This window comes from Pelodiscus sinensis, unplaced genomic scaffold (assembly GCF_049634645.1).
Source record: "Pelodiscus sinensis isolate JC-2024 unplaced genomic scaffold, ASM4963464v1 ctg41, whole genome shotgun sequence".
Taxonomy (NCBI): Eukaryota; Metazoa; Chordata; order Testudines; family Trionychidae; genus Pelodiscus; species Pelodiscus sinensis.
In genome coordinates this window covers 1,541,663-1,675,941 of record NW_027465993.1, presented here as the reverse complement: position 1 = coordinate 1,675,941, position 134,279 = coordinate 1,541,663, and the positions used below count along the sequence as shown (strand labels likewise).

Below are 134,279 nucleotides of genomic sequence, written 5' to 3'. Positions count from 1 at the left end.
TACCACATTCACGGGCCATTTTGATCAATATCATGGTCATAAACAGGGTTTTTAAAGTGATACATTTAGTTATTACCGCTATTTAAAAGTGAAATTTCACATTTGGCCCTGTAAAATCATAAGGGTCCTGACCCAAAAAGGAGTTGGCGGAGGAGGGGTTGCAAGGTTATTGTTACAGCACTGCAACCCCTACTTCTGCGCTGCTGCTGGCATCAGTGCTGCCTGCGGAGCTGGGCAGCTGGAGAGCGGGGCTGCTGGACAGGAGCCCAGCTCTGAAGGCAGAGCCACTGCCAACAGCAGCGCAGAAAGGGGGCATGGTAGGGTATGGCCACCCTTACTTCTGCACTGCTGTAGGCAGGGTACAGCCTCCCAGGCCAACAGCTCTGACAGCAGTGCAGAAGTAAGGGTGGCAGTTCCATCAACCCCGCCCCAACATAACCTTGCAGCCCCCTGCAACTCCCTTTGGGGTCAGGATCCTCAGTCTGAGAAACGCCGGCCTCCCCCCGGAAGTCTGTATAGTGCAGGGTAAAAGCAACCGAAAGACCAGACTTCATGGTCCATAACGTGGTATTCCTGACCATGAAGCTGGTAGGGCCCTGCCAATGGTGCAGCAATGCAGGCTGGCCTACGCCCACAGGGATTCAGCATCACACTCTCAACCACAATCCACAACTGATTTTGCAAAAGAAAATTGATGGTGCTCTGCAGCACACCATCCCCAAATCACAACCGCGCACAGCCCCCGATTTAGGAGAGAAACACGACAATGCCTGACAACCTCGTCTGAAGTTAACTCCATACTCCAGTGCATGGAACACAGCGCCTTAGGTAGGGAAACAGCCACTGGGCACAGCCAGAGGGGAGTCCCTGTGGGTCAAATCCTGCACCCGACAAAGCCCACGGAGTTGCATTGTATAGTGGGAAGGTCTGGGAGGTAGGAATCCTGCCCCACATCACAGCGATCATAGAATCACAGAATCCCAGGGCTGGAAGAAACTTCAGGAGTCATCGAGTCCAGCCCCTGTCAGAAGCAGGACCAACCCCAGCTCAACCAGCCCAGCCAGGGCTTTGTCAAGCTGGGACTTAAACACCTCTAGGGATGGAGATTCCACCATCTCCCTAGGGAACCCAGCCCAGCGCTTCACCCCCTCCTAGGGAAATTCTGTCCCCTAATCTCCAACCTGGACCTCCCCCACTGCCGCTTGAGCCCATTGCTCCTCGTTCTGCCACCTGCCACCCTGAGAACAGCCGCTCCCCAGCCTCTCTGGAACCTCCTTTAGGGAACTGAAGGCTGCTACCAACCCCCCCTCGCTCTTCTCTTCTGCAGACTAAACAGACCCAAGTCCCTCAGCTTCTCCTCATAGGTCACGTGCTCCAGCCCTGAATCATTTTGGTTGCCCTGGTGGACCCTCTCCAATGCGTCCACATCCTTTTATAGTGGGGGCCCCAGAACTGGACACAACACTCCAGATGTGGCCTCACCAGAGCCGAGTAAAGAGGAATAATCACTTCTCTGGATCTGCTGGCAATGCTCCTCCTAATGCAACCTAATACGCCATTCGCCTGCTTGGCTACAAGGGCGACTGTTGACTCACGTCCAGCTTCTCATCCACTGGAAACCCCAGGGCCCTTTCTGCTCAACTACTGCCTAGCCAGCTGGTCCCCAGATGCTCATGGTAGTTATCTCTGGGCTCCCTCCTTGACAAGGGAGAGCTGCCAGCTCTGCACCTCTTTTTCCTTGTGTCATGTTCTTGGATTCTAAAGGTCACTGCTGCCCCCATGGTGGTGGGGGTGTTTGCCCCATAAGTCGGCACAAGATGTCACATGAACGCTTCTGTTCTGCTGGTTCTGTGTGTGCTACTCATGTACTTGTATGAGGCCTGTGTGTGGAGTTAGAAACATGGACTCCGTGTTGATGCTGGAAAATTCTCTGTCAGAGACAGAACAAAAGGCAAAGAATGCTCAGCCAATGGCTATGCTAATTAGCAAGGAGACAATGAATCTCTAGGTGCCAATACACACCTGAGGAATGGGACTGACACCTGCAAGCCAACGCAGAGCGGCTGCCAGCATGTGAAACAGACAGGTGACTCGACCATGTGACCTGCTCTGGCCAGGAGGGTGCCAGGAGAGGTAGAAGTGCCATGTGGCCCCTCCATCTGGTCTTCAGTTCAGCTCCTGCTCCCAGATCAGCCTTGCAGGGAACCACGAGCTGAAAAGAACCGTGGACCCGTCCTGACGTAGGCTGTAACCAGAGATGTAAAAGCTGGCAGTTTGTAAAATCCCTGCTGCGAGCCTGTGTCGAGAACTGAGAGATTCGATGCATGTAACGTTTCTCCTTCACACCCTCACTCTCAGGCTTTTCTTTCTGGGTATGTCTACACTACCCCACTAGTTCGAACTAGGAGGGTAATGTAGGCATACCGCACTTGCAAATGAAGCCTGGGATTTGAATTTCCCGGGCTTCATTTGCATAAGCGGGGAGCCGCCATTTTTAAATCCCCGCTGGTTCGAACCCCGTGTAGCATGGCTACACGGGGCTCGAACTAGGTAGTTCGGACTAGGTTCCTATTCCGAACTACCGGTACACCTCATGGAACGAGGTGTACCGGTAGTTCGGAATAGGAAGCCTAGTCCGAACTACCTAGTTCGAGCCCCGTGTAGCCGCGCTGCACGGGGTTCGAACCAGCGGGGATTTAAAAATGGCGGCTCCCAGCTTATTCAAATGAAGCCCGGGAAATTCAAATCCCAGGCTTCATTTGCAAGTGCGGTATGCATACATTACCCCGCTAGTTCGAACTAGGAGGGTAGTGTAGACATACCCTCTTTTATTAATAAACCTTTCGATTGTAGATTCTAAAGGACTGGCCCAGCGTGGTCCTGTGGGTACGATCCAGAGTGTAAATTGACTGGGACCTGTGGCTGGTTTCTTGGGACCGGAAGAACCCGTTCGGGGACGGTGAGATCGGGTTCCATAACCCTTCACCTGTGTTAGGCCCGGGGCTGATTGGGGCACAGGGAGAGCTGGGGAGTCTGAGGGTTTTGCTCATGAGGCTTCAGGCTGGCCAGGCTGGCAGCTGAGGTGCTCGGTGTGACTGGTTCGTGGCCTGTTCAGAAGGTCTCCAGTCTGGGGCTATAAGGTGCCCCGAGTTTGAGCAATTTGCCCTGAGCGGACGCCCTCAGCTGTGCCCAGACCCAGCCCGGCCCGTCACATCTTGGCCTCCCGCCTCCACCCCACATCCAGAGAGCTTCTGTGCCCCCATGTCGGCCCCACCCTACACAGTCACCTGATCCATAAGATGGGAGGGGGAGGCGAGAACAAGGGGTGACTCCCTCCAGCCCCTAGCAAAACCTTCATCCACGGCCTGTAGCACTTGCCTCTGCCAGAACCAACCTGACCGTCCCCTGACTAGTGACCCCTTCCCCTAAGCAGCCGAGCCGATGGCCCCCTCCGTGCGCTAGGCCAGCGCTCAGGGACCCCGGAGCTGGGAATGCTGAGTCCAGGTCTGCTCCAGCTTCACCACCAGACTTCCAGCCTTCCGGAGCCAGGCCCAGGCAGGGGTTGTATTGCCACGGCGAGAGAACCCGTGAAACCTTCAAAAACAAGCATCCTGAATGGGCATGTGTGTGAGCGTGAGTGTGTGTGTGCGTATGAGCGTGTGTAAACGTGTGCGTGTGAGCGTGTGTGCGTGTAAACATGTGAGTGTGAGAGCGTGTGCGTGTGCATATGAGTGTGTGTGTAAACGTGTGTGTGAGAGCGTGTGAGTGCGTGTGCGTAAACGTGTGTGTGTGAGCGTGTGAGTGTAAATGTGTGTGTGTAAACGTGTGTGTGCGTGTGAGCGCGTGTGTGTGTTTAGTCAACAATCGTGGAGGGATGAAAAGTCAACCTGAAAGCGCTTGTATTAAAATTAGATGACGTCTCTAGCACATGGTTTGGATTTTGCTTCCCCCATCACCGGTGTTAATCAGGCCAATCCCAGAGCGCCCCTGCTGGTTCCTAACACATCTGCGGTCTGGACTCAGCTGACCGGAGGCAGGCGGGAGACTCCGGTAGCTGGGGGCGCACACCCGGGCGGGGAGGCGATTCTACTCGAATGAAGAGGTCTGAAGTTGTTATCCAGCCTGCGTTCAAAGCGTGCAAGAGCCACACTCACGGACCCAAATGCAAGGGGCAGGACGGGTCTGGATGGGGCCCAGAAAGCCAAGGTCACGGGAGCAGGCCTCCAGCGCACTCCCACTCACAGGACCGGGCCTGGCTCTGCGGGGATGCGTCTGTCCTGCTGGGCGGAGGCGCTGTCGATTCCGGACAGTTCTCTAGTGCGTGGTGGGCGTGAGCACACGCTTAACGTGAGGCAGCGCGCTGCAGGACAGACGCTTTCCGGGGGCGGGGTCTGTACGCACGGACAGCCATTGCCAGAGGCAAACGTGCGTGTCACACACCGAGATCCCAGCACGGCGTGGGTACGCACAAGCGCGTGGGTTGGACATGACACGGCCGTGCTCCGCTCTCTGTGCAGTGGTGAACGTGCACGTCTGCACAAAAGGCAGCGTGAAGACAGCCCTCCCCTCACACTGCCCCTTGTGCCCTCACTCAGCCTCTGCGGGGCAGTGGGGCTGCACTTTGCCCTCCCCACGGGCAGGCTGCTCCCCGGGCCTGTGCTGGAGAATGGTGCTGCCAGGGTCCCCCGCGCTTTAGACTCCGGGCCAGGGCTGGCGTTGTGCTGAGCTGGGCCAGGGCTGGTCTGGTGTTGTGCCGAGCTGAGTCTGGCCATGGTTGGCGTTGTGCCGGGCCGGGTTGGGGCTGGCGTTGTGCCGAGCTGAGTCTGGCCATGGTTGGCGTTGTGCCGGGCCGGGTTGGGGCTGGCGTTGTGCTGAGCTGAGTCTGGCCATGGTTGGCGTTGTGCCGGGCCGGGTTGGGGCTGGCGTTGTGCTGAGCTGAGTCTGGCCATGGTTGGCGTTGTGCCGGGCCGGGTTGGGGCTGGCGTTGTGCTGAGCTGAGTCTGGCCATGGTTGGCGTTGTGCCGGGCCGGGTTGGGGCTGGAGTTGTGCTGAGCTGGGCCAGGGCTGGTCTGGTGTTGTGCTGAGCTGAGTCTGGCCATGGTTGGCATTGTGCCGGGCCGGGTTGGGGCTGGCGTTGTGCTGAGCTGAGTCTGGCCATGGTTGGCGTTGTGCCGGGCCGGGTTGGGGCTGGCGTTGTGCTGAGCTGAGTCTGGCCATGGTTGGCGTTGTGCCGGGCCGGGTTGGGGCTGGCGTTGTGCTGAGCTGAGTCTGGCCATGGTTGGCGTTGTGCCGGGCCGGGTTGGGGCTGGCGTTGTGCCGGGCCGGGTTGGGGCTGGCGTTGTGCTGAGCTGAGTCTGGCCATGGTTGGCGTTGTGCCGGGCCGGGTTGGGGCTGGCGTTGTGCCGAGCTGAGTCTGGCCATGGTTGGCGTTGTGCCGGGCCGGGTTGGGGCTGGAGTTGTGCTGAGCTGGGCCAGGGCTGGTCTGGTGTTGTGCTGAGCTGAGTCTGGCCATGGTTGGCATTGTGCCGGGCCGGGTTGGGGCTGGCGTTGTGCTGAGCTGAGTCTGGCCATGGTTGGCGTTGTGCCGGGCCGGGTTGGGGCTGGCGTTGTGCTGAGCTGAGTCTGGCCATGGTTGGCGTTGTGCCGGGCCGGGTTGGGGCTGGCGTTGTGCTGAGCTGAGTCTGGCCATGGTTGGCGTTGTGCCGGGCCGGGTTGGGGCTGGCGTTGTGCCGAGCTGAGTCTGGCCATGGTTGGCGTTGTGCCGGGCCGGGTTGGGGCTGGCGTTGTGCTGAGCTGAGTCTGGCCATGGTTGGCGTTGTGCCGGGCCGGGTAGGGACTGGTGTTGTGCTGAGCTGGGCCAGCGCTGGTCTGGCGTTTTGTCAAGCTGAGCCTGGCCGTGGCTGGCATTGTGCCGAGCTGAGCCTGGCCACAGTTGGCGTTTTGCCGGGCCGGGCCGGGGCTGGCATTGTGCCAAGCTGAGCCTGGCCACGGTTGGCATTTTGCCAGGCCGGCTTGAGCCTGGCCACGGTTAGCATTGTGCCGGGCCAGGCCAGGGCTGGCGTTGTGCCAAGCTGAGTCTGGCTACGGTTAGCATTGTGCCGGGCCGGGGCTGGTGTTGTGCTGAGCTGAGTCTGGCCATGGTTGGCGTTGTGCCGGGTTGGGGCTGGTGTTGTGCCGAGCTGAGTCTGGCCGCGGTTGGCGTTGTGCCGGGTTGGGGCTGGCGTTGTGCCGAGCTGAAGTCTGGCCGCGGTTGGCGTTGTGCTGGGTTGGGGCTGGCGTTGTGCCGAGCTGAGTCTGGCCGCGGTTGGCGTTGTGCCGGGCCGGGGCTGGTGTTGTGCCGAGCTGAGTCTGGCCGCGGTTGGCGTTGTGCCGGGTTGGGGCTGGCGTTGTGCCGAGCTGAGTCTGGCCACGGTTGGTGTTGTGCCGGGCCAGGGCTGGTGTTGTGCCGAGCTGAGTCTGGCCGCGGTTGGCGTTGTGCCGGGTTGGGGCTGGTGTTGTGACGAGCTGAGTTTGGCCGCGGTTGGCATTGTGCCGGGCCGGGGCTGGCGTTGTGCCGAGCTGAGTCTGACCGCGGTTGGCATTGTGCCGGGTTGGGGCTGGCATTGTGCCGAGCTGAGTCTGGCCACGGTTGGCGTTGTGCCGGGTTGGGGCTGGCGTTGTGCCGAGCTGAGTCTGGCCGCGGTTGGCGTTGTGCCGGGTTGGGGCTGGCGTTGTGACGAGCTGAGTTTGGCCGCGGTTGGCATTGTGCCGGGCCGGGGCTGGCGTTGTGCCGACTTGAGTCTGACCGCGGTTGGCATTGTGCCGGGTTGGGGCTGGCATTGTGCCGAGCTGAGTCTGGCCACGGTTGGCGTTGTGCCGGGTTGGGGCTGGCGTTGTGCCGAGCTGAGTCTGGCCACGGTTGGCGTTGTGCCGGGCCAGGGCTGGTGTTGTGCCGAGCTGAAGTCTGGCCGCGGTTGGCGTTGTGCTGGGTTGGGGCTGGCGTTGTGCCGAGCTGAGTCTGGCCGCGGTTGGCGTTGTGCCGGGCCGGGGCTGGTGTTGTGCCGAGCTGAGTCTGGCCACGGTTGGCGTTGTGCCGGGTTGGGGCTGGCGTTGTGCCGAGCTGAGTCTGGCCGCGGTTGGCGTTGTGCCGGGTTGGGGCTGGCGTTGTGCCGAGCTGAGTCTGGCCGCGGTTGGCGTTGTGCCGGGTTGGGGCTGGCGTTGTGCCAAGCTGAGTCTGGCCGCGGTTGGCGTTGTGCCGGGTTGGGGCTGGCATTGTGCCGAGCTGAGTCTGGCCGCGGTTGGCGTTGTGCCGGGTTGGGGCTGGCGTTGTGCCGAGCTGAGTCTGGCCGTGGTTGGCGTTGTGCCGGGTTGGGGCTGGCATTGTGCCGAGCTGAGTCTGGCCGCGGTTGGCGTTGTGCCGGATTGGGGCTGGCGTTGTGCCGAGCTGAGTCTGGCCGCGGTTGGCGTTGTGCCGGGTTGGGGCTGGCATTGTGCCGAGCTGAGTCTGGCCGCGGTTGGCGTTGTGCCGGGTTGGGGCTGGCGTTGTGCCGAGCTGAGTCTGGCCGCGGTTGGCGTTGTGCCGGGCCGGGCCGGGGCTAGTGTTCTGCAGGCCTGGCAGCTGACACACACGGCTCCAGGCCTGACAGGTTGTGCGTTTGCAGCCTCACTGGGTCCTCGCTGTGTGTTTCACTTAACGCTCGCTGGTGTCTTCACAGCTCCCCCTGCAGTACCTTGCTGAGCGTCTTCTTCAGGGCAGCGTTCTCCTGCTTGAGCCGTAAGGCCGCTCGCTCCAGCTCCTTGTTCTCCCCTTGCAGGTGGGCCATGGCTCGCTGCAGCACGCTCAGTCTCTCCTGGAGAATGCTCCTCTCCTCCTGCCCACTCTGCAACAACGCGGCAGCCTCCTGCTGGCTCCGCTGCTGCTGACAGACTCTCTGGGACACCCCAGCCTTGGGGCCAGAGCCCAGCTGGGGCAAGCCAGGGCAGTCCCACCAGCTCGTTCGGCCCAAGGCTGGCAGCTGGGCAGGGGGAACTGGAAGGAATTCGGAGCCCTAACCCGGGCACCAGCTGCACAGAGCGGTTGCCACTCTGCCTTTGTGCTCTGCCCTATGCCAGTCTCCTTTGAACCGGGGCAGGTGGGCCTGTCGTTCCCAGCCACTGTGCTCAGGGCCACGTGCCTAGAGCCGGCCCCAGATCCACAGGCAGGCACCTACGTGTTCCAGGAGTGTGGCCCTCGGGAAACGAGCTGGGCGCGGGCTGTTAAACGGGTGGTCCTCTCCTCGGGGCTCCCACCGGCTGCTGACCCTGCCTAGCTTGATGGAAGGGTTGGAGCTCCTCTCCCTGCGCCTATGGTCCTTTCTCCTCCTTGTTCACCCCCTCCTAGGGCCCAGCGTCTCCTGGGAGTGACGTATGTTTCCTGGTGCCCTGCCCTCATGCCAGGCACTGGCCCCTGGTCCCGCAGCTAAACAGGCAAAGGCTGCAGTATTATGAGGGGAACTGAGGCCTCCAGAGGCTAAGGGACTCACCCAAAGCACACAGACATCGGTGGCAGAGCAGGGACATGCCACCAACCCTCCTGAGTCCCTGTCTAGGGTCATTAGCATGAAGCCATCCAGCCTCTGAGCTCCACTCACCTCCTGCAGGTGCTCGACCTGAGCCTCTAGCTCCCTGCATCGCTGCTCCAGCTCACCCAGCTGGTCCCGCAGCTCGCGCACGGCGTTCATCAGGCTGCGGTTCTGCCTCTTGCTGCCTGACAGCGTCTGCCGCATGATGTCCAGCTGCCCAGAGGCAGTATTCAGGAAACGGGTGCCCAGAGGCAGTATTCAGAGCCCCGGCATGGACACTGCCTACTTGTAATGCCGGCACCCACCTGTGCGCAGGGAGATGTCTGGCTGGCATACCCCCGTCCAGGGCTCTGTCCTTGCAAACGTGTTAGAGACCAACCAGATCATTGGGTACAGGCCAGGCCCCAGTGATGAGCGACTGTCGCTCCACCAGTGCCTACAGGCCAAACCCTATTGATGGGCGACTGTCGTTCCACCAGCACCAACAGGCCAAACCCCAGCAATGGGGGACTGTCGCTCCACCAGCGCCTACAGGCCAAACCCTATTGATGGGCGACTGTCACTCCACCAGCGCCTACAGGCCAAACCCCAGCAATGGGGGACTGTCGCTCCACCAGCGCCTACAGGCCAAACCCCAGCAATGGGCGACTGTCGCTCCACCAGCGCCTACAGGCCAAACCCTATTGATGGGCGACTGTCGCTCCACCAGCGCCTACAGGCCAAACCCTATTGATGGGCGACTGTCGCTCCACCAGCGCCTACAGGCCAAACCCCAGCGATGGGCGACTGTCGCTCCACCAGCGCCTACAGGCCAAACCCCAGCGATGGGCGACTGTCGCTCCACCAGCGCCTACAGGCCAAACCCCAGCGATGGGCGACTGTCGCTCCACCAGCGCCTACAGGCCAAACCCCAGCAATGGGCGACTGTCGCTCCACCAGCGCCTACAGGCCAAACCCCAGCAATGGGCGACTGTCGCTCCACCAGCGCCTACAGGCCAAACCCCAGCAATGGGCGACTGTCGCTCCACCAGCGCCTACAGGCCAAACCCCAGCGATGGGCGACTGTCGCTTCCACACAGATTACAGATTCCTACCTACAAACACAGACATTATATACTCACATAAACAGTGTACACAGGATCAGAAAACAACAAGCTCCCATTCAATACCCCACATGGCTCCCTTTTATACCACTTTCTGGGACCAACACCCCCACCTAGGGGTGCAGCAGCGATCTGGCTGCTTCCCTCCAATTCAGTAATGTGACAAGCGCCCCTTTCTCCCGCCAGCGCCCGCTTCCCCCGCCAGCGCCCCCCTTCTCCCGCCAGCACCCTCCCTCATCCGCCAGCGCCCCCCTTCTCCCGCCAGCACCCGCCTTCTCCCGCCAGCGCCCACCCTTGCCTGCATTCCCCCGCCAGCACCCACCTTCCCCTGCCAGCGCCCCTTCTCCCGCCAGCGGCCCCCTTCCCCCGGCAGCGCCCCCTTCTTCCGCCAGCACCCGCCCTCGCCCGCTTTCCCCCGCCAGCGCCCCCTTCTCCCGCCAGCACCCACCTTCCCCCACCAGCGCCCGCCCTTGCCTGCATTCCCCCGCCAGCACCCACCTTCCCCCGCCAGCGCCCCTCTTCTCCCGCCAGCGCCCCCTTCTTCCGCCAGCACCCGCCCTCACCTGCTTTCCCCCGCCAGCACCCTCCTTCCCCCGCCAGGGCCCGCCCTCGCCCACCAGCACCCTCCCTCACCTGCCAGCACCCACTTTCCCGCGCCAGCACTCACCCTCGCCCGCCAGGGCCCCCTTCTCCCGCCAGCGCCCAGGGCCGTGCTCATAGGCAGGTGCAGGGAGAGACCCCTCTGCGCAGGGCTGGGCCGTGGAGCGATGGGCAGGAGCAGGAGGGGCAGAAAACAGGCCTTCAGGTCTCTGCTAGTTGAGCCCTCAGCCATTCCCTCTGCCTCAGCATTTCCCCCGGGCTCCTCCCTCGCTGCCCAGCAGCTGTGGCGCCCATTCGACTCACCTCTCTGCCAGCCTCTTCCTGGCCAGCCTCCAGCCCCGCAGCCCTCTGCTTCGGCTCCAGGGCCTGCCCGTGGCTCTGCTGCTCCTGCCGCCGGAGCTGGGCCTGCAGCTCGCTCACCTCTCTGCCCTGCTCGCTGTTCTCGCCTCCCAGCGTCTGCCCCTGCACAGGGCGGGCGCCCGCTGGCTTGGCCATGCCGACAGGCCCCTCAGCCCAGCTGGTGCCCACGCCCGTCACGGCTCGGGGGCAGGAATGGTCCCTCCCTCGCGTGGGGGCTGCGGCTCGGCCGACTGAGCCCTGCCTCCACAGGACCCACTCTCAGGGCCGGCCTCCGAGAGCCCTTCCCCTCCGCAGGCCACTGGCCGGGCCCCTGGGGGTGGCGCTCGGAACTCACCACGTTCTACCCACGGGGTGAGCAGGGCCTGGGCTCCAGCTGGAGGGAGCTGCCCTCCCAGCCGCCCCCCCTCCCTCAGCCTGGCCCTGCTGCGGGTGGCCACAGGGGCTGAGACCCACTCGGGCCCAAGTGAGCAGCCAGGGGCCTGGGGCTGAGCGTGGGGCGGCTGATGAAGCTGGGGCAGCAGAGCCCTGCGGGCACGTGTCTAGAAGCCACCTGCCCTCACCTGCCTGCGCAGCTCCCGGAGGGCCTCCGCCCGGGACTTCTCCGCCTCCTTCTGCACGGCAGCCTTGGCTTCCCCCAGCACCGCCGCTTCCCGCTGCTTCTCCTCCAGGCGTCTCTGCAAGCTGCCCAGACACGCGCGGTCACTGCTGGCCAGGGCGGACCCTCTGCAGGGGCCTGTGCCGTAGTGGGGGTATTGGGCTGCTTTCTATGCTGGCTCTGTGGTAACCCCACTGGCTGCTGCCGGTACCACAGCCCAGAAGGACAGGGAGTGAGACATTATGCAAAGGGGTCTCTCAACCTGTCTGACCAGCTACCCCCCATGGGGAGAAACAAAGGAAGGTGGATGCTGCCCTGGCTGGGGGGCAGGGCTGGAGGAGAGGGAGTGAGTGTCTGTCTGGGAGCATGGAGGAAGCAGCCTCAGCAACAGGCTGGGGGGTTTAGAAGCCGAGACCCCCCCCCCGTATCAAGAGGGGCTGAGGCATCCTAGGCCTGCCCTGTAACCAGATGACATCTGTGCTGTGCTGTATCCGGGAGAAGCAATAAACCACCTCTATTCTACTGGCTGGTGGAGTCTGTCCGTGCCATTTCGGGGTGCAGGAGACGGGGGACCCCCAACGCGCCGTCACACTGGTGTCAGGGGTGGGATGCACTGCACCCCGTGGATGGAGCTTCCAGCGGCAAGTGACAAGGCGCAGTAGAAGCAGGAGCCCGGTAGCCAGGCGTGCTGGAGACAGAGCAAAGCGGTTCCTGGGAATCATGGGGCGCTGCAGCACTAGACTGGTGAGTCTGCACCGAGGGGACCAGCGGGCAGATGGCCTATGCCCGACTCTTGAAGGCAGAGCTGGTGGGGCTGTGCAGAGAGAAGGGCTTGCCTGTGCGGAAAGCAACCAAGGCCCAGCTGATTGCCCAGCTGGAAGAGAATGACCAGCCACAGGGCCAAGAATCTGTCCCCAGGGGAAGCAGCCAGACCTCCCCTGGGAGCGTGTCAGGCGCTGAGAGGAGGCAGAGCACTGGAGCCTGCCGGAGAGATGGGACAGCTTCCCCCGAGAGGCCTGCAAACCGTAGGCTATCTAGGGCAGGAGCCAGCCCAGCAGAGCTGCGGTGGCTGGAGATCCAGCTGCGGATGAAGGAATTGGAAGTAGAGGACCGAGAGAAGCAGCGAAAGCATGAGTTGGCCATGGCAGAGCGGAGAACCGGCGGGGCCCCGGCTGTGCCAAGAGTGGATGGGCTCCAGGGTCCCAGACGCTTGGAGAGGCACGTGGTGCCCCAATTGAAGGATATGGGTGACATAGACGGGTTCCTCAGCTCCTTTGAGAGGGCCTGTGGACTGCAGCGGGTCCCCCCAGCTGACTGGCTGCAGGAGCTCATCCCCGCACTGAACCAGGAGGTGGCCGGAGTGCTCAGTCAGCTGGAGGACCTACAGCCAGGGGATTACAACCAAGTCAAGGAGGCCCTGCTGCACAAGTTCGGGCTGACTCCCGAGATGTACAGGAAGAGGTTCCGGGGGGTGCAGAAGGAGCCACGGGAGACCTATGTGGACCTGGCCTCCAGCCTGGTGCAATACTACCTCAAGTGGGTGTCTGGAGTCGGAGCCCAGACCGCAGAGGAGCTGCTCAGGCTGTTCATGATGGAGCAGTTCTATGAAGCGTGCCCACCCAAACTGAGGCTGTGGCTCAAGGACCAAAGACCAGAGACCCCCCAGGAGGCCGGGAGACTGGCAAATGAGTTCACGGAGAGCCGGTCCGGGTGTGAACGGGAGTCCCAGAGAGAAAGGGAATCGTGCAGAGACCAGATCTCAGCTGAGCGACAGAGAGAGTCAACTACGAGGCGAGCCCAAGGAACAGGTCGTCTGCGCCCCAGAGAACCAGCCAGGCCCTGGACAGAGACAGCCCAAAGCCTAACTTGCCATCGCTGTGGGCAAAAAGGCCACAAGAGGGCTCAGTGCACCAGGTCCCAGGACCGGGGACTTTCCAGGGTTAACTGGCTGGGGCGGGAGGAAGGGCAGGCTGCCCCAGAGGCAGGGGCTGGCAGGCAAACCTCAGCTCAGAGAGAGGGGAAGGACACTCAGTGCACCTCCCCTGGGAGGTCTGACCCTCAGGAGGCGGATTTCTCCGTGTACCGGGTGGGGGCAGGACGGCCCCTGCGGAGCGAGTGCCTCATACCCCTGGAGGTGGATGGTAGGAAGGTGACGGGCTTCTGGGACACGGGGGCGGAGGTGACTCTGGCCCGATCTGACATAGTGGCCCCGGAGCGGATACTACCCCACACCCAGCTGACCCTGAAGGGCATAGATGGGTCCCCGTTTAAGGTACCGGTAGCCAGGGTGCATCTGAAATGGGGGGCCAAGGAAGGTCTCAAGGAAGTGGGGGTGCACCCGCACTTGCCCACCGAGGTGCTGATGGGGAATGACCTAGAGGAGTGGCCCCATGAATCCCAGCGGGCTCTAGTCACTACCCGGCGCCAGAGCCAGCGAGGGGCTGACAACCTGGATCCAGGGGAGGCCTCCCGACAGGGTCGTCAAGGTACCATCACTGTGGACACGGGGTCCAGCCAGGCTGGGACTCCGGACCTAGGCAAAGGTGGGGGACAGGTCCCGATCCCTGCCTCAGCGGCTGAATTCCAGGCTGAGGTGCAGGCAGACCCCTCCTTGCAGAGGCTGAGGGACCAGGCTGGCCTCCGTGCAGCTCAGCCCCGGGGGAGAGGTGGCCAGGAGAGATTCCTGCGGGAGCGGGGACTCCTGTTCCGGGAATGGCTTCCCCCCAGGAAGGTGAGGGCATGGGGGGTCCAGCGGCAGCTGGTCGTCCCCCGAAAGTATCGCCTCAAGCTGCTGTATTTGGCCCATGACGTCCCCGTTGGGGGCCACCGGGGGATCTGGAGCACCCGGATGAGGCTGCTCCAGCACTTCTACTGGCCGGGGATATTTGCATCCGTGCAGCGGTACTGCCGGTCCTGCGACTCCTGCCAGAGGGGCGGGAAGGCCCAAGACAGGAGGAAAGCGGCTTGGGGGTCTCTACCCCAGATAGACCCTCTGGGCTTGCTGAGAGAGTTATGGGAGGGGAAGACCTCCCTGGATGGAGCGTCGGGTGTGGAACCCGCCCTGGCTGTCCAGAGAAGGCTCGCTGGGCTCATGGCCCCGGCCCGAGAGACCCTGGCCAGAGATCAAGGCCAGCGGAAGGGTGGGTGTGACCCCGAGGACAGGCCTGTGCCAGTTGCCCTGGAGCGGGGCGGTGAGTGGACAGAGGGAAGCCAGCTCATGTGGGGCCTCGCCACGGCCGGCCCGAGTCAAGGGGAGCACCCATGTCCCCGGGGCGGGTTCCCACGCAGAGGACCCGAACTTCCCTAGGTCACGAGCGGAGTGACCCTGCTCAGTTCGCTCTCGGAGGGGGGAGAACTGTGCCGTAGTGAGGGTATTGGGCTGTTTTCTATGCTGGCTCTGGGGTAACCCCACTGGCTGCTGTTGGTACCACAGCCCAGAAGGACCGGGAGTGAGACATTATGCAAAGGGGTCTCTCAACCTGTCTGACCAGCTACCCCCCAGGGAGAGAAACAAAGGGAGGTGGATGCTGCCCTGGCTGGGGGGCAGGGCTGGAGGAGAGTTAGTTAGTTTCTGTCTGGGAGCATGGAGGAAGCAGCCTCAGCCACAGGCTGGGGGTTTAGAAGCCAGACCCCCCCATATCAAGGGGGGTTGAGGCATCCTAGGCCTGCCCTGTAACCTGGTGACATCTGTGCTGTGCTGTGCCCTGGAGAGGCAATAAACTCCCTCTGTTCTTCTGGCTGGTGGAGTCTGTTCGTGCCATTTCGGGGGTGCAGGAGGAGGGGGACCCCAACGCGCCATCACAGGGCCACCGCCCGCATCTGCTAGCCTGGCTGTCGGGGCTCTGGGCTGCCTGCCCCCAGGCCGGCCGTGGGCTGAGAAAGGGTGGGGCCACGCTCCTGTGCCCAGTGCAGGCCTGGTTCTGCGGAAGGAGACCCCATGGCTGGAGGGAAGGGGAGATGGTGCCATGCCCCTGCCTGGGCTGGCTGCAGCGCCCAGCCCTCCGGACCTCACAGGCCTGAAGGCAGCGCCTGCACGTGGCAGGCCGCTGGGCTGGGTGTGGGGCCCGGGTTACTGGCCCTGCCTGCACCTCGGCAGGCTCTCTGGGCCCAGGAGTGCCGGCTGCAGCCTGCAGCTCGCCTGGCGCGTGCCCACCTACCTGCTCCTTCCGCTCTGTGTCTGTGTGACGGCCGCGCGCAGCTCGGCGTTGGACTGCTGCAGCGTCGCCTTCTCCCAGCTCTCGTCCCCCAAGGCCCTGCGGGTCTCCCACAGCTCCCGCTGCTGCCGTTCTCGGGCCTCCTTCCCCTGCCGCAGCTCCTCGCGCGCCCCGTCACGGACGTCCTCCGCAAGCCGCAGTGGCATCCTCAGCTGCCCAGCCTCGGGGGAGGGGAGCGCTCGGACAGGCCCCTCGAGTGCCAGCCTGCCCCCGTTACAGCTGCAGGGAGGGGCAGCCGCCCGAGCAGGAGCCGGCGACCCCCTGGGCCCTGGCCGGGGGAGATGGGGTCCCTGACAGCAGGGGGCTGGCTCTGCTTCGGCGGCGCCGTGGCTCCCGGCCAGAGGGGCACTTGGAGGAGGGGGCTGATGCGGATCGAATGCCCCCGGAAAGGACGGGCGCGGCTGGTCGCTGCACAGTACCCGGGGGCAGTGAGATCAGACCCCCCGAGCCTGGCCCTGCCCCGCGCTTGCAGCTACATGGAGCCGGGCGGAGGGGAAGTGCAGGGTCTGAGCTGGACGGAGCTGTGGGGGCCGGAAGCAGCAGGCCATGGCATGGAGCATCCTGGGGGCTGTCCGCTGCTCCCGCCTTCCTCGGGGGCCAGCCCTGAGCACGCTGCTTGTGCCCCTCAGGGAAGCACCGCCCGGCGGTCCCCCCACTGCGCCGGCTCTGGACCCCGCCCCTCTGAGGGGGGCTGGGACCAGGGGTGGGAGAGAAGTTCCACCAGTTTCTCTCTTTCCTTCCTCCTCCTCCGCCCTGTAAAACCCAGCCCCTCCCTCCTGGCCCGGCCTGGGCGGCCTGCTCCCAGCACTGCTGCTCCGGGCTCACAGGGGCAGGCAGCCCCCTCCCCGCGCAGATGGGCTCCACGACGCCTCGCGTTTTCCACCAGCTCAGCAGAAACGCCCCCAGAAGGTCAGTGACCAAAGCAGGGGATGATCCATCATAAAACAAACTGGTTTCATGTCCCAGGGCCAGGGGAGGGGCTGGGACCGAGAGCAAGAACAACCCCCCATTTCGAAACAGCCTCCTTGGAAATCCAGCGCAGGCACCGAGCCCCAGCCGAGTGCTGGGCGGAAGGACGGAGGGGAGCATGGGAGGAGCGAGGGAGCGTGTGCATGTGTGTGCGTGTGGAAGAGCGAGGGAGTGTGCACGTGTGTGCGTGCACACGAGCAACCGAGGAGGCCAGTGGAGTGTGCATGTGTGCTGGTACAAGTGGGGAGGGGGGAGGAGTGAGGAGCGTGCGTGGGGGCATGAGTGTGTGCATGCTTGTGCGTGCACGTGGGGAGAAGTGTGAGTGCTGGTGTGTGCGTGTGGATGTACGAGGGGGCGTGTGGACGTGGGAAGGGGCGCATGTGGACGTGCGAGGGGGTGTGCGGATGTGCGAGGGGGCGTGTGGACATGGGAAGGGGTGCATGTGGACGTGCGAGGGGGCGTGCGGATGTGCGAGGGGGCGTGTGGACGTGGGAAGGGGCGCATGTGGACGTGCGAGGGGGTGTGCGGATGTGCGAGGGGGCGTGTGGACATGGGAAGGGGTGCATGTGGACATGCGAGGGGGCGTGCGGATGTGCGAGGGGCCGTGCGGACGTGGGAAGGGGCGCATGTGGACGTGCGAGGGGCGCGTGCGGACGTGCGAGGGGGTGTGCGGACGTGCGAGGGGGCGCGCGGACGTGCGAGGGGGCGCGCGGACGTGCGAGGGGGCGTGCGGACGTGGGAAGGGGCGCATGTGGACGTGCGAGGGGGTGTGCAGATGTGCGAGGGGGCGTGTGGACGTGGGAAGGGGCGCATGTGGACGTGCGAGGGGGCGTGTGGACATGCGAGGGGGCGTGCGGACATGGGAAGGGGCGCATGTGGACGTGGGAGGGGGCGCGCGGACGTGGGAAGGGGCGCGTGTGGATGTGCGAGGGGGCGTGCGGACGTGTGAGGGGGCGTGCGGACGTGCGAGGGGGTGTGTGGATGTGCGGATGTGCGAGGGGGCGTGCGGACGTGCGAGGGGACGTGCGAGGGGGCGTGCGGACGTGCGAGGGGGCGTGCGGACGTGCGAGGGGGTGTGTGGATGTGCGGATGTGCGAGGGGGCGTGCGGACGTGCGAGGGGACGTGCGAGGGGGCGCATGTGGACGTGCGAGGGGGTGTGTGGATGTGCGGACGTGCGAGGGGGCGTGTGGACGTGGGAAGGGGCACATGTGGACGTGCGAGGGGGTGCACACGCCTGCATGGGGAAGGCAGGGCTGCAGAACTGGCGTGAGACACACTCTGGAGTTCAAAGGCTGTGAGTTTGTTCTGGTTCCCAGGCGATACGCAGGCCCGCGCTGGCGCCTGCTCGGGTTTCTGTTTCTCTCCCCTCAGCTTGTTCTAAGGCCGGAATTGTCCTTCTCCCTCCCCCGCCCCCCGCGACTGGCTCCAGGGGCCCTCGGTGCTTATCCTGTGCCAGCGCGGCCCCCTCCTTCCTCCTGCCCTGTGTGGTCCCTGCCGGCGTCGGGCTTTGAAATCTGCTGAAAGGAGCCCGGGTTTGCCAAAGTAAACAGCCTGTCGTGTTAAATTCCTCTCGCTCCGCTTCCATGTGCTTTCATTTTCTGCCCCCCGTGGCTTTGGGGGGGCGTCCTCACCCTGCTGCTGACTCTCCAGCGCGGAGCCAGCCTGACAGGGCTCCCCCAGCCGCTCCTCCAGGCGCCAGGGCAGGCCCCAGGTGCGAACGCTGCGCTGCTGTTGGGTGCCAGCGCCCGGAGGGAGCTCCAGAGCTGAGGCACCAGTGCTCAGGGCTGCTCTCGGCCGCGGCTGGGCCCGGGTGCCTGGACTCGGCTGCTCTCGCGGGCCCTGGGCGAGCCCAGGTGACCCCCAACAGCCAAACTCACCTCCCTGGCTACAGACTCCCTCTCTCTCGCCAGCTCCTTGACGTGCTTGGTCCCGCGCCTGGCCTCTCGCTGGGGGGCGGCCGCCGCCTCCTGGAACTGGGCCCGGCAGGCGCACAGCTCTCCGGCGAGCCCCGCCAGGGTGCCCTGGGGGCCAGAGGGAGGGCACCTCAGAGCTGCGCGCCAGACGGCCCTGACAGCGCCAGCGCCGGGCATTGGCCACGGGGGACAGGCCAGCAGGGCTCACAGCTCGAGGCCAATGTCCCCCGGAGCCACAGCAGCCTGTGCCCAAGGGCCACTGCCACCTGGCAGGGCACATGCCCCGTGACAGCAGTGACCTGCCCCCCTTGTGGTGAACCTCCAGCAGCACACTGGCCACGTCTCACCCTAGCGGGGAGAGCAGCTGTAGTGCTGTGGGCTCCAGCGCCCTGCTTCTTGGCACCCAGGCAATGCAGAGCACCCTGCAGCACAGCCCTGAGACGTGTCTGGACCCGGAGCAGCGCCGGCCAAGGGCCTCCGGCACCGCCCCGAGACGTGTCTGGACCCGGAGCAGCGCCGGCCAAGGGCCTCCGGCACCGCCCCGAGACGTGTCTGGACCCGGAGCAGCGCCGGCCAAGGGCCTCCGGCACCGCCCCGAGACGTGTCTGGACCCGGAGCAGCGCCGGCCAAGGGCAGGGATGGCTCCGGCACACACAGGCCTCGCCCCGGCGGGCAGGGATGGCTCCGGCACACACAGGCCTCGCCCCGGCGGGCAGGGATGGCTCCGGCACACACAGGCCTCGCCCCGGCGGGCAGGGATGGCTCCGGCACACACAGGCCATGCCCCGGCGGGCAGGGACGGCTCCGGCACACACAGGCCTCGCCCCGGCGGGCAGGGACGGCTCCGGCACACACAGGCCTCGCCCCGGCGGGCAGGGACGGCTCCGGCACACACAGGCCTCGCCCCGGCGGGCAGGGACGGCTCCGGCACACACAGGCCTCGCCCCGGCGGGCAGGGACGGCTCCGGCACACACAGGCCATGCCCTGGCGGGCAGGGACGGCTCCGGCACACACAGGCCTCGCCCCGGCGGGCAGGGACGGCTCCGGCACACACAGGCCTCACCCCGGCGGGCAGGGATGGCTCCGGCACACACAGGCCTCGCCCCGGCGGGCAGGGACGGCTCCGGCACACACAGGCCTCGCCCCGGAGGGCAGGGACGGCTCCGGCACACACAGGCCTCGCCCCGGCGGGCAGGGACGGCTCCGGCACACACAGGCCTCGCCCCGGAGGGAAGGGACGGCTCCGGCACACACAGGCCTCGCCCCGGCGGGCAGGGACGGCTCCGGCACACACAGGCCTCGCCCCGGCGGGCAGGGACGGCTCCGGCACACACAGGCCTCGCCCCGGAGGGAAGGGACGGCTCCGGCACACACAGGCCTCGCCCCGGCGGGCAGGGACGGCTCCGGCACACACAGGCCTCGCCCCGGCGGGCAGGGACGGCTCCGGCACACACAGGCCTCGCCCCGGAGGGAAGGGACGGCTCCGGCACACACAGGCCACGTCCCGGCCTGCCTGCAGCATGTGGCAGAGGAAGACAAGCTGCCCTGCGGGGATCGTTGGCCCCCACCAGACTGCCTGGTGCCACTTGCTTTCTGCGGGGCTACTACGCCAGGCAGGGCAGCTCGAGGCAATTGAGATGTGCCCCACGGGACTCACTGGGAGGCTGAATTGCATCAGTGGGCCTGGATCACATGCCCCAGTTCAAGGCAGCCCAAGCCCAGCGTGCCCCTGAGGTTCTCTGGTTCATTTACAGCAGGGTCTGTGGCGCATTCCCCGGGGGTCACCGTGCTCCGGGACAGGTCCCTGAGTTGCACTCCCCGGGGGTCACCGTGCTCCGGGACAGGTCCCTGGGTTGCACTCCCCGGGGGTCGCCGTGCTCCGGGACAGGTCCCTGGGTTGCACTCCCCGGGGGTCGCCGTGCTCCGGGACAGGTCCCTGGGTTGCACTCCCCGGGGGTCGCCGTGCTCCGGGACAGGTCCCTGGGTTGCACTCCCCGGGGGTCGCCGTGCTCCGGGACAGGTCCCTGGGTTGCACTCCCCGGGGGTCGCCGTGCTCCGGGACAGGTCCCTGGGTTGCACTCCCCGGGGGTCGCCGTGCTCCGGGACAGGTCCCTGGGTTGCACTCCCCGGGGGTCGCCGTGCTCCGGGACAGGTCCCTGGGTTGCACTCCCCGGGGGTCACTGTGCTCCAGGACCGGTACCCAGGGGCACGTCCCCGGGGGTCGCCAGGACAGGTGCTCCCAGTACGCTGCCCCTGGCGTAACCTCTGCAGCTCATTTTGAGTGCGACTGTGTCTGGGTTGAGCCCTCAGCCTGCCAGGGTTCCTCTGGCTGCAGCTGCTGCGCTCACCTGCTCCTATCTCAGGCGCCCCAGCTCCTCCTCGTGGGCCTGCTGCTGGTGCTGCCCGGACAGCTGCCTCTTTTGCTCCAGTTGCTGCTTCTGTGACTCTCGTTCCTGCCTCAGCCTGATGTCCTGCAGCGCCAGCTCGCCTGGGGGCACAGGGAGCCTGGTGAGGCGGCACCGGCCGTGCGCATGCGGTAGGCGGGCTCTGGGCTCCGTGTCACCAGGCAGGCGCTGGCTTGGCTCTGCTTGGGCAGGGACACGGAGCCCAGAGCTGCAGCCCTTTACCTTGGAGAGCCTGCCTCGCCTGGCCCAGGCTCTGATTCTCCCTCGCCAGCTGATCCTCCCAGGCTTCCAGCCGAGCAGCTTCCTCCTGCATCTCCAACAGGCTGGTTTCCAGGGCGTCCTTCTCCGCTCTGCGCCCAGCAGCAGGGAGCATGGGTAGAGCCCAGGTCTGTTCTGAGCCCCCAGGCCTCTGTGGGGTGGCGCTGAGCCAGGTCCCCCTGCCCACCATGGGCCCCACAACTAGGGACGGATGCGTTTACCAGTTAGCCTCTGCTGTTCCTGGTCATGCTCTGCTTGCTCCCAGGGCGCCAGCAGCCCCGCTCCACTGGCCCCTCTCCCCAGGCGCTGGCTCCGCTCCCAGGGCGCCAGCAGCCCCACTCCACCGGCCCCTCTCCCCAGGCGCTGGCTCCGCTCCCAGGGCGCCAGCAGCCCCGCTCCACCGGCCCCTCTCCCCAGGCGCTGGCTCCGCTCCCAGGGCGCCAGCAGCCCCACTCCACCGGCCCCTCTCCCCAGGCGCTGGCTCCGCTCCCAGGGCGCCAGCAGCCCCGCTCCACCGGCCCCTCTCCCCAGGCGCTGGCTCCGCTCCCAGGGCGCCGGCAGCCCCGCTCCACCGGCCCCTCTCCCCACGCGCTGGCTCCGCTCCCAGGGCGCCGGCAGCCCCGCTCCACCGGCCCCTCTCCCCAGGCGCTGGCTCCGCTCCCAGGGCGCCAGCAGCCCCGCTCCACCGGCCCCTCTCCCCAGGCGCTGGCTCCGCTCCCAGGGCGCCAGCAGCCCCGCTCCACCGGCCCCTCTCCCCAGGCGCTGGCTCCGCTCCCAGGGCGCCAGCAGCCCCGCTCCACCGGCCCCTCTCCCCAGGCGCTGGCTCCGCTCCCAGGGCGCCAGCAGCCCCGCTCCACCGGCCCCTCTCCCCAGGCGCTGGCTCCGCTCCCAGGGCGCCAGCAGCCCCGCTCCACCGGCCCCTCTCCCCAGGCGCTGGCTCCGCTCCCAGGGCGCCAGCAGCCCCGCTCCACCGGCCCCTCTCCCCAGGCGCTGGCTCCGCTCCCAGGGCGCCAGCAGCCCCGCTCCACTGGCCCCTCTCCCCAGGCGCTGGCTCCGCTCCCAGGGCGCCAGCAGCCCCGCTCCACCGGCCCCTCTCCCCAGGCGCTGGCTCCGCTCCCAGGGCGCCAGCAGCCCCGCTCCACCGGCCCCTCTCCCCAGGCGCTGGCTCTGCTCCCAGGGCGCCAGCAGCCCCGCTCCACCGGCCCCTCTCCCCAGGCGCTGGCTCCGCTCCCAGGGCGCCAGCAGCCCCGCTCCACCGGCCCCTCTCCCCAGGCGCTGGCTCCGCTCCCAGGGCGCCAGCAGCCCCGCTCCACCGGCCCCTCTCCCCAGGCGCTGGCTCCGCTCCCAGGGCGCCAGCAGCCCCGCTCCACCGGCCCCTCTCCCCAGGCGCTGGCTCCGCTCCCAGGGCGCCAGCAGCCCCGCTCCACCGGCCCCTCTCCCCAGGCGCTGGCTCCGCTCCCAGGGCGCCAGCAGCCCCGCTCCACCGGCCCCTCTCCCCAGGCGCTGGCTCCGCTCCCAGGGTGCCGGCAGCCCCGCTCCACCGGCCCCTCTCCCCAGGCGCTGGCTCCGCTCCCAGGGTGCCGGCAGCCCCGCTCCACCGGCCCCTCTCCCCAGGGGCTGGCTCCGCTCCCAGGACGCCAGCTGCCCCGCTCCACTGGCCCCTCTCCCCAGGCGCTGGCTCCGCTCCCAGGGTGCCGGCAGCCCCGCTCCACCGGCCCCTCTCCCCTGGCGCTGGCTCCACTCCCAGGACGCCAGCAGCCCCGCTCCACCGGCCCCTCTCCCCAGGCGCTGGCTCTGCTCCCAGGATGCCAGCTGCCCCGCTCCACCGGCCCCTCTCCCCAGGCGCTGGCTCCGCTCCCAGGGCGCCGGCAGCCCCGCTCCACCGGCCCCTCTCCCCAGGCGCTGGCTCCGCTCCCAGGGTGCCGGCAGCCCCGCTCCACCGGCCCCTCTCCCCAGGCGCTGGCTCCGCTCCCAGGGTACCAGCAGCCCCGCTCCACCGGCCCCTCTCCCCAGGTGCTGGCTCCGCTCCCAGGGTGCCGGCAGCCCCGCTCCACCGGCCCCTCTCCCCAGGTGCTGGCTCCGCTCCCAGGGTGCCGGCAGCCCCGCTCCACCGGCCCCTCTCCCCAGGCGCTGGCTCCGCTCCCAGGGTGCCGGCAGCCCCGCTCCACCGGCCCCTCTCCCCAGGCGCTGGCTCCGCTCCCAGGGTGCCAGCTGCCCCGCTCCACCGGCCCCTCTCCCCAGGTGCTGGCTCCGCTCCCAGGGTGCCGGCAGCCCCGCTCCACCGGCCCCTCTCCCCAGGCGCTGGCTCCGCTCCCAGGGTGCCGGCAGCCCTGCTCCACCGGCCCCTCTCCCCAGGCGCTGGCTCCGCTCCCAGGGTGCCGGCAGCCCTGCTCCACCGGCCCCTCTCCCCAGGCGCTGGCTCCGCTCCCAGGGTGCCGGCAGCTCCGCTCCACCAGCCCCTCTCCCCAGGCGCTGGCTCCGCTCCCAGGGTGCCAGCTGCCCCGCTCCACCGGCCCCTCTCCCCAGGCGCTGGCTCCGCTCCCAGGGTGCCAGCTGCCCCGCTCCACCGGCCCCTCTCCCCAGGCGCTGGCTCCGCTCCCAGGGTGCCAGCTGCCCCGCTCCACCGGCCCCTCTCCCCAGGCGCTGGCTCCGCTCCCAGGGTGCCAGCTGCCCCGCTCCACCAGCCCCTCTCCCCAGGCGCTGGCTCCGCTCCCAGGGTGCCAGCTGCCCCGCTCCACCGGCCCCTCTCCCCAGGCGCTGGCTCCGCTCCCAGGGTGCCAGCTGCCCCGCTCCACCGGCCCCTCTCCCCAGGCGCTGCCCATCCCCCAGCATCTGAGGGGTGAGGACATGGTACCTGAGCATGCCAGTCTCTTCCAGCAGGCTCTTGATCTGCCTCTGCAGTGTGCTGAGCTCCAGGGCGAGATGCTCCTTCTCCTGGGTGGTGCGGAGCAGGGCCTCAGCCTGGCCATCTTGCGCCTGGCGGCCATGCAGCAGCTGCTCCCTCAGTGCCTGCTGCTGGCTGCTCTCCTGGCCAGCGTGAGGAAGCAGCATGAGCACAGCAAGAGAGCAAAGGCTGCGTGGGGCCTTCACGGCTCCTGGCTTCTCCCTTAGAGGCAGCCGGAGGGAGGGAGACCCCCATGGGGAGGCTACTGCCCCTCGGCTCCTCCTCAGCTCGCTGTCCAGGTACCCGGGGGCAGGAGCGCGGAGTGGAGAGCGAGGGGCTCGCAGAGGCAGCCCATGGCAGTAGGGGGAAGTCCAGCCCTTGCATTGCAGCGAGTGCTCACGGGAGTCCCCACCGGGGCCCCTCTCACCTGTGCCAGGTGGTCCCGCACTTGGGCTTTCTCCCTGCGCAGCAGCTTCAGCTCTTCCTCCAGCGCCGCTCGCCGCTCCTCCGCCACCTGGCTGCCCTGCTCCAGCACCGGCCGCGCCGCGCCCGTCTGCGCCAGCTCCTGCTCCAGCTCCCGCTGCTGCGCCAGCAGTGAGCTCTTCTCCTCCTCCAGCTTCGCCCCGTGCCAGAGAGGGGGCAGGAGCGTGAGGCCCCGGGGGAGAGAACCCTGGTCCCTAGCCCGTCCCCAGGGGAGAGCAGAGCACCACAGCTGCCTGTGAGCTCTGGGAATCGGCTGAATGCAGGGCTGAGGCAAGTGCTAATGCCAAGGGGCAGAGCGCAGGGCGGGCGGGGGGCATGGCACAGGGTGGGGGTTGAGCCGGGCTCTGGAACAGGGCAGGGGCAGAGCCAGGTGCAGGCGAGGCGAATGCAGGTGGTGCCACAGGGCCTGGGGTAGCAGGCCGGCCCAGTGTCGGGGTCGTTACCTGCAGGAGAAGGCAGCTGAGGCCAACCTTGTCCTGAGCAAGACCTTCGTTCAGAGCCCCCATCTCAGCTCGGAGTCCTGCGACCTCAGCCTGTCCAGGGCAAGTTCCAGCTCGGCGCTGTTGGTCTTGGCCTGGGGAGAGGGGAGACCTCAGCACCGAGGCCCTGGCTGGCTGTTGTCCTGCCTCGCCCCCCAGGAGCCCACTGCACCTCGGTGGGAGGCGTCTCTGCCCAGTGCCTCCTGCAGCTCCTGCCCCTGCAGGCCCGGATGGGCCGCCCAGAGCATGACAGCTCTCTGAGCCTCACTAGGCTGCATCTGTCCCGCTGCGCCTCTCCCGCCGTGCCTGGCTAGGCCCCTGGCTGCTGAGGCTGTAGCGAGCGGAAGCCTGCCCCCCCCCCCCCCCGCCAGCTCTGCCATGCTCCATCCCTATGGCTCAGGGTGCCTGCAGGCAAGGCCGGGCTCCTTTGCTAGCGCTGTCCATCAGAGCCCCCTGTGACGGCGCGTTGGGGGTCCCCCGTCTCCTGCACCCCGAAATGGCATGAACAGACTCCACCAGCCGGTGGAATTGAGGGTGGTTTATTGCTCCTCCAGCACAGCGCAGCACAGATGTAATCTGGTTACAGGAACTGGGGGCAAAGAGGCCTCAGTGCCCCCTTTGAGATGGGGGGATCCCAGCCCCCTCCCCAGTTCCTTCTCCCCTGCTTTCCAGCCAGGAACTAACCCACTCTCCTCCAGCCCTGCCCCCAGCCAGGGCAGCATCCACCTCCCTTTGTTCCTCTCCATGGGGGTCAGCTGGCCAAACCAGTTGGGATCCCCTCTTTGCATAGTGACTCATCGCTTGTCTGCTCGGTGGTGCTACAGACAGCAGCCAGAGAGTTAGCAGGTTCCCCCCAGGGAAAGGCCTCGAATGAGGCTCACGTGAAGCCCCGGCGTTGCTACGCAGACTTCTCTGCACTGCTAGAGGCTGCCAAGCAGGGATGTGGAAGAGCGGGTAGGAAGTGAATCGAGTGGTGGCCGAGGGGTTCGCGGTGGCTCTGGTTTGTAAATGTGCTGAGAGAGGCCCAGCGGTCTGGCTCCGGGTGCAGAGCAGGACAGCTGAGTCCCAGCTCTTGCCTGGTCCCAGACGCTGCGCCCCTGCTTTTTAACTGCAGAGGCCTGGGCCTATCGGGCAGCCGACTGGTCGCTTCCATCCCTCCGGCCGGCCCCGAAGCAATGGAGAGGGGCACGGCCCTGCGTGGCTGGGCTGCGAGGCTGCCTGTTTGCCAGGGGGGTTCGCCGCACTGCAATCTGTAATTACAAATTCATCTTTCAGCCCTGGAGGCTCCGGCACAAGGGCAGCCCCGTTGCCCTGCTCCTGGCGCCCACGCCGTCGGGTCCCCTTGCTACACCGGCAGGGCTACTCCAGACTCTGCTGGTGCGGTGTTTCTCTTGCTGACGCTGGGCGCAGCCACCAGACAGCTCGCTCTCAAACGCCGCAGAGGGAGCGAGACCCGTGCTTACACCCACTATGTCAGTGGGATCCCCACTGCTTCCTGTGGCCCAGCCCCCTGCTAAGTCCTCCCACCCCACTCCCAGGAACCTGGGCCTGAGACGTGCTCGAGAACGGCCACAAAACGAGACAGACCTGACCCCCAGCCCAGGCCAGGCCGACAAGTGCTAGACTCCAAGGCCAGGAACGACCATGGGATCATCCTGTCTAGCACAGGCCAGAGACCCGCCCACCATCCTTCCGAATCAGATCTTCTAGAAAACATCCAGCGTTGCTGGAGACTCCTCCACGGCCCTTGGCAGGCTGTGCAATGGCGCGTTACCAGGCCTGCCCCTGGGCACAGGGGCAATTGGACTGGGGCCTGGGCTTTCAGAGGGGTCTGGAGTTCCCTGTTGGCACAGCTCCGTGCAGCTCTGACGCTGGGGAGGGCCCAGCGCCGTGCTCCGAGCAGCACTAAGGGCTGACCGCCCTTGGCCACGCCGCTTCTGCCCAAGGCTACAGGCCCCCGCACACCTACCCCGGGCCCGGGCGGCTGTCCATTGCTAACTGTACCCCTCCTTTCCTCCTGAAGTGGTCTGGGTGCAGCTGCCCGCCCCTGGGCCCTGCTCAACGTGACTGGACCGATGAGCCCACAATGAACTGTTTGCCCCGTGCAGACACCTGCGGGCTACGTTCAGCCCTTTTCATTCCCGTCGGCCAGCTACGGCCGTGCTGCTGGAGTGGCTGGGTTTTCTACCCCTTCGCTCATTCCCACGGCTCCTCCGATTCACCCCCACCCCTCTCAGCTCGTGGCACCAGGACAGGACACGGGATCCCAGCTCACCCCAGGCGATTCCCCTCTGCGTGCGGCCAGGCCCACATTCGCCCCAGCTTGGCACCCGGACTCTCCAGTCCAGCCCAGCCAGCTCTGCCAAAGCAGGGCATGAAACTGCAGCAGCCACACCCCTAGAGGCTGAAATGCAAACAGGCCAAAGGCCCTCAAAGGAGTTCAGACATGTCGCTTGTCACCAGCAGCTGCTCGCGCCAATAGCCTGGGACCCACGCAACAGGCGGGAACCAGCCTGACAAAGGCCTGGGGTCTGGAAACACTTACGCACATGCCTGACTTCTTACTCATGGAAATAGCCCCTGGGAGTCACGGAGGCCGCTCACACCAGCCAAGCTCTGCGCATGCTTCTCCGGCGGCAGGATCAGGGCCTGGCGGGCTGCTCGAGGATCAAGGAAACTGACCCTTCAGTTTCTCTGCCAACAGGACTGGGATGCGAGAGGGAACTGTGGGATGTCCCCCCACCCCTGCACTTCTGGGCCTCCCAGGCGTCGTTTGGAACCACAGCAGAGAGCAGCGTGAGAGTTGGGCCGACGGTGTCCCTGAAACAAAGCTGCCCCCCTGCTCGTGGGCCCGGGGGTCTCCTTAACACACACGCCACATGCTGGCAAGACACCAAAACCTGAGTCTTTTCCAGCTGTCAGGCCGCCTCTCGGCATCAGGACTGATGCAACCCCTTTGGCATTGGCTGGGGAACAGGCTCCAGCTGGAGCAGAGAGTCCAGTGGCTGGGGCCCCAGGAGACAGCAACCCTCCTTGGTGCCAGGGATTTCAGTGCAGCGGGGGCAGCCGGAGACGGGGTAGCCTGGGGGTGCTGGCTCTGCCAAGCTGGGCAGACACTGGCAGGAAACGCGGCCCTGGCAGAGGAGGCCAAGTGGGGTCATTTCACACCACCCTTGCCATTCCGTGTTCCGGCCGCGTGTGGAATAAATGCTGCATGTGCGGATGTGCACCACCCGCAGAAGCAGAGACAATCTAGCCAGGGGCATGTGACTCTCTCCTGAGGCTGCACAAGTAGGTAGCTTGCAGCAGAGGCGGGCAAGATTCCCACTGACCCTGTGGCCCAGTCCATGGCCACCCTCATTGCCTGCTGCAGCCTCACAGTGGCTGGCTGCTCCCTCCAGGTGCCATGCATCCCTTGCGGGGGGAGGGAGAAGATTTCAAGTACTGCCCCTGCCCCAGTCCAATCATCACAGCTCCCATTGGCTGGAAACTGACCAATGGGAGCTGCGATGATTGGGCAGGGGGGTAGCATGCACAGTTTCTCTCCCCCTTCTCTCCCCCCCCATAGGCGCATGGAACAGAGAGGCCCATCGAGGGACCAGCCAGTCATTTTGAGCAGCCTGGGGCAGTGGCAGGCAGAGAACCTGCTTCAGTGTCCCGCTGGGCTGCTGGCTGGGAGCTGCCTGTTAGTGCCTCCTGTCCAGAGTCTGCACCTGGCACCCCAATCCCTGCCCCAGGTCACCCCCCAAACCCTCTGCATCCACCCTTCCCCAGGTCACAATTCCCTCCCAGACCCTGAGCTGCCTCCGACACCCCTTCCCCAGGCCAGAATCCTCCTGCCCCCATCCCCTCTTCCAGACCCTGTACCCCCATCCCCTGCTCCTGGTCACAATCCCCTCCTGCACCAAAACCCCGCTCTCCTGCACCCTAATCCCCTCCCAGACCCTGCACCCTCCATAGCAAAGCACAACCCTTGACCACTTGCCAAAATTGTGGAGTGGCCCCCATCAAACATGACTGCCCACCCTGGCTGGCAGGGAACGCTGTGCTGCTGCACTTAAAGCAGGCTGGAAAACAGGGACCTGGCTACTGTGAAGGGGGGTTGCCAATGTCCAAACCAGCGTGCAGGCCAGCAAATGCTCAGCCCCACCCTGCCAGAGGGAGGCTGATCTCGCTGCCAGCCGCGGTCACGCAGCACTTAGCAATTTACAGGACTGGACCCTCTGCACCAATGGTAACTGCTTCCTCGCTACGAGGGTGTGACGTGGTGGGGGGGCCTTGCTAGGGCTGTGGCGACCTCTGCTGTCTGGTCATTATGCAAAGGGGGCTCCAAACCTGTCTGACCAGCCACCCCCCATGGGGAGAAACAAAGGAAGGGGATGCCGCCCCTGGCTGGGGGCAGGGCTGGAGGAGAGGGAGTGAGTGTCTGTCTGGGAGCATGGAGGAAGCAGCCTCAGCAACAGGCTGGGGGGTTTAGGAGCCGAGACCCCCCCATCTCAAGGGGGGCTGAGGCATCCTAGGCCTGCCCTGGAACCTGATGACATCTGTGCTGTGCTGTATCCTGGAGAGGCAATAAACCACCTCTGTTCTACTGGCTAGTGGAGTCTGTTCGTGCCATTTCGGGGGTGCAGGAGGCGGGCGACCCCAACACGCCGTCACAGAGGGTAAACAGGAAAGCTGCCTCAGTCTGCAGCCTCCTCCGCTCAGCTATGCACGGCTGCTTCATCGCTAGGCCTGGCGACTGCAATGGGCTCTGCCCCCTCAGAGACTCGGCTCGGGCCACAGTGCAGCCTTGCTCCCGTCGAACGCGGCAGGAGGGCTGACTGGCCCCCTCTTTCGGCCTGACTGCCAGGGAGACTCCCAAACGAAAGTCTAAGGGCCGGCCACCAGTCGCCCGTGGCCCTTAAAGGACGGACTCCCCCTCTCCTGCGCCATCCAGCCGACAGGCGTAGGGTCTAAGCAGCCGGGGCCAAGGTGCTGGGTTTCAGCTCAGAGGCAGGGACTTCTCAGTAGTGAGCCCAGGAATCTCCTCCCCTCGGGATCTGTCTCAACTTGAACTTTGGCCACTTTCTGACAGTTTCTTCTCCTTGCCCAGGCTTTCCAATTCCCAGCCACACCCCTCCCTGCTTCACTCCAGGGGGTGGCCGGAAATCCCGGAGTCCAAATAACCTCCATTCATCTCTCCGGTAGCCAGACCCAGCCGCCTAGGGCACAAGGGTCTGCAGGAGTTCCAGGGGCGGGGGGCGTTTCGTTTAGGACAGATCAGGGGCTGAGGACACGCTCCCGGGGACACCTGAATGTGGCTTTGCTGAGCCTGGTGGGGTCTGCCCAGCAGCACTGAGTGGGCCCAGCTGTGCTAGGGACAATGGGTGACCATGTGGGAGTGGGGGACAGAGCCACCCCCGCTCAGTGAAATGCCTTGTGCTGAGGGACCCTTGGGGGCACCAGCCCATAGTCCTGCCTGCTAATGTGAAGCCCTCGCTAGCTCAGGCTCCAGGTGGGACAGCGGCCTGGGTCAGCAGCCAGGGCACAGCCGGCAACACAAGAACAAGATTCTTCTCCCTCTTTGGGGCGAATATTCCTGAGCCTCCGAGCTTGGCCCTCAGCTTCCAAAGAGATGGCAGCGTGGCCCAGAAAACGCAGGGCTCAGGCTGGCAGTGTCGTAAGCGCCTCGCGCAGCCCTGTCGCTTTCACCCTATCGAGTCACTTCCACAGCAGCTACTGGGGACATTTTTTCCAGCCATCTGGCCCGGGATTGAGCTGCAATATTTTGTGCTGCATCCCAGGGTCAGCTCTCCCTGGCAGGGACAGATGAGCAGCCAAGAGTGCGAGTCCCAAGACAAGCAGAGCAGCCGGCCCAGCTCTCCAGTTCCGTGGCAGGATTTCTCCAGCCCATCACTGCTCTGCTCGCCCTCAGCGGGGCACTCCCAGCTTCTCTTGAACCCTGTTATCCCTTGAACAGCTTTTCCCCTCCTTCTCCTGAGATCTTGCTGCTCTCTAGTGGCCTTTGGCGAGGATGACAGCTAGAAGAAAACACCCACCTCCCCAGTTCTGCAGCTCTCAGGTACAACACGCATCTCACGCTCCATGACACTGACACCATATTTCTATGCCAGATGCTGCCATCTAAACATGGACCCAGAAAGGATTCAAAGGGCTCACATAGACACGGAAGTGCAGCACCACAGACCCGCATGGATCATCAAATAAGCACCCACATGTATTTAGCACACCCCTCAAACAGACGATCAGCTCAGCGTAAAGTGTCGCAACCACAAAGATGCCTCATACAGGTGAGCAATGCCTCTGTCCGTCTTGCTAGCCTCACAACCCACCCCCATGCAGCACCTGGGCTGCTGGGCACCACCATGCCAAACACACCAGATGTAGCACCAGGCCCTGTGTTTGCAGCCAAAACAAGATCCACAACCCACATGAGCAATTCAGAGCTTGGACCTGTGCAGGTCAACATCACTTGTACCAGTAACAGCAGCATCTACACAACAGAAAGCACTAAAGGGGACCAGGGGCTGCCCTGTAGGTCTCCTGGCTCCAGGGGAAGGCAGCCCTGAGCTCTCAGCGGTCTGTCAGAGAGGGGAGCAACCACTCCAGCTCACACTCCTCTCTTCCACCTGTGCCCCGGAGGCGAATTTGCCCAGCGACTGCTAGGAGTGCCAGATCTCTCACCCCATGGAAGGAAAGGGCGCTGGAGGAGTAGATGGAGTCAGACTCAATTACACAGTCACAGACCCTCCTTTGGCAGGGGAAGAGGCGTTTAAAAGGGCCCCAAAACGAGCACAGTACGAGGGTCTCCCTTTAGGTCAGTGATCTGGCAGGTCTCCAGCTCCTCCAAACTTCTCTGGGCTCTGCTTCCTACTGAGGGCCCCAAACAAGGCCTCGTGGCCTTGCAGGCCAAACTCCGATGGCAGGGGAGCCACAGTACTCCCCCCGCTGTCCCACCCGCCCCCAGCGCCCCCAGGTCAATGCTCCCCGCTCCAGGTTCTTGGTGCTGTTGCCAGGACCTTCATTTCACGTCTGGCTGCGCCGACGAGGGAAACGTTTGCTGTGCTGCTCCTAGAGAGCCCGGCCATTCGCACAGCCTGTCCCTTGGCACAGGGTCGGCTTAACGCCTCACCCTCTGCCCCCAGACCAATCTGGGCACCACTTGGGGATGGGAGGGGGATTTCACTCTCCTCCCCAGCCCAGTTTTTGCACTTGGGGGGGGAAGGGGGCAAAATAGTTAGATTTAACCCCCCCCCCAGCTAGCTCTGATCTTGTTGGTGTGGGGGGTTGTCTTGCCAACCCTTTCCTCTCCCTGCGGGGGGGGGGGGGGTGAGAGTAGAGCCACTCACTGACCTGCATTGCAGCCTCCAGCCTCAGTCCTGGGTTCTTGTCTCCCCCTCACTCATTGCACCGAGCCGGAGTCTGGGACCAAGCAGGCGGAATCGAGAGTCCCCCCGGGCTTCCTAACCTGCACAGCAAGGGTAATGCAAGACTGAGGGCAGGGCTTGGGCTGGCCAGTGAGGGGTTTGGGGTCTCAAGCAGGGAAATGGGGGGCTCCCTGTGGGAGGGGCTCAGGGAATGGGGCTCATGGGGGGGCTCAGAGGATGGGGCGCCCTGGGGGCACTCATGGGGGGCTCCCTGTGGGAGGGGCTTGTGGGGGGCTCAGAGGATGGGGCGCCCTGGGGGGACTCATGGGGGGCTCCCTGTGGGAGGGGCTCATGGGGGGCTCAGAGGATGGGGCGCCCTGGGGGGACTCATGGGGGGCTCCCTGTGGGAGGGGCTCGTGGGGGGCTCAGAGGATGGGGCGCCCTGGGGGGACTAGTGGGGGGCTCCCTGTGGGAGGGGCTCGTGGGGGGCTCAGAGGATGGGGTGCCCTGGGAGGACTCGTGTGGGGCTCCCTGTGGGAGGGGCTTGTGGGGGGCTCAGAGGATGGGGCGCCCTGGGGGGGACTCATGGGGGGCTCCCTGTGGGAGGGGCTTGTGGGGGGCTCAGAGGATGGGGCGCCCTGGGGGGACTCATGGGGGGCTCCCTGTGGGAGGGGTTCGTGGGGGGCTCAGAGGATGTGGCGCCCTGGGGGGACTCGTGGGGGGCTCAGAGGATGGGGCGCCCTGGGGGGACTCGTGGGGGGCTCAGAGGATGGGGCGCCCTGGGGGGACTCGTGGGGGGCTCCCTGTGGGAGGGGCTTGTGGGGGGCTCAGAGGATGGGGCACCCTGGGGGGACTCGTGGGAGGCTCCCTGTGGGAGGGGCTCGTGGGGGGCTCAGAGGATGGGGCTCCCTGGGGGAGGGGCTCGTGGGGGGCTCAGAGGATGGGGCGCCCTGGGGGGACTCGTGGGGGGCTCCCTGTGGGAGGAGCTCGTGGGGGGCTCAGAGGATGGGGCTCCCTGTGGGAGGGGCTCGTGGGGGGCTCAGAGGATGGGGCGCCCTGGGGGGACTCGTGGGGGGCTCCATGTGGGAGGGGCTCGTGGGGGGCTCAGAGGATGGGGCGCCCTGGGGGACTCATGGGGGGCTCCCTGTGGGAGGGGCTCGTGGGGAGCTCAGAGGATGGGGCGCCCTGGGGGACTCATGGGGGGCTCCCTGTGGGAGGGGCTCATGGGGGGCTCAGAGGATGGGGCGCCCTGGGGGGACTCGTGGGGGGCTCCATGTGGGAGGGGCTCGTGGGGAGCTCAGAGGATGGGGCGCCCTGGGGGACTCATGGGGGGCTCCCTGTGGGAGGGGCTCGTGGGGAGCTCAGAGGATGGGGCGCCCTGTGGGAGGGGCTCATGGGGGGCTCAGAGGATGGGGCGCCCTGGGGGGACTCGTGGGGGGCTCCCTGTGGGAGGGGTTCATGGGGGACTCAGAGGATGGGGCACCCTGGGGGACTCATGGGGGGCTCCCGGTGGGAGGGGTTCATGGGGGACTCAGAGGATGGGGCGCCCTGGGGGGACTCATGGGGGGCTCCCTGTGGGAGGGGCTCGTGGGGAGCTCAGAGGATGGGGCGCCCTGGGGGACTCATGGGGGGCTCCCTGTGGGAGGGGCTCGTGGGGGGCTCAGAGGATGGGGCTCCCTGTGGGAGGGGCTCGTGGGGGGCTCAGAGGATGGGGCGCCCTGTGGGAGGGGCTCATGGGGGGCTCAGAGGATGGGGCGCCCTGGGGGGACTCGTGGGGGGCTCCATGTGGGAGGGGCTCGTGGGGAGCTCAGAGGATGGGGCGCCCTGGGGGACTCATGGGGGGCTCCCTGTGGGAGGGTCTCGTGGGGAGCTCAGAGGATGGGGTGCCCTGGGGGACTCATGGGGGGCTCCCTGTGGGAGGGGCTCGTGGGGAGCTCAGAGGATGGGGTGCCCTGGGGGGACTCGTGGGGGCTCCCTATGGGAGGGGCTCGTGGGGAGCTCAGAGGATGGGGCGCCCTGGGGGGACTTGTCTTTAAGGGTTGTCTCCATGCGGCTTAGACGGGACTCACTGTGCAGCTAGTACAAAACTCAGGAGAGCAAAACCAGCCATCTCCAGCAGCTCTGCAGGAGCCCAAACTGCATCCCTCCACCCACCCTGATCAGATGTGCATGGGAACACACCTTCTCTTTTAGCTCTGACCATGCCCCACCCCGTGGAGCTGATTTGCTGCCAAGGACACGCCAGTCTTGTCCAAGGGAATTCGGAGGTGCGGATTTCAGATGCACTTTTAGAAGATGGACTCAGGGCCCAGCCACAGGACAATTCCCACCATAAGATGCTGAGATGCAGTAAGGCTTGTAATGAAAATAAAGGGGATTCCTTACTGAGACAGAAACCCAGCGGCGTGTCTCAGGATCTACAGCATCCAGTCCAAAGAGGGTCCCCCCAGACCCCGGCCTGAGGTGGGACCTCACAGAGCTACAAGCCAGGGCATTGGTCACACTTAGAATTGTAAAACATTGTCTAAACGGCAGCCTAGAAAGCCTGGCGACTAGCTGTTCATTCCAACCCCAACCCTCCCCACTCCCAGTAGGGGTGTGAAGTCAACGAGGTGATTAACCCATAAGCCTCAGCCTGTCACTTAATCTTGTTGACTACACACACTCCCCACCCCGCCTCTGTAGCAGAGGCAGCAGCACGGGCTGACAGACAGGCGGCCTGCACAGGGAGCTGGTTTTTCAACTGGCTCCCACCTGCTGCCTCTGATAGACGGGCAGCAGTGCAGAGTGGTGTGGGGCTCCCCAGGAGTGGGGCTGGCTGCCGCCCCCGCCCCCCAGGAACGATCGAATAGTCGTGTAGCCGCTAACATTTCACGCAGTTACACGACTCTGCAGCTGCGCGCTGGCTAACACCCCTCGCTCCAGCACAGACCCAGAGGAGCCGCACGCTGCAAGTACTTTGGGTCCGAAGGGACGGTGGACACATGGTCAGAGCAGGACTCCCAGCAGTACTCGGCCAGAGCTGAGCCCCTGGGCAGTGTGTGCTGCACACATTCCCCGCTGGGCCGGCTTCGCAAAGGGTGGAGACGTAGGTGCCAATTGTAGGGCCCACGCAAAGGAGGCTCATTAAGTGAGCTGGATGCGTCCCATTCATCACTTTGGCTGGGAAAGCCAGGGCACCCCGCCCGGCACGGGGGACATGGCTGCAGCGTGTGGAGAGCCAGCGGCAGCGACGTTGCAGCAGCATGGGGTAGCTCCAGTCCCGAGGACTTTGGGAAGGGTTGTGAGTGGCTTTTAACCTGTGCTACCCTGGGCTGGCTTTGCTCTGCCTACACCCTCCAACCACTCCCCACGACTGCAGCGGGGCCTGGGCGCCGGGGGCTCTCACTCTCCATCCCGCACACGCCCCTCTGCAGCAGAGCTGCACTAGGCACCCACTGCCATTTCTTCCTGCCCCTCGGTCCCTTTCCTTGCTCTTTCCCTTTATCCGGTTCTGCTGCTCTCTTGGAGGCCCACCCAGTTCCACTGAAGTCAAGGAGCATTTTGCCATTGAAATCAATGGGAGCAAGAGGCCTTAAAAGCTCGTCGGGAGTCAGAGACGCTGCTGAACTGAGCCCTCCGCAAAGCGTCCCAAGCCTTTCCCCAGACCCAGCCGTTGCCTCTTGGCGGTGCCCTGGCTGGGGGGCGGGTCCCTGCCGTCCCTTGGTGAGGGAAGGGATGGGGAACTGAGAGGTGCGCGGACGCGGCTGCTCTGGAGGAGCCGGCGGGCCGGGAGGGACGCTGGGGTGGGAACTGAAGCCGTAGCAGAAGGCTGCCCGGGAGGAAGGAGCGCAGCGCCGCTGCACGCCTGCTCTGCTGGCCTGTGCACCCAGCTGGAGGGGCACTAGGGCATGACAGGAGGCCCCCGGGGGTTAATGTTCCCACTGACTCTGCTGCCAGAGAAGGGGCAGAGCCCTGGAGCCACAGCGGATGCTGAAGTCAGCCACACAGCGCCTCGTGGAGAGTGGCTGGCCCCACTAAAGCCCAGGATCTGTGGCAGCGGTTTCAGGGCCCTGTAGACCAGGCCAGCCTTTGCTCTGCCCCTCCTCGGTTCTTCCCGCCGGAGCTGAGTGAGCACAAAATGCTCCGGTGGGCCAGGACTCCACTCCCCATCCACATCACCCGGGGACTCACGGCACGAGGGACTTGGGCCTTCGCAGCTCACTGCGGGCCTCTGAACGCCTGACCCTTGGGAGCAGGCCTAGGGCAGGGCTTGTCCAAGTCCCGCAGACCGCTGGGCGGCGACCCAGAGGGGCCGATTCCCCACGTTCGGCCGCTGCGCACGCTCCTGCCGGCTCCAGCACGCATTCCACCGAACGCGGCGCATACGGAGCATCCTTGGGGCGGCGCCTTCGCTGGCTTATCTCCGTGCAGATCTGTAGCTGTTGTGTAACTCAGCTCAACCGCCCACGGTGGTGCGGACCAGGCCAGAGCTACGCCTGTGCAATTAGAAGTGCTGCGCTATAACACGAGCGGTGATCAAAACCAAACTGCAAGGCAAACCTGCTGAGCTGGAATTCGGATGCAAGTCTGACACCCCGACAGAAAGGAGGTTTCAACAGACATGGAGCGGTTCCCCCATTCCATAGGTAATTTCCCATTCACACTCTCTCCCCTCACCTCCCTGCGGGGGAGGAGCCACGTCCCCTCTGGTTTCACTTGCCCCGAGGTGAGCTGCGGCTTGTGCAAGCGTAGGCCCTAGTCAATTGAAGTGCCAGCGCACTCCGTGGTGTAAAGGCGGGTGATGCCCCCTGGTCTGAACGAGGCTTAGCTCAGTTTAGCTAGCACAAGTAACACCGTGTGACACCGCCACGGCGCCTCCTGCTGGGCCCTTGGGAATGAGCTCGCTTCAGCCCTGGAGCGCCCCCTTCCAGCCAGTGCCTCACCTGCTGTTACCTGTTTGTGTTAATGGTTCTGCCCCCTCCAGTGGGACCCACAGAGCCCTCCGCTCTGGTACTGCCCTGCCATGGGGCCTCTACGCTCAGGGGTCCAGCCTCCCAGGGAACCCCCGATTCCCCTCCACCCACCTTGCCTCAGCGACCCACTGCCAGACGTCACCTAGCCCCTGCCCCAGGCAAGCTGCAACCTAACATGGCCACTAAGCACTGGCAAGGGGTGTGGACCTGGAGTGCCCGGGCTCACCCTGCCTCCCGCCAGCCCTGCTCTGTCCACGGCACCCTGGCTCCCAGGCAGCGGGGTCCTTCCGGGAAATGGGCTCTGCTTGGCCAGCCATCTTTTTTATACAGCCCCACTGGGTTCTGATTGGCTGCCGCAAGGCTTCTCTTGATTGGCCCGTAGCTACAGCCCTCTCCCAGGGCTATTTTAACCCTTTTGATGCCTGGAGCTGGGTCACCACCCTGCTACAAGTAAGTTGAAGCTACATTGGAAAACAGTTCTCGTATGCTGACAGAAGAGGGCAAGAGGGTCTGCATCCAAATCAGTAGACGCTTGGTTTGTGTGGACAAGGCCCGAGCCTTCCCTTCAGCTACTTGTGTGGCTGCAGAGAGCAGTGTGGAGCAGCAATAGGCAGGGTGGCCAGGCCCGTTATCTAGCTTGTGTGGCTGCAGAGAGCAGTGTGGAGCAGCAATAGGCAGGGTGGCCAGGCCCGTTATCTAGCTTGTGTGGCTGCAGAGAGCAGTGTGGAGCAGCAATAGGCAGGGTGGCCAGGCCCGTTATCTAGCTTGTGTGGCTGCAGAGAGCAGTGTGGAGCAGCAATAGGCAGGGTGGCCAGGCCCGTTATCTAGCTTGTGTGGCTGCAGAGAGCAGTGTGGAGCAGCAATAGGCAGGGCGGCCAGGCCCGTTATCTAGCTTGTGTGGCTGCAGAGAGCAGTGTGGAGCAGCAATAGGCAGGGTGGCCAGGCCCGTTATCTAGCTTGTGTGGCTGCAGAGAGCAGTGTGGAGCAGCAATAGGCAGGGCGGCCAGGCCCGTTATCTAGCTTGTGTGGCTGCAGAGAGCAGTGTGGAGCAGCAATAGGCAGGGTGGCCAGGCCCGTTATCTAGCTTGTGTGGCTGCAGAGAGCAGTGTGGAGCAGCAATAGGCAGGGTGGCCAGGCCCGTTATCTAGCTTGTGTGGCCGCAGAGAGCAGTGTGGAGCAGCAATAGGCAGGGTGGCCAGGCCCGTTATCTAGCTTGTGTGGCTGCAGAGAGCAGTGTGGAGCAGCAATAGGCAGGGTGGCCAGGCCCGTTATCTAGCTTGTGTGGCTGCAGAGAGCAGTGTGGAGCAGCAATAGGCAGGGTGGCCAGGCCCGTTATCTAGCTTGTGTGGCCGCAGAGAGCAGTGTGGAGCAGCAATAGGCAGGGTGGCCAGGCCCGTTATCTAGCTTGTGTGGCTGCAGAGAGCAGTGTGGAGCAGCAATAGGCAGGGTGGCCAGGCCCGTTATCGAGCAGCAATAGGCAGGGTGGCCAGGCCCGTTATCTAGCTTGTGTGGCCGCAGAGAGCAGTGTGGAGCAGCAGTAGGCAGGGTGGCCAGGCCCGTTATCTAGCTTGTGTGGCTGCAGAGAGCAGTGTGGAGCAGCAATAGGCAGGGCGGCCAGGCCCGTTATCTAGCTTGTGTGGCTGCAGAGAGCAGTGTGGAGCAGCAATAGGCAGGGTGGCCAGGCCTGTTATCTAGCTTGTGTGGCTGCAGAGAGCAGTGTGGAGCAGCAATAGGCAGGGCGGCCAGGCCCGTTATCTAGCGTGTGTGGCTGCAGAGAGCAGTGTGGAGCAGCAATAGGCAGGGTGGCCAGGCCCGTTATCTAGCTTGTGTGGCTGCAGAGAGCAGTGTGGAGCAGCAATAGGCAGGGCGGCCAGGCCCGTTATCTAGCTTGTGTGGCCGCAGAGAGCAGTGTGGAGCAGCAATAGGCAGGGTGGCCAGGCCCGTTATCTAGCTTGTGTGGCTGCAGAGAGCAGTGTGGAGCAGCAATAGGCAGGGTGGCCAGGCCCGTTATCTAGCTTGTGTGGCCGCAGAGAGCAGTGTGGAGCAGCAATAGGCAGGGTGGCCAGGCCCGTTATCTAGCTTGTGTGGCTGCAGAGAGCAGTGTGGAGCAGCAATAGGCAGGGTGGCCAGGCCCGTTATCTAGCTTGTGTGGCTGCAGAGAGCAGTGTGGAGCAGCAATAGGCAGGGCGGCCAGGCCCGTTATCTAGCTTGTGTGGCTGCAGAGAGCAGTGTGGAGCAGCAATAGGCAGGGTGGCCAGGCCCGTTATCTAGCTTGTGTGGCCGCAGAGAGCAGTGTGGAGTAGCAATAGGCAGGGTGGCCAGGCCCGTTATCTAGCTTGTGTGGCCGCAGAGAGCAGTGTGGAGTAGCAATAGGCAGGGTGGCCAGGCCCGTTATCTAGCTTGTGTGGCTGCAGAGAGCAGTGTGGAGCAGCAATAGGCAGGGTGGCCAGGCCCGTTATCTAGCTTGTGTGGCTGCAGAGAGCAGTGTGGAGCAGCAATAGGCAGGGTGGCCAGGCCCGTTATCTAGCTTGTGTGGCTGCAGAGAGCAGTGTGGAGCAGCAATAGGCAGGGTGGCCAGGCCCGTTATCTAGCTTGTGTGGCTGCAGAGAGCAGCGTGGAGCAGCAATAGGCAGGGTGGCCAGGCCCGTTATCTAGCTTGTGTGGCTGCAGAGAGCAGTGTGGAGCAGCAATAGGCAGGGTGGCCAGGCCCGTTATCTAGCTTGTGTGGCTGCAGAGAGCAGCGTGGAGCAGCAATAGGCAGGGTGGCCAGGCCCGTTATCTAGCTTGTGTGGCTGCAGAGAGCAGTGTGGAGCAGCAATAGGCAGGGTGGCCAGGCCCGTTATCTAGCTTGTGTGGCTGCAGAGAGCAGTGTGGAGCAGCAATAGGCAGGGTGGCCAGGCCCGTTATCTAGCTTGTGTGGCTGCAGAGAGCAGTGTGGAGCAGCAATAGGCAGGGTGGCCAGGCCCGTTATCTAGCTTGTGTGGCTGCAGAGAGCAGTGTGGAGCAGCAATAGGCAGGGTGGCCAGGCCCGTTATCTAGCTTGTGTGGCTGCAGAGAGCAGTGTGGAGCAGCAATAGGCAGGGTGGCCAGGCCCGTTATCTAGCTTGTGTGGCCGCAGAGAGCAGTGTGGAGCAGCAATAGGCAGGGTGGCCAGGCCCGTTATCTAGCTTGTGTGGCTGCAGAGAGCAGTGTGGAGCAGCAATAGGCAGGGTGGCCAGGCCCGTTATCTAGCTTGTGTGGCTGCAGAGAGCAGTGTGGAGCAGCAGTAGGCAGGGTGGCCAGGCCCGTTATCTAGCTTGTGTGGCTGCAGAGAGCAGTGTGGAGCAGCAATAGGCAGGGCGGCCAGGCCCGTTATCTAGCTTGTGTGGCTGCAGAGAGCAGTGTGGAGCAGCAATAGGCAGGGTGGCCAGGCCCGTTATCTAGCTTGTGTGGCTGCAGAGAGCAGTGTGGAGCAGCAATAGGCAGGGTGGCCAGGCCCGTTATCTAGCTTGTGTGGCTGCAGAGAGCAGTGTGGAGCAGCAATAGGCAGGGCGGCCAGGCCCGTTATCTAGCTTGTGTGGCTGCAGAGAGCAGTGTGGAGTAGCAACAGGCAGGGTGGCCAGGCCCGTTATCTAGCTTGTGTGGCCGCAGAGAGCAGTGTGGAGCAGCAATAGGCAGGGTGGCCAGGCCCGTTATCTAGCTTGTGTGGCTGCAGAGAGCAGTGTGGAGCAGCAATAGGCAGGGTGGCCAGGCCCGTTATCTAGCTTGTGTGGCTGCAGAGAGCAGTGTGGAGCAGCAGTAGGCAGGGTGGCCAGGCCCGTTATCTAGCTTGTGTGGCTGCAGAGAGCAGTGTGGAGCAGCAATAGGCAGGGTGGCCAGGCCCGTTATCTAGCTTGTGTGGCTGCAGAGAGCAGTGTGGAGCAGCAATAGGCAGGGTGGCCAGGCCCGTTATCTAGCTTGTGTGGCTGCAGAGAGCAGTGTGGAGCAGCAGTAGGCAGGGTGGCCAGGCCCGTTATCTAGCTTGTGTGGCTGCAGAGAGCAGCGTGGAGCAGCAGTAGGCAGGGCGGCCAGGCCCGTTATCTAGCTTGTGTGGCCGCAGAGAGCAGTGTGGAGCAGCAATAGGCAGGGTGGCCAGGCCCGTTATCTAGCTTGTGTGGCCGCAGAGAGCAGTGTGGAGCAGCAATAGGCAGGGTGGCCAGGCCCGTTATCTAGCTTGTGTGGCCGCAGAGAGCAGTGTGGAGCAGCAGTAGGCAGGGTGGCCAGGCCCGTTATCTAGCTTGTGTGGCTGCAGAGAGCAGTGTGGAGCAGCAATAGGCAGGGTGGCCAGGCCCGTTATCTAGCTTGTGTGGCTGCAGAGAGCAGTGTGGAGCAGCAATAGGCAGGGCGGCCAGGCCCGTTATCTAGCTTGTGTGGCTGCAGAGAGCAGTGTGGAGCAGCAATAGGCAGGGTGGCCAGGCCCGTTATCTAGCTTGTGTGGCTGCAGAGAGCAGTGTGGAGCAGCAATAGGCAGGGTGGCCAGGCCCGTTATCTAGCTTGTGTGGCTGCAGAGAGCAGTGTGGAGCAGCAATAGGCAGGGTGGCCAGGCCCGTTATCTAGCTTGTGTGGCTGCAGAGAGCAGTGTGGAGCAGCAATAGGCAGGGCGGCCAGGCCCATTATCTAGCTTGTGTGGCTGCAGAGAGCAGTGTGGAGCAGCAGTAGGCAGGGCGGCCAGGCCCATTATCTAGCTTGTGTGGCTGCAGAGAGCAGTGTGGAGCAGCAGTAGGCAGGGTGGCCAGGCCCGTTATCTAGCTTGTGTGGCTGCAGAGAGCAGTGTGGAGCAGCAATAGGCAGGGCGGCCAGGCCCATTATCTAGCTTGTGTGGCTGCAGAGAGCAGTGTGGAGCAGCAATAGGCAGGGTGGCCAGGCCCGTTATCTAGCTTGTGTGGCTGCAGAGAGCAGTGTGGAGCAGCAGTAGGCAGGGTGGCCAGGCCCGTTATCTAGCTTGTGTGGCTGCAGAGAGCAGTGTGGAGCAGCAATAGGCAGGGTGGCCAGGCCCGTTATCTAGCTTGTGTGGCTGCAGAGAGCAGTGTGGAGCAGCAATAGGCAGGGTGGCCAGGCCCGTTATCTAGCTTGTGTGGCTGCAGAGAGCAGTGTGGAGCAGCAATAGGCAGGGTGGCCAGGCCCGTTATCTAGCTTGTGTGGCTGCAGAGAGCAGTGTGGAGCAGCAGTAGGCAGGGTGGCCAGGCCCGTTATCTAGCTTGTGTGACTGCAGAGAGCAGCGTGGAGCAGCAATAGGCAGGGTGGCCAGGCCCGTTATCTAGCTTGTGTGGCTGCAGAGAGCAGTGTGGAGCAGCAATAGGCAGGGTGGCCAGGCCCGTTATCTAGCTTGTGTGGCTGCAGAGAGCAGTGTGGAGCAGCAGTAGGCAGGGTGGCCAGGCCCGTTATCTAGCTTGTGTGGCTGCAGAGAGCAGTGTGGAGCAGCAGTAGGCAGGGTGGCCAGGCCCGTTATCTAGCTTGTGTGGCTGCAGAGAGCAGTGTGGAGCAGCAATAGGCAGGGTGGCCAGGCCCGTTATCTAGCTTGTGTGGCCGCAGAGAGCAGTGTGGAGCAGCAATAGGCAGGGTGGCCAGGCCCGTTATCTAGCTTGTGTGGCTGCAGAGAGCAGTGTGGAGCAGCAGTAGGCAGGGTGGCCAGGCCCGTTATCTAGCTTGTGTGGCTGCAGAGAGCAGTGTGGAGCAGCAATAGGCAGGGCGGCCAGGCCCGTTATCTAGCTTGTGTGGCTGCAGAGAGCAGTGTGGAGCAGCAATAGGCAGGGTGGCCAGGCCCGTTATCTAGCTTGTGTGGCTGCAGAGAGCAGTGTGGAGCAGCAATAGGCAGGGTGGCCAGGCCCGTTATCTAGCTTGTGTGGCTGCAGAGAGCAGTGTGGAGCAGCAATAGGCAGGGTGGCCAGGCCCGTTATCTAGCTTGTGCTGCTGGCTGGGACGGCGCAAGCTTGCAGATCGGCTAGCCCCTTATCCTCACTTGATCCAAACTGCTGCTAAAGGACCCTCCCACTCCCAAAGGTGAATGCCCGGGCAAGAGGCAGCTGTTACCCAGCGTAGGGAGGGCTGCAAAGCGCTCACTTCCCTTCCCTCCTAGCCCCATCCCATGGCTCTGTCCCGGGAGAGAGGAGTGATTGGGGCCCCTGCGTGTTCATCTGGAACGGATCCGCACGGGTGCTCAGAGCCAAGAGCTCCCCTTCGGACTCCTAGTTCCGATTTTCAGAAGGGCTCATCTCCCACATGCAGCGGCCACCGGGAGAGGTAAGGAGAGCAGCGGGGTGCTGAGAAGACCAGTCTGCAAGGCTAAAGGGAGCAGAGTTCTTCTGGCTAACGTGCGTGTGCGGGGATCCAAACTATAAAGACTGGTTCTGTTCCGGGTCAGTTTATTCATGAGGCTGGGACTTTCCAAGGAGCCCAGGGGAATTAGGCACCCAGAGCCCATTGAGCTTTTCGGTAGGTGTCGGGCACTCGACTCCTCTGGGGGTCTCTGGACGGACTGCAAGTTGTTTGGGGCGGAGAGCAGCTGCCTGTTCTGTTGGGGCAGCACCTACCGTGCTGGCCGGGGCTCCCAGGCGCCGCGGGCAGGACACGAATAAAGCATACTTCTGTGCTGACGGCATGAGCTCAAGTTGTTTTCCTGTGAAAGCTGGACGTATGTTTTTAAACCTTTCAGCCTGGTTCTCATTTCCACCAGGCCTCTCTCTGGCAGCGAGCTAGAAGCTTAGCGTGCGTGCAGCATTACGCCCTGCGAATATGCGCTCCCCTTCCCTGTCCCTCGTCACTCACACCCTCCTTTTGCTGCCAGCCTGATGAACGGAGAGGCCTTAGTGCAAATGAAAACCAGGCCCTTCCGTTTGCATCGCCTCTTATCCGCTCAGTATCCTTGCAGGGCACACAGAGCATGCTGGAAAGCCCCGCCCTTCATTTTCCTGACCGGCACTCGTGGCTTAATCACAGCCGTGCTTCCAGCCTCTGCCTGTGCTGACCAAGGTGCCAGAGCCAGAGGCTGGCAGAGAGGGGCAGATACGCGCATGGGTGACTGGGCGCTTTCTGCCCGTGGCTCTCAGAGCCCTTTACATTTGCATGTCAGCGCCAGGCTGGGCCCCAGCAGGAATCGTACTCTGGCGCGCAGCCAGTGCGTTTTCATCTGGCATGGGGCAGGACGAGTTGTGCAAGAGATGAATGACATGGAAAGAATGTCCCAGCGCTGGCTGGCAGAGAAGAGACGAAATTCTCCGTGCTCCCAAGGGACCGGACTTTTCGCCGTCCCGGGGTTTCGGATGGCGCCCGGTGCTAATTTCTGACATGCTTGGTGTTTTAGCCATCTCAGGGTTCTGCAGCGGGCTGGCCAAACGTTCGCTCCAAGGCACTTCTTGCCTTCCCAGTGGTGGGCGTGGCTGGCAGGGAGCCCGCCAGCTGGAGCATTAGGAAAGCAGCAAGCACCGTTGGCAGCTTGCCCGTGGCAAATGGAAGAGCGAAGCCTGGCATGTCACACTGTTCCAAGGCTGCTCCCTAATACAATCCCAAGAGCTTGGATTCTGACAGTGCTTCCTGCGGTGCTAATGTCAGTCCCCAGGCTGGCAGAGAGAGCACAGCCCAAGACGGTGCTCACCAGGGAGGTGATCCAGCATCCACCAACAGCCCACAGCCAGGGGAAACAGGAACACTCCCACCCCCCCCATGAGGCCCACCGCCTGTTGCTGGGTCCGTAGCGGGAACCGTTGCGTGAAGCTGCAGAAAGAGTCCCAGAGGAGGGGAGTCACGGCTAGGTGAAAACCCCGTCCCAAAGTTTAGTTTTCCTTTTGTGGAGAAGGCAAAGGCAGGCCAGGCCCAGGCATCCCTCTAATTTTTCCATGTGCGCGGAATAATTTTTTTTTCTGTGCACTGAGGCCTGTGCAAGTGTGCACCACCAGTACAGACACCTGCTGCAGTTGTGGGAGGCTGTGGGCTGCTCATCAGCTGGGTGGCATTAGAATCTCTCCTTGCAGGGACACTTGCGTCTCCTCCAGCTGCTCAGAAGACCAGGAAGAGCCAGCCCTCAGGGAGCAGGGGTATTTCCATAGCTGGCTCCCAAGAAGGGCTCTTGCTATTGCACTCACAGAAGTCTTCTGCACGTGGCGTTTATTGAGGAGCCTGAAGAGGGGAAACGGAGGCAGTGCACCGCAGAGCCCCCCAGGGCACCAGGGGCACGCGGGAGGCAGCTGGCCCTGTTTCACTCCCTCAGACACAGGGATCTCTGTCCAGGCAGGATTTAAGGCCCAGGCCTGGGTGGCCCTGTAATTAGAAAACAGGGTCGGAGTTCTGCCTGCATTAAACCACAGCTGCGTGTTGAGCCCTCGCAGAGGCAAAGAAAACTCGGACATATCTGTTTGGTGCGTAGCTGATGCCTGCCGACAGTCTGGATCCAGGGGTCCCATCCAGGGGTGTGACCTGGCCCAATCATCCGAACTCTGCCATCCCAGAGTGGGGCAGAGCTGTGGCGGGGGGCGGGGGGAGGGGGACAGGCAATGGGCTGTGGGTAGGACTGACACCCTGGCTAACTAAGTGGTGCAGGAGGAAATGGGTGGCCACAGAGTCCAAGATCAGTGGGCCATGAGGAGGCACAGGACTTAGTCCCATGTCCCACGCAGCCCCTGTACTGTGTACTGGGCCCTCCCCTCCAGGCACAGGGCTCACAGGGACCCCTAAGCACTGTTCTCGGGGGTTCCCTGTGAGCAGCGCTAAGGACGCACTCCCGCTGATGGACGTCAGCCTCTCTCCTCTGAAGCCAGGTCGCCAGCCGGGCGCCAATCAGCATTTCCACTGAAGTCGATGGAAATGTCTCTCCACCCGCTGGGGCTCTGGCCCGCCCTTGCCAGGGTGCTGAGCAGGAGAGCCCCATGCGAGGCCAGACTTAGCAGCCGGGGTGGGGCGCACGTGGGTCACACCTGACTGCCGGGGGGGCTCCCTCGGGAAGGAACAGCGCGTGGGACACACCTGACTGCCGGGGGGGCTCCCTCGGGAAGGAACAGCGCGCGGGACACACCTGACTGCCGGGGGGGCTCCCTCGGGAAGGAACAGCGCGCGGGTCACACCTGACTGCCGGGGGGGCTCCCTCGGGAAGGAACAGCGCGCGGGACACACCTGACTGCCGGGGGGGATCCCTCGGGAAGGAACAGCGCGCGGGACACACCTGACTGCTGGGGGGGCTCCCTCGGGAAGGAACAGCGCGCGGGTCACACCTGACTGCCGGGGGGGATCCCTCGGGAAGGAACAGCGCGCGGGACACACCTGACTGCCGGGGGGGATCCCTCGGGAAGGAACAGCGCGCGGGTCACACCTGACTGCCGGGGGGGATCCCTCGGGAAGGAACAGCGCGCGGGACACACCTGACTGCCGGGGGGGCTCCCTCGGGAAGGAACAGCGCGCGGGTCACACCTGACTGCCGGGGGGGCTCCCTCGGGAAGGAACAGCGCGCGGGTCACACCTGACTGCCGGGGGGGCTCCCTCGGGAAGGAACAGCGCGTGGGACACACCTGACTGCCGGGGGGGCTCCCTCGGGAAGGAACAGCGCGCGGGTCACACCTGACTGCTGGGGGGGCTCCCTCGGGAAGGAACAGTGCGTGGGTCACACCTGACTGCCGGGGGGGATCCCTCGGGAAGGAACAGCGCGCGGGACACACCTGACTGCCGGGGGGGGGCTCCCTCGGGAAGGAACAGCGCGCGGGTCACACCTGACTGCCGGGGGGGCTCCCTCGGGAAGGAACAGCGCGCGGGTCACACCTGACTGCTGGGGGGGCTCCCTCGGGAAGGAACAGCGCGTGGGTCACACCTGACTGCTGGGGGGGCTCCCTCGGGAAGGAACAGTGCGTGGGTCACACCTGACTGCTGGGGGGGCTCCCTCGGGAAGGAACAGCGCGTGGGTCACACCTGACTGCTGGGGGGGCTCCCTCGGGAAGGAACAGCGCGTGGGTCACACCTGACTGCTGGGGGGGCTCCCTCGGGAAGGAACAGCGCGCGGGACACACCTGACTGCCGGGGGGGCTCCCTCGGGAAGGAACAGCGCGTGGGTCACACCTGACTGCTGGGGGGGCTCCCTCGGGAAGGAACAGCGCGTGGGTCACACCTGACTGCTGGGGGGGCTCCCTCGGGAAGGAACAGCGCGTGGGTCACACCTGACTGCTGGGGGGGCTCCCTCGGGAAGGAACAGCGCGTGGGTCACACCTGACTGCTGGGGGGGCTCCCTCGGGAAGGAACAGCGCGTGGGTCACACCTGACTGCTGGGGGGGCTCCCTCGGGAAGGAACAGCGCGCGGGACACACCTGACTGCCGGGGGGGCTCCCTCGGGAAGGAACAGCGCGCGGGACACACCTGATTGCCGGGGGGGCTCCCTCGGGAAGGAACAGCGCGCGGGTCACACCTGACTGCTGGGGGGGCTCCCTCGGGAAGGAACAGCGCGTGGGTCACACCTGACTGCTGGGGGGGCTCCCTCGGGAAGGAACAGCGCGCGGGACACACCTGACTGCCGGGGGGGCTCCCTCGGGAAGGAACAGCGCGTGGGTCACACCTGACTGCCGGGGGGGCTCCCTCGGGAAGGAACAGCGCGCGGGACACACCTGACTGCCGGGGGGGCTCCCTCGGGAAGGAACAGCGCGCGGGACACACCTGACTGCCGGGGGGGCTCCCTCGGGAAGGAACAGCGCGCGGGACACACCTGACTGCCGGGGGGGGGGGGTCTCCCTCGGGAAGGAACAGCGCGCAGGACACACCTGACTGCCGGGGGGGCTCCCTCGGGAAGGAACAGCGCGCGGGTCACACCTGACTGCTGGGGGGGCTCCCTCGGGAAGGAACAGCGCGCGGGACACACCTGACTGCCGGGGGGGATCCCTCGGGAAGGAACAGCGCGCGGGTCACACCTGACTGCCGGGGGGGCTCCCTCGGGAAGGAACAGCGCGTGGGTCACACCTGACTGCTGGGGGGGCTCCCTCGGGAAGGAACAGCGCGTGGGTCACACCTGACTGCTGGGGGGGCTCCCTCGGGAAGGAACAGCGCGCGGGACACACCTGACTGCCGGGGGGGCTCCCTCGGGAAGGAACAGCGCGCGGGACACACCTGACTGCCGGGGGGGGGGGTCTCCCTCGGGAAGGAACAGCGCGCAGGACACACCTGACTGCCGGGGGGGATCCCTCGGGAAGGAACAGCGCGTGGGTCACACCTGACTGCCGGGGGGGCTCCCTCGGGAAGGAACAGCGCGCGGGACACACCTGACTGCCGGGGGGGCTCCCTCGGGAAGGAACAGCGCGCGGGACACACCTGACTGCCGGGGGGGCTCCCTCGGGAAGGAACAGCGCGCGGGACACACCTGACTGCCGGGGGGTCTCCCTCGGGAAGGAACAGCGCGTGGGACACACCTGACTGCCGGGGGGGCTCCCTCGGGAAGGAACAGCGCGCGGGTCACACCTGACTGCCGGGGGGGCTCCCTCGGGAAGGAACAGCGCGTGGGTCACACCTGACTGCCGGGGGGGCTCCCTCGGGAAGGAACAGCGCGTGGGTCACACCTGACTGCTGGGGGGGCTCCCTCGGGAAGGAACAGCGCGTGGGTCACACCTGACTGCTGGGGGGGCTCCCTCGGGAAGGAACAGCGCGCGGGACACACCTGACTGCCGGGGGGGCTCCCTCGGGAAGGAACAGCGCGCGGGACACACCTGACTGCCGGGGGGGGGGGTCTCCCTCGGGAAGGAACAGCGCGCAGGACACACCTGACTGCCGGGGGGGATCCCTCGGGAAGGAACAGCGCGCGGGTCACACCTGACTGCCGGGGGGGCTCCCTCGGGAAGGAACAGCGCGCGGGACACACCTGACTGCCGGGGGGGCTCCCTCGGGAAGGAACAGCGCGCGGGTCACACCTGACTGCCGGGGGGGCTCCCTCGGGAAGGAACAGCGCGCGGGACACACCTGACTGCCGGGGGGGCTCCCTCGGGAAGGAACAGCGCGCGGGACACACCTGACTGCCGGGGGGGCTCCCTCGGGAAGGAACAGCGCGTGGGACACACCTGACTGCCGGGGGGGCTCCCTCGGGAAGGAACAGCGCGCGGGACACACCTGACTGCTGGGGGGCTCCCTCGGGAAGGAACAGCGCGCGGGACACACCTGACTGCCGGGGGGGGGGGGCTCCCTCGGGAAGGAACAGCGCGCGGGACACACCTGACTGCCGGGGGGGCTCCCTCGGGAAGGAACAGCGCGCGGGACACACCTGACTGCCGGGGGGGCTCCCTCGGGAAGGAACAGCGCGCGGGACACACCTGATTGCCGGGGGGGCTCCCTCGGGAAGGAACAGCGCGCGGGACACACCTGACTGCCGGGGGGTCTCCCTCGGGAAGGAACAGCGCGCGGGTCACACCTGACTGCTGGGGGGGCTCCCTCGGGAAGGAACAGCGCGTGGGACACACCTGACTGCCGGGGGGTCTCCCTCGGGAAGGAACAGCGCGCGGGACACACCTGACTGCCGGGGGGGCTCCCTCGGGAAGGAACAGCGCGCGGGACACACCTGACTGCCGGGGGGTCTCCCTCGGGAAGGAACAGCGCACAGGGTTTGGCTCTCGCCCAGCGCCAGAGGAGGAGGCTTCGTGATGTGTCACTGGAACGTCTCTCCACTGGCTGCTCCGCCCAAAAGGCTCCTGTTCCCACCCCCGGCGTTCCCCTCCCTGCCGGGCTGTCGGGGCGAGCGCAGCTCGCAGTGCCGGGAGAGGAGGCTCTTCGCCCTGCCAGGCAGCCATGGCCGCGAAGGGGTCTCACTGGCACAGCCGCCTGGGCGTGGTCCTGGCTCGCGAGGCTCAGAGGCTGGAGCATTTCCAGAGGGCAGAGAACATTCTGCTGACCGTGCTGGAGAAAGTGACTGCCTTGGACCCCCGCTTTATGGCTGATTATTCAAGAAACCTGGAAGTCTTTGAGTTTGCCCTCTGCTCCTCGGAGGACGAGGTCACGGTGGGGGTTCCCCTGCGGATGGCGGCCGACGCCCTCCTGCTGCAGGCCTGCCCCAGCGAAGAGGGCCAGGTGGAGCCGGTCCCCAGCGGGCACCGTCACACAGCAGGCTGCTGCCACCTGGCCGTGCCCAGGGAGGGAGCTGGCTGGGAGGACTGGACCCGAGAGGACGTGTTCAGTGCGGCGTGCGGCGCTGAGTGCAGGGGGCACGTCGTGCCAGGCAAGGTCCTCAGGCGCCTGAGAGAGCTAATCGTCACGGCCATCGTCCACTGCAGGCACGAGTTCCTCATCGCGCCAGGTGTGTGCCAGCTGCACCGCGGGCCAGGGCCGGAGGGGCAGGGGAGGGGCCAGAGGGACCGTGGTGGGGGGCAGATGGGGTGTGCCTGGAGAGGTGAGGGGTTGGGGGAGGGGCCAGAGGGACCGTGGTGGGGGGCAAATGGGGTGTGCCTGGAGAGGTGAGGGGTTGGGGGAGGGGCCAGAGGGACCGTGGTGGGGGGCAGATGGGGTGTGCATGGAGAGGTGAGGGGTTGGGGGAGGGGCCAGAGGGACCGTGGTGGGGGGCAGATGGGGTGTGCCTGGAGAGGTGAGGGGTTGGGGGAGGGGCCAGAGGGACCGTGGTGGGGGGCAGATGGGGTGTGCATGGAGAGGTGAGGGGTTGGGGGAGGGGCCAGAGGGACCGTGGTGGGGGGCAAATGGGGTGTGCCTGGAGAGGTGAGGGGTTGGGGGAGGGGCCAGAGGGACCGTGGTGGGGGGCAGATGGGGTGTGCATGGAGAGGCTGGCTACCTCCCTGCTCCCAGCCCAGAGCAGGGCCGGGCCGGGCCGGGCCGGAGATGCAGATGGTGGGAGGCAAAAAGGAAAAGGCGAGGCACAGAGAGGAGGGGCAATGGGAAGGGGAGAGGGGCGGGGAAGGAGATGGAAGAGGAGGCAGTGAAACTGTCTAACAGCGGAGAGGCGTGGAGCAGGGTCTGAGAGAGGCCTCAGCCCGACACGGGGCCCTCACCTGGGCAGCAGTGATGGGTGGGACCCCCATAGGGACGTAACCTGAGCGGCTGGATTCGGAACGCCCCTCCGCGGGGAAAGGCAGCCGCTATCCACTCAGAACTGGAACCTACCCGTGAGGCACGAGCCAGAGCCCGGACAGAGAAACCCGCTCCCCTTTCATCCCGAGAGGCACTGATTGGTCCAGGGAGGACAGAGGGAGCTGCTGATGGAGGCACAAACAAGAAGTCCCCAGCTTTGATGGCTGTGTCGGTCCAAACTGAGGTAGCTGCATTCTCTGTGGAAAGAGAAGAAAAACCAAACCCACCAACGCCTTGGGCGTGACCTAGAGAGGTGAATTTCTGCATGTAGGCCCATGCTGCTGGTGCAGGCTGTCTTCAGTGTTTCACCCCAGAGGTGCTGCGCTTCAGTGGCGGGCGAGAAGGCCCCACGGAGAGGCTGTAGTCTAACGTGTGTTGGGATGCCTCCGCTGGCAAGGGCTAGATATGCCACTTGATGAACATTCAGTGCCATGCTGAAATAAAGTTGCTGGGGGCGATCTCGACACCAGTGAAGTCAGAGGGACTTTTGCTACTGACTCCAGAGGGGCCAGGGTTTCCCTCTGTAACTGGCGCTGTCCCATTGCATCCTTCGGGCTGGAAAGCCGTGCGAGGGATCGGCTGTACGTTCTCCTCCCTCGTGGCGGCTGCCGTCAGTCTCCAGACATTTCTAGGTCGCTCTTCTGCTTCTCAGTGACCCGCTGGCCTGGGCTGAGCTCTGGCTCTCTGGGTGGGAAGCAGCACGGCTAGCGGTGCGATGAAGAAGCGGCCCTGTCAAAGTTAATCCTAGGCCAGTGGGGTGTGTCTGCCCTGTGAAACGGGACCAGGGCCAGTGGGTTTACTACAAGCTCAGCTGAGCAGGCCCTGGTGCTGGAGTGGAAACAGGGCGATTACGTGTGTCAGATCCAGCTCAGCGCCAGTCTTTGCTTAATCGGAGCTGGCAGGCAACTGTTCCCCTTGCTGGCTGCGCCAGTGATAACTGGAGCAACGAGTCCAACCTCTCGGGCGTGACCCATGCAAGGTGAAGCGCGGGGAGGCGGGAGTCCGCCTTTGCAGCATGTCAGCACGCTGCTTTGTAAAATGCAAGCCGTCAGCAGGAGCGTTCACCTGCAGAGCAGCAGCGACAGAAGCTCCTCGCGCTGAATGTTGAGGGCATGGGCCTGGCTCAGCTACAACAGCAGCGGGAATGTCAGCGGGACACAAATCCGCCCGTGGGGGACCTCCCTGTCTGCTGTGCACGTGTGCGGCTGCTTAGGAGAGATGCAAATGCCAGCCAGCTGACAGTGAGGTGTTTTGTTTCTACTGGTGGTGCACATTTGCACATGCCTCCGTGCACATACACATTTATTCCACACATGGATGGAAAAAATCTGCACACAGATGGAAAAGGATAGAGGGAACTTTGCTCTGCGGCCTCTTCCTCAGACTGGTTTATTCTGTAAAGAAGGCAGCTGGGCATCGTGTTCTCCTTGGATCCATCATGTGCTCGGCCAAGGGAGCGGCGCCTCGCCAGCATGTCCTCGTGCCAGAGGGCTTGGTTTGACCCTCACTGCAGACGCGTGAGCCGAGTGTGCTCCCCACCAGCTGCTCCTGGCCGATGGACTCCTCCCTGGGGCTGCCCGTCTGGGCCATGTTCTTTGATTGTGTCTGTCCAGGTTTCCCAGGCTTGGCCGAGGAAATGGCTCAGCTGTCCCGGCCGGCCCGGCTGTGGCTGACACCTGGCATCGGGGCACTAGACAGTTGTTCATGGCACAGAATGTCCCCGGGCCAAGGGGGCTGTCGGCAGGAGGGCCAGAGGAGGAGCGAGCGTCTCTCGTGCCCAGCCACAGGGGGGCCAGTCCGTGAGTCCCTCGTCTACCCCCAACTGTGTGTCAGTCAGACCCTCTGGCTCAAACACCCGCCTGTTTCTCGCTATGCATCCTTCTCGGTCTGCCAAGGCCCCGGCTCTCACTCCAGCGCCGACAGATACCGAGCTGGAATCTCGCTGGCTCCCCCGGCGTTGTCACGGTTACAGTGAGGACTAGAACGAGCAGCAAGGGTGTGTCTCCACCGCAACACGCTTCCCAAATGACCGCGTCTGCCTTGCGCAGCAGGCAGTGACTGTGGATAGTGTCGAGCTGAGGACGTCTCCCTCCGACTCCCGCAGCCTCCTTGGGGCTCCATCTCCACAGCCGTGCTGTGGCCGTGCTCCGTTTTGAAATAAGCGACGCAACTGCTGTAGCTCAGTTTGTGCAGCTTGTTTCGAATCGAGCCCGGCTGTGTAGACGCATCCCGTGGCTACGTCTAGACTGGCAGGATTTTCCGGAAATGCTTTTAACGGAAAAGTTTTCCATTAAAAGCATTTTCAGAAAAGAGCATCTAGACTGGCAGCGTCCGTGGCCAATCTCAACGCGCTTTTCTGCAAAAAATCCCCGATCGCCATTTTTGTGATCTGGTTTTCCGCAAAAAAGCCCTATCTCAGCTGTCTACACTGGCCCTTTTGCGCAAAAGTTTTGCGTAAAAGGGACTTTTGCCCGACCGGGAGCAGCATAGCATTTCCGCAAGAACACGGACAATCTTCCATGAGATCGTCAGGGCTTTTGCAGAAATTCAAGCGGCCAGTGTAGACAGCTGGCGAGTTTTTCTGGAAAAGCGGCTGATTTTCCGGAAAAACTGGCCAGTCTAGACACAGCCCGTGTGGTTAATGTTTAGACTTCACGGTGTGCTAGTGAGCTGCTGGGGGCGCTCATCTGACTCATCACACCCGTAGCCCCGCCCGTAAGGTGGATTGTGAGCCTCTGCCTGTGTCAGCAGAGCACATTAATGAGCGTGAAGAGGCCGGCCCAACAGAAGGTCTTGTGCCCTTCCAGGAAGAAAGGTCCATCTATAGCAGATGGACAATGGTGGGACATTGCAGCTGGAATCTCCCCATGTACCACCACCAAGAAGGCACCCTGCCCATGAAGAGGAGTCACCATCAGGCGTGGGAAGAGGAGAATGACCCTGACTGTGCTGCTTGGCCTGTGGGAGGCAAGATCGTTCTAGCACAAGCAAGAGCCCTCCGGCGGCTCAGCCCCGCGGGGCGTGTGGCGATGGCTGGTTCCAGACGCGTCTCTCCCCATTCGGAGCTTAGGGCCGTAGCTCGCCCTGTGTCTGTTGTAAGTTCCTTTCGGCTGGGCGTGGCCTCGGTCTGTCTGGAGCGGAGTAGAGGCTGGGCCAGGGGCGAGCGCTAAGCTGCAGCCGGCCTGCTCCTCTGGGACGGGGCTAAGCTGGCTATGGCTGTGCTTCAGGCTAGCACACAGGCGGCTGGGCAGATGGGGGCACCCAAGGGAGCAATCTGCCGCTCCAGTGCAGAGGGGCTCACCCTTGCTGGAGTCGGAGCGCAGAGCTCACCCCGGTTTGGGCTCTGTGCCCTGGGCCCTAGAAGTCTCTGCAGAGGGTGGTGCTCCTGCTCTGGAGTCATAGCAGGCAGCGAGACAGCTACATCCACCGCTCTCCTGGCTCCTGCCTGCCCCATCACCAGCCTTGCCTCCTGGTTCCTCTGCCTGGTCCCAGCCCAGTGTGCTGTGCTGGAGGACTGAGCATTCAGAGCCTGGCAAGTGCAGGGGGGAGGGGGGAATCCGGAAAGGGAGTGGCTGGAGCAAAGACCATCAGTACGACAGGCCCCGTCCCCTGCTCTGCTCCAGCGCCAAGTGCCTAGGAGCTGTCCAGCTGTGGCTCCATGGAGCTGCTAGGGGACGTCCAGGCAACCGACCAACAACGTGGGTTTGTTTCAGCCACTGGTTTCACCCCAGCAGCAGCGGCTGCCATGCCCGGAGGTGCGGAACAAGGGGCGTTCATGCCCCGCTCTCGCCGACGGTCTCCCCTGCTCTGCCGCAGAGAGGCCAGACTCGGCAAGGCCGGTCGCTGCACTGCCGCTGGGCCCCATCCAGGCGTGGCCGGTCTGTTTTAAAGAACAGGGCGAACGCCCCAGGCCTGAGGGCCCTGCCCGGCTGAAGTGGGGCCGGCTGCCAAGGCACCCAGAGAAGGGGGGAAGGGGGAGGACAAGGAGATCTCTACGCCTGTTTTCTAAAGCAACCCCCACCCTTCCCAGGTCAGGTCAGCGCAGAGAGCCTGCAGGAGGAAGGGCTGCAGCTGTCCCTGCTGGTGTCCAGTGGCTGGAAAATGATCCGGTTCCACATCCTCCCGGTGGTGCGGAGGAAGCAGGGTGCTCGGAAGCTCCACAGCAGGCCCGAAGAAGGAGGGTTTCCGGCAGGCAGCCTGCAGAAAGTGACCCAGGAGGCTGACTTCATTCCCTGCAGCTCCCACCACTGGAGGTAAACGCCAGGCTGTGCGCCTCCCCCTTCCTGAAAGCTTGCTGGGAGGGAGAGAGCGGGTCTGCCTGCCGTTCGGAGGACGCAGTTCTGTCCAGTGCAAACAGGAGGGAACCTGAGCCTGCACACTGAGGCGCTTGCTTGCTGTTTTCCATGTAAATCTGAAGTTTAGTGAACGTTTTCCTCACACTTGAGAATGTTGGAACATTTCAACCGGCACTAAAGACGATTCTGCCTTTCGCCCGGAAGAAAACTCCTAAGGAAGTGAGGGTCCTGCCCAGGAGCTCAGTGTCACACCTGGCGAACTGCTGCCGAGTTCAGCTGCCGCGCCATGCTGGGCTTCTCTGCCCCGTGGAATAGTGATAGAAATGTAGCCGTGTTAGTCTGGGGTAGCTGAAACAAAATGCAGGACAAGGTAGCACTTTAAAGACTAACAAGATGGTTTATTAGATGATGAGCTTTCGTGGGCCAGACCCACTTCCTCAGATCAAATAGTGGAAGAAAGTAGTCACAACCATATATACCAAAGGATACAATTAAAAAAAATGAACACATATGAAAAGGACAAATCACATTGCAGAACAGGAGGGGGATGCGGGGGGGGGGGGGAGGAAGGTAAGTGTCTGTGAATTGATGATACTAGAGGTAGGGAGAGTGGGATGTTTGTGAGTTAACGGTATTAGAGGTGATAATTGGGGAAACTATCTTGGTAATGGGTGAGATAGTTCAAGTGTTTGTTGAGTCCTTTTTAGAAAGTGTCGAATTTTAACATGAATGACAGTTCTGGACTGTCCCACCCAGCGCTCTGCCTCGCTCCTGCTCCCAGGTGTTTGTACAGGGCTGCCAGCCAGCTGCACTGCCACGCCGGCCCCTCCGCACTGCTGCAGAATCCCTTGCAGCGGCTGCAGGCGAGCCCTGGCCTGGCGGCTCCTCTCTCTCCTCTTGCAGGGGAGGGGCGGGGAAAGGTGTGTACAGCCGCAGAGAAAGGGAAGTCGGGGACCCGTGACACTTGTCACCTCTCCCCCAGAGTGCTCCGACATTTCCGCGCGTGCTGTGGGGAGGGGACACAAGGATTTGGTGGGGAGAGGGAAAGGAGACGGAATTCGGTCATTGGGGGGAGGTGGGAGAGGGGAGCAAACTGGGTCTGGTCGGGATCTGGTTTGGCTGGGAGGGAAGAGGGTGCAGGGTGGATCAGGTGGGGGAGAGAAGGGGGGGCTGGGTCCAGTCACTGAGAGGTCGGGTTTGCCTGGGAGGGGAGAGAAGGTGGAAATTGGGTTCCGTGCGTGCATGGGGGGGAGTCGGGATGTGTGTGGAGGGGAGACAGGACGTAGGCTGGGTTTGGCCGGAGTGTGGTGGGAGTCAAGAGAAAGGGGCGCTTTCCTCAGTGCCTGTCCTGGGGGGGCGGGGGGAGTCGGGATGTGTGTGGAGGGCCTGGGGGGGCGGGGGGAGTCGGGATGTGTGTGGAGGGGAGACAGGACATAGGCTGGATTTGGTGGGAGTCAAAGGGACAGGGGCGCTTTCCTCCTCAGTGCCTGTCCTGGGGGGCGGCCAAAAAAATGTTTTGCTTGGGGCAGCAAAACACCTAGAGCCGGCCCTGGCCCCACCCCTGGGTGCGTGGCCTATGCGCAGCCCCTCCCCCGGGTGGCCCAGACCCCGCCCCTGGGTGGCCCAGCAGCCCCGCGCGGCGCCCACCACCCAAAACGCTTGGGGACCACTGCCCTCGTAGATGAAACTTGCCGTAAATAGACTCACCTCTCGAAGAGGGCAGGTTGAAGAAGAATCGAACAGCCCCACTGCCACACTAGCAGGGCCAAGGGGCTGCTCCGTGCCGGCCCTGCTTCGGAAGGGCGCCCCAAAAGCCCAGTAGGGACTCCCGGGTACAAGCTATTGCAGGGCACAAGCACAGCGACTGGCTCTGAGGAAGAGCCCTACGGGAAGGTGCCATGGGGCTACAGGCTGCCTGGCGTGGGAGGGGCCAGGAGAAGGGGAGAGCTGCCGGGCTGAATGCTGATGCCCTGCGGACCCACTCTAGAGACGCCCTGAGCAGTGAGCAGCCTGTGCGTGTCTCGGCAGGTACTCCGCCGACCGCCCTGTCGCGAGATTGCTCCGGATCGTGGGCCTGTTGAGAGGCCACCGGCTCGACAGCCTCCGCCTGCTGGACCACGTCAACCGGGAGGAGTGGCAAGAAGAGGGCAGGGAAGGGGGGCTCACGTTTAAGCACTTGAAGGTAGGTTTCCCGAGAGGGGACGCTGCAGTGACTGGGAGCCGCCCATGTGCGGTACACGGCACGCTGGGACTTGCACGTCTGCACTGGCCAAACCCTGCACGTGGCCTGGGCTCATGGACCCGCGGGAGGAGCAAGGTGCGTGTGCCGCTGCCTTGTGCCCGGGCGCCCGAAGACTAGTGCCGGTCAGAGCGATCCTTGCCCTGCCCACGGGCCAGGGGCCTTCCCTCTGCCCTGACGAGCTTGCGCGCTGCTGCCTGTGCTCCCCCGTGCGATGCATGGCCCGCACCTGCGTCCCGCGAGTGGGATGTTCCTAGTCGCCCAGGGCTGTCCCCCTCGCCCCCACAGCAGTTCCTGCCGCTCCGGGGTGGCCCACAACGTGGGGAGGGCTGAGTGGCTCTGCGGCCCCACACACCAGCTCACAGCACGCGGTGCGTGGCACTGGCGCCTACCGGCCCACGTCGGCCGGGGGCTGTCGCCCTGGTGCCAATCGCAGACCCAGGCGTGCCGAGGGCCCCGGGCTTGCAAATCGTTTCCACGTGACGGCGCCTCCAGGGAATTGGCCCCCAGCTGCAGATTCTTGTCGCGTGGCTGAATGATTGGACCCAGGCTGCACCGAGCCCTTAGGAATCGTCGGCGTGCGCCCCCAGTGTCCCTGGCGCCCCTGCTGGGGTCACGCTCTGGGCGCAGGACAGCCCGTGGGGCTGCACACCAGGGCTGGGTGGCTGTGTAAGCGCCCCCAGGACGCGCCGAGAGCCCGCAGCTGCAAAGCGTGTGGCCGTGTCAGCGGCTGCCCCGCTCCCATTGGTTCCCGCGGCGCCTAACCCCCTTCGGCAGCCACAGCTAGTGCGCGTGCCGTGCCCCCGCTCTGAACGCCTCCCTCTGGCTCCGAGTCTAGATGGTGCTGCTGTGGGCCACGGAGCTGTTCCCTTCCCCCGAGGACTGGGAGGACCTGGACGGATCCGTCTACCGGCTCCTGGTGATCCTGCTTCGTTGCTTAGCAACCAGAAATCTCCCCCACTTCCTGCATCCAGAAGAAAACCTCTTCCGGGGAGCGGCTGCGAGCGCGCTGTACCCCCGGGTGCGGGGCTTCGCCAGCTCGCCCGCGCGCTTCCTCCCGTGCCACCTCGCCCCCGCGGCGCGGAGCAGCCGCCTGCCCCCAGACAGCGGCGTCGAGGCCTGGCTGCGGCGCCCAGCCCAGGGCGGGGCCGGCTGGAGCACGGCCTACTTCGATGTGCTGCTCAGCAAGGTAACCCGCCGGAGTCCCTGGGCCCGGGGGGGGCCCGGCGCCACTGCCCCGGGGCAGATACAGCGGCTTAGGAGAGGCTGAGGAGCTCAGTGCCACTGCGGCCAGCTGGGGCGGCTGCTCCTTGCCGCGCCCACGTGGCTCGAGAGGCGTCCGTGGCGCCACCGTGGCGCTAGGCTGAGAGGCCCCTGTGCGGCAGCCTTTCATCTGACCCCTCTGCCCTGCTCAGTTCCAGGTCTACCGCATCCAGGACAGACGGCGGCTCGCTGCTCTGACCCACATCTCGTCCGAGGCCGAGAGGGCGCGACCGGAGCAGAGCTGAGCCGGCTCACACGCGCACGCCAGACCCCACAGACCGGCGCCCCCACATCCGCCTTTGCCGCCTGGCTCGCAGCAGCGGTGCTGGGAACCCAGGGGCTCCTGCTGCGCGGTGCACAGGCGGGAAGAAGCAATGGGGACGGAGCTGACGTAAGTGGGGCTGGAGGCTGGGAGTTGACGCTGGCCTGTCACCTGAACAATGGCCCCTGGAGCCCAGCCCCTTTTCTATGCTCTGCCTTTGAGTCACTGGGCGAAGGGACGCGGGACGTGCTCTCTGTACCCCTTCCGTGGGGCGGCGTGGGGCCCTGGAGCGAAGCCGAGCCACACGCCCGCTGTGCCAGGCCACAGGCCCCATTTATTAACGTGGTGGGAGCTGTTCCAGGGCATGCCCTTGCACCAGTGAATTTACACACGTACATCGCACATGGCTCTGCATGGGGGAGCGAGGCTGCCGAGGGCACTTCCAGCATCCTGCTTTGGTGGGGGGGGGCCACTGGGAGCAGGCGGCCGTGCTCATGCTGAACGGACGACACGGCAGGGGTGGGGCGGGGGAGGAGCATGGCTCCTCGGGCCTGTGAGGCAGCGTGCAGCTGGTGTGCTGGAGGCAGGTGTGACCAGACAGGCACCGAGGGCGAGGCCAAGCACCAGCCAGCCCGTGGCACTCAGCCCCCGCCTGCTGAATTAACAGAGGCAGGGTGGGAAGGGGGGAGCAGTCATGGCCGTGGGAGCAGGGCTGCGGCTTGGGGCTTGCCTCTCCGGCCTTGCGGCAGTGGCTAGGCAGGCGCCCCGGCTGGGCGCCCCTCAGCTCCACTCCCACTGATGCAGGTTGCCCTCTGCTCCCGGGTCCTCCCCATCCCGTTGCCTTGTTCTCCTGAGCACAGGCCTCGCCTGCAGGCCGCTGATCAAGTCCTGGAAGGGGTGGGTGGGCTCGCAGGACACTGCTTCTCAGGAGCACCGCCAGCTTTGGATCCGAGGGCAGCTCAGGCAGAACTAGTGTCCATACGAGCTGGGCCGTGTCCTACCTCCCGTGCTGAGCTGTCTCTCCCACTGCCCTGAGCACCCTCTGGTCAGCCAGCCAGAAAGCAAAGCCTCTGCATAGCCCTGTGCAGAGCCGCGTGGCCCTGCAAAGGGAGCCTGGCTCCTGGGGTGCGGCAGGCTTCATGGTTCCTGTAGGGTGCTGCCGCTGGCCCAGCACCCCCTGGATTTCACGGGTACAAGAGGGGAGGGAAGTGTGGGCAGTGTCCCCACTGCAGCCTCCAGCCTGAGTTCGAGAGAAGACAGTGGCAGGAGCAAGGCCTGAAACGGTCCCTCTGGGCTGAGTCTGCTGCCGCCCCAGGAGCAGCTCACAGCTTGTTCTTGTGGCAGTGCTGCAAGGCATCTTTCAGGGCATGGAGGACTCGGTCCACGTTGAACTTGGTGGAGTTATAGCCCATGAGTCCTATTCGAAGAACCTGGAATTGAGAGAGACCCAGGAGAGGGCAGTAAATCTGAATGAGATCAAACTGTTTCCCCGGGGTCGGCCCAGGGACATGTTGCATTGCCCGTCGCATGGGTGCCAGGCTCCTGGGACGGTGAGAACCAGGCACTCAGCCGCCTGGGGCTTCCTACACGCTGCCATACACTGGCCGGATTCTCCAGCGCCCGGCCCCACGTACGCCCACGTATGCCTAAGGGGGTCAAAGGCAGCAAATCTGAAGGGTGCCACGTTCTGCAGAGCCGCCCTGCAGTCGTGCCTGCTGCAGAAGATGCAGGGGCGGGTGGGGGAATTGCTTTCCTTAGTACAGCAGGGGCCCTGCTTTAGCTCTGCTGGCCAGTCTGCCCCAGAGAAGCACGAAGGAGCAGACTTGTGGCCGAGCGCCCCCCAGGGCGATCACCTACGGCTAGTGACAATAAATGACTCACGATGAAAATCTAAAACAAAGCTTGTTTGTAAGGGGCTGCGCCTGCGAGGCTTTATTCGTCCCTTCTGTCCTGGAGAAGAGCACCTCGCCTACTGCCTTGCCCTGCTCCAGTTCCCATTGAAAGCACTGGGGCACGTCTCCACTCAGAAATGAGTCTTCAGATAAGAAAGCAGTGGTAAAGCCAGTCCCTCCGAGCGAAGGCCCTGCTCAAAACTAGCACCCTCAGTCTGCAAGCGCCTCAGCCGGCGTCGCTCCAGCTGGACTAATGGAGGCTCTCAGCAGAGGCTTGGAAAATGGCTCAGGGCTTGAGAGCTACAGTGTCTGGGCCTTCTCTCTCCGCTAATAATTGAGTCCCTATTTTCCCTGGTCTCCAATGCAGGGTAACCACTGTGGTTAGCCACAGTCCTGTGGGAGAAGACGCTTCTCTGCAGCTCTGCCTTAGGTACCCTCTTTTCATTTGCATTCGTTAACACACAGAAGGAAAATGTGGAAAGACCGATGGCTAGTGTGGCGTGGCGGGGGCTGTCTGCTCCGGGACCCGGCTCCCCCTGCGCTGTGTGATCCCCACTGACTCCCCCACACGGGGATTGGCCCAGCCTGGGCAGGGAACAAGGCTCTTCCCAGGGGGGAGACAAAGGGAGGGGGGTGGAGACGGCACCTGGCTGGGGGCAGGGCCTGGGGGCTGGGCAGTGTCTGGCTGGGAACATGAAGGGAACAGCCTAAGCTGAGTGCTCGGGGTCTAGGGGAGGCAAGGCCCCCCTATCCCAAGGGGGCTGAGGCATCCTGGCCCTCACCTCTGTGCTGGGCTGTACCCTGGAGAAGCAACAACCCCCCCGTTCGACTGGCTGGGAGCCTGTTCTGGCTGCTCCGGGGAACAGCCAGACGCGCAGTCACAGCCAGCTTTTCCGCTCCTCGGGAACGTGCCGATGCAAACTTGGCTACAAGCAATTCCATCCTCTCTTGGAAACAGCTGCAAATGCTGCGCCTGCTGCACAGCCATTCCACCCCCCCGCACGGCGAGGGGTGTGGAGAGGGGAGGCTGGCTGTCAGTGCAGCCCCGACTCACGGCCAGAGCTGCTCTCGAGGGACACGGCGGGAGCAGAGAAAAGACCCCGGCCCATCACCCCTGGCGAGCCCTTTGGGCATTGGTAGCGAGTTCGAGCACCTGTCTCACCAGCGAGACGTGCAGCATGTTACCCACCTTCCCTGCCGACGGGCCCAGCCCCCCTGAGATCTCAATGGCATGTTTATTCATAATAAAGGCGATGACCTCCTGCCAGTCGTATCCCTCGGGCAGTACAAAGGTGGTGATGGTTGGCAGCCGCGCCTCCTGGAAAACAGACGCAGCGTCAGTCCCATGAAGGTCTCCTCTGGGCACGGGCCAACAGCCCGCTTCCCCTCCGGCCGCATGCTGCACACTCGCCCCTGGACAAGGGTTCCTTCTCTGACAGCATCCGGCTTTTCCGCCCCACCTCGGCTGGGAATCTGCCAGCGGCGAAGCCTCCGCAGGCATGGAGCTGGGTGAGTTCCTCAGCGGGTGCAATCAGCCTAGCTCTGCCGAAGCCAGCGGAGCTGCGCAGACTTACACCAGCCAAGCACCTGGCCTCAGCCAGCCCCCAAACACCCCTTAGCTCAGCCGGATGCCACTTCCTGCCCAGTGTCTGCCAGCGCCCAGGGACCTCAGCCCCGCCCTACCTGCCCAGTGTCTGCCAGCGCCCAGGGACCTCAGCCCCGCCCTACCTGCCCAGTGTCTGCCAGCGCCAGCACCCAGGGACCTCAGCCCCGCCCTACCTGCCCAGTGTCTGCCAGCGCCAGCGCCCAGGGACCTCAGCCCCGCCCTACCTGCCCAGTGTCTGCCCGCGCCCAGGGACCTCAGCCCCGCCCTACCTGCCCAGTGTCTGCCCGCGCCCAGGGACCTCAGCCCCGCCCTACCTGCCCAGTGTCTGCCAGCGCCCAGGGACCTCAGCCCCGCCCTACCTGCCCAGTGTCTGCCAGCGCCCAGGGACCTCAGCCCCGCCCTACCTGCCCAGTGTCTGCCCGCGCCCAGGGACCTCAGCCCCGCCCTACCTGCCCAGTGTCTGCCAGCGCCCAGGGACCTCAGCCCCGCCCTACCTGCCCAGTGTCTGCCCGCGCCCAGGGACCTCAGCCCCGCCCTACCTGCCCAGTGTCTGCCAGCGCCCAGGGACCTCAGCCCCGCCCTACCTGCCCAGTGTCTGCCAGCGCCCAGGGACCTCAGCCCCGCCCTACCTGCCCAGTGTCTGCCCGCGCCCAGGGACCTCAGCCCCGCCCTACCTGCCCAGTGTCTGCCAGCGCCCAGGGACCTCAGCCCCGCCCTACCTGCCCAGTGTCTGCCCGCGCCCAGGGACCTCAGCCCCGCCCTACCTGCCCAGTGTCTGCCAGCGCCCAGGGACCTCAGCCCCGCCCTACCTGCCCAGTGTCTGCCAGCGCCCAGGGACCTCAGCCCCGCCCTACCTGCCCAGTGTCTGCCAGCGCCCAGGGACCTCAGCCCCGCCCTACCTGCCCAGTGTCTGCCAGCGCCAGCGCCCAGGGACCTCAGCCCCGCCCTACCTGCCCAGTGTCTGCCCGCGCCCAGGGACCTCAGCCCCGCCCTGCCTGCCCAGTGTCTGCCAGCGCCCAGGGACCTCAGCCCCGCCCTGCCTGCCCAGTGTCTGCCAGCGCCCAGGGACCTCAGCCCCGCCCTACCTGCCCAGTGTCTGCCCGCGCCCAGGGACCTCAGCCCCGCCCTACCTGCCCAGTGTCTGCCAGCGCCCAGGGACCTCAGCCCCGCCCTACCTGCCCAGTGTCTGCCCGCGCCCAGGGACCTCAGCCCCGCCCTACCTGCCCAGTGTCTGCCAGCGCCCAGGGACCTCAGCCCCGCCCTACCTGCCCAGTGTCTGCCAGCGCCCAGGGACCTCAGCCCCGCCCTACCTGCCCAGTGTCTGCCAGCGCCCAGGGACCTCAGCCCCACCCTACCTGCCCAGTGTCTGCCAGCGCCCAGGGACCTCAGCCCCGCCCTACCTGCCCAGTGTCTGCCAGCGCCCAGGGACCTCAGCCCCACCCTACCTGCCCAGTGTCTGCCAGCGCCCAGGGACCTCAGCCCCCGCCCTACCTGCCCAGTGTCTGCCAGCGCCCAGGGACCTCAGCCCCGCCCTACCTGCCCAGTGTCTGCCAGCGCCAGCGCCCAGGGACCTCAGCCCCGCCCTGCCTGCCCAGTGTCTGCCAGCGCCCAGGGACCTCAGCCCCGCCCTGCCTGCCCAGTGTCTGCCAGCGCCCAGGGACCTCAGCCCCGCCCTGCCTGCCCAGTGTCTGCCAGCGCCCAGGGACCTCAGCCCCGCCCTACCTGCCCAGTGTCTGCCAGCGCCCAGGGACCTCAGCCCCGCCCTACCTGCCCAGTGTCTGCCAGCGCCCAGGGACCTCAGCCCCGCCCTACCTGCCCAGTGTCTGCCAGCGCCCAGGGACCTCAGCCCCGCCCTACCTGCCCAGTGTCTGCCCGCGCCCAGGGACCTCAGCCCCGCCCTACCTGCCCAGTGTCTGCCAGCGCCCAGGGACCTCAGCCCCGCCCTACCTGCCCAGTGTCTGCCCGCGCCCAGGGACCTCAGCCCCGCCCTACCTGCCCAGTGTCTGCCAGCGCCCAGGGACCTCAGCCCCGCCCTACCTGCCCAGTGTCTGCCCGCGCCCAGGGACCTCAGCCCCGCCCTACCTGCCCAGTGTCTGCCAGCGCCCAGGGACCTCAGCCCCGCCCTACCTGTCCAGTGTCTGCCCGCGCCCAGGGACCTCAGCCCCGCCCTACCTGCCCAGTGTCTGCCCGCGCCCAGGGACCTCAGCCCCGCCCTACCTGCCCAGTGTCTGCCCGCGCCCAGGGACCTCAGCCCCGCCCTACCTGCCCAGTGTCTGCCAGCGCCCAGGGACCTCAGCCCCGCCCTACCTGCCCAGTGTCTGCCCGCGCCCAGGGACCTCAGCCCCGCCCTACCTGCCCAGTGTCTGCCAGCGCCCAGGGACCTCAGCCCCGCCCTACCTGCCCAGTGTCTGCCAGCGCCCAGGGACCTCAGCCCCGCCCTACCTGCCCAGTGTCTGCCCGCGCCCAGGGACCTCAGCCCCGCCCTACCTGCCCAGTGTCTGCCAGCGCCCAGGGACCTCAGCCCCGCCCTACCTGCCCAGTGTCTGCCCGCGCCCAGGGACCTCAGCCCCGCCCTACCTGCCCAGTGTCTGCCCGCGCCCAGGGACCTCAGCCCCGCCCTACCTGCCCAGTGTCTGCCAGCGCCCAGGGACCTCAGCCCCGCCCTACCTGCCCAGTGTCTGCCCGCGCCCAGGGACCTCAGCCCCGCCCTACCTGCCCAGTGTCTGCCCGCGCCCAGGGACCTCAGCCCCGCCCTACCTGCCCAGTGTCTGCCCGCGCCCAGGGACCTCAGCCCCGCCCTACCTGCCCAGTGTCTGCCCGCGCCCAGGGACCTCAGCCCCGCCCTACCTGCCCAGTGTCTGCCAGCGCCAGCGCCCAGGGACCTCAGCCCCGCCCTACCTGCCCAGTGTCTGCCAGCGCCCAGGGACCTCAGCCCCGCCCTACCTGCCCAGTGTCTGCCCGCGCCCAGGGACCTCAGCCCCGCCCTACCTGCCCAGTGTCTGCCAGCGCCCAGGGACCTCAGCCCCGCCCTACCTGCCCAGTGTCTGCCCGCGCCCAGGGACCTCAGCCCCGCCCTACCTGCCCAGTGTCTGCCAGCGCCCAGGGACCTCAGCCCCGCCCTACCTGCCCAGTGTCTGCCCGCGCCCAGGGACCTCAGCCCCGCCCTACCTGCCCAGTGTCTGCCCGCGCCCAGGGACCTCAGCCCCGCCCTACCTGCCCAGTGTCTGCCAGCGCCCAGAGACCTCAGCCCCGCCCTACCTGCCCAGTGTCTGCCCGCGCCCAGGGACCTCAGCCCCGCCCTACCTGCCCAGTGTCTGCCAGCGCCCAGGGACCTCAGCCCCGCCCTACCTGCCCAGTGTCTGCCAGCGCCCAGGGACCTCAGCCCCGCCCTGCCTGCCCAGTGTCTGCCAGCGCCCAGGGACCTCAGCCCCGCCCTACCTGCCCAGTGTCTGCCAGCGCCCAGGGACCTCAGCCCCGCCCTACCTGCCCAGTGTCTGCCAGCGCCCAGGGACCTCAGCCCCACCCTACCTGCCCAGTGTCTGCCCGCGCCCAGGGACCTCAGCCCCGCCCTACCTGCCCAGTGTCTGCCAGCGCCCAGGGACCTCAGCCCCGCCCTACCTGCCCAGTGTCTGCCAGCGCCCAGGGACCTCAGCCCCGCCCTACCTGCCCAGTGTCTGCCAGCGCCCAGGGACCTCAGCCCCGCCCTACCTGCCCAGTGTCTGCCAGCGCCCAGGGACCTCAGCCCCGCCCTACCTGCCCAGTGTCTGCCCGCGCCCAGGGACCTCAGCCCCGCCCTACCTGCCCAGTGTCTGCCCGCGCCCAGGGACCTCAGCCCCGCCCTACCTGCCCAGTGTCTGCCCGCGCCCAGGGACCTCAGCCCCGCCCTACCTGCCCAGTGTCTGCCCGCGCCCAGGGACCTCAGCCCCGCCCTACCTGCCCAGTGTCTGCCAGCGCCCAGGGACCTCAGCCCCGCCCTACCTGCCCAGTGTCTGCCAGCGCCCAGGGACCTCAGCCCCGCCCTACCTGCCCAGTGTCTGCCAGCGCCAGCGCCCAGGGACCTCAGCCCCGCCCTACCTGCCCAGTGTCTGCCAGCGCCCAGGGACCTCAGCCCCGCCCTACCTGCCCAGTGTCTGCCAGCGCCCAGAGACCTCAGCCCCGCCCTACCTGCCCAGTGTCTGCCCGCGCCCAGGGACCTCAGCCCCGCCCTACCTGCCCAGTGTCTGCCAGCGCCCAGGGACCTCAGCCCCGCCCTACCTGCCCAGTGTCTGCCAGCGCCCAGGGACCTCAGCCCCGCCCTACCTGCCCAGTGTCTGCCAGCGCCCAGGGACCTCAGCCCCGCCCTACCTGCCCTGTGTCTGCCAGCGCCCAGGGACCTCAGCCCCGCCCTACCTGCCCAGTGTCTGCCAGCGCCCAGGGACCTCAGCCCCGCCCTACCTGCCCAGTGTCTGCCCGCGCCCAGGGACCTCAGCCCCGCCCTACCTGCCCAGTGTCTGCCAGCGCCCAGGGACCTCAGCCCCGCCCTACCTGCCCAGTGTCTGCCCGCGCCCAGGGACCTCAGCCCCGCCCTACCTGCCCAGTGTCTGCCAGCGCCCAGGGACCTCAGCCCCGCCCTACCTGCCCAGTGTCTGCCCGCGCCCAGGGACCTCAGCCCCGCCCTGCCTGCCCAGTGTCTGCCCGCGCCCAGGGACCTCAGCCCCGCCCTGCCTGCCCAGTGTCTGCCCGCGCCCAGGGACCTCAGCCCCGCCCTACCTGCCCAGTGTCTGCCAGCGCCCAGGGACCTCAGCCCCGCCCTACCTGCCCAGTGTCTGCCAGCGCCCAGGGACCTCAGCCCCGCCCTACCTGCCCAGTGTCTGCCAGCGCCCAGGGACCTCAGCCCCGCCCTACCTGCCCAGTGTCTGCCAGCGCCCAGGGACCTCAGCCCCGCCCTACCTGCCCAGTGTCTGCCAGCGCCCAGGGACCTCAGCCCCGCCCTGCCTGCCCAGTGTCTGCCCGCGCCCAGGGACCTCAGCCCCGCCCTACCTGCCCAGTGTCTGCCAGCGCCCAGGGACCTCAGCCCCGCCCTACCTGCCCAGTGTCTGCCCGCGCCCAGGGACCTCAGCCCCGCCCTACCTGCCCAGTGTCTGCCAGCGCCCAGGGACCTCAGCCCCGCCCTACCTGCCCAGTGTCTGCCAGCGCCCAGGGACCTCAGCCCCGCCCTACCTGCCCAGTGTCTGCCAGCGCCCAGGGACCTCAGCCCCGCCCTACCTGCCCAGTGTCTGCCAGCGCCCAGGGACCTCAGCCCCGCCCTACCTGCCCAGTGTCTGCCCGCGCCCAGGGACCTCAGCCCCGCCCTACCTGCCCAGTGTCTGCCAGCGCCCAGGGACCTCAGCCCCGCCCTACCTGCCCAGTGTCTGCCAGCGCCCAGGGACCTCAGCCCCGCCCTACCTGCCCAGTGTCTGCCCGCGCCCAGGGACCTCAGCCCCGCCCTGCCTGCCCAGTGTCTGCCAGCGCCCAGGGACCTCAGCCCCGCCCTACCTGCCCAGTGTCTGCCAGCGCCCAGGGACCTCAGCCCCGCCCTACCTGCCCAGTGTCTGCCAGCGCCCAGGGACCTCAGCCCCGCCCTACCTGCCCAGTGTCTGCCAGCGCCCAGGGACCTCAGCCCCGCCCTACCTGCCCAGTGTCTGCCAGCGCCCAGGGACCTCAGCCCCGCCCTACCTGCCCAGTGTCTGCCAGCGCCCAGGGACCTCAGCCCCGCCCTACCTGCCCAGTGTCTGCCAGCGCCCAGGGACCTCAGCCCCGCCCTACCTGCCCAGTGTCTGCCAGCGCCCAGGGACCTCAGCCCCGCCCTACCTGCCCAGTGTCTGCCCGCGCCCAGGGACCTCAGCCCCACCCTACCTGCCCAGTGTCTGCCAGCGCCCAGGGACCTCAGCCCCGCCCTACCTGCCCAGTGTCTGCCAGCGCCCAGGGACCTCAGCCCCGCCCTACCTGCCCAGTGTCTGCCAGCGCCCAGGGACCTCAGCCCCGCCCTACCTGCCCAGTGTCTGCCCGCGCCCAGGGACCTCAGCCCCACCCTACCTGCCCAGTGTCTGCCCGCGCCCAGGGACCTCAGCCCCGCCCTACCTGCCCAGTGTCTGCCAGCGCCCAGGGACCTCAGCCCCGCCCTACCTGCCCAGTGTCTGCCAGCGCCCAGGGACCTCAGCCCCGCCCTACCTGCCCAGTGTCTGCCCGCGCCCAGGGACCTCAGCCCCGCCCTACCTGCTCCTTCACAAAGAGCTGGAGCCCCAGCTGCTGCAGCCCCTCGTACAGGTGGAGACTGGTTTCTTTGTGGAGTTTCCAGGAGTTCTGCAGCCCCTGTGCCAAAGGGGAGAAGAGCAGAGCCATTAGCCAGCAGGATCCTGCCCAGGGCCGGGCGTGTGACAGGCAGACGCACCCTGGGCCAGACACAGGACACACCGTTCATCTCCAAGGGGAGAGGCAAGCTCTGGTAGTCCCCCCCCCGACAGCGCATCAGGGACCCCCGATCCTGCACCCCGTCTGCAGCGAGATGAGACTCCGCCGGCCAGTAGAACGGGGGCTTATTGCTCCTCCAGGACACAGCCCAGCACAGGCGTGATGTGGACATAAGGAGTCAGGGCCAGGCAGCCTCAGCCCCCTTGGGGTGGGGTCCACCGGCCCTGGCCCCTCAGTACTCCGCTTAGTCTCCTCCCTTCATGTTCCCAGCCCAGACTGCCCCTTCTCCCAGCCACCCCCTCCTTTGTTCAGACCCCTTCCCTGGGCAGGTAAGAAGCGGTTGGGGCAGGGACTATGTGACATGAGGGTCCCCAGGCGACCCCGCTGGGCAGTGCTACAGACGCAGGCCAGCAGGGGTCACCCACAGCCCAAGATAGCAACCAGTGAGTGGCCCTCCCCCCACTGTCACACCTCTCCCCCGGCTCAGAGCGAGCTGGGCAGGGTCGCTCAGCCTGTGGCCTGGGGAAGTTCAGGCTCCCCACCAGGTACAGCAGCGGCTGTGGCGTGGGTGCTCCCCTGTGCTTGGGCCGGCCATGACACTGCCCTGCAGGAGCCGGCTCCCCCGTCCAGCTGCTTCACGGCTTTGAGGGGCCGGCGTGGGCCCCCACTCTGCGGTCGGACCAGCCCTTCCCCTCGGGCTCTGCCCAGGGTCTCTGGCCAGGCCCACGAGCTCAGTGAGCCTTTCCCGGAAAGCCAGGACGTCCTCCACCCCCGACTCTCCATCCCGGGAGGCCTCCCCCCTGTAACTCTCTCAGCAAGCCCGGGGGTCCTTCCCCCTCTGCACTGGCTCTGTCGGGGGGACCTGGCAGACCCTCGGGGCGCCTCCCCGTGTGCAGACGGCAGGTGGGGCAGGTACTTGTCCCAGTCCTGTGGATTCCGGTGCGTGAAGCCTCCAGCATCTGCTTCAGGGTCCCCGGCACCTCCCCACCAGCCCGCTGGGCCAGGCGCCCTACGCTGGGGCCCAGGGGAGCCGGACCCCGTGCGTCTCCCACAAGCACCAGAGCGGGGCCCACATGAAGTTGGATCCCTGGTCCGTGAGGACCTCCTGGGGGAACCCCACCCTGCTGAAAATGGCCAGCAGCACGTCTGCCACTGGGTCTGCCTCGAGCCATGGCCTCGGGGAGTTGGTAGCCAAATCCACCAGGATGTATGTTTTCCCCGGCCGGCTGGCCTGGCCAACAGGCCCCAGTATCTCTATTGCTGCCTTCTGGAACGGCTCCTCTATGGTGGGCCGGCGCCTCAAGGCAGCTTCCCCCCCCCCCGTGTCGGGCCGCCCGTGCCCCCTGGCAGGAGTCGCAGGACCGGCAGGGCCGCTGCACGGCGCGAATATCCCCGGCCAGTAAAAGGCCTGAAGCAGCCTCAGCCGGGTGCGCTGGATCCCCCGGTGCCCTGTGAATGGGACGTCATGGGCCAGGTGCAGCAGCCTGGGGCGATATTTCTGGGGAACCACCACGCCCCCCCTTCCCTGGGGGAGCCATTCCCCATACAGGACTCCCCCCTCCGCCAGGGCTGAGCTGTGCCGAGGCCAGTCCGGTCCCTCAGCGTCTGGAAGGAGGGGTCTGCCTGCCCCTCCGCCTGGAATTCCACAGCTGGGGCAGGGACCTGGCCCCCCTTGGCTGTGTCCGGGGCCCTAGCCCTGCTGAGCCCCGTGTCTGCTGGGATGGGGCCCTGAGCCCCCCGCAGGGAGCCTGCCCCTCGCTGGCCCTGGCTACGGGGGGTGACCAGGGTCCTGTGGGGTCCGTCTGGCCACTCCTCTAGGTCACCCCCACAGCACCTCTGTGGGCAAGTGCCCCCCAGTTCCTTAGGGCCCCCTTAGCCCCCATTTCAGATGCACCCGGGCTACGGGCACCTTAAACGGGACCCGTCCGTGCCCCTCAGGGTCAGCTGGGTGTTGGTACCTTGTGGCCTGGGGCCACTACCTCAGGCCGGGCCAGCGTCACCTCCGCCCCCGTGTCCCAGAAACCCGTCACCTCCCTGCCATCCACCTGCAGGGGCACAAGGCTCTCGCTCCGCAGGGGCCGTCCTGCCCCCACCCGGCGCACGGAGAAATCCGCCTCCCGAGGGTCAGACCTCCCAGGGGAGTTGGCCTGAGAGGCCTTCCCCCCACTCTGAGCTGAGGTTTGCCTGCTGGCCCCTGCCTCTGGGGGGCCTGCCCTTCCCCCAGCCAGTTAAGCCTGGAAAACCTCTGGACATGGGACCTGTCCTGGTGCACTGAGCCCTCGTGGCCACTTTGCCCGCAGTGATGGCAGGTCAGGTCCTGTGGGTCCCTTCAGGCTGGCTCCATCTCGGTCCTGGCTGCCTCCCTGGGGGGCTGGCTGGCCCCTGTCTCTTGGGCTCGCCCCGTAGGTGATTTCCTCCGTCGCTCAGCCGAGATCCGGTCTCTGCGCGATTCCCTCTCTCTCCGGGACTCCCGTTCACACCCGGACCGGCTCTCCGTGAACTCGTCCGCCAGCCTCCCGGCCTCCTGGGGGTCCTCTGGCCTCCGGTCCTGGAGCCACAGGCTCAGGATGGGCGGGCACGCTCCATAGAACTGCTCCAGCATCATCAGGCCCTCTGCAGTCTGGGCCCCACCCTCCCCCACTTGTGGCTGGATTGCGCCAGGCGGGAGGCCAGATCCACACAGGTCTCCCCTGGCTCCTTCTGCGCCCCCCGGAACTTCCTCCTGTACGTCTCAGGGGTCCAATTGTGCAGCAGGGCCTGTTTGACCGTTCGTAGTCGCCCAGCTGCAGATCCTCCAGCTGGCTGAGCCCCCTGCGGCCTCCTGATCCAGCAAGGGGCTGAGCTGTTGGAGCCGGTCTGCTGGGGGATCTGGTGCCGCTCACAGGCCCGCTCAGAGGAGCTAAGGAACCGTCCATGCCCCCCATGTCCTTACACTGGGCCAACACGAGCTTCTCCAAGCGTCTGGCCGCCCTGGGCCCCTTGAGGTCCTCCCCACTCACCGCAGCCGGGCCCCTCATCTTCTCCACCCTGCCATGGCCAGCTCATGCTGCCGCTGCCTCTCTCCGTCCTGGCGCTCCTCCCTGGGCCTTGCTGCTCTTTCTCTTGTGACTCTAATTCCTTTAGCCGCAGCTCGATCTCCGGCTGCCACAGCTCTGCCGTAGAGGCCCGCCCGGGTCGAACCGCTGCTGGCGTCTCTCTGGCAGACTCCAGCCCTCCCTCCAGTCTGGGAGCCTGAGATCCCCCCCGGGGGTGTCTGGCTGCTCCCCGCTGGGACAGGATCCAGGCCCCCGGACGGGTCATTCTCCTCCAGCCGGGCAACCAGCTGGGCCTTGGTCGCTTTCCCCACGGGCAGGCCCCTCTCTCTGCACAGCCCCACCAGGTCTGCCCTCAGGAGTTGGGCATGGGCCATCGCCCCGCCGATCCCCGGGGCGCAGACTCACTGACCGAGCGCTGCAGCGCCCCACGGCTCCCCGGAAACACTTTGCTCTGCCTGTAGCAGGCCTGGCTCCAGGCCCCTTCCTTCTACTGCGCCCCGTCACTCGCTGCTGGAAGCTCCATCCACGGGGCGCAGTGCATCCCACTCCTGACACCACTGTGGTGGGTACCCCCGATCCTGCTCCCCGTCTGCAGCGAGATGAGACTCCGCCGGCCAGTAGAACGGGGGCTTATTGCTCCTCCAGGACACAGCCCAGCACAGGCGTGATGTGGACATAAGGAGTCAGGGCCAGGCAGCCTCAGCCCCCTTGGGGTGGGGTCCACGGGCCCCTGGCCCCTCAGTACTCCGCTTAGTCTCCTCCCTTCATGTTCCCAGCCCAGACTGCCCCTTCTCCCAGCCACCCCCTCCTTTGTTCAGACCCCTTCCCTGGGCAGAGGAGGTTGGGTCACTGTCTATGTGACATGAGGGTCCTCAGGGCGACCCCGCTTGGCCATGGCCTTGGTCTCTCATGATCTGTCAAAGCCCCTGGCAGTGCAGGCGGCTGCAGCGTGGGCCCATCAAAGGCGGCTCCCTCAGATACGGGACGCAAGGGCTCTCCCCCCCCCCCCCGGGCAGTGCTTACAGACGCAGGCCAGTAGGGGTCACCCACGGCCCACAGAGCAAGCAGAGCAACCAGTGAGTGGACAGCCCCCCCCACAACATCACATCCCCCCACCCGTCCCCATCAGCCCCAGGCTGTTCCTAGCTGCTGGCCCAGCACAAGGATGGGCTCTGTGGACACGCTGCCCAGCGCGCCTCTCAGCTCCAGGGCCAGGCACACGCTTTGGCAGCTGCCCACTGGGCTCGAAGGAAGGATTTCAGTCCCTAGCGCCACCCAGCAGCACCGAGGGCCAAGCACGTAGGTGCCTAATGCCACTTGGAAACCCCCGGCTGCTGCTTGCCTTTTGCAGCACCCAGGTCCGGTGGCAAAGGAGGCTGGGAATTCACAGCACCGTGCGTCTCTGACCGGCAGCCACAGCAGCCGGGGGCCATTCCAGTCCCAGGGCTGGTTCCCCTCGCACCCCTCCCCCCTCCGCCCGGGGCTCACCTGTTCAGCCAGCATTGCCAGGCCCTCCCGCAGACTGAAGAAGCTGTTGACCGGGCCAGTGTGATGGTACCTGTAACACACAGGCAGCAGGCTGGGGAAGGGCCCTGGCCACACTGACACCTCGGGCCTCACGCCCAGACAGGTCCAGGAGGCAAAGCGCCCCTTCCCCTGCCCAACCACACTCCTGCCTGGCCCCCTCCTCCTTTCCCACCCCAGCAAGGAGCAGGAACGGAAGTGAGCAGCAGCCCTGCCCTGCCAGTACTGAGGGTGTGGATGGCAGGATGCTGGGAGCAGGCACCAGGGGAGAGGAGCTCTAGAGGGAGCGGGCGCCAGGGGAGAGGAGCTCTAGAGGGAGCGGGCGCTAGGGGAGAGGAGCTCTAGAAGGAGCGGGCGCTAGGGGAGAGGAGCTCTAGAGGGAGCGGGCGCCAGGGGAGAGGAGCTCTAGAGGGAGCGGGCGCCAGGGGAGAGGAGCTCTAGAGGGAGCGGGCGCTAGGGGAGAGGAGCTCTAGAGGGAGCGAGCGCCAGGGGAGAAGAGCTCTAGAGGGAGCGGGCGCCAGGGGAGAGGAGCTCTAGAAGGAGCGGGCGCTAGGGGAGAAGAGCTCTAGAGGGAGCGGGCGCCAGGGGAGAGGAGCTCTAGAAGGAGCGGGCGCTAGGGGAGAAGAGCTCTAGAGGGAGCGAGCGCCAGGGGAGAAGAGCTCTAGAGGGAGCGGGCACCAGGGGAGAGGAGTGTGACGGCGTGTTGGGGGTTCCCCGTCTCCTGCACCCCGAGATGGCACAAACAGACTGCACCAGCCAGTGGAATAGAGGAAGTTTATTGCCTCTCCAGGATACAGCATAGCACAGATGTAGTCTGGTCACAGAACTGGGCTAGGATGCCTCAGGCCCCCTTGAGTTGGGGGGAGACTGGGCCCCTAAACTCCAGCTCCTCTCCCTAGGCTGTCTCCTCCATGCTCTCCCACAGTAACAACTAAATTTCCTTGCAGCCCTGCCCCCCAGTCCAGGGCAGCATTCACCTTCCTTTGTTCCTCTCCATGGGGGGTGTCTGGCCACTGGTTCGACAAGTTTGGCCTTATCTCTGCCTAGCGAGATTTTCCCTGCTGGGTCTTGCTCCAGACAGCAGGGGTCACCACATCCCAGCAAGTACCCCCACTACGTCACAAGGAGCTCTAGAGGGAGCGGGCGCCAGGGGAGAGGAGCTCTAGAAGGAGCGGGCGCTAGGGGAGAGGAGCTCTAGAGGGAGCGGGCGCCAGGGGAGAGGAGCTCTAGAAGGAGCGGGCGCTAGGGGAGAGGAGCTCTAGAGGGAGCGGGCGCCAGGGGAGAGGAGCTCTAGAAGGAGCGGGCACCAGGGGAGAGGAGCTCTAGAGGGAGCGGACGCCAGGGGAGAGGGCGCCAGGGGAGAGGAGCTCTAGAGGGAGCGAGCGCCAGGGGAGAGGAGCTCTAGAGGGAGCGGGCGCTAGGGGAGAAGAGCTCTAGAAGGAGCGGGCGCTAGGGGAGAGGAGCTCTAGAGGGAGCGAGCGCTAGGGGAGAAGAGCTCTGGGTGGGAGCGGGCGCTAGGGGAGAAGAGCTCTAGAGGGAGCGGGCGCTAGGGGAGAGGAGCTCTAGAGGGAGCGGGCGCTAGGGGAGAGGAGCTCTAGAGGGAGCGGGCGCTAGGGGAGAAGAGCTCTAGAGGGAGCGGGCGCCAGGGGAGCGGGCGCTAGGGGAGAAGAGCTCTAGAGGGAGCGGGCGCTAGGGGAGAAGAGCTCTAGAGGGAGCGGGCGCCAGGGGAGAGGAGCTCTAGAGGGAGCGGGCGCTAGGGGAGAAGAGCTCTAGAGGGAGCGGGCGCTAGGGGAGAAGAGCTCTAGAGGGAGCGGGCGCCAGGGGAGAGGGTGCCAGGGGAGAGGAGCTCTAGAGGGAGCGGGCGCTAGGGGAGAAGAGCTCTAGAGGGAGCGGGCGCCAGGGGAGAGGGTGCCAGGGGAGAGGAGCTCTAGAGGGAGCGGGTGTGTAACAGGGCAGCTGCCCTGTACTGGCCCCTTAAGAGCCAAACCCCAGCCTAGAGCAGGCCCGGGGAGTTCAGCCCAGCTGGGCGGCGTTGGCCAATTAAGGCCCAGCTGGGGGCTATAAAAGGGCAGGGCTGCTTCAGCCAAGGCAGTGTGAGCCTGGCTGCCGAGGGAGCAGGACGCTCTCTGGAGCTAGGGCAGGGCTAGAGAGTCAGGCTCGGCCAGGACGCTTGGACAGCCAACCGGCCAGTCTGCTAGGCCTGCGGACAGGCCTGCTGGAGAGACACCAAACCCCCGGAAGGGGGGCTCAGAGCGAGTGACTTGGGCACTGCCGGAGGGCAGTGTGGCGAAGAGAGCAACGCGACCAGAAAAGTCCAGAGGGGAAACGCCACGAGAGCGGAGGCCTGTGTGGGCGAAATGGACTGATTCCGGGGACAGACAACGGACCCCCGCTACGGTGGTGAGTGACCCCCTCACAGGGCGCTAGGGGAGAAGAGCTCTAGAGGGAGCGGGCGCCAGGGGAGAGGAGCTCTGGGTGGGGGCGGGCGCCAGGGGAGAGGAGCTCTGGGTGGGGGCGGGCGCCAGGGGAGAGGAGCTCTGGGTGGGGGCGGGCGCCAGGGGAGAGGAGCTCTGGGTGGGGGCGGGCGCCAGGGGAGAAGAGCTCTAGAGGGAGCGGGCGCCAGGGGAGAGGAGCTCTGGGTGGGGGCGGGCGCCAGGGGAGAGGAGCTCTGGGTGGGGGCGGGCGCCAGGGGAGAGGAGCTCTGGGTGGGGGCGGGCGCCAGGGGAGAGGAGCTCTGGGTGGGGGCGGGCGCCAGGGGAGAGGAGCTCCGAGGGGACTGAGGCGGAGTCGCTTTGTGAGTTGGATGAAAGCGGCGCAGGCTCAGCCCTGCTAGATCCCTGGTCACAGCTGCTTTCTGCCCCGCCCCCGCCCCCTCACATTCTCGGCTTGTCGTCACAGCCCCAGTAATTGGCCAGCCAGCCCATGTCCAGGAAGAAGGAAGGCGGCTTTGTCCTCCTGCTGAAGATCTTCTTCCTGACAACATGGAAACGCAAAGAGACGTCACTGACCCCCCCCCGCCAGAGCCTCAACTTCGCTTTCCCACGCGTGCAGCACAGACACCCCGGCCCCTCCGTGCCTCAGTTTCCCCACCTGAAAATGGGCACAAAGCTCTTTTCCTCCTGGAGGACCCTTTGAGATCCACCCAGGGCAGAGCAAGATGCAAGCTACGTGTGGTTTTTGCTGGTCAGACATCCGCTGTCCTGCTGGCCGGGGAAGCAAGGAGGCTCAACACTGAGAGAGGCCTCCAGGCCCAAGGCTGATCCACCAAAGGGGAGGATGGTGATGAGCAAGAATCGCACAAGTGCCCCGTGGCGAGGAGGGCTGCCACTGTCCTGGCCGGAATGGACCCAGGGGGATAGCGATGGCGCCTGGCTTCAGCCAGCTCTGGGTACAGGGCACACCTGTGTGCTGGGGAGGCTCTGCCTGGCCTGGGCTGAAGGGAAAGTTTCCCTGGAGGTTGTCAGCCTGGTCAGCAGCTGCTTTTTCTCCCCTCTGCATGTGACATAGGGCCTGAGTGCCTGCCACCCTTCCTCCCTCAGCGCACACTCACGCCGGGGGCCCCCGGAGCCCAGGGGCCCGGCCCGACTCACGCCGGGGGCCCCCGGAGCCCAGGGGCCCGGCCCGACTCACGCCGGGGGCCCCCGGAGCCCAGGGGCCCGGCCCGACTCACGCCGGGGGCCCCCGGAGCCCAGGGGCCCGGCCCGACTCACGCCGGGGGCCCCCGGAGCCCAGGGGCCCGGCCCGACTCACGCCGGGGGCCCCCGGAGCCCAGGGGCCCGGCCCGACTCACGCCGGGGGCCCCCGGAGCCCAGGGACCCGGCCCGACTCACGCCGGGGGCCCCCGGAGCCCAGGGGCCCGGCCCAGCAGTGATAGCCCTGCTGCTGGGGGCTAAGCACTCGCCCGCTGCACCCCTTGGAATACGTCACCGGGAAGGGGCAGTGTTGTGGCTGGAATTCCCCACCCTGCTGCCCTGCCCATCAGCACCTCTCCCAGTCCCTGAGGTTCCCAGTCCAGGGCTGGGCTCACCTGGCTCGCTCGCTGAAGGAGATGGGGGCACTGCCGGGGGGGGCATTCAGGACCTTTTGGGAGCCGGAGTACAAGATGTCAATCCCTGTGTTCAGAGGACAGAGCGTTAGAGCCCCAGCGGCTTCAGGGGGCTTGTGGCGGCGCCTTGCGCTAGCTCCCCACGGAGAGCCCGCTCCGCGCCTGCTCATTTCACAAGCAGTGCCTCCCGTCCCATTGCACGAGGGCCCGCGGCTCTCGCACGACAACCGCCCGTGGCTCCCGCACAAACCCTCTCGCACGACAACCGCCCGCGGCTCCCGCACGACAACCGCCCGCAGTGGGACGGCCGGACCCTCTCGCACGACAACCGCCCGCGGCTCCCGCACAAACCCTCTCGCACGACAACCGCCCGCGGCTCCCGCACGACAACCGCCCGCAGTGGGACGGCCGGACCCTCTCGCACTACACCCGCCCGCGGCTCCCGCACAGACCCTCTCGCACGACAACCGCCCGCAGTGGGACAGCCGGACCCTCTCGCACGACACCCGCCCGGACCTCCCGCACAAACCCTCTCGCACGACACCCGCCCGGGCCTCCCGCACAAACCCTCTCGCACGACAACCGCCCGGGCCTCCCGCACAAACCCTCTCGCACGACACCCGCCCGGGCCTCCCGCACAAACCCTCTCGCACGACACCCGCCCGCGGCTCCCGCACAAACCCTCTCGCACGACACCCGCCCGCGGCTCCCGCACAAACCCTCTCGCACGACAACCGCCCGCGGCTCCCGCACAAACCCTCTCGCACGACAACCGCCCGCGGCGGGACAGCCGGACCCTCTCGCACGACACCCGCCCGCGGCTCCCGCACAAGCCCTCTCGCACGACACCCGCCCGCGGCTCCCGCACAAGCCCTCTCGCACGACACCCGCCCGTGGCTCCCGCACAAGCCCTCTCGCACGACACCCGCCCGCGGCTCCCGCACAAGCCCTCTCGCACGACACCCGCCCGTGGCTCCCGCACAAGCCCTCTCGCACGACAACCGCCCGCGGCTCCCGCACAAGCCCTCTCGCACGACAACCGCCCGCGGTTCCCGCACAAGCCCTCTCGCACGACAACCGCCCGCGGCGGGACAGCCGGACCCTCTCGCACGACAACCGCCCACGGCTCCTGCACAAACCCTCTCGCACGACAACCGCCCGTGTTACCCCTGACACCCCCCCCCCCCGGACACACTGACCCCACCACGGCCGGCAGCGTGTTACCCCTGACACCCCCCCCCCCCCGGACACACTGACCCCACCACGGCCGGCAGCGTGTTACCCCTGACACCCCCCCCCCCGGACACACTGACCCCACCACGACCGGCAGCGTGTTACCCCTGACACCCCCCCCCCCCCCCGGACACACTGACCCCACCACGGCCGGCAGCGTGTTACCCCTGACACACCCCCCCCGGACACACTGACCCCACCACGGCCGGCAGCGTGTTACCCCTGACACCACTCCCCCCCCGGACACACTGACCCCACCACGGCCGGCAGCGTGTTACCCCTGACACCACTCCCCCCCCGGACACACTGACCCCACCACGGCCGGCAGCGTGTTACCCCTGACATCCCCCCCCCGACACACTGACCCCACCACGGCCGGCAGCGTGTTACCCCTGACACCCCCCCCCCCGGACACACTGACCCCACCACGGCCGGCAGCGTGTTACCCCTGACATCCCCCCCCCCCGGACACACTGACCCCACCACGGCCGGCAGCGTGTTACCCCTGATACCCCCCCCCCGGACACACTGACCCCACCACGGCCGGCAGCGTGTTACCCCTGATACCCCCCCCCCCCGGACACACTGACCCCACCACGGCCGGCAGCGTGTTACCCCTGATACCCCCCCCCCCCGGACACACTGACCCCACCACGGCCGGCAGCGTGTTACCCCTGATACCCCCCCCCCCCGGACACACTGACCCCACCACGGCCGGCAGCGTGTTACCCCTGACACCCCCCCCCCCCCCGGACACACTGACCCCACCACGGCCGGCAGCGTGTTACCCCTGACACCCCCCTCGGACACACTGACCCCACCACGGCCGGCAGCGTGTTACCCCTGACATCCCCCCCCCGACACACTGACCCCACCACGGCCGGCAGCGTGTTACCCCTGACACCCCCCCCCCCCGGACACACTGACCCCACCACGGCCGGCAGCGTGTTACCCCTGACATCCCCCCCCCGACACACTGACCCCACCACGGCCGGCAGCGTGTTACCCCTGACACCCCCCCCCCGGACACACTGACCCCACCACGGCCGGCAGCGTGTTACCCCTGACACCCCCCGGACACTCCACCCCGCACAGGCAGCCCAGCTCTCGGCTGTCCTAGGCCGGGAGTGCCTGCTGTGGCAGTTCTCATCTTCCCAGCTGCTCCCAAGAGGAATCTCTCTGGAGAAGGAGGGATTGTTGGGGGGCAGGAGGGGCCCTCTGCTGCCCTTTCCCAGCCTCGGCGCTCTGGCTTGCAGGTGATCTCATCTCCCCTCCAGCGTGGCCTGCCCACCCACGGCCAGTCTTTCCTGCCCACGCCTGGGGCTGGCGTGGAGACGGGTCCTTTGCTCCTTACCCTGCTGGTCCATGAGGATGGGCGCGCCCCCTAGCGAAGCCACGGAGTCCACCAGGAGTAAGCACTCGTGTCTAGGCAGGGGGAGGAAGAGCAGCCGTGGCACTGGGGTCCCAGCGTGTCTCCCGTTCCGGTTCCTATCACGTCTCCCCTGGCCTCTCCTGACATCAGCGTAGCCCCGGCAGTGGGCGAGACCCGCTGCTTGGCCCCACCTGGGGACGCTTCCGTACCCCACTGCTCGGGGAGCGACCGCAGAGCCCACGAGAGCGCCAGCCGCCTCGGAGGGGCCCGGAGCCCTGACCCTGGGCCGGGGCTCCCAGCCTTCCCAGATGGCTGCACCCCTTTCTCGATGGGAATCAGGGCCCGGAGCCTGACAGTGCCCAGGACCAATCGGGAGAGGCCAATGCTCCAGAGCGGGCAGGCTAATGAGGGGTCCCATCCTCCCTGTGAGCTGGAACAGCGTGGGGCAGAGCTAAGGGGAGAGCAGGGCCGAGCTGAGGGGGTGCTGCTGTGCTGGCCAGAGCAGCAGGTCAGAGCAGGGAGCAGGCTGCAGCCACAGAGCCGGGGGGCAGAGCGGGTGCGGGTGCTCAGCTGGGCAGAGCGAGGGGCGACCCAGCAGAGGGAGTCTTGCGGGCCAGACTGGGAGGGGAATTGTAACCCCGATGGGGGCCTGACGCAGGGGAGGGTCCTGCCACCTCGAGCCTGGAGGCCGGAGGCCGGTGCCCGAGCGCGCGTCCCTCCAGCACGGGCCGTGGATGGACGTTTGCTCCCGTGGCTGCTGCTGGGCCGCCTGGGCTGCCTCGCGCTGCGCTCCCCGGGCTCCCGCACGGCTCAGCGGCCGTGGTGTCTCGGCAGTGCCGGGGCCCGGCGACCCCACTGACCTGCGGCAGAGCTCGCCCAGGCCGGCCAGCGGCTGCAGCACCCCGCTGGACGATTCGCCGTGCGTGATGAAGAACAGACAGGGCTGGTGCTGCGCCAGAGCCTGCACAGGCAGCAGAGAGAGGGTGAAAGGCACCAGCCGAGCGGAGGAGGCAGCTTCGTCCTGTGTGTCTGCGGGGGGGGGGGGGGCACGCCAAGGGAGGGCTGCTGCTCTGGCCTGCAGGGTCCATGGGCAGGCCAGCCGTCTCCGAAGGCAGGACACCCAGAGGGAGCTGCCTTCTGGGCTTTGAGAGGCAGAGTCTGGCAAAGGCCTCAGGCGAGCTGCAAGGGCCTGCGGGGAGCAGCCCCCACTCCGTAACGCATGGGCACGGGCTGCCCCGGAGCCGGGGCGGGCAGGCAGGCTCCCCAGGGTCCCACACTGGGCTCCTGGCCAGTCGGACTCTGGCCAGGCTGGAGTCAGAGCAGTAGCCACCCTGCAGGGCCCCCCACGCGGGGCATGGCTTGGCCTCTCTCACCCCCTGTGCCCGTCGGCTGGCGAGCCAAGGAGACACCTGCGGCCCTTAGACCAAGCCTGCAGGGGCACAGCAGAGGGGGCGTGGAAGAGAGCTAGGGCCAGGCCGGCACGGGGCAGCGCTCGCACCTGGGGCTGGGTCCCGAGGAGACGCGCGTCGCCCCAGACTGTCCGGCCGGAGAGGGAGGGCTCCTTGGCCTGGCATTTCGCTGGGCTGCTGGCAGGGGGGACCACAGCTGCTCTCTGCTAGCATGAGTAGCGAGTGGGCTGCAGGGTTCCCTGGGGCAGGCGGCCTCTCGTTAGCCCAGCGGCGGAAATTAGGGGACTGCTGGGACGGGTTTCTCTGGTCATAGCCCATTCCGCTTTCACTGCCTGCCACGCAGCAGCGCCAGGGCTCCTGTCTCTCCAGGGGCCCGGCAGGCTGCAGTCCCCTGGGCCCCCCAGCGTCCCGCTCCAACGCCTGAGCACTCACCTCCTCAATCTCGCTCAGTGCAAAGTATTCCCCTGGGGCCTTCACCAATTGCCGGACATCAGCTCCTGGAGGGGGCAGACAGTCAGTACCCTGCGCTGCACGGCCCGGCCACGCCTGTTGTGCGGCCCCATTTCTAGCCACGGCCCAGCCACGCCTGTTGTGCGGCCCCGTTTCTAGCCACGGCCCAGCCACGCCTGTTGTGCGGCCCCGTTTCTAGCCACGGCCCGGCCACGCCTGTTGTGCGGCCCCGTTTCTAGCCACGGCCCGGCCACGCCTGTTGTGCGGCCCCGTTTCTAGCCACGGCCCAGCCACGCCTGTTGTGCGGCCCCGTTTCTAGCCACGGCCCGGCCACGCCTGTTGTGCGGCCCCGTTTCTAGCCACGGCCCGGCCACGCCTGTTGTGTGGCCCCGTTTCTAGCCACGGCCTGGCCCCCCTCAGTCACCACACAAGGGCAGGTTGTGTGGCCGGCCATGGTCTGCAATGGGGCCAGTTCCCCGGGTGCTTTGGCACAGAGCGGGTGCAGTGACCGGAGGGGGAGGGCTAGCTCGGTGGATGGCACAAAGCGCCCAGGGGTGGCTGGGGCGGTACCAGCCCCCACTCCTCAGCGGAGGGACTGTGACCAGCTGTGGCTCTGGGGATGCAATTGGTCACCTATTAACTGGAGAGCGGGGACCTGTCAAAGTCCAGCCTGGCCTCAGGGGAATCTGTCCAGCTGAAAACCAGGAGCCTGCTGACAGCCCTGCTCCCCCCGGCACTGATCACACGTGGACAGGCTGTGCCCGGGGAGCGCCCCCTCCTGACCACGGGCTCGTTGGAGAGGAGGGGAGACAGAAGCTTCGCTGCGTGGTCAGAGACCAAAAGGCCAGGAGGCGCCGTCGGGATCATCTGCCCTGGTCTCTGGTGCAGGCGAGACAGTTCGACCCGACCCGGGATCCCGGCATGGGGGCTGGTCGGGTTACAGCCCAGCCGGATCTCCCTGGGAACTGCAGCCGTCCTGGAGCATCCCGTACGGGGACTTCACGGGCAGTGGCTCCGTCACAGTCTGCTCTGCCTACGGCTGCCAGGGGCTGTTCCGTTCCCCTCCATGGCCCCGAAGGGCTGGGTCCTGCTGCTGCTCAGTGTGGCCTGCGTGCAGCCCGTCACTCGCACTGCAGCCTGCGTGCAGCCCGTCACTCGCTCTGCAGCCTGCGTGCAGCCCGTCACTCGCACTGCAGCCCGTCACTCGCACTGCAGCCCGTCACTCGCACTGCAGCCTGCGTGCAGCCCGTCACTCGCTCTGCAGCCTGCGTGCAGCCCGTCACTCGCTCTGCAGCCCGTCACTCGCTCTGCAGCCCGTCACTCGCTCTGCAGCCTGCGTGCAGCCCGTCACTCGCTCTGCAGCCCGTCACTCGCTCTGCAGCCTGCGTGCAGCCCGTCACTCGCTCTGCAGCCCGTCACTCGCTCTGCAGCCTGCGTGCAGCCCGTCACTCGCTCTGCAGCCCGTCACTCGCTCTGCAGCCTGCGTGCAGCCCGTCACTCGCTCTGCAGCCCGTCACTCGCTCTGCAGCCTGCGTGCAGCCCGTCACTCGCTCTGCAGCCCGTCACTCGCTCTGCAGCCCGTCACTCGCTCTGCAGCCTGCGTGCAGCCCGTCACTCGCTCTGCAGCCCGTCACTCGCTCTGCAGCCTGTCACTCGCTCTGCAGCCTGCGTGCAGCCCGTCACTCGCTCTGCAGCCCGTCACTCGCTCTGCTCTCGTTTACCCGCCCTGCAACTGGGCTCAGCTGACCTGGGCTGATTCACGGGCTTCTCCAGTGTCTACACCAGGCTTTGCACAAGGGGGTTACCCTGGCCCAGCGCTCAGCGTCATTCCCCCACTGCCGAGCGCCCCCATGTGCACAAGGACGCGTGCAGCTCTGCAAAGGCACACGGCTCCCACTGAAAGCAAATAGGAGCTAAAGGTCTTTGGGGACCTTAGGCACATACCCAGGCCTGCCCTGTGACGGCCCTCCTGCAGGTCCTCCCCACTGCAGCAAGCCCTCGCTCACCAGGCCTGCCTTCCCAACACTTCCCTGCTTTCTGGGAGCTCCCAGACGGTCCAAGGGAGGGGGTCATTTTTCCCATAAGCTCTCAGGCCTGCCATGGGCCCAGGCGGGGCGGAAGGGGGCGCAGGGCCCAGGCGAAGGGGGGGGGAAGGGGCGCAGGGCCCAGGCGGGGAGGGGGGGAAGGGGCGCAGGGCCAGACTGCAGCGTAGCAATGAGAGCCCAGGTGAGCGGTCAGTTACGCAGGGTCGGTGCCAACGCTCTGGGCGCAGCAAGGTGCCGAGAGGCAGCGTGTCCGTAGGACGGCTTGGACCTGGCCATGGTGCCCGCTTTCCTGAGAGCCACTGACGGGGCGGGAGCCGAGCCAGCCGCAGCTGTGTGGCTGGGCTCGGGGAGCAAGCCGGGGGGACGCCGTACCCAGTCTCCTGGAGATGTCTGTCGCGCGCTCCCCCCAGATTCCATTCACCGCCATCAGCACCACCTCCCCGGCCTCCACCGCGTTCAGCAGCGCAGCCTCCATGGCGCAGTGGCCCGGCCCGCTGATGGCCAGCGTCAGGGGGTTCTGGGTCTGGAAGGCGTACTGGATCCCCAGCTTGATGTCGTCCATGATCTGCGGAGAGCGCGAAGAGCCGGGGTAAAGCAGCTCCCCGAAGCTGGCAGAGCAGCTGCCCTGAAATCTGCCCCTGTGCCCGCGCCCCAGCGTGTGCGAGGAGGGAAGCAGCCAGCGGCTAGCGGGCCAGGTTCCCATTGACCCCTGCGCAAACCTGCAGGGCTCCAGCCCTGGCCTCTGGCTGCTGGCTGCGCTCTGGGCTGGGCCAGGCCATGCAGGCGCAGTGCATGGGATGGGACGGGGGGGCAGACGTCAGTCACCCAGTAGAGTTGTCACTCGCCACAGCCCCAAGCGCGCTCTGCGTACAGCTCAGCGGCTCCTTACAGGGCTGGGATTTCCCCAGGCAGTGCTCTGCAGACAGCCTCTCGTGGCGCTGCTGGCACACGTCGGAGAGTGCACGGGGGGGCGTAGGAAAGGTCGGATCGGAGGGTGCACGGGGGGGACGTAGGAAAGGTCGGATGGGAGGGTGCACGGGGGGGGGCGTAGGAAAGGTCGGATCGGAGGGTGCACTGGGGGGGCGTAGGAAAGGTCGGATGGGAGGGTGCACGGGGGGGGCGTAGGAAAGGTCGGATCGGAGGGTGCACGGGGGGGACGTAGGAAAGGTCGGATGGGAGGGTGCACGGGGGGGGGCGTAGGAAAGGTCGGATCGGAGGGTGCACGGGGGGGACGTAGGAAAGGTCGGATGGGAGGGTGCACGGGGGGGCGCAGGAAAGGTCGGATGGGAGGGTGCACGGGGGGGGCGCAGGAAAGGTCGGATCGGAGGGTGCACTGGGGGGGCGTAGGAAAGGTCGGATCGGAGGGTGCACGGGGGGGACGTAGGAAAGGTCGGATGGGAGGGTGCATGGGGGGGGCGCAGGAAAGGTCGGATGGGAGGGTGCACGGGGGGGGCGCAGGAAAGGTCGGATCAGAGCGTGCCCGGGGGGGGGCGCAGGAAAGGTCGGATCGGAGGGTGCACGGGGGACCGTAGGAAAGGTCGGATCAGAGCGTGCCCGGGGGGGGGCGCAGGAAAGGTCGGATCGGAGGGTGCACTGGGGGGGCGTAGGAAAGGTCGGATCGGAGGGTGCACGGGGGGGGCGCAGGAAAGGTCGGATCGGAGGGTGCACTGGGGGGGCGTAGGAAAGGTCGGATGGGAGGGTGCACGGGGGGACCGTAGGAAAGGTCGGATCGGAGGGTGCACGGGGGGACCGTAGGAAAGGTCGGATCGGAGGGTGCACGGGGGGCGCAGGAAAGGTCGGATCGGAGGGTGCACGGGGGGACCGTAGGAAAGGTCGGATCGGAGGGTGCACGGGGGGGCGCAGGAAAGGTCGTATCGGAGGGTGCACGGGAGGGGCGTAGGAAAGGTCGGATCGGAGGGTGCACTGGGGGGCGTAGGAAAGGTCGGATGGGAGGGTGCACGGGGGGGGCGCAGGAAAGGTCGTATCGGAGGGTGCACGGGAGGGGCGTAGGAAAGGTCGGATCGGAGGGTGCACTGGGGGGGCGTAGGAAAGGTCGAATTGGAGGGTGCGCGGGGGGGCGCAGGAAAGGTCGGATCGGAGGGTGCCCGGGGGGGCGCAGGAAAGGTCGGATCGGAGGGTGCACGGGGGGGGACGTAGGAAAGGTCGGATGGGAGGGTGCACGGGGGGGACGTAGGAAAGGTCGGATCGGAGGGTGCACGGGGGGGACGTAGGAAAGGTCGGATGGGAGGGTGCACGGGGGGGGACGTAGGAAAGGTCGGATCGGAGGGTGCACGGGGGGGGACGTAGGAAAGGTCGGATGGGAGGGTGCACGGGAGGGGCGTAGGAAAGGTCGGATCGGAGGGTGCACGGGGGGGGACGTAGGAAAGGTCGGATGGGAGGGTGCACGGGGGGGCGTAGGAAAGGTCGGATGGGAGGGTGCACGGGGGGGACGTAGGAAAGGTCGGATCGGAGGGTGCACTGGGGGGGGGCGCAGGAAAGGTCGGATCGGAGGGTGCACTGGGGGACCGTAGGAAAGGTCGGATCGGAGGGTGCACGGGGGGGACGTAGGGAAGGTCGGATCGGAGGGTGCACGGGGGGGACGTAGGAAAGGTCGGATGGGAGGGTGCACGGAGGGGGGCAGGAAAGGTCGGATCGGAGCGTGCCCGGGGGGACGCAGGAAAGGTCGGATCGGAGGGTGCACTGGGGGGGGCGCAGGAAAGGTCGGATCGGAGGGTGCACTGGGGGGGGCGCAGGAAAGGTCGGATCGGAGGGTGCACGGGGGGGACGTAGGAAAGGTCGGATCGGAGGGTGCACGGGGGACCGTAGGAAAGGTCGGATCGGAGGGTGCACGGGGGGGCCGTAGGAAAGGTCGGATCGGAGGGTGCACGGGGGGGGACGTAGGAAAGGTCGGATCGGAGGGTGCACGGGGGGGACGTAGGAAAGGTCGGATCGGAGGGTGCACTGGGGGGGCGCAGGAAAGGTCGGATCGGAGGGTGCATGGGGGGGACGTAGGAAAGGTCGGATGGGAGGGTGCACTGGGGGGGCCGTAGGAAAGGTCGGATCGGAGGGTGCACGGGGGGGCGTAGGAAAGGTCGGATCGGAGGGTGCACGGGGGGGCGTAGGAAAGGTCGATGGGAGGGTGCACGGGGGGGACGTAGGAAAGGTCGGATCGGAGGGTGCACTGGGGGGGGGCGCAGGAAAGGTCGGATCGGAGGGTGCACTGGGGGACCGTAGGAAAGGTCGGATCGGAGGGTGCACGGGGGGGACGTAGGGAAGGTCGGATCGGAGGGTGCACGGGGGGGACGTAGGAAAGGTCGGATGGGAGGGTGCACGGAGGGGGGCAGGAAAGGTCGGATCGGAGGGTGCACTGGGGGACCGTAGGAAAGGTCGGATCGGAGGGTGCACGGGGGGACCGTAGGAAAGGTCGGATCGGAGGGTGCACGGGGGGGCGCAGGAAAGGTCGTATCGGAGGGTGCACGGGAGGGGCGTAGGAAAGGTCGTATCGGAGGGTGCACGGGAGGGGCGTAGGAAAGGTCGGATGGCAGGGTGCACGGGGGGGCGCAGGAAAGGTCGTATCGGAGGGTGCACGGGAGGGGCGTAGGAAAGGTCGGATCGGAGGGTGCACTGGGGGGGCGTAGGAAAGGTCGAATTGGAGGGTGCCCGGGGGGGCGCAGGGAAGGTCGGATCGGAAGGTGCCCGGGGGGGCGCAGGAAAGGTCGGATCGGAGGGTGCACGGGGGGGGGCGTAGGAAAGGTCGGATCGGAGGGTGCACGGGGGGGCGTAGGAAAGGTCGGATCGGAGGGTGCATGGGGGGGGACGTAGGAAAGGTCGGATGGGAGGGTGCACGGGGGGGACGTAGGAAAGGTCGGATCGGAGGGTGCATGGGGGGGACGTAGGAAAGGTCGGATGGGAGGGTGCACGGAGGGGGGCAGGAAAGGTCGGATCGGAGGGTGCACTGGGGGACCGTAGGAAAGGTCGGATCGGAGGGTGCACGGGGGGGACGTAGGGAAGGTCGGATCGGAGGGTGCACGGGGGGGACGTAGGAAAGGTCGGATGGGAGGGTGCACGGAGGGGGGCAGGAAAGGTCGGATCAGAGCGTGCCCGGGGGGACGCAGGAAAGGTCGGATCAGAGCGTGCCCGGGGGGACGCAGGAAAGGTCGGATCGGAGGGTGCACTGGGGGGGGCGCAGGAAAGGTCGGATCGGAGGGTGCACGGGGGGGGACGTAGGAAAGGTCGGATCGGAGGGTGCACGGGGGGGACGTAGGAAAGGTCGGATCGGAGGGTGCACGGGGGGGACGTAGGAAAGGTCGGATCGGAGGGTGCACGGGGGGACGTAGGAAAGGTCGGATCGGAGGGTGCACGGGGGGGACGTAGGAAAGGTCGGATCGGAGGGTGCACTGGGGGGGCGCAGGAAAGGTCGGATCGGAGGGTGCACGGGGGGGACGTAGGAAAGGTCGGATGGGAGGGTGCACTGGGGGGGCGCAGAAAGGTCGGATCAGAGCGTGCCCGGGGGGGGCGCAGGAAAGGTCGGATCGGAGGGTGCACTGGGGGGGGGGGCGTAGGAAAGGTCGGATCAGAGCGTGCCCGGGGGGGGCGCAGGAAAGGTCGGATCAGAGCGTGCACGGGGGGGGGGCGCAGGAAAGGTCGGATCGGAGGGTACCCGGGGGACCGTAGGAAAGGTCGGATCAGAGCGTGCCCGGGGGGCGCAGGAAAGGTCGGAGTGAGCGGCCGTGTTCAGTTGCAGCCCTCACCTGGAACATTTCCTTGTGGAGGTGTCCAATGAGCTGGCGACCTCCTGCAGCCAGGATCCGGGGCGGGACGGTGGAGGGCCCAGGCCCCAGGAGCAGCCTGTCCGGGATGGCCAGCGGCTGGCGCAGCGCCTCGGGAGGGGCCACCAGCAGCTGCTGGGAAGCCATGGCGCGGTAGCGGGGCGCTGGGGGCGCAGGCAGCCAGAGAGGAGCCCGCGCCGCTGCCTGGAGCCCTCGGGAGGCCCTGCCCATCGCCACCCGGTGCATCTTCTGGGGCAGAGATCACAGAGTGGACCTTCACCCTGCCGCTGGGCCTGCTGCCACGGGCCCCACAGCCTGCTCCTCTCGGAGTCTGCCCTGCTAGCCGCGGCCACTCCCAGCCCTCGCCCTGCCACACTGCCCTGTGCAGCCCTGGTAATAAACGCCCGGGTCCAGCGCCACGCAGCCGCCCCCCGACGGCCCCGCAGCTCCCTGGCTCCTCCTCTGTTCCCTCTGCCCGTGAACTCTGCACCGGGGGCTGGGCGGGGGCAGGGTGCTGCTCCGGGGGGGTGTTTGTCTAACCTGCCCGGTCGGAGCGGCTTTCCCCACAGCTCAGCGAGATAACAGGCCGCTGCCCCGCTCCGCCCGATGTGGGCGCGTGGGGAGGGGCCTCACTCGCCGTCCGGGGGGTTTGCTCTCATCACGGTGCCCGAGCTCTGGTAGCCGTGAGAGGTGCAGCCGCAGTCCCTGAGCACTCCGGGACCTCGCCCGAAGAGCTGCCAGCCTCAGTGGCCGAGATGCAAGGAGGATGGGAGGCAAAACAGGCACAGAGAGGTGGGGGGGTCTCGCCTTAGGCCAGCTGGCAGGGCAGCGGCAGAGCCGGAGCAGGCCCAGCTCTCCCGAGTCCCGAGTCCTACTCACGAGGTCATTGCTCCAGGTTGCTCAGACCCTGGGGAGTGGAAGTCCAGGATGTTTCTGTGACGGGCCGGGCCAGGTCTGGGCGCAGCTGAGGGCGTCCGCTCAGGGCAAATTGCTCAAACTTGGGGCTCCCCACACCCCCCGACTGGAGACCTTCCGAACAGGCCACAAACCAGTCCCACCGAGCACCTCAGCTGCCAATCTGGCCAGCCTGAAGCCTCACGAGCAAAACCCCGACACCCCAGCTCTCTCCGTGCCCCAAACAGCCCCAGGCCTGCACACAGGTGCGGGGTTATAGAACCCAACCCCACCTACCCCAAACGGGTTCTCCAGTCCCAAAGAACCAGCCACAGCTCCCAGGTCAATTTACCCTCTGGATCTTGCCCTCAAATCACACTGGGCCAACCCTTTACAATCTGAAATCTAAAGGTTTGTTACTAAAGAAAGAAAAGCCTGAGAGTGAGGTTGTTAAAGTATCCTACATGACATGTGTGACGGCGCGTTGAGGTCCCCCGTCTCCTGCACCCCGAAATGGCACAAACAGACTGCACCAGCCGGTGGAGTAGAGGAAGTTTATTGCCTCTCCAGGATACAGCACAGCACAGATGGAATCTGGTCACAGAGCTGGGCTAGGATGCCTCAGGCCCCCTTGAGTTGGGGGGAGACCGGGCCCCTAAACTCTAGCCCCTTCCCTAGGCTGTCTCCTCCATGCTCCCCGACAGCCAGCCACTAACTAACTCTCTTCCCGCCCTGCCCCCCAGCCAGGGCAGCCTCCACCTTCCTTTGTTCCTCTCCATGGGGGGTGTCTGGCCACTGGTTTGCATAGTGACTCATCCTGTTTTGCTGGGTCGTGGTCCCCACGACAGCCAGTGGGGGTTACCCCAGAGCCAGCAGCATAGAAACCAGCCAGGTACCCCCACTACGTCACAACATGCATCGACTCTCCAGTTCTCGACGCAGGCTCTAGCAGAGATTGTTACAGCTGCTGGCTTAAAAGTCTCTGGTTACATCCCATGTCAGGATGGGTCCATGGTTCTTTCTGGCTCATTGTTCCCTGCAAGGCTGCATCTGGGATTCGGAGCAAAACCAAAGACAAGAAATGGAGTCTGCCACATGGCATTTTACATCCATCCCTGGTCTCTTCCCAGCTGGAGAGGGTCACATGGCCAGAGCCAGGTGTGTCTTCGGCATTTCGAGATCCATTGTCCCCAGAGCCTCGCTCATTAGCATAGCCATTGGCTGAGCATTCCTGGCCCATAGCTCAGCCACAGACAGACGTTCCCAGCCTCCCTACATGGTCATAACTCCACACAGACGTTGTACAAGCACATGAAGAGCAGATACAGACTCAGGGGAAGTTTAGCTTTTGTTTGACACCTCACATGGCCCCTTTGTACCACTTTTGGGGCACCCCCCCCATGGCCCGGCTGCTCCCCTTAACATCCAGTAACGTGACAGTTTCCCGACACATCCCTCCGGCCCCTTAGCCGTGGGCAGCGTGGCCCAGGTGCTGCAGTGCTTGTGGCCTGGGCTCCGCAGCGCAGCTTGGCAAAGGGGAGTCAGGTGGCGTGTGGGCGCTCTGAACTCTCACAATCTCTCTCTTCCTTCTCATGTTCTCCTCCCCCTCCCACTTCCCTGCCCTGCCTCACTCTCAGCCCCACTCGGGCCCAGCTCCGATGCCTGGGAAGGCTGGCGAACGTCTCTCCAGTGCTGTAGGACCAGGCCCAAGGTGCCAGGGAAGTCCATGGGGTGCAGGGTGGCGAGGCAGGCCCTGGCTTAGCAGGTGTGACGACCCAGGGCAGCTGGCTGCAATGGTTTGGTGGCGGGCAGGCATGCCAGGAGCTGGGTGAATGGTTTTCCGTTTCCTGAATAAACTGCCAGAGACTGCGGCCCTGTAATGAAGGCAGCCATGCTCCGGAGGCTAATTACGAGCTTGCCTGAGGCAGCAGGCTAATCCGGCACCTGCAGCCAATTAAGGGCTGTGGGGCTGCTTTAAAAGGTTTCCCCCCAGGTAAGGGAGTAAGGTTACTGGGTAGGTTTAGAAAAAATAACGGACACACTTGGGCAGGGGGGACTGGGAGGGGGGGCAGGGGCAGGGTGGCTGTGGGAGATGGGGGGGCTGGCAGGCGGGGGGTCAGGGCAGCACTGCTGGCCGGAGGAGATGGGGCTGATGAGCAGGGGGTTAGGGCAGCGCGGCTGGCCTGGGAGATGGGGGAGAGTTCGAGGGCAGCATGGCTGGCCAGGGAGATGGGGGAGAGTTCGAGGGCAGCATGGCTGGCCAGGGAGATGGGGGAGAGTTCGGGGGCAGCATGGCTGGCCCGGGGAGATGGGGGAGAGTTCGGGGGCAGCATGGCTGGCCCGGGGAGATGGGGGAGAGTTCGGGGGCAGCATGGCTGGCCCAGGGAGATGGGGGAGAGTTCGGGGGCAGCGCGGCTGGCCTGGGAGATGGGGGAGAGTTCGGGGGCAGCATGGCTGGCCCGGGGAGATGGGGGAGAGTTCGAGGGCAGCATGGCTGGCCAGGGAGATGGGGGAGAGTTCGGGGGCAGCATGGCTGGCCCGGGAGATGGGGGAGAGTTCGGGGGCAGCATGGCTGGCCAGGGAGATGGGGGAGAGTTCGGGGGCAGCATGGCTGGCCTGGGAGATGGGGGACAGTTCGAGGGCAGCATGGCTGGCCCGGGGAGATGGGGGAGAGTTCGGGGGCAGCGCGGCTGGCCCGGGGAGATGGGGGAGAGTTCGAGGGCAGCATGGCTGGCCCGGGGAGATGGGGGAGAGTTCGAGGGCAGCATGGCTGGCCAGGGAGATGGGGGAGAGTTCGGGGCCAGCATGGCTGGCCCGGGGAGATGGGGGAGAGTTCGGGGGCAGCATGGCTGGCCCGGGGAGATGGGGGAGAGTTCGAGGGCAGCATGGCTGGCCCGGGGAGATGGGGGAGAGTTCGAGGGCAGCGCGGCTGGCCCGGGAGATGGGGGAGAGTTCGGGGGCAGCATGGCTGGCCCGGGAGATGGGGGAGAGTTCGAGGGCAGCATGGCTGGCCAGGGAGATGGGGGAGAGTTCGGGGGTCAACATGGCTGGCCAGGGAGATGGGGGAGAGTTCGGGGGTCAACATGGCTGGCCAGGGAGATGGGGGAGAGTTCGAGGGCAGCATGGCTGGCCAGGGAGATGGGGGAGAGTTCGAGGGCAGCATGGCTGGCCCGGAGAGATGGGGGAGAGTTCGAGGGCAGCATGGCTGGCCAGGGAGATGGGGGAGAGTTCGGGGGCAGCATGGCTGGCCCGGGAGATGGGGGAGAGTTCGAGGGCAGCATGGCTGGCCAGGGAGATGGGGGAGAGTTCGAGGGCAGCATGGCTGGCCAGGGAGATGGGGGAGAGTTCGGGGGCAGCATGGCTGGCCAGGGAGTTGGGGGAGAGTTCGGGGGCAGCATGGCTGGCCAGGGAGTTGGGGGAGAGTTCGGGGGCAGCATGGCTGGCCCAGGGAGTTGGGGGAGAGTTCGGGGGCAGCATGGCTGGCCTGGGAGATGGGGGAGAGTTCGAGGGCAGCATGGCTGGCCCGGGGAGATGGGGGAGAGTTCGAGGGCAGCATGGCTGGCCAGGGAGATGGGGGAGAGTTCGAGGGCAGCATGGCTGGCCCGGGAGATGGGGGAGAGTTCGGGGGCAGCATGGCTGGCCCAGGGAGATGGGGGAGAGTTCGGGGGCAGCATGGCTGGCCCGGGAGATGGGGGAGAGTTCGGGGGCAGCATGGCTGGCCCGGGGAGATGGGGGAGAGTTCGGGGGCAGCGCGGCTGGCCCGGGAGATGGGGGAGAGTTCGAGGGCAGCATGGCTGGCCCGGGGAGATGGGGGAGAGTTCGAGGGCAGCATGGCTGGCCAGGGAGATGGGGGAGAGTTCGGGGGCAGCATGGCTGGCCCGGGAGATGGGGGAGAGTTCGGGGGCAGCATGGCTGGCCCGGGAGATGGGGGAGAGTTCGGGGCCAGCATGGCTGGCCAGGGAGATGGGGGAGAGTTCGGGGGCAGCATGGCTGGCCCGGGGAGATGGGGGAGAGTTCGAGGGCAGCATGGCTGGCCCGGGGAGATGGGGGAGAGTTCGAGGGCAGCATGGCTGGCCCGGGGAGATGGGGGAGAGTTCGAGGGCAGCATGGCTGGCCCGGGGAGATGGGGGAGAGTTCGGGGGCAGCGCGGCTGGCCCGGGGAGATGGGGGAGAGTTCGAGGGCAGCATGGCTGGCCCGGGGAGATGGGGGAGAGTTCGGGGGCAGCATGGCTGGCCCGGGGAGATGGGGGAGAGTTCGGGGGCAGCATGGCTGGCCCGGGGAGATGGGGGAGAGTTCGAGGGCAGCATGGCTGGCCAGGGAGATGGGGGAGAGTTCGAGGGCAGCATGGCTGGCCCGGAGAGATGGGGGAGAGTTCGAGGGCAGCATGGCTGGCCAGGGAGATGGGGGAGAGTTCGGGGGCAGCATGGCTGGCCCGGGGAGATGGGGGAGAGTTCGGGGGCAGCATGGCTGGCCCGGGGAGATGGGGGAGAGTTCGGGGGCAGCATGGCTGGCCCGGGGAGATGGGGGAGAGTTCGGGGGCAGCGCGGCTGGCCTGGGAGATGGGGGAGAGTTCGGGGGCAGCATGGCTGGCCCGGGGAGATGGGGGAGAGTTCGAGGGCAGCATGGCTGGCCAGGGAGATGGGGGAGAGTTCGGGGGCAGCATGGCTGGCCCGGGAGATGGGGGAGAGTTCGGGGGCAGCATGGCTGTCCAGGGAGATGGGGGAGAGTTCGGGGGCAGCATGGCTGGCCCGGGGAGATGGGGGAGAGTTCGGGGGCAGCATGGCTGGCCCGGGGAGATGGGGGAGAGTTCGGGGGCAGCATGGCTGGCCCGGGGAGATGGGGGAGAGTTCGAGGGAAGCATGGCTGGCCCGGGGAGATGGGGGAGAGTTCGAGGGCAGCATGGCTGGCCAGGGAGATGGGGGAGAGTTCGGGGGCATCATGGCTGGCCCGGGAGATGGGGGAGAGTTCGGGGGCAGCATGGCTGGGCAGGGAGATGGGGGAGAGTTCGGGGGCAGCGCGGCTGGGCAGGGAGATGGGGGAGAGTTCGGGGGCAGCATGGCTGGCCCGGGTGATGGGGGAGAGTTCGAGGGCAGCGCGGCTGGCCAGGGAGATGGGGGAGAGTTCGAGGGCAGCGCGGCTGGCCAGGGAGATGGGGGAGAGTTCGAGGGCAGCGCGGCTGGCCCGGGAGATGGGGGAGAGTTCGGGGGCAGCATGGCTGGCCCGGGTGATGGGGGAGAGTTCGAGGGCAGCGCGGCTGGCCAGGGAGATGGGGGAGAGTTCGAGGGCAGCGCGGCTGGCCAGGGAGATGGGGGAGAGTTCGAGGGCAGCGCGGCTGGCCCGGGAGATGGGGGAGAGTTCGAGGGCAGCATGGCTGGCCAGGGAGATGGGGGAGAGTTCGAGGGCAGCGCGGCTGGCCCGGGAGATGGGGGAGAGTTCGGGGGCAGCATGGCTGGCCAGGGAGATGGGGGAGTTCGAGGGCAGCGCGGCTGGCCGGAGGAGATGGGGGAGAGTTCGAGGGCAGCATGGCTGGCCCGGGTGATGGGGGAGAGTTCGAGGGCCGCGCGGCTGGCCAGGGAGATGGGGGAGAGTTCGAGGGCAGCATGGCTGGCCCGGGTGATGGGGGAGAGTTCGAGGGCAGCGCGGCTGGCCAGGGAGATGGGGGAGAGTTCGAGGGCAGCGCGGCTGGCCAGGGAGATGGGGGAGAGTTCGAGGGCAGCGCGGCTGGCCAGGGAGATGGGGGAGAGTTCGAGGGCAGCATGGCTGGCCCGGGAGATGGGGGAGAGTTCGAGGGCAGCATGGCTGGCCCGGGAGATGGGGGAGTTCGAGGGCAGCATGGCTGGCCAGGGAGATGGGGGAGAGTTCGGGGGCAGCATGGCTGGCCCGGGAGATGGGGGAGTTCGAGGGCAGCGCGGCTGGCCAGGGAGATGGGGGAGAGTTCGAGGGCAGCATGGCTGGCCCGGGAGATGGGGGAGAGTTCGAGGGCAGCATGGCTGGCCCGGGTGATGGGGGAGAGTTCGAGGGCAGCACGGCTCGCCATGGAGATGGGGGAGAGTTCGGGGGCAGCATGGCTGGCCAGGGAGATGGGGGAGAGTTCGAGGTCAGCATGGCTGGCCCGGGGAGATGGGGGAGAGTTCGGGGGCAGCATGGCTGGCCAGGGAGATGGGGGAGAGTTCGGGGTCAGCATGGCTGGCCCGGGGAGATGGGGGAGAGTTTGGGGGCAGCATGGCTGGCCAGGGAGATGGGGGAGAGTTCGGGGGCAGCATGGCTGGCCAGGGAGATGGGGGAGAGTTCGAGGTCAGCATGGCTGGCCAGGGAGATGGGGGAGAGTTCGGGGGCAGCATGGCTGGCCCGGGGAGATCGGGAGGAGAAGAACTGGCCAGCAGGAAGCAGGGGTGACCAGGAGAGGTTCGGGGGCAGCGGAGCTGGTCGGGAAGGATCAGGGGAAGTGGGGGGGGAAGGGGGGGTAGGACTGACCCGGGCACGTGCAGATCCCGGGGCGCTGTTAGTCCCGCGCACGGTCCGGAGAAGCGCGAGTGAGTCTGGCAGCGGCTCCACCACGCGCTCAGGAGCAGGGACAGGGCTTCTCCTCCCCGAGGCGTAAGACACAGCCAGGGCTCCCAGCGCCAATCGCGCCACCTCCCAGCCTCTCTCCCGCCCCCACCAGGCGTCCGTCCGGCGCCCAGCCAGAAATTCAGGAAATATCGGACGTTGCACATTGCACCTGTCCGGTATTTTCTGGGTTTTTTACCGGACACAGGGCCCAGAAACCGGACTGCCCGGTAGAACACTGGACACTTGGCAACCCTAAAAGGGAGCGGGAGGCGCAGAGTGAAGGACTGAGGGGAGGAAGTGTACAGCTGAGGCCTGGAGAAGGATAGTGTTGGGGCTGAAGCAGGCAAGATTCACTCCGGTCCCAGGGCGAAGGTCCGAGGGGAACATTTGGGGAGGTGGCCCAGGGAACAGGCTGCTGTACTGCGGCTAGAGGAAAACGCCACTCAGGTGCTGCGAGGGTCCCTGGGCTAGGACCTGAAGTGGTGGGTGGGCCAGGTTCCCACAACGCTCCCCATGCCACTGCAAAGTCTGCTCCTGGAAAGGGAGGCCAGGACTTCCGAGGGGTTCCCCCAACCCAGCTGGGCCCCTGGCCTCTGGAAAAGCTGGGGGTCACAGAGAGCCTCTGAGTGCAATAACTGCCTGGAAGTGACACGGCTGGAGCTTTGCTGCAGCTGTTACTAGCTTGCGGAGCCCAGCAAGGCTAATGGGGGTTAGTAGCTGGCCGCACCGTGTGCTTCTCAGAGCTCACCCTTCCAGCAGTGAAATGCCTTGAGCCAGCGCGAAGGCAATTGCTGCCCTGTGTGCTTTGCTGCCTCTCTTGGAGGAGTCCCTGGCCTGCCTTGCTGTGTCTCTGATTTTTTCCTGGATGCTGCCACGTTTGCTCACTCAGGCCTCAATCCTCACTGACTGTTCACTAATTGCTGTAGCTTCTCTGTGAGTCCTTCTGTGGGGCCCTGGACTGGGAAGAGTGAGCAAGAGAAACCGAAGCCTGGGTAGCGGTTCAGTACTTTGCCTGTTACAAGCCATTTCAATAAGGCTCTAGGGCTCTCAGAACCCACTGACATGCAGCTGCCTCTGGGCTGGAGCGCAGCCCTGTTGAACAGCGCGCAGCAACCCTGCCCAGGCAGCAAAGAAGAAGGATTGTGTAACCTCTGGAAAGGCCGAATGCAAGTAGCCCAGCTGGAGTGTGGCTCGGGCTGTACGGCTAATGCACACGTCTCCTCGCAGAAAATGCGCCCTGAATTGCGTGGCTCATGGGAAGGGAAGCCCCAGCACTGCGGTATGACACTGGCTCACTGCTCATTCTGCAGAGACTCTGAAGAGGCCCAGCCTGGAGCAGAAAACTGCGAGGAGGAGCCGTTTCCGTCGTTCTCCTCAGCACCCCCATGCAGGTGGCTCTGGGGACAGCCCCTGCAGGCCCAGAGGATGGGCGGGGGGTAGAATTTGCCACCAGTGGAGTCGTGCTGGTGCTGTGAGAGTGAGGCTCTGGGGCGAGCTCATTAGTTCTCCCTCTACCTGCTCCGTCGGCCGCTTCCTGGCCCACGTGGAACATTCGCAGCCTGGAGCCAAGTGTGGAGGGCTGCGCGCCCTCGAGCAGCACCCAGCCCCTCTCCGACCCCTGCTGCGTCTCCTGTTGTTGACACGTTTTCCTGGTGAGGCAACAGCTTCCCGCTCCCTTGACGTGGGCGCTGACGGGCGAGCGCGGGGGCCGGAGGGTAACTTACCCAATCGGCGCCAGGTGGAGCCAGCCTGCCTGGCCTGCATTGCTCAAGGGTTTGCGTGTTTGGGCAGAGCCGTGGGAGCCCATTGGTCAGCGCGTGGGACGCGGCAGCTCCTGCCCACAACACTGAGCTCTGTGGCAAGGAGGGGGCAGGGCACCGCCAGGCAACCCTACAACCCCAGAGCTGGGAGAGACCTAGGGGCATTGGGCCAGCCCCACTCAGCCGGCAGGACCAGCACCCCCGCTGAGAGCAGCCTCTCCGGAACCCCTGCAGGGAGCTGCAGCTGCCCCCAAGCTCCCTGGCTCTGCTCTTCGGCAGCGAAATAGCCCAGTTCCCTCAGCGTGGCCCCTCCCCTCTGGCATGTCCCAAGGGCCCAGTGGCCCCGAGGGGTGGGAGAGGCATGCGGGGAGCCCCACTTCCTGGATTCACGCTCGTCCGACGCCTGCGTGGCTCTGGCCCCGGGCAGCACCCCATTCACTGCAGCCTCCGGTTCAATTCGTCCAGCACCCGGGCCCCTCAGCTGGGGCTCTGCTCTGGGTCCGGCTCCAGAGCCCGGATGCCCTCAGGGGTTCCAGGGAAAACAGCTTGGGAGCGGATGGGGCCCACCCTGCTGGCCAGATACCCCCGAACTGGGGGACGGGGCGGACTCTGCCAGGGAAGTCCCATGCCCCCCCCCCCCCCCCCCGGCTTCCCTGCCAAGGGGCGTGAGCTGGGCCAGGCGGACGATTGCCTTACTCATAGGTCCGTGTCCTGCAGACACCCCTCCCCCGCCCCAGCCGAAGGTTTCGAGAACTTGCTGAGACTGGCTGATGTTTGCCCAGCGTGCGCTCCCCCCTTCCGGCCCCCGCGGCCAGGCTGGCGTGGGAAGCCTTGTGCTTGTGGACACCCGGGGCAGAGGCCAGGCCGCGGGGCAGCAAGGGGCCTTCGTGGACTTGGGGAGGGTGGGAGTTCTTAACGGACGTGTGCGTGGAACACGTCTGCTCCACGGGGAAACCCCGGCCCTCTCACCCCCCAGGGTTCAGTGTGGTGATGAACCCCCCATTTCCCAGCCGTCTCTGAGCTGCCAGGGGGGCCCTGTTCCAAGACTCTCTCGGGTCACAGGGTTGGGTTGCCAGATGGTTTTATACAAATAGCGAACCCCAGAAAAACGCCGGGAAAAAATTCTGTTGACCAAAAAAAAGAAGGGGACCTGGGGCCCGGGGTGGCCCCTTTGATTCCTGGGCTGTGCTCCCCGCTCCCTCCGCCACAGTCAGTGCAGGCTGCATGTCCCACGCGGCCTTCAGTCAGGTGCCCGAGCTGGGCCTTGGGAAAACGGAAAATACCGGACATGTTAACCGTCCAGTATCTTTGGAATTGTTTTACGGCACGGAGGGCGCAAATACCAGGTCCAATACTGGACACCTGGCAACGCTAGGCAGGGGCTGGGATCAGGCCTGATGGAAGAAACGGGATGAATAAGATCGTCCAACTGGCAGTGTCATTTCAGGGGTCTGTCTGTGCCTCCCTCGCCCGGAGCACGAAGGGCAAGGTCTGTACAAAGAGGGGAGCAAACACAAAGCTACTTTCCCGTGTCACCCTCCCAGCTGTCCCTGGAGAGCCGGGCGTGGCATGGGGCTGTCCCTGGAGAGCCGGGCGTGGCATGGGGCTGTCCCTGGAGAGCCGAGCGTGGCATGGGGCTGTCCCTGGAGAGCCGGGCGTGGCATGGGGCTGTCCCCCACCCAACAGCAGGCTCCCCGTGTCCCAGGCACTGGGACGGCAGGTCCAGGCTAGTGCACTTTGGACTAGTCAAACAAGCGGAGGGATTGCTCACAGCTGCTGAGGCCAGTGACTCGCCAGCCCGACCTGCATGGCCCAGGGCTGAGGAGGGCCCAGCGCTAGAGGCGAGGGGAGGGCTGTCTTAGCAGGGCCTCTTTTAGAGCTTTGCTGGACGTGGGGTCTCCACCCCAGCCTTGGAGTTTGTTCCAGGGCCGGTCACGCTGCCCTCTCAGCAGTCCCCTCTGCAGACGTGGCTGAGTTCAGCTGCCCCCCGCCACTCCAGCCGTGGCCCCCGAGCGCTGACTACGGGCTGAACTGCGTTCGGAGGGCGCAGCTGTGGCCTAACGCAAGGCTGCGCATTCACACACACAGGCTGGCGTGCTGCTTTATTGGAAGCGTAGCCACATCCAGTGCCACCCAGCGCGCCAGAAACACACTTCTGAGCCCTGCACAGCTCCAGGGGAGAGCTGGTCACTGACGTAGGCAGAGCACAGTCTGTTCCCATCGGCCATTGCGACAGCAACGCTGGGACCTGCACAGGAGCCTGGGGAATCAGGCGCCCAAATCCAGCTGAGCTGGGTGCCCAGGCTCCGGAGGCGTATGTCAAACTCCCAGCCAGACGCCTGCTTAGGGCTGTAAATTGGGTGTGGGGCTCAGCACAAGGCAGCGAGAGGAGAGGAATTTTCTGCTCCCTGGTCTCACTTCTCTCTCCCTCTCGGAGACCTGCCAGTGTGAGCGGATGGGCGTGGGCCAGAGAGGGGGGCATGCCCTCGGTGACTCCCCTCCCCCGCCCCATGCAACTCTCTTCCCTTTCCAAGTCAGGTGTTTGGCTGGTCCCCTGGCCTCCTTCTCTCCTGCATCCCCCGTCAGTAGTAGGGCGAGGAGACTCTCTCGAGCAGCTTCCTCTGAGTTACAAGCAGGTTCCCTTCTGGCTTGGGTGCGAGCTTCCCTCTCAGATAAACCAGCCTGCCTCGCACGAGTGTGGCAAGAACCTCCCCGCGCAGCTGGAAGCCGAGGTACGGGCTCAGCTAGGAGAGAGAAGCCCCGTGAGTGCAAAGCAAGCTCCCCGCCTAGGCAGTGAGCAGGACTTCCCGGCTGCGAGCCGGAAGATGCCAGGCATGGATGTTCCAGCCAAGCCTCATGCTCGTGCCTCTAGGCCATTGCTCTACAAGAGGGAGCCAATGACTCGGCTGCACGGTGACTGGACAGCCTGTCGCTGCGAGGCGGTGGCCTGCCAGGGGCGTGGCTGGGCTGTGCACGGAACCCCGAGCCTGGCCAGAGAAGGCAATTAGAAGCCCTACACGTCGGGGACCCCACTGGTGCCTCTGCGGGATCTCCTGGCAGCGAGAGGCCGCAGGAGGAGCGTGTTCTACAGCGGGTTGCCCATAACAAAGGGGGCAGATTAAAGGCTTCCCACTTTCCCGGGGCTGGCAGAAAGGGGGGCTCTGTGCAAACAAAGCAGGAATCAGTCTTGTACCTGGTTTTCATGTTGAATCATGTGTTTCTTCACCTAAGAAAGAGAGAAGAATTTTATGGCTGTTGACCTGAGAACGTGTCCCCCCCCCCCCCCCCCCGGAATAGGAATCTCGTCACTAGCTTCAGCAGGGACTGCCTCCGGTAGAGAGACACACAGAAGCGTGCGCTCCTTCTCCGGCCAACAGGTCACAGGAGACGAAAGAGAGCAGCAGCTACAACGCTCTCCAAGCGCCGGGTCTCGGTCCAGCGCCTGCCTGCCACAGCGGCTCCGGAGATCCCAACCAGCGCTTCTCAAGCCAGAGACGTGTCCCGGGTCCCCACGATTACAACCGTGTGCCTCACGCCTCGCCCATCATTACCTCAAACTCCTTGTCGGGATCCCAGATCACCAAGTCGGCATCCATCCCTGGGCACAGCGCCCCCTTGCGCTCAGCCAGTCTGCTCAGGCGGGCCGGGTTGGTGCACATCAGTTGCACCACGTCGTGGAGGGAGAATCCCCTGGCTTTTGCTGAGGTCCAGAACAGCGGGAGCCCTGTGTGACGTAGTGGGGGTACTTGCTGGGCTGTGGTGACCCCTGCTGTCTGGAGCAAGACCCAGCAGGGAAAACCTCGCTAGGCAGAGCTAATGCCAAACTTGTTGAGCCAGGGCCCAGACACCCCCCATGGAGAGGAACAAAGGAAGGTGGAATGCTGCCCTGGCTGGGGGGCAGGGCTGGAAGTTAGTGAGTTGGTTGCTGGCTGTCGGAGGGCATGGAGGAGAGCTTACGGGAAGGGGCTGGAGTTTAGGGGCCCAGTCTCCCCCATCTCAAGGGGGCCTGAGGCATCCTAGCCCAGTTCCTGTAACCAGATTCCATCTGTGCTGCGCTGTGCTGGAGGAGCAATAAACCACCCTCAATTCCACCGGCTGGTGAAGTCTGTTTGTGCCATTTCGGGGTGCAGGAGACGGGGAACCCCCAACGCGCCGTCACACCCTGCGTGTGGTCCCAGTAGCTGTCAGCACGCACGGAGGGGGATCCAGGCCGCTCTATGGCGTGGCCCGTGGAAGGCCACACATTGCTCCTGAGACTGAGCTGCGGTGCCTGGAGAGGTCTCTACCGTATTCGAGAGTGGTGGGAGCAAGGGTCTGCGCTGAAGTGTGAGTGCGTGTGCTGCCCATGACACCACAGGGGCTGCTAACAGACTGGAGCTGGCCAGGGCTCCAACAGCTGCCGTAGCCACCAAAGGCTGTGGAGCACATGCCCACCGCCCTGCCGCCGCCCCTCCAAGCGCCAGACGCGCTCATGCCGCCTGCTGCTAAAACCAGGCAATGGCCAGTCATGAAACAGCCACACACACGTGTGCCCGGGATGCCCCATGTGGCTGCTGCACTCCTGGAAGGGGCCCAGATAGCAGGGAGAGGGACATGGTGGGAGAACAGGAACAGACTTATGCAGGACTGGGCTAGCCGGCTTGAGGCTTGGTGGGGCTGGGCAGCAGATGAGGCAGAAACCGCCCTGGGCCACAACTGGAGTCTGCAGGAGTCCCCATCCCCTCGGATACCATGAGTGTAGACTATGGCTTGTTTCCCAGTCTCCTGCCCCCCTCACTGAGGGCTCCAGGCTTCAGCTGGGGGCTGGGGGGGGGCCTTGGGACTTTAGCCCTGCAGAGGGGGAGGCAGAAGGGCGCCTACAGGTTCTACTGTATTTACCGCAGCAGCTCTGCTCCAGAGGGCTCTGGCGGAACTTCAGCCCTGCAGGGCACCATCTGGCAGGCTTAGGGTTGCCAGATGCTTTCACAAAAAATACCAAACATGGTGGGGAAAAAATTGGTTGAGGGAAAAAAGGGGGAGGACCAAACTAGGGTTGCCAGATGGTTGAAACAGAAATACCGAACACCCGCCCCCCCCCAACAAACAAACAAACAAACACCGGGAAAAAATTCTGTTGAAGAATAAAAAGGGGGGAGACCAAAGTTGTTAAAAAAAATTAAAATCAACCAGCATTAAAACAGCATGTGCCCTTTAAGAGTGAGTGCAGGGATAGGAACAGGGGAGACATTGAGCACTAAGACCCAGGGGAGTCATTGAGTCCTCTTGGTCTTTTTGCCAGCAGCCATTTTGTGCCGGCAGCCTTGCAGAACCAGGTAAGCATGGGGTCAGAGGGCTGGGGGTGTTGGGGTTTGGGAGGAGGGAGGCTGTGCACTGAGTGTTTGGAGGGTTGCCAGGTGCCCGGCATTTTTGCCTCCTGGCCGGGGAAAAAAATCAGAAAATACCGGATTGTCCAGGTGAATACCGGACACCTGGCAACCCTAAACCAAACTTGTTGGGCAAAACAAACAAATGGAGGACCAAAGCTGTTGAACAAAAAAATAAAAAAAAACCTGCACAAAAAAAAGTCACTATGCCTTTAAATTCCCACACTTCCCACTTCCCACTTCCCCTGCCCAATGTGGCAAGGGAAGAATGTCCCAAGCAGCCTTCTGTCCGAGAAAAACAGACAATACCGGACGTTTTACATGTCTGGTATTTTCTGGGTTTTTACCAGACAGAGGCCGCACGTTCCAGACTGTCCAGGCGAATACTGGACCCCGGCAACCCTAGGTAGGCTCAGCCAGGCTGCCCGGCCAGCCCCCTTACCAAACTGCAGTGAGGCAATGCCTCCCTGGGCCCTGAGGAAGTCTCCGTCCTCCCCGAGTTTGAGGTCTGGCGAGCAGGGGCTATGGGCCGAGACGACGGCATCGATCAGCCCCTCCTGCAGGGCACACCAGAGCTGCTCCTGGAGCAGGAGAAAGGGAGCGGTTACCTGGCCTGCAGGGCTGGGAAGTGCCTGGCCTGGCCAGCTGCCCCGATGCCCCCGTGAGACAGGGCAGTGGTGAGCCCTGCGGACGTCCCAGGGGCTGCCCTGGGTGCTGGATGGGCTCCAGCACTCCCGTGGAGCGGGGGAGGCCTTGGTTAGTGCAGCTTTGACAGCCTCCTGCCAGGATGCCCAGTACCCCAGGCTGGTTTCTACAGGCCCTGGGCCTTGCCTAGCCAGGTGCGTAATTCCTGCATCTGGAGCCCGGCTGCCTGGCTTCTGCCCCTGGACTCCACAGCAGCTGCCCTCGCCAAGGCACCTGCTCCCTTCCGCGGGCCAAGCCCGGGCCAGCCGGGGACCTGCTGAGCTGCCCCTGGTCACTTCCCTTTGCCCTGCAGGCTGGGGCAGAGTCCGGAGCGGCAGAACGCCCCCCGCCAGCCGCCCCCTGCCAGCCGCCCCCCGCCAGCCGCCCCTCCCCACCCTGGGGAGCTCATGGCCTGTGCTCTCCGGGATTCCCCACTAGGCCTCGCTACCTGGTTGGCTTTGCCCCGGATGGGAGGGCAGCACTTGTAGCAGGTGCCCCCGGGGGGGATGCGCTCGGACGCCAGGCTGAGGTAGTGGTGGGCAGTCTCTGCGGTGAGCGGCGCCCCCTTCTGGCGAGCCTCCCTGATGACGGGCAGGGCTCGGGCGGAGGAGAGGTGGAGGATGTGGCAGGGCACCCTGGTAGGAGGGAGTGAGAGACCGGCCCTCGTCTGTCGGCTGGCAGCTCCCCGCTGGGCAGGGGGGTGCCCAACACGCCCACTTACACCAAGTCACTGCACCTGCGCTGGGGGGGCCAGGTGTGTGCGCACCCCCCTCGCGGCCAGCACGGCGCCGCCCACCCTTTTGTGCAACGAAAGCCGAGAGCCCAGGGGCGGGGTCAGACAGAGACATCTGGAGGTCAAAGGTCACTGCGGCGAAAGCACGCCCCCCCCCCCCCCCGGTCCCTTACGTGTACTGGAGGCAGAGGTCAGCCACGGTCTGGACAGCCTCCGTTTCCATGGCGTCGGGGCGGGAGTCCAGGAACGCCCCGTACTCTGTGGGGTCTGCAGACACCAGGAAGGGGCTCGAGTCAGGGGTGTGAGCGGGGCGGAGGTGGCCCGGGCGCACGGCGTGGGGAACTGGGGTGTTCACGCCTGTGTCTGTGGGCGCCCCGCAAGGGGCCTGAAGGAGGCGGAGGCCAGGCCCCCTGCAGGCTGGGTACCTAGAGCCGCGCTTCCCATCCTAGAGCCTTCCCCACGTACCCTCTCGCGCTGGGTTCCAGTGGCCCAGGTCTTGCTCTGCGTGGAACTGGAAAGCAAACCCACCCGGAGGGAAGGGTTAGTGCTGGCAGGTGGGGGTGCCAAGCCCCCTCCCCACATCCAGGGCTACTCCTCCCCGTGCCCGCTGGTGCAAGGAAGCAGGCTGGCCTGTTGGCTCATGCTCTCGGACACACCGGAGAGGAGCCTGGCCAGCTCCTGGGGAATGGAAACTCTTGGAAATCGCCTGCCATGCGGGGCTACTGACACACAGATTATGGCAACTTCTGGGGTGCTGGGAAGGGCTGGCTCTGCCTAATTTGCTGATGGCTTTTGGGGTGCTTGTCCCTCTGGGGTCACGGGCCAGGGAAGCAGCTTGTCCAGGGGGTGGTGAGATTTGGGGGAGGAAGCTGGAAATCAATATCTGCTTTCTGTTTCCAGGACAGGAACACTGTCCGCTGGGCCCAGCCCCACGCTGCTCTGCCCTTTGTGCGGCCGGCGGTCCCTACGGCAGGGCGTGGGACATGCTGCTGCTCTGATCTGGTGGCACCGCTGGAGCCGGGCACAGGAGGTGACACTTACCAAGAGGACACAGTCTGTGCCCTGCAGCTCGTTCATCACCACGTGCAGATCTTGGGGGCAGACGTGGGGGAATTCCTTCACGCCGCTGGCAATCAGGGAGCACGCGAACCCGGGGACGCCAGCCTGCAGCATGGACAGGAGCTCGTCCTACAGCAGGCGGCACAAGAGATGCACTCAGGCCTGGACATCCCCGTGCCTGGCGGAGCTGCAGCCCGGCCCTAGCACTTGCAGGTGGCCAGCTGAGCCCAGGAAAGGGGGCCAGGCCCGAGACGGGTCATGTTCCACGCTGGCAGGTTACCCGGCACCAGGCCCCCAGCCCGTCCCGATGGCTCCAGCGCGGAGACCCACATCTCAGCAAAGTCTGCCTAGGACGTGCACCTGACGATTGTCCCTGTGGCCACCAGGCCTCGTCCTGGCCCCCAGCTCAGCTGGCGCCTGGGACAGCTCTGCTCCGCGAGGACCAGGGCCACCGATTCCTCTGGCCACTTACCGCTGCCGAAGGCCGAATGAGACGGCCCTCAGCCTCCAAACCCGCATCTCCAAGCCCAGATCTCCGCCCGGGATTCCACAGCTGTCTGGACGTTACTGACCCGTGGCCTGGCCAGCCACCCCTCCCAGGCCTGCAGGCTGGCCCAGGCGCCTCATCTAACAGCCAGGAACGGGATTCTGTCACCAGCCTCTCCAGGAGCCAGGGCCAACCCTTCCCCCCTGGAGTCAATGGGAGTCTTGCAAGTGGACACAGATTTGTTAGCAGGATCCCCAGGACGGGCCTTGTCTCTTCCCCCACACGACCCCCTGAGGGCAGGCAGGTCAGCTGAGCTGGAGGCTTGCTCAGCATCATTGGCCGCCCCAGCCGTCGGGGGCTGGTCAGCGTCCCCTGTGTTATTTCTGGCTGTGCTGCCTTCCTGGAGTGACTTCTCGCCAGATTGCCAGAGGCCCCCAGCACGTGCGCCCCAGAGAGCAGGGGAGGCCTGGTGCCTGCCCTGGCTCTGTCCCAGCCGGATGCACTGACCTGGTTCCCAGGGACGACTCCGCCCCAGAAGGCTACGTCCACATGGCACTGCCCTTTGGCAGCCTGCAGCTTGGCGTCCAAGGTGGCCAGAGTTGTGGTTGGGGAGATACCGTTCCTGGCAGGGCAGAGACCGGGGAGGGGGGGCAGTTTCACTAGATCCAAACCCTCCCTCGTTGGGAAGGGAGAGCACTACCGAGCCGCAGAGCAGACCCCCCAGGGGGCAGGGCAGACCCCAGAGGGCCGGGGGCAAAGGAGGGCGCGGGGCAGACCCCACGGGGCGGGGGGCGGAGGAGGGCGCGGGGCAGACCCCAGAGGGCCGGGGGCGGAGGAGGGCGCAGGGCAGACCCCAGAGGGCCGGGGGCGGAGGAGGGCGCAGGGCAGACCCCACGGGGTGGGGGCGGAGGAGGGCGCCGGGCAGACCCCAGAGGGCCGGGGGTGGAGGAGGGCGCGGGGCAGACCCCAGAGGGCCGGGGGCGGAGGAGGGCACAGGGCAGACCCCAAGGGGCCGGGGGTGGAGGAGGGCACAGGGCAGACCCCAAGGGGCCGGGGGCAGAGGAGGGCGCGGGGCAGACCCCAGGGGGCCGGGGGCAGAGGAGGGCGCGGGGCAGACCCCACAGGGCGGGGGGCAGAGGAGGGCGCGGGGCAGACCCCAGGGGGCCGGGGGCAGAGGAGGGCGCGGGGCAGACCCCAGGGGGCGGGGGCGGAGGAGGACGCGGGGCAGACCCCATGGGGCCGGGGGCGGAGGAGGGCGCAGGGCAGACCCCATGGAGCCGGGGGCAGAGGAGGGCGCGGGGCAGACCCCACGGGGCGGGGGGCGGAGGAGGGCACAGGGCAGACCCCAGGGGGCCGGGGGCAGAGGAGGGCGCGGGGCAGACCCCAGGGGGCCGGGGGCGGAGGAGGGCGCGGGGCAGACCCCAGGGGGCCGGGGGCAGAGGAGGGCGCGGGGCAGACCCCAGGGGGCCGGGGGCAGAGGAGGGCGCGGGGCAGACCCCACGGGGCGGGGGGCGGAGGAGGGCACAGGGCAGACCCCACGGGGCGGGGGGCGGAGGAGGGCACGGGGCAGACCCCAGGGGGCCGGGGGCAGAGGAGGGCGCGGGGCAGACCCCAGGGGGCCGGGGGCGGAGGAGGGCGCGGGGCAGACCCCAGGGGCCGGGGGCGGAGGAGGGCGCGGGGCAGACCCCACGGGGCGGGGGGCGGAGGAGGGCACAGGGCAGACCCCACGGGGCGGGGGGCGGAGGAGGGCGCGGGGCAGACCCCAGGGGGCCGGGGGCAGAGGAGGGCACAGGGCAGACCCCACGGGGCGGGGGGCGGAGGAGGGCACAGGGCAGACCCCAGGGGGCCGGGGGCGGAGGAGGGCGCGGGGCAGACCCCACGGGGCGGGGGGCGGAGGAGGGCACAGGGCAGACCCCAGGGGGCCGGGGGCGGAGGAGGGCGCGGGGCAGACCCCACGGGGCGGGGGGCGGAGGAGGGCACAGGGCAGACCCCACAGGGCGGGGGGCGGAGGAGGGCACGGGGCAGACCCCAGGGGGCCGGGGGCGGAGGAGGGCGCGGGGCAGACCCCAGGGGGCCGGGGGCAGAGGAGGGCGCGGGGCAGACCCCAGGGGGCCGGGGGCGGAGGAGGGCACAGGGCAGACCCCAGGGGCCGGGGGCAGAGGAGGGCGCGGGGCAGACCCCAGGGGGCCGGGGGCGGAGGAGGGCGCGGGGCAGACCCCAGGGGGCCGGGGGCAGAGGAGGGCGCGGGGCAGACCCCAGGGGGCCGGGGGCAGAGGAGGGCGCGGGGCAGACCCCAGGGGGCCGGGGGCGGAGGAGGGCACAGGGCAGACCCCAGGGGCCGGGGGCAGAGGAGGGCGCGGGGCAGACCCCAGGGGGCCGGGGGCGGAGGAGGGCACAGGGCAGACCCCAGGGGCCGGGGGCAGAGGAGGGCGCGGGGCAGACCCCAGGGGGCGGGGGGCGGAGGAGGGCACAGGGCAGACCCCAGAGGGCCGGGGGCGGAGGAGGGCGCGGGGCAGACCCCAGAGGGCCGGGGGCGGAGGAGGGCGCGGGGCAGACCCCACGGGGCGGGGGGCGGAGGAGGGCGCAGGGCAGACCCCAGAGGGCGGGGGCAGAGGAGGGCGCGGGGCAGACCCCAGGGGGCCGGGGGCGGAGGAGGGCACAGGGCAGACCCCAGGGGGCCGGGGGCGGAGGAGGGCGCGGGGCAGACCCCAGAGGGCCGGGGGCGGAGGAGGGCGCGGGGCAGACCCCAGAGGGCCGGGGGCGGAGGAGGGCGCGGGGCAGACCCCAGGGGGCCGGGGGCGGAGGAGGGCGCGGGGCAGACCCCAGAGGGCCGGGGGCGGAGGAGGGCACAGGGCAGACCCCAGAGGGCCGGGGGCGGAGGAGGGCGCGGGGCAGACCCCAGGGGGCCGGGGGCGGAGGAGGGCGCGGGGCAGACCCCAGGGGGCCGGGGGCGGAGGAGGGCGCGGGGCAGACCCCAGGGGGCGGGGGCAGAGGAGGGCGCGGGGCAGACCCCAGGGGGCCGGGGGCGGAGGAGGGCACAGGGCAGACCCCATGGAGCCGGGGGCAGAGGAGGGCGCGGGGCAGACCCCAGGGGGTGGGGGCAGAGGAGGGCGCAGGGCAGACCCCATGGAGCCGGGGGCAGAGGAGGGCGCGGGGCAGACCCCAGGGGGCCGGGGGCGGAGGAGGGCGCGGGGCAGACCCCAGGGGGCGGGGGCAGAGGAGGGCGCGGGGCAGACCCCAGGGGCCGGGGGCGGAGGAGGGCGCAGGGCAGACCCCAGGGGCCGGGGGCAGAGGAGGGCGCGGGGCAGACCCCAGGGGGCGGGAGCGGAGGAGGGCGCGGGGCAGACCCCAGGGGGCGGGGGCAGAGGAGGGCGCGGGGCAGACCCCAGGGGGCGGGGGCGGAGGAGGGCGCGGGGCAGACCCCAGGGGGCGGGGGCGGAGGAGGGCGCGGGGCAGACCCCAGGGGGCGGGGGCAGAGGAGGGCGCGGGGCAGACCCCAGGGGGCGGGGGCAGAGGAGGGCGCGGGGCAGACCCCAGGGGGCGGGGGCAGAGGAGGGCGCGGGGCAGACCCCAGGGGGCGGGGGCAGAGGAGGGCGCGGGGCAGACCCCAGGGGGCGGGGGCAGAGGAGGGCGCGGGGCAGACCCCAGGGGGCGGGGGCGGAGGAGGGCGCGGGGCAGACCCCAGGGGGCGGGGGCGGAGGAGGGCGCGGGGCAGACCCCACGGGGTGGGGGCGGAGGAGGGCGCGGGGCAGACCCCAGGGGGCGGGAGCGGAGGAGGGTGCGGGGCAGACCCCACGGGGTGGGGGCGGAGGAGGGCGCGGGGCAGACCCCAGGGGGCGGGGGCAGAGGAGGGCGCGGGGCAGACCCCAGGGGGCGGGGGCAGAGGAGGGCGCGGGGCAGACCCCAGGGGGCGGGGGCGGAGGAGGGCGCGGGGCAGACCCCAGGGGGCGGGGGCAGAGGAGGGCGCGGGGCAGACCCCAGGGGGCGGGGGCAGAGGAGGGCGCGGGGCAGACCCCAGGGGGCGGGGGCGGAGGAGGGCGCGGGGCAGACCCCACGGGGTGGGGGCGGAGGAGGGCGCGGGGCAGACCCCAGGGGGCGGGAGCAGAGGAGGGTGCGGGGCAGACCCCACGGGGTGGGGGCGGAGGAGGGCGCGGGGCAGACCCCAGAGGGCGGGGGCAGAGGAGGGCGCGGGGCAGACCCCAGGGGGCGGGGGCAGAGGAGGGCGCGGGGCAGACCCCAGGGGGCGGGGGCGGAGGAGGGCGCGGGGCAGACCCCAGGGGGCGGGGGCGGAGGAGGGCGCGGGGCAGACCCCAGGGGGCGGGGGCAGAGGAGGGTGCGGGGCAGACCCCAGGGGGCGGGGGGCAGAGGAGGGCGCGGGGCAGACCCCAGGGGGCGGGGGCAGAGGAGGGCGCGGGGCAGACCCCAGGGGGCGGGGGCGGAGGAGGGCGCGGGGCAGACCCCAGGGGGCGGGGGCAGAGGAGGGTGCGGGGCAGACCCCAGGGGGCGGGGGCAGAGGAGGGCGCGGGGCAGACCGGGCCAGCTCGCTGCTAGCGGGGCGCAGGCCGATCTCGCTGTGCAGGGCAGCGCCGGGAGCACCAGGCGGATAAAGGGCGGGACCGGAGGAGGCAAAGCGGGGACCAGAGCAGCGAACAGTTCAGGGCCCCCTAGAACACTCACTACACCAGCCCCCCCCTGCTCCGGCTCTGCTGCCTGGACCCTGGGTTCAGCGGGGGCGGCCTGGGCCTAACAACCCACACGCAGCCCAGGCAGGAGACGCCTCACGCCCAGCGCAGTGCTCGCTGGCAAGCCTCTTCGCTCTCCCCTCACCCTGCCCGCCACAAGGGACGGGCCCCCCCAGCGCACACCGGGGGCGGGGACCCAGAGGTGCACAAGGGGGGTGTTGCCATTGGAGAGGCTGCCCCCCAGTGCACGCCGGCGGGGGGGACCCAGGGGTGCACAAGGGGGGTGTTGCCATTGGAGAGGCTGCCCCCCCCAGTGCACGCCGACGGGGGGGACCCAGGGGTGCACAAGGGTGGTGTTGCCATTGGAGAGGCTGCCCCCCAGTGCATGCCGGCGGGGGGGACCCAGGGGTGCACAAGGGTGGTGTTGCCATTGGAGAGGCTGCCCCCCAGTGCACGCCGGCGGGGGGGGGACCCAGGGGTGCACAAGGGTGGTGTTGCCATTGGAGAGGCTGCCCCCCAGTGCACGCCGGCGGGGGGGGGACCCAGAGGTGCACAAGGGGGGTGTTGCCATTGGAGAGGCTGCCCCCCCCAGTGCACGCCGGCGGGGGGGGGGACCCAGGGGTGCACTAGGGTGGTGTTGCCATTGGAGAGGCTGCCCCCCCCAGTGCACGCCGGCGGGGGGGGGGACCCAGGGGTGCACTAGGGGGGTGTTGCCATTGGAGAGGCTGCCCCCCCCAGTGCACGCCGGCGGGGGGGACCCAGGGGTGCACTAGGGGGGTGTTGCCATTGGAGAGGCTGCCCCCCAGTGCATGCCGGCGGGGGGGGGGACCCAGGGGTGCACAAGGGGGGTGTTGCCATTGGAGAGGCTGCCCCCCAGTGCACGCCGGCGGGGGGGGGGACCCAGGGGTGCACTAGGGGGGTGTTGCCATTGGAGAGGCTGCCCCCCAGTGCACGCCGGCGGGGGGGGGACCCAGGGGTGCACTAGGGGGGTGTTGCCATTGGAGAGGCTGCCCCCCCAGTGCACGCCGGCGGGGGGGGACCCAGGGGTGCACAAGGGTGGTGTTGCCATTGGAGAGGCTGGCCCCCAGTGCATGCCGGCGGGGGGGACCCAGGGGTGCACAAGGGGGGTGTTGCCATTGGAGAGGCTGCCCCCCAGTGCACGCCGGCGGGGGGGGACCCAGGGGTGCACAAGGGGGGTGTTGCCATTGGAGAGGCTGCCCCCCAGTGCACGCCGGCGGGGGGGGACCCAGGGGTGCACAAGGGTGGTGTTGCCATTGGAGAGGCTGCCCCCCAGTGCACGCCGGCGGGGGGGGACCCAGGGGTGCACAAGGGGGGTGTTGCCATTGGAGAGGCTGCCCCCCAGTGCATGCCGGCGGGGGGGACCCAGGGGTGCACAAGGGGGGTGTTGCCATTGGAGAGGCTGCCCCCCCAGTGCACGCCGGCGGGGGGGACCCAGGGGTGCACAAGGGGGGTGTTGCCATTGGAGAGGCTGCCCCCCAGTGCACGCCGGCGGGGGGGGGACCCAGGGGTGCACAAGGGTGGTGTTGCCATTGGAGAGGCTGCCCCACCAGTGCACGCCGGCGGGGGGGACCCAGGGGTGCACAAGGGGGGTGTTGCCATTGGAGAGGCTGCCCCCCAGTGCATGCCGGCGGGGGGGACCCAGGGGTGCACAAGGGTGGTGTTGCCATTGGAGAGGCTGCCCCCCAGTGCACGCCGGCGGGGGGGACCCAGGGGTGCACAAGGGGGGTGTTGCCATTGGAGAGGCTGCCCCCCAGTGCACGCCGGCAGGGGGGACCCAGGGGTGCACAAGGGTGGTGTTGCCATTGGAGAGGCTGCCCCCCAGTGCATGCCGGCGGGGGGGACCCAGGGGTGCACAAGGGTGGTGTTGCCATTGGAGAGGCTGCCCCCCAGTGCACGCCGGCGGGGGGGACCCAGGGGTGCACAAGGGGGGTGTTGCCATTGGAGAGGCTGCCCCCCAGTGCACGCCGGCAGGGGGGACCCAGGGGTGCACAAGGGTGGTGTTGCCATTGGAGAGGCTGCCCCCCAGTGCACGCCGGCGGGGGGGGACCCAGGGGTGCACAAGGGGGGTGTTGCCATTGGAGAGGCTGCCCCCCAGTGCACGCCGGCGGGGGGGACCCAGGGGTGCACTAGGGTGGTGTTGCCATTGGAGAGGCTGCCCCCCCCAGTGCACGCCGGCGGGGGGGACCCAGGGGTGCACTAGGGTGGTGTTGCCATTGGAGAGGCTGCCCCCCAGTGCACGCCGGCAGGGGGGACCCAGGGGTGCACTAGGGTGGTGTTGCCATTGGAGAGGCTGCCCCCCCCAGTGCACGCCGGCGGGGGGGACCCAGGGGTGCACTAGGGTGGTGTTGCCATTGGAGAGGCTGCCCCCCAGTGCACGCCGGCAGGGGGGACCCAGGGGTGCCCAAGGGTGGTGTTGCCATTGGAGAGGCTGCCCCCCCAGTGCACGCCGGCGGGGGGGACCCAGGGGTGCCCAAGAGGGGTGTTGCCATTGGAGAGGCTGCCCCCCCCAGTGCACGCCGGCGGGGGGGACCCAGGGGTGCCCAAGGGGGGTGTTGCCTCCCCGCCCTGGTACCGTACAGTGGCATATCCACCAGGGTGGTGACGCCTCCGGCAGCAGCAGCCTTGGTTGCAGACGAATAGCCCTCCCAAGCCATGCGCCCCGGCTCGCAGGTGTGAACGTGGGAGTCTACGATCCCGGGCATCACCACCAGGTCGCCGACGTCCAGCACCTGCAGGAAGAGGGGCTCTCAGACAGTCCTGGCCACGGGCTAATGCCGGAGCCCCGAGCCCACATCCTCAGACCACCTTCCCCTGGCCTGGATCAGCCCCGTGCCGAGCAATTGGCAGCAGACCCGGGAGCCCCTCCTGGAGCGAGGAGCCGCCTTGCAACCCTCTGCAGCCGCGTGCTCGCTGCTCCTCTCCGAGCCGAGATGCGGGTCCCTAGGGCCGCGAGCAGGGCAGGGGATGGGAGGGTCCGTCCCTCGTCCCTCGTTTCTACGGGAGAGCCAGCCGAGTCGCAGCCTGCTCCTGAATGAGCCGTGGCACTGGCCGTGCGGAAAGCCCCCTGGGACTCGCTTGCAAGGAGCATCCCCAGGGAGCTGGCGGGAGCAGTGGGGCCAAGAGCCGTTGTTTGGAGAAGGCAAATCTTCAACCTGAAAATGCAAGAATTGGCCTGGCCCTGCAAGTTACCCCACCAATCAGGGCCAAGCACAGCATGCCACCTTCACGGGCATCACATTTCTAATAGCAAGTAAAGGTCTGTGACCTGCCACGCCAGGGACCTGCTGAGACTCATGCACCAGCCCAGCAGATCATGAGCTGCTTGCACCCCCAGGGGCAAGCGGAAAGGAAGAGAATTGCTCTCTGCTCCACCGGGGCAGGACCCCGCTGGCTGGAAGCTCATCCGCAAGGGCACTGCTGTGAGACGGGCAGGGCCACAGGGGTGGTGCGAGCCCTGGGCCTGCCTTGCCCCACGCTGCGGCGGTAGCCAGAGGCCCTAACTCTGCCATTGGCGTCCCAGCGGGAGCGGAGCCGGCCCTGTCAGGAGCACGAGGCGGCAGGACGTTTCCCCCGCGCACAGCGTCTGGCCTCCCCTGCTGCACGCTGGCACTCGGGCCGTGGGTTTCCGTGCGGCCTGCCCTGCTGCACGCTGGCACTCGGGCCGTGGGTTTCCGTGCGGCCTGCCCTGCTGCACTCTGGCACTCGGGCCGTGGGTTTCCGTGCGGCCTGCCCTGCTGCACTCTGGCACTCGGGCCGTGGGTTTCCGTGCGGCCTGCCCGCAGCCCCGCCGCACAGCACAGACGGGGAGTGGGCTCGTGCCCAGCCCAGGGCCGTCGGCACGCTGAGGTCTGAGCGGGGGCGAATGGCCGGAAGGTGCCCCAGGGTTGCTGTAGCTAGCCATGCAAGCCCAGCTCTGCTGCCCCAGCGCTCTGGCCCCACTTGCCTTCTCTCCGCCCGCACGGGCCCGGCCCCCCCTGGGCAGGACGGCGACTATCTTGCCATTGCAGATGCTGATCTCAGCCGGGCAGACGGTATTTCCCAGCACCACCCGGCTACTTCTCACAGCCGTGACCTCCGAGCCCAGCTCCACTCTGGCCGCTCCTGCGGGGAGGGGAAGAGAAGGGCTGCCCCGTACCTCCCAAGGGAGAGGAGCACAGGGGCAGCGGATTGCTGCTGGGGCAGGCAGGCAGAGGGGAGCTGTGCCCACACTGAGCAACATAGAACACGATTCGATTCCCCCCCCAACCTGCTTATGGGCTCCCGAGAGCTCATGGTGCTGGGCCCTGAACATATTCAGCCAGACGTCCCTGCCCCCGCAGCTGCCCTGTTGTGGCGGCAGGACTGCGCCAGGCGGGAGGCCAGGTCCACACAGGTCTCCCTTGGCCCCTTCTGCACCCCCGGAACGTTTTCCTGTACGTCTGGGGGGAGCCCCAACTTGTGCAGCGGGGCCCCTGTGACCCGTTCGTAGTCGCCCGGCTGCAGATCCTCCAGCTGGCTGAGCCCCCTGCGGCCTCCTGACCCAGCAAGGGGGTGAGTGCATCCCACTCCTGACACCACTGTGGCGGGTACCCCCGATCCTGCACCCCGTCTGCAGCGAGATGAGACTCCGCCGGCCAGTAGAACGGGGGGTTATTGCTCCTCCAGGACACAGCCCAGCACAGGCGTGATGTGGACATAAGGAGTCAGGGCCAGGCAGCCTCAGCCCCCTTGGGGTGGGGTCCACCGGCCCCTGGCCCCTCAGTACTCCGCTTAGTCTCCTCCCTTCATGTCCTCCCAGCCAAAAAATGCTCCTTCCCCAAGCCACGCCCCTTCCCTCCACAGGTGAGAGCCAGTTGGGTCACTGTCTACATGACCTGTGGTTCCTCAGGCGACCCCCCTGGGCCGTGCTCACAGACGCAGGCCCATAGGGGTCACCCACAGCCCAAGCACCGTGCCCAGTGAATGCCTGAATGGACAGCACCCCCCACTGCCTCACCCCAGTGTCCAGAGGGGAAGGGCACAGCACGGGCGGCGGGGGTCTCTGGCTGTGGGTGGGCAGAGGGATTAGTGTGACTGGATGGACGGGGAGTCACAGAGAGCCAAGGGCTCTGCGAAAAGCCAGCTCGTCAGCCAGGCAGACCCAGCACCCCCAAGCTAGCGCTAGAGCCCCCTCAGTCCAGCCAGACACTTGGCGCTAAGTGGCACCAGGGACAGCTGCAGCTCAGGCTTGTCCAGCAGTCATTTTGCTATTGACTTTAATAGGAACAGAGTTTGTCCCCAGCCAGTGTTCCCTGTAGGCGGAGTGCTTGGGCAAGAGAGGTTCAAATGTCGCCCCGCAGCATGTGTTTCTACGGGTGGTGCACATTGGCACATGAACGGGTGCGCAGAATACAATTTATTCTGCACATGGATGGAAAAATTTGAGGTACCATTGTTCCCAATGCCTTTGCACTTGCAGATTTCCCTCCCCTTCCTTAGAAGTGTTTTTCTTCTGGTGTGCAGCTGTGGGTGAGTCAGCTCAGGCCCCCAGGCCGTGGAGAACACCTGCTCCAGCCCCGGGGAGAACAGCAGTTCCCGACTTCCCATCCACTGTTGCACCGCTGCTGGGTGTTCTCACCCCTTCCCCTTCGCTAACAGCGTGTGGGACCCAAGACCGGAGCTCCAGCACCCCGCGCTAGACCCCTCCTGCTAGTGCCCCTGGGCGTGGCTGGAGGAGTCTCCAGTGCAGCTGACACTGGCTCCCAGCGCGGCCCAGGGACGAGGGCAGGGAACCGCGAGAGACCAGTGGGGGCAGATGCAGCCTGGCTCCCTGTGCCCAGAGCCGCATGGCAGGAGGGTCTCTGCCAGCTAGCCCCAGCATTCTTCCCCTGAGGGCTGGATCTGTTCCCTGCTCACCTGGCGGGGGGGCTTCCCTGTGCTTTGCAGACATCCTACGCTGGCGTGTGCTCTGCCGGTGCCTCCACGTCTGTCCCCGGCTGCGTGGGGCTCCTCTCTGGAGCTGCCTTGGGACCGGGGACTTTCCGAATGACCCCAGCAAGGTTCTTCTCGTCCCTCGGGAGGGGCTAGTTAATATTTGATGGGCTCTGTGCTTTGCAAACAGACAGCGCAGGCCACTGCTGCATGGCGTTCCCCTTCCCAACTCCCGGGTTTGCTTTTATTTCTGAGCAGAACCTCACTGCTGGGGCAAGCAGCTGAGCTGATGACAGTGCCAGCTGAGGGGCACCTGCAGGGATGGCTAAGCCTGCTGCTCAGCCAAGTCTCCCGTTGGCCAGCCTTTGGAGACGGCTCGGAGGCTTACGTGAACCTGAGCTTTCTGCCTGCTGGGCTCCGACGCCCATTGGACGGCCTCTGTCGGCGGTGAGACCCTGGAGAAATGCCAGTTGGTCACTACCATTTAGAAGCCGTGTGTGGCTCTGAGGAGACGTTCGTTTACTTCCTTCTTTGGAAAACCTCTCTGCTGGAATACTTCCTTAGGAGCAGTGCTGCCTCTGGCCTGTGGCAAAGCAAGCAGAGAAAACCTTCCAGCGGGTGCTACAACCCATTATCCTGCAGCTGTACCATCAAGAACCTTCCTTTTATTTCTACTGGGTTGGGGTTTTTTGCTTGGCACAGGAACCAACATGGCTGTGCTGTAGTGTCAGTACTTGCTGGTGGCTGTGTGTGGGCTGTGGGCTGTGGGCTGTGGCTGACCCCGACTGGCCTCTGCCTGTGAGCACGGCCCAGCGGGGGGCACCTTGAGGGCCCCATGCCAGTGACCGGACCAGTCCCACTGGTTAAGGGAAGGGAGGGAACAAAGGAAGTGGGTGTTGGGGGGAAGAGTCAGTTTCTGGCTGGAATCATGAAGGAAACGGACTAAGGGGGAGGGGCTGGGAGCCTAGGGGCCCAGGCACCCCATCTCAAGGGGCCTGAGGCATCCTGGGCCTGACTCCTGCAGCCACGTCACGTCTGTGCTGCGCTGTATCCTGCAAAAGCAATAACCCCCCTGTTCTCCTGGCTGGCGGAGTCGCTTTGCTGCTACGGAGGCATCTTTCCACGACTGCTGCAGCTCCACTGGGCACAGCCAGGGAAGGGGCCCCTGTTCCTCAGTTGTAGCAGCTCTGGGTTGGGCACCATGGCCAGGAGAGAGGCGTGCTCCTCTGGCCCTGGCCCTGGCCCTGGCCCTGAGCTGCCGTGGCCACGGAAAGACACCCCTGCCCCTGGCCCCAGCACAGAGAACGTAGACAACAGTGTCTCTCGCTGAGGTTTCCCAACTCTCAGAACTCCAGCATTTGAAACTGCCACCTGCTTCTCCATGGTGAATGCAGCCCTCCTCCTGGCGTCCAGCTCCTCCATGGCACACAGAACATGGCCTTTCGCCTCCAAGAGCTTTGCAGCCGCTGCTCCTTGGCTCAGCCCCGAGCTATGATGCACTCCGTCCGACTGTGCTTCTTCCCAGGCCCAGAAGCGGCACTCCAAAGTCTGAATTCCGACAACCTTGAATTGTTTTTCACTGAGCCACTCAGCAAACCCTCACGCCCCCACTGCGGCAAACCTTCCAGTTCTAGTTCTCTACATAGGCCACGTCTACACTGGCAGCTTCTTGTGCAAGAACTGTTTTGCCAAAGAGTTCTTGCGCAAAAAGTCTTCCACAAGAGCGTCTCCACTGGCATGTGCGTTTGTGCAAGAGTGTCCGTGCCAGTGTGGACGCTCTCTTGCGCAAGAAAGCTCGGATGCCATTTTAGCCATAGGGGCTTCTTGTGCAAGAAATTCCTGTTGCCTGTCTATACTGGCCTCTTGCGCAAGGGGGCTTATTCCTCGTGGGGAGAGGAGTGACTCTTCTGGAAGAAGCCCTGTTTTCTGACACGAGACTGTAAATTTACTTGCGCAAAAACGCGTGTGCATTGTAGACACCCCGCAAGTTTTTGCGCAAGAAGCCACCTGTGCAGATGTAGCCTGTGATTCTATGTAGCAGTCGGGGGCCGAGGGTGGTGAGACTTTGGTCTCGTTACATCTGTTTGGTTCAGCACGTGGGCACTGCATGGTGCTGGTGGTCTGGGCTGTGCAGGCGCTCAGACTGGACGGTGGGGGGGGTCCCTTTTTGTTTGAACTTCTAGGACTCTAAGGGATCCCCACGTCAGTGATTTGTTTTCAAAGGTTCAGGAAGACCTTTTGAATGTGCAGGTGGTCCTTGTCAGCCCCTGCCAGCAATGGCACGGCCACGTCACGATATCCTCTGAAATCTCAGCACACAAAGCACCATGTCCCAAGCTCCTTGCACAGTCAGCTACAAGATCTGGGTACCTCTGTGTGCAGCTTCAGTTGGTATCTGCACTGCACAGCATGTAGGGCTTGATTCGTTCTCACTTCTCTCTCCGCTGTCCGTTCCCTTTACACTATGGGAGGCAGGTAAAGAGATCTGAGTGCAAATGCAACTCAGGATCGCAGTCAGGAGATAATGAACCCAGAACTACCAATTACCACAGCAGCTGCATGCTAAGGTGCAAAGCTAACCATACACTGAAATCCCGGAGCCGCCCCCAGGGGTAGTACTGACACCCCAAGATGGTTGCCTTCGGAAACATTGGCCGCTGTCACGTTACTGGATTTTGAGGGGAGCAGCCAGATCACTGCTGCACCCATGGGGGGGGTGTTGGCCCCAAAAATGGTATAAAAGGGGCCATGTGAGGTGTTGAATAGTAGCTCACTGTCTGCTAATCCTGTGTACACTAGTCATGTGATTGTATAATGCTTGTGTGTGAAATTATAAGCATGTACTTGTATGGATACTGAATATTGCTCTGCATGTGGTTGAGCATTGGGCAGAGCCCGGCCTATGGACATGCTAATTAGCGAGGCCCTGTGGGACAATGGCACTCAATGGGCCAAGGACACACCTCAAGTCTGAGTGGTGACTCATACCTAAGGGCTACCAGCAGGAAACACAGGAATAGGCCGTGGGCCAGGTGACCTGCTGTAGCCAAGAAGAGACCAGGAAGGAGGGATAAATAGGCCATGTGGTGGTCTCCATCTTGGTCTTCAGCTCAGCACTTCATCCCAGAGGCAGCAGTGCAGGGATCAAAGAGCCAGAAAGACCTGTGGACCCATCCTGATCCTAGGATGCGCAACAAGGACTTTTAAACCAACAGCTGTAACATCTCTGCTAGAGCCTGCATTGAGAACTGGGAGATTCAATGCATGTAATGTATGATTCTTTAACAACCTTACTCTCATGCTTTTCTTTATTGTAGTAATAAACCTTTAGAGGATAGAGTCTAAAGGATTGGCCCAGCGTGGTTTGTGGGTAAGGTCCAGAGGGTAAATTGACCAGGGATCTGTGGCTGGTTTCTTGGGACCGGACAGAACTTGTTCGGGGTAGGTGGGATTGGGTGCTAGGACCCCCCCACCTATGTATGAGGCCCAGGGCCATCTGGGGCACGGATATTGCTGGGGTGACGGAGGGGTTTTGCTCGGGAGGCTTCAGGCAGGCTGCTGAAGCGCTCTGTGGGACTGGTTTGTGGCCTGTCTGGAGAGGTCACCAGTCTGGGGACTGTAAGGAGCCCTGAAGTTGAGCAATTCGCCCTGAGCGGACGCCCTCAGCTGTGCCCAGACACGGCCCGGTCCGTCACAGCCGCACTCTTGGCAGGACAAGAGATCAAAGCAGAGCACAAGAGTGTAAAAATAAAAAGCAAACAAAAGCCAAAGTAGACAGATGTGTAGAACCTCCTGCTCCTTGGACTCTGGCAGCCACAGTGGGACACTGGCCATCCACCTGCTCACTGCCAGGACTTCTTCCCAGCAGTCTCTGGTGATTTCAGATCTTAGAATCATAGAACCATAGAGCTGGAAGAGACCTCAGGAGTCATCAAGTCCAGCCCCCTGCTCTAGGCAGGACCAGTCCCAACTAAATCAACCCAGCCAGGGCTTTGTCAAGCCGAGATTTAAACACCTCTAGGGATGGAGACTCCACTACTTCCCTAGGTAACCCATTCCAGTGCTTCACCACCCGCCTAGTGAAATAGTTTTTCCTAATATCCAACCTGGACCACTCCCACCACAACTTGAGACCATTGCTCCTTGTTCTGCCATCTGTCACTACTGAGAACAGCCTCTCTCCAGCCTCTTTGGAACCTCCCTTCAGGAAGTTGAAGGCTGCTCTCAAATCCCCCCTCACTCTTCTCTTCTGCAGACTAAACAGACCCAAATCCCTCAGTCTCTCCTCATAAGTCATATGCTCCAGCCCCCTAATCATTTTAGTTGCCCTCCACTGGACCCTCTCCAATGCGTCCACATCCTTTTTGTAGTGGGGGGCCCAGAACCGGACACAATACTCCAGATGTGGCCTCACCGGAGCTGAATAAAGGAGAATAATCACTTCTTTGGATCTGCTGGCAATGCTCCTCCTAATGCAGCCTAATATGCCATTAGCCTTCTTGGCTACAAGGGCCCCCTGTTGACTCATCTCCAGCTTCTCATCCACTGTAACCCCCGGGTCCTTTTCTGCAGAACTGCTACTTAGCTGGTTGGTCCCCAGCCTGTAACAATGCTTGGGATTCTTCCGTCCCGAGTGCAGGACTCTGCACTTGTCCTTGTTGAACCTCATCAGATTTCTTGTGGCCCAACCTTCCAATTTGTCTGTCACTCTGGAACCTATCTCTGCCCTCAAGCGTATCTACCTCTCCCCTGCAGAGCCTGTGGAGAGAGCCTGAAAGCGATTACTTACCTCTATAGCATTGGGGGGTTCCCATGCTGGCCTTTTTCCCCTTCTAGAAGTTACATGCTGCCAATTCTCTTCCTGGCCCCGTACTGCCCTCTCTGGCTCTTCCACCTGCTGTGCTTGAAGGATTAAATGCTGCCTTCTATCGAGGAAGTCTTCATCCTCTCTGATCGAGCGTAGGGTCAGCACTTGGGCCTCCAGTCCGCTAATTTTTTCTTCCAAAATGGTGACCAGCTTGCACTTGGTGCAGATGAAATCCGTTCTTTCTTCTGGGAGGAAGGCAAACATGGCACACTCCATGCAGGAAACAACAGCAGAGCTATCACCATCCATCCCTGTTGTCCTGTTTGCAAGCTCCTTGGTCGCTTGCCCACTGCCTTAGCAAGCAGGGTGGAAGAAACCCAGCTCCAGTACCGGTCATCTGACAAAGTGGGTTGCACCCATGAAAGCTCACAATACCATCTACATGTTTTGTTAGTCTCTAAGGATATGTCTTCACTAGACCCCTAGTTCGAAGTAGGTGGCTAATGTAGTCATTTGAACTTGCAAATGAAGCCCGGGATTAAAACATCCCGGGCTTTATTTGCATGTTCCAGGGCGCCGCCATTTTTAAATGCCCGGTAGTTCGGACTCCCTGTCCGCGGCTACACGCGGCATGGAGTAGGTAGTTCGAACTAAAGCCCCTAATTTGGACTAGCGTTACTCCTCATTGCAGCTTTCCCGGCTGCTCTGCCCACAGCCCCGGTTTACTGATCTATTTTGAGAAGAAGGCTTCTGCCTTTGAGTTGCTAATCCCTCGGCCCTGCCGTGCCCCCGGGTGCCATGTCTCAGAGTGCGATCTCACCCCTCTGGTCTGAAATGTCGTTTGCACCCCTCGTCCCTTTCCTCGGCACGGGGGAGCGCCGTGAAGCCAGCGTGGTGGATATTCTTCCAGGGGAAAGGCGATGGGCCATGAGGAATCCAGCCCGAGGAGGCGCTGGGGGCTTGGGTCTTAACAACAAAGTGTTTGACTCTAGGCCCGGGACAGCATGGCCGGGATGAGACCGGGCAAGTCAGCTCTGTGCACATGATGCTGTCCTCTGGCACCGCCCTCCTGTGGGAACCGGCTCTCACTGGCTTCCAGAGGTTTGCCCAGCCCTATCTGTCCCTGCCACCACTCGGCATGAGGGGACTGGCTGAGCTTTTCAGCAACAAAACCGTAGGCCTGCGTCGTTACCATGGTGACGGGCTGGCCTAACAAAACGCAACTTCCCAAATCAGAAGAGTGGAGATTCCTCGCCTGTGGTTGTTATGGCAATGAGAGAAACAATTGAACTTGTCAGTGCTGTGATCCATGAATACATGGACATTGGCTTAAAGCTGTGTGGCTTCCCTAACTCGGGGCCCTGATGGGGCACGTCTACACTGCAGGGCAAAAGTCAAATTAAACTGTGCAACTTTGTCAATTGGCTAGCTGAAGTGGAAGTAGCTGAATCCGGCTAGCTACGCAGCAGGAGTCAAAGCAAGACTGCTTTCCGTCGCCTTCCCTCATTGCTCGTGAAACGAGGGTTGCAGGAGTCGGAGTCAGAAGCCCACCAGCTCGACATTATTTTGAAATAACGACTTGCTGTGTAGACGTGTTCTTTGTCATTCTGGAATAACGCTGCTGTGTAGACATACCCATGGAGGCAGGCAGCTTTCCCCTGCTAAGAGGCCTCAGGCCCCTGCCCTCAGTATCTCCTCATTCCTTGGAGAAACCGTGCTCCACAGACACCCCCTTTGCCTGCTGCTCCAGTGGAGGGAGCAGGCGACACCCTGCAGGGAGCTCCGCTGGACCCAGCCGCCTGCTGTCACAGCTCCGAGGCTGAGGGATGAGCCAGTGACAGGGAACCATCGTCCTAGCTGGTATTGCTCAGCCTGTGGCTCTGACTGGGAAGGGAAATGAGGGCATGGTCAGGCTCTTCAGCGTAGGCTCAAACAAAGGAGAAAGTCTGAACATTCTTCAGGCTCAGTTTTGTTTGTCACTTTCTGACAGGGATGAATGTTTTCCCAACAAGTTTTGAAATTGCTATGTTATCGAAAGCCCTGGGCTTTGTTGTGTTGCTGTAGCGCACACACCTGCTGGGTGCGCTGTACTGCCCCACCCAGAGGCACCCAGGCCACTTCCAGAAGAAGGGTGAGTCTGAGCGCTAGCTGGCTTGTAGCGCGGGTGGGAGAGGCCAGCGTTACGCTGCTGCCTCAGACGGTTTGTTTCAAACAACAGGCATCGATTTGGACAGTGGGCGCCTGAGAACTGAAAGCCACTAAAGGGAAAACGATGGCCAAGCCTTGGTTAGTTTCATGAAATACGTCATCAAAGGGACTTGGGGGCAGAACATTTCCACGGCAGGGAAAAGTGATTTTCAACGGACCAGGTTTTCTGCAGAAAATCTCAGCCACCTTGACAGATTTAGTCATGGCCCACTCCAAATGCCTCTTTGCCTTGAACCCCAGCAGCTGCAGCGGTAGAAGCAGCCGCTGGCTCCCCTGTGAAGCCAGGGAGCGGTGGTGCTGGCTCCAGGTGGGGAAAATGAAGACGGTCTGGTGGCTCATCTGACCCAATCAGGCCTCTCCCTTGCCTGGCCCGGAGGCTGGGCCCCGGGGGGCAGTTCAGAGCGGTGGTGTGGAGCCAGAGACCTGTGGCTGACTCCTGGGAGGGCCTGCGTGGGCAAGGAGCCCGGCAGGAGCTGAGGGCAGAGGTGGAAAGGAGCCCAGAGGAGAACAGACACACCATTGGGAAGCAGGTGCTGGGCCCGTTCTGAGTCAGGCTTTGCTTTGACCCTGGCTGTAGGAGCTCTGCTCCCTTGGAAGGGGCTGGACTTAGCCAGAGGCCTGTTCACTGCGTCAAGCCAGGGCAGGGTTACTGAGGCAGGACTGCTACAGCAGCACCCCAGGCCCCAAGGGGCAGGCTGGCGGAGGCGACTAACCACAGTGCAGCTCTGTGCTCAGGTTCTCAAGCCAAAGGAGACGATGTTCCCAGCTCTCAGCCGCACCCTTTCATCAGAGTCGTCCTGTGTTCCAAGCAGAGGAAAGCTTATGCACTGGCCAAAGGGCCTGGGCGCTGCCAGGTATCCCCTCTGGAAAGCTAGAGGGAAGCCCCTCCACTTGCACAATCCCTTTATTAACACAAGAACCCCTGTGTCTGCTGCCAAGTCTGCACCTAAGCTACAGCGGGGTGAGTGGGTTTAACGTTGACCCCCAGCTCCACTATGTTATGCCAGTAACTTTGTTAGACTTTGTATCTTTACCACTTTGGTTACAAAATTCTTATTCCTTTCTAGCGTGCTCAGGAAAAGGCCTTTCCCCGCCCCAGTTGCTGAGTCAGCCTCTGCGGGGCTTCTGGAGAACCAGGAGACTTAGGGCACCGTAAGACACTCAAACCTGAGCAGTGGCACAGGGCAAGCAGTTTTATCCAGACAGTTAAAACAAGTTGGTTTCTGTTATTGTAAACCACTCAAACTCCTAGTAAATACACAAGGAAATGTTCTTGTTGAAAGAATAAACACCTGTTCAACTGAAGGCCAAAAACCCAGGTCTGTAGGTCTTCAGTCCTCAATTTTTTCTCCATTAAAAAAAAATTGAGAAAAAAATGGAGATCTCCTTTGGATATTTCTAAGGTAAAAAAACAAGCAGGAAAGAAACTGCCCCCTCCTCCCTTCCCCTTTCAGGTCTCTGTCCCTTATACAGACATAAAAAAGAGTGCAGTTTTATTTTCTCTTTGCAACTCATTTTAAAACCCTGCAAACACATTAATGACTTGCGTATACTGTTTTAACAAGCAGAAGCTCCAAGATATGCTGCCTAAAACAGCTGTCAGCTACAGGATAATCTTCTTTGGTCTAAATAAATACTTTCAGATGGCCTGGCTTCTAGTTTTTTAATTTGTGAACAGGAGCAAAAAAGGCCAGGAAATATCCTTATGCTGGTGCTAAGTCTCTAAAGGTCAAGCCCTCATCTCACCACCAGCCGTGAGAGCCAGGAATAACTCCACGGGATGGATGGCATTACGCTGGGTGGAAGGCAGATTGGAATCAGCCCCCAGCCATTCCTGATTGGCGTGAGAACCTGACAGATGCTGATGTTAAAGCAGCAGCCAGAGCTAGGGGGAGTGCAGCCCAAGCTTGAGCAGGGGAAAGGGAGCTGCTGGAGTGGGAAGTAGTAGAGAGAGCTGAGCGGGTTTTGCAGACTCAGGAAGGGGCATTGGAGAGGAGTGAAAATGGTGGCCTACGTCTACACTGGCATGATTTCCCGGAAATGCTTTTAACTGAAAAGTTTTCCGTTAAAAGCATTTTCAGAAAAGCGCGTCTAGATTGGCAGGACACTTTTCTGCAAAAGCGCTTTTTGTGGAAAAGCGTCCGTGGCCAATCTAGATGCGCTTTTCCGCAAAAAAGCCCCGATTGCCATTTTGCGATCGGGGCTTTTTTGTGGAAAACAAATCTCTGCTGTCTACACTGGCCCTTTTGCACAAAAGTTTTTTGGCAAAGGACTTTTGCCCGAGCGGGAGCAGCACAGTATTCCCGCAAAAGCACCGACAATCTTACATGAGACCGTCGGTGCTTTGCGGAAATTCAAGCGGCCAGTGTAGGCAGCTGGCAAGTTTTTCCGCAAAAACAGCTGATTTTTTGGCAAATCTTGCCAGTCTAGACGCAGCCGCGGTGTGAGGGCATGAGCTGGTCCACCTGCGGCGAGAAGCCAGCCAGGTACCTTTGAGTGGGAGAAGGCCGCCGAAGGCCACAGGCAGAGTTCTCTAATGAGCCGGACTGGCAGGCGGGCCGCTCGCTCAGTGGAGGAAGAAGAGGACTTTGTGACTCTTCCCCTTGGCTGTCAGGGACGGGGAGCGACTGGGGAAAACAGGCCTAGGGAGGCGCAGGTGCAGCAAAACCCAGCAGCGGGAAGGAGAGCGCTGTGCGGCGAAGCGGGAAGAGGGCGCCTGGCTCTCTGGTGGCAGGGCCAGCAGCTGAGACTGTTCACCCGCCTCAGAGCCCTGGGCCACAGCCCCGGCCCTGCCCGCCCCTAGCAAGGGGCAAGCTGCGCTTGTACTTCGACCACCGGCCCTGCCTGCCCTGGCTCCAAAGGGAAGCGCTTTGGGCTAGGGATAGCCCGGGACAGGCCCGTCTTCCCTGCACTGCTCCCTGCAGCCCAGAGAGCTTCTGCCCCTCACAGGCTGGGCAGCCATCCAGAGGAGGCCTGTGAGACGCTAGCTTGGTTAACAGGCTGCTTGTCCAATGAGCCCTCACATGCAGAGCCGGGGGGGGGGGGGGGGTGCTGGGCTGGGGGTGTGGAACGGGGGGGCACATGGAGAAGGGAGGGGCCAGGAGAGGGGGAGCGCTGAGTGCCATGCAGGGGGGTCCGCAGAGGAGTGGAACGGGGGGGCACATGGAGAAGGGAGGGGCTAGGAGAGGGGGAGCGCTGAGTGCCATGCAGGGGGGGTCAGCAGAGGAGTGGAACGGGGGGGGCACATGGAGAAGGGAGGGGCCAGGAGAGGGGGAGCGCTGAGTGCCATGCAGGGGGGTCCGCAGAGGAGTGGAACGGGGGGGCACATGGAGAAGGGAGGGGCCAGGAGAGGGGGAGCGCTGAGTGCCATGCAGGGGGGGTCAGCAGAGGAGTGGAACGGGGGGGGCACATGGAGAAGGGAGGGGCTAGGAGAGGGGGAGCGCTGAGTGCCATGCGGGGGGGTCCGCAGAGGAGTGGAACGGGGGGGGCACATGGAGAAGGGAGGGGCTAGGAGAGGGGGAGCGCTGAGTGCCATGCGGGGGGGTCCGCAGAGGAGTGGAACGGGGGGGGCACATGGAGAAGGGAGGGGCTAGGAGAGGGGGAGCGCTGAGTGCCATGCGGGGGGTCTGCAGAGGAGTGGAACGGGGGGGGCACATGGAGAAGGGAGGGGCTAGGAGAGGGGGAGCGCTGAGTGCCATGCGGGGGGGTCCGCAGAGGAGTGGAACGGGGGGGGCACATGGAGAAGGGAGGGGCTAGGAGAGGGGGAGCGCTGAGTGCCATGCAGGGGGGTCCGCAGAGGAGTGGAACGGGGGGGCACATGGAGAAGGGAGGGGCCAGGAGAGGGGGAGCGCTGAGTGCCATGCAGGGGGGGTCCGCAGAGGAGTGGAACGGGGGGGGCACATGGAGAAGGGAGGGGCTAGGAGAGGGGGAGCGCTGAGTGCCATGCGGGGGGGTCCGCAGAGGAGTGGAACAGGGGGGCACATGGAGAAGGGAGGGGCTAGGAGAGGGGGAGCGCTGAGTGCCATGCGGGGGGTCCGCAGAGGAGTGGAACGGGGGGGGGCACATGGAGAAGGGAGGGGCTAGGAGAGGAGAGGGGGAGCGCTGAGTGCCATGCGGGGGGTCCGCAGAGGAGTGGAACGGGGGGGGCACATGGAGAAGGGAGGGGCCAGGAGAGGGGGAGCGCTGAGTGCCATGCGGGGGGGTCCGCAGAGGAGTGGAACGGGGGGGCACATGGAGAAGGGAGGGGCTAGGAGAGGGGGAGTGCTGAGTGCCATGCGGGGGGTCCGCAGAGGAGTGGAACGGGGGGGGCACATGGAGAAGGGAGGGGCCAGGAGAGGGGGAGCACTGAGTGCCATGCGGGGGGTCCGCAGAGGAGTGGAACGGGGGGGGGCACATGGAGAAGGGAGGGGCCAGGAGAGGGGGAGCGCTGAGTGCCATGCGGGGGGTCCGCAGAGGAGTGGAACGGGGGGGCACATGGAGAAGAGAGGGGTTAGGGGAGGGGGAGCGCTGAGTGCCATGCGGGGGGTCCGCAGAGGAGTGGAACGGGGGGGCACATGGAGAAGGGAGGGGCTAGGAGAGGGGGAGCGCTGAGTGCCATGCAGGGGGGTCCGCAGAGGAGTGGAACGGGGGGGGCACATGGAGAAGGGAGGGGCCAGGAGAGGGGGAGCGCTGAGTGCCATGCGGGGGGTCCACAGAGGAGTGGAACGGGGGGGCACATGGAGAAGGGAGGGGCTAGGAGAGGGGGAGCGCTGAGTGCCATGCGGGGGGGTCCGCAGAGGAGTGGAACGGGGGGGCACATGGAGAAGGGAGGGGCCAGGAGAGGGGGAGCGCTGAGTGCCATGCGGGGGGGTCCGCAGAGGAGTGGAACGGGGGGGGCACATGGAGAAGGGAGGGGCCAGGAGAGGGGGAGCGCTGAGTGCCATGCGGGGGGTCCGCAGAGGAGTGGAACGGGGGGGCACATGGAGAAGGGAGGGGCTAGGAGAGGGGGAGCGCTGAGTGCCATGCGGGGGGGTCCGCAGAGGAGTGGAACGGGGGGGCACATGGAGAAGGGAGGGGCTAGGAGAGGGGGAGTGCTGAGCGCCATGCGGGGGGGTCCGCAGAGGAGTGGAACGGGGGGGGCACATGGAGAAGGGAGGGGCCAGGAGAGGGGGAGCGCTGAGTGCCATGCGGGGGGTCCGCAGAGGAGTGGAACGGGGGGGCACATGGAGAAGGGAGGGGCCAGGAGAGGGGGAGTGCTGAGTGCCATGCGGGGGGTCCGCAGAGGAGTGGAACGGGGGGGCACATGGAGAAGGGAGGGGCTAGGAGAGGGGGAGCGCTGAGTGCCATGCGGGGGGTCCGCAGAGGAGTGGAACGGGGGGGGCACATGGAGAAGGGAGGGGCCAGGAGAGGGGGAGCACTGAGTGCCATGCGGGGGGTCCGCAGAGGAGTGGAACGGGGGGGGGCACATGGAGAAGGGAGGGGCCAGGAGAGGGGGAGCGCTGAGTGCCATGCGGGGGGTCCGCAGAGGAGTGGAACGGGGGGGCACATGGAGAAGAGAGGGGTTAGGGGAGGGGGAGCGCTGAGTGCCATGCGGGGGGTCCGCAGAGGAGTGGAACGGGGGGGCACATGGAGAAGGGAGGGGCTAGGAGAGGGGGAGCGCTGAGTGCCATGCAGGGGGGTCCGCAGAGGAGTGGAACGGGGGGGGCACATGGAGAAGGGAGGGGCCAGGAGAGGGGGAGCGCTGAGTGCCATGCGGGGGGTCCACAGAGGAGTGGAACGGGGGGGCACATGGAGAAGGGAGGGGCTAGGAGAGGGGGAGCGCTGAGTGCCATGCGGGGGGGTCCGCAGAGGAGTGGAACGGGGGGGCACATGGAGAAGGGAGGGGCCAGGAGAGGGGGAGCGCTGAGTGCCATGCGGGGGGGTCCGCAGAGGAGTGGAACGGGGGGGGCACATGGAGAAGGGAGGGGCCAGGAGAGGGGGAGCGCTGAGTGCCATGCGGGGGGTCCGCAGAGGAGTGGAACGGGGGGGCACATGGAGAAGGGAGGGGCTAGGAGAGGGGGAGTGCTGAGTGCCATGCGGGGGGTCCGCAGAGGAGTGGAACGGGGGGGGCACATGGAGAAGGGAGGGGCTAGGAGAGGGGGAGCGCTGAGTGCCATGCGGGGGGTCCGCAGAGGAGTGGAACGGGGGGGCACATGGAGAAGGGAGGGGCTAGGAGAGGGGGAGCGCTGAGCGCCATGCGGGGGGGTCCGCAGAGGAGTGGAACGGGGGGGCACATGGAGAAGGGAGGGGCTAGGAGAGGGGGAGTGCTGAGCGCCATGCGGGGGGGTCCGCAGAGGAGTGGAACGGGGGGGGCACATGGAGAAGGGAGGGGCCAGGAGAGGGGGAGTGCTGAGTGCCATGCGGGGGGGTCCGCAGAGGAGTGGAACGGGGGGGCACATGGAGAAGGGAGGGGCTAGGAGAGGGGGAGTGCTGAGCGCCATGCGGGGGGGTCCGCAGAGGAGTGGAACGGGGGGGGCACATGGAGAAGGGAGGGGCCAGGAGAGGGGGAGCGCTGAGTGCCATGCGGGGGGTCCGCAGAGGAGTGGAACGGGGGGGCACATGGAGAAGGGAGGGGCTAGGAGAGGGGGAGCGCTGAGTGCCATGCGGGGGGTCCGCAGAGGAGTGGAACGGGGGGGCACATGGAGAAGGGAGGGGCCAGGAGAGGGGGAGCGCTGAGTGCCATGCGGGGGGGGTCCACAGAGGAGTGGAACGGGGGGGGCACATGGAGAAGGGAGGGGCCAGGAGAGGGGGAGCGCTGAGTGCCATGCGGGGGGGTCCGCAGAGGAGTGGAACGGGGGGGCACATGGAGAAGGGAGGGGCTAGGAGAGGGGGAGCGCTGAGTGCCATGCGGGGGGGTCCGCAGAGGAGTGGAACGGGGGGGGGGCACATGGAGAAGGGAGGGGCTAGGAGAGGGGGAGCGCTGAGTGCCATGCGGGGGGTCCGCAGAGGAGTGGAACGGGGGGGCACATGGAGAAGGGAGGGGTTAGGGGAGGGGGAGCGCTGAGTGCCATGCGGGGGGTCCGCAGAGGAGTGGAACGGGGGGGCACATGGAGAAGGGAGGGGCTAGGAGAGGGGGAGCGCTGAGTGCCATGCAGGGGGGGTCAGCAGAGGAGTGGAACGGGGGGGGCACATGGAGAAGGGAGGGGCTAGGAGAGGGGGAGCGCTGAGTGCCATGCGGGGGGTCCGCAGAGGAGTGGAACGGGGGGGCACATGGAGAAGGGAGGGGCTAGGAGAGGGGGAGCGCTGAGTGCCATGCGGGGGGGTCCGCAGAGGAGTGGAACGGGGGGGGCACATGGAGAAGGGAGGGGCTAGGAGAGGGGGAGCGCTGAGTGCCATGCGGGGGGGTCCGCAGAGGAGTGGAACGGGGGGGCACATGGAGAAGGGAGGGGCTAGGAGAGGGGGAGCGCTGAGTGCCATGCGGGGGGTCCGCAGAGGAGTGGAACGGGGGGGGGCACATGGAGAAGGGAGGGGCTAGGAGAGGGGGAGCGCTGAGTGCCATGCGGGGGGGTCCGCAGAGGAGTGGAACGGGGGGGGGCACATGGAGAAGGGAGGGGCCAGGAGAGGGGGAGCGCTGAGTGCCATGCGGGGGGGTCCGCAGAGGAGTGGAACGGGGGGGGCACATGGAGAAGGGAGGGGCTAGGAGAGGGGGAGCGCTGAGTGCCATGCGGGGGGTCTGCAGAGGAGTGGAACGGGGGGGGCACATGGAGAAGGGAGGGGCCAGGAGAGGGGGAGCGCTGAGTGCCATGCGGGGGGTCCGCAGAGGAGTGGAACGGGGGGGGCACATGGAGAAGGGAGGGGCCAGGAGAGGGGGAGTGCTGAGTGCCATGCGGGGGGGTCCGCAGAGGAGTGGAACAGGGGGGCACATGGAGAAGGGAGGGGCTAGGAGAGGGGGAGCGCTGAGTGCCATGCGGGGGGGTCCGCAGAGGAGTGGAACGGGGGGGCACATGGAGAAGGGAGGGGTTAGGGGAGGGGGAGCGCTGAGTGCCATGCGGGGGGGTCCGCAGAGGAGTGGAACGGGGGGGCACATGGAGAAGGGAGGGGCTAGGAGAGGGGGAGCGCTGAGTGCCATGCGGGGGGGTCCGCAGAGGAGTGGAACGGGGGGGCACATGGAGAAGGGAGGGGCTAGGAGAGGGGGAGCGCTGAGCGCCATGCGGGGGGGTCCGCAGAGGAGTGGAACGGGGGGGGCACATGGAGAAGGGAGGGGCTAGGAGAGGGGGAGCGCTGAGCGCCATGCGGGGGGGTCCGCAGAGGAGTGGAACGGGGGGGCACATGGAGAAGGGAGGGGCTAGGAGAGGGGGTGTGCTGAGTGCCATGCGGGGGGGTCCGCAGAGGAGTGGAACGGGGGGGCACATGGAGAAGGGAGGGGCCAGGAGAGGGGGAGCGCTGAGTGCCATGCAGGGGGGTCCACAGAGGAGTGGAACGGGGGGGGCACATGGAGAAGGGAGGGGCTAGGAGAGGGGGAGCGCTGAGTGCCATGCGTGGGGGTCCGCAGAGGAGTGGAACGGGGGGGGCACATGGAGAAGGGAGGGGCTAGGAGAGGGGGAGCGCTGAGTGCCATGCGGGGGGGTCCGCAGAGGAGTGGAACGGGGGGGGCACATGGAGAAGGGAGGGGCCAGGAGAGGGGGAGCGCTGAGCGCCATGCGGGGGGTCCGCAGAGGAGTGGAACGGGGGGGGCACATGGAGAAGGGAGGGGCCAGGAGAGGGGGTGTGCTGAGTGCCATGCGGGGGGTCCGCAGAGGAGTGGAACGGGGGGGGGCACATGGAGAAGGGAGGGGCCAGGAGAGGGGGAGCGCTGAGTGCCATGCAGGGGGGGTCAGCAGAGGAGTGGAACGGGGGGGGCACATGGAGAAGGGAGGGGCTAGGAGAGGAGAGGGGGAGTGCTGAGCGCCATGCGGGAGGGTCCACAGAGGAGTGGAACGGGGGGGGCACATGGAGAAGGGAGGGGCTAGGAGAGGGGGAGCGCTGAGTGCCATGCGGGGGGGTCCGCAGAGGAGTGGAACGGGGGGGCACATGGAGAAGGGAGGGGTTAGGAGAGGGGGAGCGCTGAGTGCCATGCGGGGGGTCCGCAGAGGAGTGGAACGGGGGGGCACATGGAGAAGGGAGGGGCCAGGAGAGGGGGAGTGCTGAGCGCCATGCGTGGGGTCTGCAGAGGAGTGGAACGGGGGGGCACATGGAGAAGGGAGGGGTTAGGAGAGGGGGAGCGCTGAGTGCCATGCGGGGGGTCCGCAGAGGAGTGGAACGGGGGGGGCACATGGAGAAGGGAGGGGCCAGGAGAGGGGGAGCGCTGAGTGCCATGCAGGGGGGGTCAGCAGAGGAGTGGAACGGGGGGGCACATGGAGAAGGGAGGGGCTAGGAGAGGGGGAGCGCTGAGTGCCATGCGGGGGGTCCGCAGAGGAGTGGAACGGGGGGGGCACATGGAGAAGGGAGGGGCCAGGAGAGGGGGAGTGCTGAGCGCCATGCGGGGGGTCTGCAGAGGAGTGGAACGGGGGGGGCACATGGAGAAGGGAGGGGCTAGGAGAGGAGAGGGGGAGTGCTGAGTGCCATGCGGGGGGTCCACAGAGGAGTGGAACGGGGGGGGCACATGGAGAAGGGAGGGGCCAGGAGAGGGGGAGCGCTGAGTGCCATGCGGGGGGTCCGCAGAGGAGTGGAACGGGGGGGCACATGGAGAAGGGAGGGGTTAGGAGAGGGGGAGCGCTGAGTGCCATGCGGGGGGTCCACAGAGGAGTGGAACGGGGGGGGCACATGGAGAAGGGAGGGGCTAGGAGAGGGGGAGCGCTGAGTGCCATGCGGGGGGTCCACAGAGGAGTGGAACGGGGGGGGCACATGGAGAAGGGAGGGGCCAGGAGAGGGGGAGCGCTGAGTGCCATGCGGGGGGTCCGCAGAGGAGTGGAACGGGGGGGCACATGGAGAAGGGAGGGGTTAGGAGAGGGGGAGCGCTGAGTGCCATGCGGGGGGTCCACAGAGGAGTGGAACGGGGGGGGCACATGGAGAAGGGAGGGGCCAGGAGAGGGGGAGCGCTGAGTGCCATGCAGGGGGGGTCAGCAGAGGAGTGGAACGGGGGGGGCACATGGAGAAGGGAGGGGCTAG

General features: G+C 65.7%; 5 protein-coding genes and 1 long non-coding RNA gene across 11 annotated transcripts in view; 2 read left to right on the top strand and 4 right to left on the bottom strand.

Moving 5' to 3' along the window:
* Positions 1-15,928, bottom strand: part of LOC142825753 (uncharacterized) — a 31,704-nt gene extending 15,776 nt beyond the window's left edge. The window contains exons 1-4 of one of the 2 annotated variants that reach the window (XM_075917855.1): positions 15,356-15,928; positions 11,164-11,284; positions 10,547-10,705; positions 10,311-10,395 (exon numbers count right to left, since the gene is read on the bottom strand). In XM_075917855.1, the coding sequence (XP_075773970.1) occupies positions 10,311-10,395; positions 10,547-10,705; positions 11,164-11,284; positions 15,356-15,558 (568 nt within the window). In that variant the 5' untranslated portion in view covers positions 15,559-15,928. The remainder of the gene's footprint in view (positions 1-10,310; positions 10,396-10,546; positions 10,706-11,163; positions 11,285-15,355) is intronic. The other variant, XM_075917856.1, reaches the window with a different exon arrangement.
* Positions 15,929-16,148: 220 nt separating this feature from the next.
* Positions 16,149-36,436, top strand: LOC106733098 (uncharacterized). 2 transcript variants are annotated; one of them, XR_012900094.1, is made up of 4 exons: positions 16,149-16,321; positions 30,922-31,098; positions 32,173-32,289; positions 34,234-34,357. It is a non-coding gene; the product is annotated as an uncharacterized LOC106733098 (long non-coding RNA). The 2 variants fall into 2 exon arrangements; XR_012900093.1 differs by lacking the exon at positions 34,234-34,357 and adding an exon at positions 34,369-36,436 and having other exon boundaries at positions 16,150-16,321.
* Positions 18,265-32,278, bottom strand: LOC142825752 (uncharacterized). Of its 2 annotated transcripts, none has more exons than XM_075917854.1 (7): positions 32,162-32,278; positions 24,770-24,900; positions 24,271-24,459; positions 23,814-23,986; positions 20,924-21,051; positions 20,645-20,784; positions 18,265-18,403 (listed from the first exon to the last, which is right to left on the bottom strand). In XM_075917854.1, the coding sequence occupies exons 2-6, from the start codon at positions 24,830-24,832 to the stop codon at positions 20,651-20,653; spliced, it is 687 nt and encodes a 228-aa protein (XP_075773969.1). In that variant the 5' UTR covers positions 24,833-24,900; positions 32,162-32,278; the 3' UTR covers positions 18,265-18,403; positions 20,645-20,650. The 2 variants fall into 2 exon arrangements, with proteins under 2 accessions (XP_075773969.1, XP_075773968.1); XM_075917853.1 differs by lacking the exon at positions 18,265-18,403 and adding an exon at positions 19,367-19,809.
* Positions 36,437-49,592: 13,156 nt separating the features above from the next.
* On the top strand, positions 49,593-60,223 carry MAB21L4 (mab-21 like 4). The gene is made up of 5 exons (XM_075917862.1): positions 49,593-50,385; positions 55,198-55,420; positions 57,491-57,644; positions 58,540-58,890; positions 59,117-60,223. Exons 1-5 carry the CDS (start codon positions 49,881-49,883, stop codon positions 59,207-59,209), a joined length of 1,326 nt encoding a protein of 441 aa, XP_075773977.1. The 5' UTR covers positions 49,593-49,880; the 3' UTR covers positions 59,210-60,223.
* LOC102447551 (alanine--glyoxylate aminotransferase) lies at positions 60,121-89,197 on the bottom strand. Its single transcript, XM_075917863.1, has 11 exons — positions 89,018-89,197; positions 84,639-84,831; positions 82,204-82,268; positions 81,223-81,323; positions 80,345-80,415; positions 77,740-77,824; positions 76,590-76,685; positions 73,677-73,746; positions 68,959-69,054; positions 62,308-62,436; positions 60,121-60,656 (listed from the first exon to the last, which is right to left on the bottom strand). The coding sequence occupies exons 1-11, from the start codon at positions 89,180-89,182 to the stop codon at positions 60,549-60,551; spliced, it is 1,179 nt and encodes a 392-aa protein (XP_075773978.1). The 5' UTR covers positions 89,183-89,197; the 3' UTR covers positions 60,121-60,548.
* Positions 89,198-100,329: 11,132 nt separating this feature from the next.
* Positions 100,330-120,493, bottom strand: LOC102458363 (allantoinase, mitochondrial-like). Of its 3 annotated transcripts, XM_075917860.1 has the most exons (11): positions 115,215-115,928; positions 113,849-114,000; positions 107,076-107,190; positions 106,064-106,210; positions 105,488-105,533; positions 105,196-105,289; positions 104,738-104,924; positions 104,048-104,186; positions 101,794-101,966; positions 101,436-101,468; positions 100,330-100,986 (listed from the first exon to the last, which is right to left on the bottom strand). In XM_075917860.1, the coding sequence occupies exons 1-11, from the start codon at positions 115,809-115,811 to the stop codon at positions 100,825-100,827; spliced, it is 1,845 nt and encodes a 614-aa protein (XP_075773975.1). In that variant the 5' UTR covers positions 115,812-115,928; the 3' UTR covers positions 100,330-100,824. The 3 variants fall into 3 exon arrangements, with proteins under 3 accessions (XP_075773975.1, XP_075773973.1, XP_075773974.1); XM_075917859.1 differs by lacking the exons at positions 100,330-100,986; positions 101,436-101,468; positions 101,794-101,966; ... (4 more) ...; positions 106,064-106,210; positions 107,076-107,190 and adding exons at positions 111,836-113,653; positions 117,146-120,493 and having other exon boundaries at positions 113,793-114,000; positions 115,215-115,372; XM_075917858.1 differs by lacking the exons at positions 100,330-100,986; positions 101,436-101,468; positions 101,794-101,966; ... (4 more) ...; positions 106,064-106,210; positions 107,076-107,190 and adding an exon at positions 111,834-113,653 and having other exon boundaries at positions 113,793-114,000; positions 115,215-115,945.
* Between the last annotated feature and the right edge of the window lie 13,786 nt (positions 120,494-134,279).

Coding starts and splice junctions, on each gene's coding strand:
- LOC142825752 (XM_075917854.1), bottom strand. CDS start 24,832: ATGGGGGCTCTGAACGAAGGTCTTGCTCAGGACAAGGTTGGCCTCAGC. Junction 23,987..24,270: donor TGCGGGACCACCTGGCACAG/GTGAGAGGGGCC, acceptor CACGCTGGCCAG/GAGAGCAGCCAGCAGCAGGC. Junction 20,785..20,923: donor GGCGAGGCAGGCTCTCCAAG/GTAAAGGGCTGC, acceptor CTGTGCCCCCAG/GCGAGCTGGCGCTGCAGGAC.
- MAB21L4 (XM_075917862.1), top strand. CDS start 49,881: ATGGCCGCGAAGGGGTCTCACTGGCACAGCCGCCTGGGCGTGGTCCTG. Junction 50,386..55,197: donor CGAGTTCCTCATCGCGCCAG/GTGTGTGCCAGC, acceptor CACCCTTCCCAG/GTCAGGTCAGCGCAGAGAGC. Junction 55,421..57,490: donor TGCAGCTCCCACCACTGGAG/GTAAACGCCAGG, acceptor GTGTCTCGGCAG/GTACTCCGCCGACCGCCCTG.
- LOC102447551 (XM_075917863.1), bottom strand. CDS start 89,182: ATGGCTTCCCAGCAGCTGCTGGTGGCCCCTCCCGAGGCGCTGCGCCAG. Junction 81,324..82,203: donor CACTGAGCGAGATTGAGGAG/GTGAGTGCTCAG, acceptor CTGCCTGTGCAG/GCTCTGGCGCAGCACCAGCC. Junction 60,657..62,307: donor TGGGCCCGTCGGCAGGGAAG/GTGGGTAACATG, acceptor TCTCAATTCCAG/GTTCTTCGAATAGGACTCAT.
- LOC102458363 (XM_075917858.1), bottom strand. CDS start 115,811: ATGCACTCACCCCCTTGCTGGGTCAGGAGGCCGCAGGGGGCTCAGCCA. Junction 114,001..115,214: donor CCCGTGCGGGCGGAGAGAAG/GCAAGTGGGGCC, acceptor CTCTTCCTGCAG/GTGCTGGACGTCGGCGACCT. Junction 113,654..113,792: donor GGCACCCCTGGGTCCCCCCC/GCCGGCGTGCAC, acceptor TGGGTCCCCCCT/GCCGGCGTGCACTGGGGGGC.